This window comes from Juglans regia, chromosome 6, assembly GCF_001411555.2.
Source record: "Juglans regia cultivar Chandler chromosome 6, Walnut 2.0, whole genome shotgun sequence".
Lineage (NCBI taxonomy): Eukaryota > Viridiplantae > Streptophyta > Magnoliopsida > Fagales > Juglandaceae > Juglans > Juglans regia.
In genome coordinates this window covers 29,076,089-29,220,267 of record NC_049906.1, presented here as the reverse complement: position 1 = coordinate 29,220,267, position 144,179 = coordinate 29,076,089, and the positions used below count along the sequence as shown (strand labels likewise).

Below are 144,179 nucleotides of genomic sequence, written 5' to 3'. Positions count from 1 at the left end.
TCTGAAAACACATTTCTGCAGTTTGCATATGAAAATGAAATGTTTTGTTTTTGCATACTAAACTTTCTGAAAATGCTTATGTTTACATACTAGTATATGTTCTCTGCTTACTGAGTTGTTGATAACTCACCCCTTATCTCCACAATACTTTTTAGATGATTTTGGATATTTCCGTTGGGGATCAAGATTTTAAAGCTTTGGGTGAGATGATTTAAGAGTAGTGGATTAAGTATAGAAAGTTCTCGATGAGTATTTGCCTTTTTATTAAGAAATTTTGTTGTATTATGGTGACATGGCATTTTGGAAAATTGGTTATATTGAGGAAATTAGTTTGAATTGAAATTTCTTTATGATATTGGGAATTTGGAATTTATAATTACATTGTTGAAATGTGAGTGTTAGTGACATGAGGTAACTCTCCAACCCTTGCGGGACCGGGGCGTTACACTAATCACTTCAAAAATCCATATTTTAGAAAAATAATATTACAAATAATATAATTCAAAACTTTATCTATTTTCTTTATAAGCTATATAATTTAAAAAAATGATACTAACACAAACTTTAGGTTAATTTAGAACCTATCTAAAGGGACGGTGTTTTTGGAAATACGTATAAGATGCATGGGCTTATTGGGAAAAACTATGAAAACAAAAGGAAAACCGAGTTGTGAAATGCTCCAGACCAAAACAATATGCAACTGAGGATAGAGGTGGGCGGCGGTAAAAGGTGGTCTCGCGGCATCATTGCACTAAGATCAGAGAGAAAGCTATGAGAAAAAGAGGTAACAGAAAGGAGGTCGTGGTGTAAAAGCAACGAGATGGCGTGGTCTCACCTATAGGAAAAGCAATTGGATGATGGGAGGTGGTCGGCATTATCTTCTCCGCAAGTGGAGGCCATATGAATGGCTGCCGTCGTCACTAGGCTTCACCATCGTGGTTGGTGGCACCTAATGGAACCAAGACTAGGGAGCACAAAAGATGCTTTGCTTTGGGGAGTTCAAACAGGGGACAAAGGGGCAAAGTGAGGGTACGGTGATGCAAGGCAGTGCTGTGGAGTTGTTGCCCAGTGGGAATCATGGGGGGGTGGTTTTTTGTGGGTTTGCCTTCGGTTGTTCCCATGGTGGTCCCCGGTGGAAATGAGGCTGTTGGCGTGGAGGAGGATGTCGTGGGCTGATTTCCATTTGAGGACATGGAAGGGCTTGGCCGTGAGGGCTGTTGGGCTAGCCCATCTTGCTGCAGATAGGCACAGCTGGTGGCTTCCAGCGGTGGTCTAGTGAGTTGTTGGGAGGTGGCTGGACTTTAGTGCTTGGTGGTTCATGGCAGTGGCGTTGCCTTATGGTCTGGGACCGTGGGCTTTGGGGGCGAGGGTGAGAAATTGATGTGAGGGAGAGGGAGAGTCTGATGAGAGTGAAATTTCTGAAAGTGATGAAAAAAAGAGATACGGTTGAGAATTGAAGAAAAGGTAGGAGTGAGATTTGGAACAAACAAAAACTGAAAATCAGAGAGGGAGAGAGGAAGAAACTGTCCAAGGAAAAGAAAAAGAAAGGAAAACAAAGGCTTAAAGCCTTGCCTAAAAACGACATAGTAATGCTCCATTGTGAGAACTGGTCTGGGCTTGGGTTTTACAGGGACTCTATTTGAGGGAGGAACCGAAAGTGGAGGAGGCTCGAAGGGTCGTTGTTGCGGGCTAGAACAACCTAGTGGCGGCGGAGGGTAGTGGTGCTTGGTTGCAATGTTGGGTTTCTACTAATGGAAACTGAGTGGCTTTATGTGTGTACAGTGCATCACAGCAAGGGGCTTACTATTGGCTGTTGGTGGTTGTTGGCTCTCCAACACGCAGCCTGTTTTGGACATGGAAGGCGTGGAAATACTACTGAACATGGGTTGGGTTGTGACATCAAAGAGTTATTTCACCGAAAAATCCAAGCGGTGGCAACCCTAGTTTAGATTGAAACTGATTTAAGTAGGGAATGTATAACGTGTATATATATATACACATATAGATCAAGTGATTGAAAGCCCTAGATACAAAAAAAGAGACGTGCATGGTGTGTAGATTGAACTTTGGTTCTCACGGCTTGGTTTTTTGACATACTGGGGTTGGGCTTTTTCAGTGAGTTATAGGCCTCAACCTCTAAAAATAATACAAGTTGTCCCATAAATTTTTCAGTTCAATTCTCACTTGGCCCATTAAAAGATTTTAACCTAATAAAAATTTGATGCCCACTAAAACATAAAACTTTGGCCCCGTAGTCTCTTCCATAAAAACATTTTTCTCATTAGTCTCAAATGGACTTTTCATACGCATAAGCCCAAAAATATTTAAAATAAACACAGACTCGAGCTAGCCTGTGTGTTACACTCATCGAGCTAAAGAGTCAATTATCATAATTATATCACAAATGCCAATTTAAATCCAATATAATTTACAAATATAGCATAAGGTAGTTATAGGAAAAGTAAAATACATGTCAATATTATCATGATAGTTGATGAAATAAAACTACCTAAACCAATACTAGCATGAGCATTGATCTTAACTACATATAATACGCCTTGGTTACCCTAGTAATGTTTTCCCTCCATTCTTGTTGGCTCTTTTTTCAGTAATTCTAATGGCATCTTTTCAAGTACATTAATGTTGAGGGTGCCAGGCAGCTCTTTGCCTTCGCATTGCTTTGTGGATTACATTCTCGGAATTCGAAGTGTCTCATACTTCTTCCTTCAATCATGGGATGTGGGAGATCAACTGTTGCCTTTTCCCTACATAAATATAGTCGGGGTTAGAGTTCCTTTTCCTTTCATAAAACTATAGCTCTCTTGCCATCCCTGTTCTTCCAACTTCTTCCTTTGTTTATTCTCCTATCCTTCCTTTACTACCTTCTACTTCTGTGTCGATGGCTTCTGAGAAATTCACTCAACCCAGGGCTTCCAGTGGGGGTGATACCGATGTTAGGCCATCTTTCGGTGGCAGAAATTGGCATTCCAATGCCTATGTGGTGATGCTGGCTTCACTGGCCCTCACTTACTAGGTGCCAAAATTGGTGTTATTCGAAGTCCCTAGTCCACACAAGGGTGCCATCCATTCTACATGAGTGGCCCTATTTCATTCCATATTTTCGTGTGGCTTAAGGCTGCCTTTCCCTTACATTGCTCGCAACTTGATGGATTGCCTTGGCCTAGCCTCCTCTCAATTGCATCCGAATGCTTGGAGGCTTTTGATTTGTTGTAGCATTATCTGGTGGTGCGCTCTGCTAGAATCAGACCCGGACAACGTCGACTTTACTCACAAGGTGCTACAGTAGAAGGGGAACATATGTGGCTTCAAGGCGATACATGCCCTTGTTAACCTGGATCCGAGGTATCGCAAGGTGAAGGTCTGGTTTATGAAGTTCTTCTTTGTGTCTGGATGTGGGTAGGAGTTCCCAGTGGGTCAGGTGAGTCATTGCGAGTTCCCTATCCAGACAAATTGGGGAAAAGGTTTTGGAAGATAAGGTGGTGCGCTTGACGGCTACCTCTAACGAGGCATGGACACTTTGTCGTGTATGTTAATACTCTTTTTATTTCCCCAAGCAAATGGTTTCTTGTCTTGGACATACACATGCATGTGCCCAACCCAAATGAATATAAAGTCCACTTTAGTCATGTAACCTATTAATAAGTATTAAAGCCCATCATGTAGCACTGCATAAGACTAACAAAAATGCAAGTATGATTCAGGGAAAAGTTGAAAGTATGTATGGTAATGGGGCCCAAGAGGAAAAAGTTCATAAAACATACTCTCCAAGTAAAAAAAGAAAGAAAGTCCTCCCTCACCGCTCGACAACCCATCATTATTATATCACCAACGCCAATTAAAATCCAATATAATTTACAAATATGGCAAAAGGCGGTTATAGGAAAAGCAAAATACATGATAGTTGATGAAATAAAACTACCTAAACCAAGACTAGCATGAGCATTGATCTTAACTACATATAATACGTAAATGGTGAGCGCAGAGCTCGGTGTGATAAGAGGTATACTCGACTGCATAAATGGCGAGCATAGAGCTCGAACATGGCGGGAGATGAACTCAATTGTGTAAATGGCGAGCGCGGAGCTTGACTGTGGCAGGACGTGTACTCGACCGCATAAGATGAACACAAGGGTAGTCGGTCAATCAAGTGACTTGCCTCAAGCGCTTGGGAGGCCGGGGCGGTCCCTGATCTTTCCCGCCCATTAACTTGTTATGAAAATGGGGGTAAGCCGGCAGTCGAAAGACTAGACTTGCCTCTTTGGCATGATGGAGATCAAGTAGTTCATAAGACTAGACTCACATGTTGTTGCCGAAAGGCATATATTCATCAGACGCTTTTGTTTTCAATTTTATTGGCCTATTTTTCGCTTCCAATACTAGCCGCTATTAATGTTTCCTGTTTTCTATTAGTGTTGGAGTTTGTATGTGGTAACCCAAGCAAAGTGGTCAGGGAGCCCCTCATTCCCCTGGATCCACCTTAAATGGTTTCCCGACGGTATCTTGTGAAAGACAGGTATGGAGTTTGGAGGCTCATTCCCGAAAGAGTCTCGCTAACAACGGTTATGGCACGAGTGTGTACACCCAGCATTCGTTGGTCATGACGTTGTCCCATTGTTCTCTTCATCTACCCTTGTAAACTGAGGGAAGGGATGAGGCAAGCCTACGGAGACACAATGTTTGGCTCCCCCTATCTTCTCACTGACCTAGTAGACTGAGGCAAGGGATGAGGCAAGCCCATAGAGACATGCTGCTTGGGTCCCTTAGTATTCTCGCTGACCTCGTAGACTGAGGCAAGGGATGAGGTAAGCTCGTGGAGATAAAGTGCTTGGATCCCATGGTCTTCTCGCTGACCTAATAGACTGAGGCAAGGGATGAGCATGTGAGACCCCAAAAATTAGGGTGTGTTAATTTATTTATTATTATTTTATTATTCTCCTAGGGTCCAATGGGTTATTATGGGTTAGAAGGGCTTGTTTTATTTGTGTAATAATGGACTGTTGGGGCCCAGCCCTTGTGCAAGTGGGAGCCCAGCCCCTCCACCCAAAAACGACGTCGTTTTGGCCTTAAGATAGAAGCTTTGTTTCTTTCCCCCTGGCGCCACACCCTTCTTTCTTTCCTTCATTTTTTTTCTTTTCTTATTCTTCTTCCTTCCTCTCCTGAAAGCCCGGTTTTCATGTATTGGTGATATCATGTGAGTGCATGCGTATCACAACCCCAAGCCGAGATGAGGCATTATCTTGATGGAGCTCCTCTGATCACTCGAAAGCGTAATAAACTAAGTGACGTCCCTTAGGTTGTTGTCGGGCGACAACGGGCTCGAATGAGACGGTAATGCTCTTGTGCTGACTTCATGGCCCCTCAGCTGGTGGGGGCTAGAGGTTGCTTGGTCACGTTACATGCTAGGCGCGGAGTTGGCCAATGCTCATAACAAAGTCACATGCACGGTCATTACCCGTGGTGTGACTAAGAGAGCCAGGTTGTCCACATGGTTCATAGGGGAGATCATGGTGTATACATAATAAATGGTTGTGTTTTGGGCTAAAGAGGGTTTTAGCGTGAGCATGTTGTTTAAATGTTTCATTTTAGGAAAGGGTGGATGAAATGATATTGTGGTATTTGTTTGTATGGTTGTCTTACTTTGTTGGTTGTATAAACCCATGTTTAACACTCTTGGTTGTTGCATGTTGATTACTTGCTGAGATTGCAAAATCTCGCTGTGGTAATCCTACCTACGGTTTCATTTTTTGGGACCGTAGACTTTGATGCAAAGGAAAAGTTAGAGCCAGAGGGACTAGTTCTGCCGGATTGTTGACTTATATTTCCTATTCGTATTTGTTGCGGGACCTGTTACCGCTTTATTTATAGTTTTCAGTCAGATGATAGTATAACCTCTTGGAGGACTTTATTTTGGGTTGTACAATGTTTAAAACTTTCTGATACTTAGCTTTTGACAGCCTTATATTTTCTGCTGCAATATTTATGATGTACATATTTTACATGTTTGCACACACTTGCAGATGGCGATGGGGGTATGATCTATGTGTTCATCATCACGGTATCATGACTTCAACCAAATCACACATGGGGGTTGAGAGCGTCACAAGGAAAGCCCGTGGAGACACAGTTTTGGGCTCCCCTAGTTTTCTCTCCTATCTCATGGACTAAGGCAAGGGAACCCGTGGTATTCTCATCGACCTCGTAGAGTGGGCAAGGGATGAGGCAAGCCCGTGGAGATGCTGTGCTTGGCTCCCCTAGTCTTCTCGCCAACCGTGTAGACTGAGGTAAGGGACGAGGCAAGCTTGTGGAGACACTGTGCTTGGCTCCCCTGGTCTTCTCATCTTTGGAAGTTCAAGAGTCAGTGTAGATAGTTGGGGTGCTTGACCGAGCTACGGAAGCCAAACCAGTTAGTGTAATAGTTTCCAGCCACAAGCGCTTGATTTGCATACCTGGTTATCCCGTATGACCGTACAGAAAGTTTAAGGCGCATTGGTGTTGCCCGCAAGCAGCCATATTTATGCGATGATAGAGATTTGGGGTGCCCGCTTACATGTTAATTCCGAGAAATCAATTATGGTGAAGACAAACTAGGATGTCCAAGCAATGCGCTAGTGGGGCTAGGCGGTCGGTGTTTCACGTTGCAGAAGTCAATTTTGTTAGAAAACTAAAAATCAAATTCACATAAATTTAATAATAGTCAAGCTAGTCAATTTAGCCATTGTGTCCAAAATTTGCTATACTAAAATTGTCTGCTACTTTTCCTTTCTCATTCTTTTTTTTTCTTCTTCCTTTTTTTTTTTTTTTTTAAAATCCCATGGTGAAGGAACTGGTCAAGGAGTTTGTTAGATAGACACATCACCATTGTAGCCACACTCGGATGGCTGAGAACGATCCTCTACAACATCAGTGCTCCGAAGGTCAAGAGGCTGTTAGTCACACGTTTACTTGAATAGCGAGTCAGTGGCTAGGCAGAGGAAGGTTGACCGAGAAGACTGGCTAGGTTGACAAGTCATCACTAGCCAAGGAGAGCTCTAGTTTAGGAGACTGGCTGATGAGTCGGGACCTAGTCGCAGAGTCACATGGCCAAGGGCAAGAAGTCTAGGCGATCGGTTGTATGGTTGTGGTGCAGTGGGCGATGAGTGGCATGGCCATGGTGCAGTGGGCGATGTGTGGTATGATCACGGAGTGTGTTGGCCGATGAATGTAATGGCTGTGGAAAGGCTGGCTGTGGAGTGGCTGGACGTGGAGACTATGGTCGTGGAAGTTATGAGGCAAGGGGAGACCTCAGTCGTGGAGCATGGTCAAGGAGTGGAGCAGACATTAGGGTTAGTCATGGTGGTCGGGGACCACTCCTTAGACGGTAGAGGATGCCAGCAGTCCAAGTTGTGACCACCAACGGGATCAAGAAGCTCACGATAGTATGTCGTGAGCTTGTTCATAGGGTACATGGCCGAAGGCCACTCTTGCCCACCATGCATCATTGCATGCCAGTGGCACTCAGGTCGGGACAGACAATGCTGACGGTCCACATGGTGGCCACCAGTACCTCTGCCTTACAGTGGTGGGACTAGGGCGAGGAGATCTCAGGTAAGGGTAGTCCCACGAACATAGTCCTGCGACGTGGTCCCCGTCGTAGGGGGTGGTCGATGACCACTCAAGGGACTTCAGATGTCACAGCTCGTGGCATGCTCCCATGAGTTTGGCATGTGCCTTGTAGTGTGGCTGTAGGCCAACCTCAACCTATCAGGGTGGTCAGCGACCACTTGTGCTCCGACAGAGCACGCTAGCGAGCCAAGGAGTGGCCACCGGTGTCCTTCTCGCACCGTTGCTAGTGGGTGAAGAGGGCCCATGATGCACGGTAACATGCACCCCTGCCGTGCATGGCATTGTTCATGCCATGCACGATATGTGCAACCCGTGCACAGTGCATTTGTGTGTACAATGCACTTGTTTGTTCCGACGTGTATTCTCAATGTACTACATCCTTGCTCCCATACTCCCCGTTTTTGCAAGTACCCTTAAAGGGTACTGAGCAATTGCAATTCAAACGATGAGTAACTTGGGGTTCCCACCTAGGCGAGAAAAGATTTGCTCACCCAATTTTTGCTACAGTGCTGCCAATAAAAATAAAATTCGAAAGATTGAGAATACTTATATGGGAGACTTTCATGTACCCCTTCGAAAATTATTTAGCGCGCTAGAAATTCATCCTTCTTCCACTTCTGATGTAAAAAATAAATTGATACCACATACGGTACCAACGGTTAATGCAAAAAATCGCACAACAATCTAGAAGTGGAGAAAGAGTCATTCCTAACCCGCCATGACGATTTGGGCCTCGATAGATGTTGTCAAGCGCCCTCAACATGGTCCGGTGTGACTGTGAGTATGCCTATAGTAGTGAATGAAAAATAAATACTGAGAATGTAAAAGTGAAATGAACACACAAATTTTCATGATTCGGCATATTGCCTATGCCCACGGGGGTTTTTTTGGGAGGGAAGAGTCCACTATAATATGCTTATTTAAAGTCTCTCATACTCTCTGTACAATGGAGATTAGAGTTTTATTTTTCTGGTAGAAATCACGTCTCTGGAGCTCCACTCCTAAGGTGAAGAAGCTGAAGAAGAAGTCAGGGTAAAAGAAGTCCCTCTGACATCTTCTGGCCGTATCCTTTTATATGCACCATCTTTTTGCATGCCCCTAGGGAGTGGTGAGGGATTTGCTGCATTCCCTTGCATGTCTGACATATTCCTTTCATTTCCGTGTCCACCTTCCCTTCCTCCTAACACCTTTTCTTTTTCCTTGTCCCCCCTACTTGTCTCTTTAAATTCTTTTTGCATTATCCAATATTTTAGCGCCTAATAATTTTCTAAAATTTATTCATGCTTTTCTAAATGTAAAACTTATGCAGAGGGTGATGGATCTAAAATATATGCTAGTTAGTTGCATTGCTTTTCATGATCCAGTCAGTGAGGACATTGTCGATACCAGCAAATTCTTTTGCTTAAAAATGTATGTCTCATATCATGCTTGCGAAGTTTTTGTGCCCTTCGAAATGCACTTGAGGGACTATTTGCACTTTGCTTTTCTGCAAATGGAAGTAGGCATGTCATGCCATGTAGTGCTAAAATCTTGATTGTGCTACAACCAAATGAATACTCAAACCATAATTCATCTAAAATCTGAAAGTACTCTATGGTATTCTTTTCTATTCTACTTGATGTTATCAATTCTGCAACAATTTTAGCAAGCCATTATGGGAGGTTATAGCACATATGGTGTCCAATGTATGTTGTATTTATTTTTATAAACAATGGACTAGGATTAACATTTAATCATTGAGTACATAATGGGATGGGCCATTTGAATAGGCACATATGGAGGCTCCTACTCTCACCCTACTTTAAAATAGAACTAGCCCATTGAGTTCTATTTAGGGTTTTTTTGCTCTTCCTCTTCTCTCTCTTAGGGCAAGAACCAAAAATAAAAAAAGAGGGGTAGAGAGTTGTGCTCTCTACAACTGGAAAAATTTCCTCTTTTGCAGGAACCCTAAAGCTCTATGAAAAATCCATCACAAGTTGTTGGAGGTATGAACTCTCAATTTTATTGAACACGTGCTTTGATTTATGTGAAGAAATTATCACATCTTGTAAAACTAACAGTTGGTATCGGTTCCTATTTTTCCTAGTTGTGTTTGTTTACTTTTCATTGTTGTGACTTGCTAGCTCTTCTGTGCGTGGGGTTGTTTTTTGATAACTTGATTTTCAGTGATTTAACTCTAGCTCTTGATTTTCAGTGACTGGCTACAAATTTGGCAAACTCGTATAACAAAGCAACTAGGTGGAGTAAATTTTTTTTTTCTTGTCTCTGGAGCTTTATCACTTGTTCCATGCATTTATACGATATTGAAAATTTGGTGGGGTTGCTAGCTCTTGAAGTTTTTTCTTTTTCATTTTGTACAAGGTTCCTTTTTTTCTAAATACTAAAGATTTATTCAGATGCCATAAAAAAATGAAGGAGGATAATAGTACTAGTTGTTCATGTGCTATTTTATATATACATATATATATATATATATATATTATGGCAATAAAGAATCTTGTACGAAGATACTTTTGATGTTTTTTGTCTTTTTTGTTGTAATATCGATGGTTTGGAGTGGGTATATACTCACCTCTCGTGGGACTAGTCATGATAAATTATTAGAGCTACTATATTGATCATGCTTTCGCTTAATAACATTATAATAAGATTCATAAGGATTGTGAATTTTTGCCTGTCGGCAAACCATTATTTGGTAGGATGCTTGGGACAATAAAGATAATAGTTGAGTGCTTAGCATTTGGTGGCATAGTCCTATCCTCTCGATAGTGGATCATTTTAAGTCCTTGTATTTAATTATTTTGTTTTATCATGCGTAAGAGACTTCTATGTATCTTGGGCTTTAGCATAGTGTGTAAGAGTCTATTTTGAATAAGACTCTAGCATGGATATAAGATTGTCTAATGGAGACATTTATGGGTGCATGTTTCTTCCTCAACATGCATAATAAATTTTTTTATATTCTCCTCAACTAATGGCAATGTGGCTTTGTCTCTCTCTTTGTCTGCTATCAAGAGTGTAATGGGAACTAATTATAAGGATTGGTATGAGTCTCTCACTATTAATTTGGCTATCATGAGTTTGGATTTGGCTTTAAGGGTCGATGCACTTGTTGAACCCACTAATGAAAGTTATATGGCTGAAAAGACTCGTTATGAGCAGTGGGTGCATTCTAATAGGACCTGTCTCATGATTATGAAGTATACTATTGACAAGTCTATTAGATAGAGCATAGCTAATACAGATAGTGCTAAAGAATATCTTGATGCCTTTGGAACAAAATTTACTAAATTTGATAAGGCGGAAAAGGGAACTCTGATGAAACTTCTTACTACCGCAACCTATGATGGGGTTAGTGGAGTTCGAGAGCACATCATGAAGCTTGCTCATTTCTTTAACAAACTCAAAAGAATGAAAGTTGAGTTAGCAGGTAGCTTTCTTGTATAGTAAGTGCTTGAATTTTTGCCACCTAAATTTGATGCACTCAAGACCACTTATAATGCTCAGAAAGACGAATGTAGCTTAAGTGAAATGACTGCTATTGTAACTCAAGAAGAGGAGATGATGAAAAAGGCCAAGTCTCATGTTGCTTTCATGGTAACTATTGATGAAAAGAAGAATAAGTTCTTCAAGGGTAATAGTAACAACTCCTGTAAGATGAAGAAATCTGGGAGGTCTCCTCAGCAAGCTAGTGTAAGTGTTCCAAATGAGGGAAGCTACAACTTCTGTCATTTGTATAGGCACAAGAGGGTTGATTGTAGGAGATTTAAGGCTTGGTTAGACAAGAAAGGAATTAGGGAACCGTAGAAGTTCATTTGATACAGAGTTGGTAGTAAATATGGGCAATGGTGTGAAGGTTAAATTTGAACATATTGGTGTTGTCAGATTTATTCTGGCTTCAAGCGTGTTTTGAACTTGTTTGATACTGCTTTTATACCCTCCATCAGAAGAAATCTTATCTTTGTTTCTATTTGGACAAATGTGGTTATGTTTTTCATTTTGGAAATGGAAAGGCTACAATCTTTTATGACTTTGTTGTGATTGATACTGCTACTTTATATGATGGTTTGTATAAAATTGACTTGCTTCCTGCTTAGATCCTACTTCTTCTAGTGTCTCTGTTGTGAATGTTGTAGTTGGTTTTAAATGTACTATATCCAATTAAAACTCTTTCATGTTGTGGCGCAAAAGGATGGGTCATATTTCTAGAGAAAGAATGGAGAGGTTGATTAAAGATGACATTCTAGTTGACTTGAATTTTTCTGATTTTAAAACTTGTGTTGCTTGTATCAAAGGGAAGCTTCCAGCAAAATTAGAAAGCAAAAGATTAGTAGAAGTCTGAACATTCTAGATTTAATCCATACTAATATTTGTGATCCCATTTCACCTGCCGCTTTGAGAAATTATAGAAACTTCATTACCTTTATTAATGATTATTCTTGCTATAGTTGTATTGAGCTCATTCAAGAAAAATTAGATTCATTGGAAGCTTTTAGGGTTCTTAAGGCTACTGTGGAACTCCAGAAAAATAAGAAAATCAAAGTGGTAAGATCAGATAGAGGAGGTGAATTTTATGGGAGATATGATGAAATTGGAAGAAATTCTTGACCTTATGCTAGATTTCTTGAGACATGTGGTATCGAGGCTCAATACACAATGCTTGGAACTCTTGAACAAAATGGTATTGCAGAAAGAAGAAATCGTACTCTTATGGATATGTTGTAGTGTATGCTTAATCATTCCACTTTGCCTGAATTTTTGTGAGGTGAGGTTTCGAAAACCGCTGCATATATTTTGAATCAAGTACCAAGTAAGTCAGTTCCTAAAACTTCATATAAGTTATGGTCAGGTAAGGGGCCTAGTTTGCATCATTTTCGTGTTTGGGGCTGTAAAGCGGAATTAAAGCCTTATAATCCTCAGTTGAAGAAACTTGATCCTAAGACAATTACTGGTTATTTTGTTGGCTACTGTGTAGGGTCAAGAGGCTCTATATTCTATTACCCTTCTAATGTAACTAAAGTTATTGAATCTGATCGAGTCATTTTCTTTGAGGATATTAGTGACTGTGGGAGTTTCGCGCCATGTAAAGTTGTATTTAGGGAGGAGCGTGTTGTTATACCTGTTCAGGTTACTCCTCCATCAGTGGTTGCACTACCATTAACAGAGGGAACCAACACTGTTGTCCAAGACCCTGCTGTCGACGCTATAGTTGATGTTGATGGGGGAACTGATGATATTGTTATGAGGAGATCACAAAGAATTCATAAACCAGCAATTTCAAATGATTATATTGTCTATTGTAAGAGTATGAGTTTAATACTAGTATGTCTCTTGATCCAGCTTCTTTTAAGGAGGCCATTGATAGTCCTCAATCTTCATGTTGGATGGATGCTATGCATGGTGAGATGACATCGATGTGTCATAACGGAGTGTGGGACTTAGTTGAACTACCATGTGGCTATAGGCCAATTGGTTGCAAATGGGTTTTAGAACCAAGTACAATTTTGAAGGCCAAGTAGAAAGGTATAAAGCTAGGCTTGTTGCTAAGGGTTTTAACCAAAGACAATGCATTGATTATAAGGACACTTTCTCGCCTATTTTTACCAAGGATTCTTTTCAAATTATGGACTCATTTTGATATCAAGCTGCATCAAATGCATGTCAAGAAAGCTTTCCTTAAAGGACATCTATTTAAAGATGTGTACATGATGCAACCAGATGGTTTCCAAGTGGAAGGAAAGGAACACTTGGTGTGTAAACTTAACAAGTTCATTTATGGGCTTAAGCAGCCGTCGAGACAATGATACCTAAATTTTGATGAGATTGTTACCTCTTCCGATTTCAAGGAGAATCTTGTTGATCATGCATATATTTGAGAGTCAGTGGGAGTATGTTTTATCTTTTTTGTTCTTTTTGTTGATGATATATTATTCGCCGCAAATGACGTTGAGCTTATATTTGAGACAAAACGCATGTTGTTATCTCATTTTAATATGAAAGATCTTGGTAAGGCCTCTTATGTTTTGGGAAACCAGATTTTTCGTGAGAGAACTAGAGGCGTTCTTGGATTGTCTCGGAAAACCTACATCGATCTAGTTTTAAATAGGTTTAATATGCATTCTTATTCTCCTGAGAAAGCACCTATTGTAAAAGAAGATAAATTTTCCAAGTCTCAATGCCCTAAGAATGCTAGTGAGAGGACCCAAATGCAAACGGTTCCCTATTCGTTGGTTGTGGGTAGTTTGATGTATGCTCAAGTATGTACACGACCTGATATTACTTGTGTTGTTGGTGTACTTGGGAGCTACTTGAGTGATCTTGGTTTGGTTCACTGGAAAGCTACAAAGAAATTACTTAGGTATTTTCAAGGCACTAAAGATCTAGTACTTACATATCAGTGATCTGACATTCTTGATGTAGTTGGATATTCTGATGCCCATTTTGCGGGTTGTTCAGATGACAAGAGATCCACTTCTGGTTATGTTTTAATGATAGCAAGAGGAGCTGTTTGTTGGAAAAGTGTCAAATAGACACTTACAACTTTATTTACAATGGAGGCAGAGTATGTAGCTTTTTATGAGGCTACATGTCAGGCTGTATGGTTGTGGAACTTTATCTTGGGGCTAGGTGTTGTGAACACCATTTCGAGGCCTCTGAAGATATTTTGTAACAATTCCGCAGTAGTTGCTTTCTCTCGAAACACTAGGAGCTCTTCTCGCTCTAAGTATATTAATATTAAGTATTTGTTTGTTAGAGAGAAAATAGCCGAGTCTTATATTTGTATTGAGCATATTTTCACAGAAGCATGTGACTCATTTGGAATTGTTAAAATCTTCTATTGTATTTAGTTAGTGGAAATTCTGTGATCTTTGACTGTTTGACTATATATGCTCATATTATGTTCTAAATGTAGCAATGTCAATGAATGCCTGAGTCATGCGCATTTTGGATAGTGCGTACTTTATGTATTTAGACATATTGACTAGTCTTGAGCCTGGGTCACGTGCATTGTAACGCCCCAAACTCGGGTGGCTTGGAGAATTACTACCTGTCACTCATAAACATGTCTCCCAACACATCCAAAGAATAATCTCCAAAGACTTCATAAGTGAAATCAATCTCATATCTCCTAAAGAATCTCATTACAAACTCCACACAATCTTTAATGCAATAATAATAAATCAAAGGGTCCACAATCTCCCGGTAATAGTAACATACCAAACTGATAAAACCATAGGTCCTACTAAACCCAAAAAAATATAATTAAAACTCAAAGACATTGGGTGAGTTTGGTTATCAAACTCATCTCAACTCATCATTACAACTTTTTCAAATTCCAATACAAAATATAATAAACAATTCAACTTTTTCAAATCCTAAAATAATAACATTATTAAAAAATAATATTTTAACAATATTTTATCATCTCAACTCAACTCAACTCAATTCACTTTAACATCCAAACACAACCTAAAACTAAGAACATTAGAAGTCCTTTTTCTAACCACATCTCCTCAGCTTAAACACATTCACCAATCTAATCTAGGTCCTCATTTGGACTCTCCACATCATCTGAAAAATGTTATCATGATAGGGGGTGAGTTATCAACAACTCAATAAGCAGAAATCATAGGCTAGCGTGCAAACATGAGCATTTACAAAGAATAGCATGCAGAACAAAAATATTTTCCAGAGTTATCATGCAGAACATAACATATTTTCAAGAGTAACAGAGCAATGGTTTTAAGACAAGTAAAAACTCATAGTGCTTTGGCATAACATAAACTGAGTATCATCATCAAATCAAAACAGAGCATCAAATAGAGCAGAGACCATGTTTCACCCCCGTGGTAGGGTTGTGCTAACCCCGGTGGCCAAACCAGGCAGAGATAGAAGTGAAATCTTTCATTTATTCTTCTCGGAGCCCCGAGTGTGCACACATGAAAGACCACAATAAAACCACTTTGTTTCCAAAGTGGGTACACTCAGAGACAGAGAAGTTGGTATCAACCCAAACAGAGCAGAGCATAACGGAGTAGAGCAGAGCAAAGCAGAGACAAAGTCAGATACGAAAACCAGTACACCATGCCAAAGGTTTTCAGATGTTATATCAAAATAATACAGAGTACCAAAACAGAATCAGACAGTTTACACACACTGAACACAAAAGCCAGAACATCTTTCTAAATAAATGCATAACTTTTCATATTTTCAATATCGCTTTTTTTTCAGATTTCAGAAACCACATGACAGAATTTTAGCTCATGTCTACACAATGCATGTCAGAACATATTTTTCTCTTTTTCATACAGATTTCATGAGTATGCAAATAAACGACCAAGGTTGGTTTTGTTTTTCCCAAGTTCTCATTTCACCACAAAAATATGCAAAGTTTTCAGAAAAATCAACCTCAGTCTCAATAATTTGTGTGAGGCCTAGTACAGGAACCCTACTTACCTGACTCCTGCAGCGTATTATCTATGACTTGAATACGGTCTCTATCCGTCTCGTCACCTATTCATAAAAATAATATAAACTAAATATTAAAGTCCAACAACACAAAATTGGTCTTAAACAACTTAAGACCCAAATTCCTAGACCATAATTCAGCAAGTTTAATCCAACTCAAACAATCAATTAACAATCTGGGCAGCTCACACTTTGACCCAAAAATATTCTATACCAATCTCGGTATTGTCCAATACAAACATCAAAACCAATGTCAACTCCAACCATCACTAACTCACACATTGCCCACTTCTTCCTGTTCATAACTCCAATACAGAAAAACACATATCTCAATACTTCTAGATATTAAACGGCCTCAACAAACCCTTCTAAACATTTCCAAAACACCAAACCAATACTCTAAAAATTTATAAAATACACAACGGAGTGAAAAACCTACGATGAAGGCTCAAAGTTTGCTTGAAACCGAGTAGAACTTTGAACTCACAGTACTACGACAAACACAAGGTATGCCAAAACACATAACAAAATAAAAATTAGAAACTGTGTGTGTCGTGCGCAAGAGACCAAGAATGGAAATAGCTTACCCGAAGACTCACCACGCATAACACCCAGACTCACAAAACGCAACTCAAACCTCACGGCCAAAACAGAAACTGTAGAAAATGAGGATAAATCAAACCAAATACTAAGAAGCAGAATCTGCACAGTTACAGTAGAAGAAACCGAAACCTAAAGGGATGAGAAAGAAACCCTTACCAGTCGAAAATGGAGGGATGAGAGGTACTGCTCGTTGACTTGCAGAGGAAGAACCGAAATGTAAAAAATGGAGAGAAACAGAGATGCAGCAGACGGCAACTCATTGGAATAAGATGCAGCGCAAGAGAGAAACCGAAACAATGAGGAAGTCTAGGGCATGGGATTCGGAATTTTAAAATAACACCAACAACTGGAAATAAAGATGAAACCGAAAAGAAAAGAGAGAGACGTGTGAGAGAGAGGTGCGGGAGTGGAAGAACCGAAAATGGAAACTGACTGTGCAAGAAGAAAGGGAGGAAGAAACAGAAAACAGAGGAGAAACACTTACCTCCCAAAACGGCGCCGTGCGGAAATTCTTAAAGATAACAAAATGGCTGGGCCATTTCATGCATGGGTCCGGGCTTCATTTTTCTATGCTTCTCCTTGGACTTTGTTCTTTATATAAATCCTTAATTTGGTCGAAGAAAAGGCTATAAAGAATGTCTAGGCTTTCTTCTTGTTGTGACAAATCAAACAGGAACCAATTAATCCATGGCTCCTCGTGATCTCCTCTTCAACTTGTTTCTCATTGGTATTTTCTATGTTAATCATGCATGCAACTAGATAGATCGTGACTGTCTCATGTCCTTTCCCTTCGATACATCATTTCCAAGTTTAAATTGGTCTTCCTATAATGCTCCGTTTCCTGAGGTCCGGAGAGTTAACTCTTAATACCTAAAATCAACTTAAATAACACAACTATAAAATCCAGAAAATCCCATAAAATATTAATCCATTTAATCAATTTAAATATCTAAGTTCCTCCATAGAGATAATAAAGAAAATCTAAATAACATAAATTAAAAAACTCTCTAAAACTTGAAATTATCATTAACTCATCAAATCAAAATACCTGAAAAATCAAATCAGTTTACTACTACGACTCTCAAATAAGCACTTGTACCCTCAGGCACTTATTCTACTTCGATCATCACACCTTGCTAAAACTTCCTACTCTTGTTCTTCAGCTGAACCATCAAAATTATCTAAAAAATATATGGAGATAAGGGGTGAGTTATCAACAACTCAGTAAGCAGAGAACATATACCAGTGTGTAAACATGAGCATTTGCATATATCAGAATGCAGAACAAAATATTTTCATTTTCTGAGTGCGGAAGCAAAACATGTTGTCAAAATATCAGAGTGAAGATTTAGAAATAATTTCATTCAAAAATATCCTTTGGCATAGCATAAATGATCATCATTATCATCAAAACATCATATCAGAATAGAAGCCATGTATAACCCCCGTGGTGGGGTTGTGCAATATGCGGATAACCAAGTAGAACATAAATCACTTTGTCACCAAGGTGTGCACTCAAAACAGAGACCACAACTATAGCTCGTGACAGGGCCGTATCCACTACTATAACCCGTGGTTGGGCCGTATCCACTATTATTAGCCGTGGTTGGGCCATATCCACTATTATAACCAATGACAGGGCCGTAACTAAACAGAGCGGAAATAAAATCAAATTCAGAATCAAAGAGTCATGCCAAAGGTTTTCAAAAATCACATCTTATCCAAACAGAGTACAGAACAAAATCATATCATCTTCGCAATCAAAGCAGATCCAAAGCATATTTACATAATTATGTACAAATTTTCATATTCGCTCTCTTTCCAAAGTTAAAAAATAGAATGTCAAAAATAAGCTCATGTCTACACCAGTCATGATGAAACATAATTTCTTTTTAAACAGAATCTCATGAATAATGCAAAACAAATAACCGAGGTAGTTCAAATTTCTTTTCATAACCAAATATGTATATTTTTCAAAAATTCAACCTCAGCTCATTTTATTTTAATGCAAAGTCTAGTATAGAAACCCCGCTTACCTAGATTTCTTAGCTTTTTCGGAAGTTTCCTAAAAAATATCAAACAATAATTAATCGCCACCTGTAACATAATAACGTAATTTTTATAAATTTTCAATCGAATACATATTTCAATATTTAAGCCTAAGATGCTAAAATGACCTATTTTATTATTCCTCAAAACCTAAAATTCTCATAATTTCCAAAATACCCTCATTTTCCCAAAACCACCAATATCCACTTAATTGAATTTGTACCGACTAAGAATTTAATTGAGAAAGTATTAAAATAAATATAAAACTCAATAAAAATTAATATTCAAAATATCTAAAATACCAGCAACATTTTATAAATAAAAAGAATACATTGGTTACTAAAATTTCCATAAAATAAGTCATGAAAAACTCCTCTCTAAAAAAATAGGTTTACTTCCTTTAATTAACAATATTATTAAAATACAAATATAATATTTATTGAAACTTAAAGCAAAACTCATTTAAACATAAACCCCAAAAAAGACTTCTCACCTGAAAACATTAGGTTAAACCTTCCATATATATATATATTAGGTTAAAATTAGTCAGTACCCAACCTAGGTTAAAACTTTCCATATATAATATATATATAAAGTACGTATATATAACTTATAAGCGTAAACCATACAAATAAACACACAGGATTAACACATGCGGCAGGAGGAAGTTACCCAAGGGAAACCGAGGCACTCGTTGAGGGGTGAGGCACGACGGGGCTGGCTGGAGGGACTGTGGTGGCACAGCTGAGGAGCAGGAGTGTGGCAGAGATGCCGTCAAGTTAGGTTGAGCACAAGAGAAAGAAAGAGAGAGAGCAACCGAGAGGGAGTGAGAGAGTGCTGAGAGAGAATGAGAGAGTGATAAGCAAAAGAGAAAGTGATGGGGGAGCGGAGAGAGAGTGATCATGGCATGAGAAAGAAGATAATACCAAGAAGAAGAGAGGGTTGTACGGTGGAGACGCGTGGTGGCTCCGGACAAGAATAAAACTCAGCTGTTGATGCTCTGTTTTCGGGAGCTAAAACAGAGTATGCCATGTGTTCCTCCTTCAATGGCTGGCGACGGTGGTTGGCTATTCGTGGTGGTGAGGATGGCTAAAGGGTGGTGCGTTGTTGCACAGAGGGGTTGCTGTCTGTGAGTTCGTGTGGCAGAGCAGCGGCGTCATGGAGAATCAACCTGTGTTGCGCTACGGGCTTGGCCAGTGATTGGGTGCACTGCTGCGCTGAGGGGAAGGTCTCACAGTGAGGAAAATAAGTGGCTATGGTGAGGCTTTGGGTACTGGGTGATGGTCGTTTACGATGGAAGTGGATTGTGCTATGGAGAAGCTGTGGTTGCTGTTTGCATGGGGAGGAGTTGCTAGCGGCGGCAGCAAACGTAACCAAGGTGTTCTCTACGCATGGCTATTGCGTACATATAAATATGATGTGAAAACCCTAGAGATCAACCAAAAAAGACGGGGTGCATGAGAGATGTGCATGCGGAAACTGAGTCGTGCGTGTGTATGCATGTTGTGGACAAGAGGAAGACCTAGGGAAAAAAATAGACGGAAAGAATAAAATGTGCGGAAGTTAACGTGTGAAAAAAAAAATAGATTAAAATAAAATAGAATAAACTAAAACAAAACAAATAAATAAAAAGAAAAAATTGAGTTTGATTGGGTCTGGGTGTTACACTTCCCTTGATTAATGCTGTTATTGGGAAGGTATTTCTTGTGATCATTCAACTCGAGTCACCCATATTTGGTTACCTTTTAAAGGTCTCAGAGGGAGACTGTCTCCCCTTCTTGGAAACCTCACACGTCTCTCTCATTTCAACTTCTCTCACAATTCATTTTCATTCCCCTCCCAACTGGAATCTTTTCATCCTTAAATTAACTTGAGGTCCTTGATTTGAGCTACAACCATCTAAATGGAGATATGTCACTCCTGTTTGCATTGAATGGTTCATCAAATGGGTTCCCTACCTCGATTCATATACTTGACCTTTCTAGTAATGACTTCAACAAGCTTGGAATTTGACCACGCTCAATATCAGGCACAATAGTTTCACAGGTCCTATTCCTTCCTCTCTTTGCATCAACTCCCCCTTTGTCCGACTCCTTGATTTTTCTTCCAATAATCATAGTGGAGAAATTCCCAAGGGATGATCTGACAAATCTTCTCTCAGGATTTTTCTGCCTAGAGGTTTTTCGAGCAAGTTTTAACTTTCTCTCAAGATTTCTTCCAGAAGATCTCTACACTAGTGCATCAGAATTAGAAGAAATATCCCTAACTTCTAATAACATTTCAGGATCGGCCATCATCAATAATATTGTGAACCTTACCAAACTCACCAACCTTGAGTTATATGACAATGAATTGAGTGGAAAGCTGCCAATGGATATGGGAAAGCTCTCCAAATTGAAGCATCTACTCTATACAAACTTCTTAATGTGTGATTTGCCTCCATCTTTAATGAATTGCACAGATCTTGTGACCTTGAATTTAAACCACAATTTCTTTGGAGGAGATATCTCCACCCTAAAGTTTTCTACTCTTCATCAACTTACTATACTCGACCTTTGGAAAAATGAGTTTACTAGTACTAATTTGCCAGTGAGCCTTTTTCATGCAAGTTCCTAAGAGCAATCTGACTTGCTAGTAACAAAGTTGAAGTACAAATTTGAACAAAGATTGTTCAATTGAAGTTCTTAGTTTTCCTTTCACCTGTTACAACACGCTAACCAACATCACAGGAACAATCAAGATTCAGGCACATTGCAAGAATCTCAATATACTCCTCCTTAACCAAAATTTTCTGCATGAGGCCATTCCAACAGATGACAACATAGTTGGTTTTGATGGATTCAAAAATCATGAATATTTGGGTCTTACTCATTGTAAGTTGACTGGTCAAATACCCACATGGCTATCTAAGCTTAAGAACTTACAAGTCTTGGGTCTAAGCTTCAATCGTATCACAAGCTCAATTCCTGGTTGGTTGTCGACTCATCCGAGGCTCTTTCGTTTAAACTTATATGACAATCTAATTTCAAGTGAATTCCCAAAAGAAATTTGTGCATTGCCAATGTTGAGTGGCAGACCAGGCTCCCATAGACAATAGTTCTTTGATTTTATCCATTGTTACCACAGTGAATGGTACCTTTCTTGAGTTTAGTTCCCTTTCCAACTTGGGACTGTCGATATCTGTTGCAAACAAGTCTTAGTGGCAACATTCCCATTGAGATCGGTCGTTTAAAGCAGCTTCATGAATTGAATTTTAGCCATAACAACCTCACAGGCAACATTCCAGACCAAATATCGGAGCTTACAAACTTAGAAAGATTCGATCTAGATATTTAGAAACCAATTGCTTGGCAAAATACAAATATTGCTAGCAAGGTTGCATTTCTTGCATCAGTTTACTGTTGCAAACAATAATCTCCATGGAGCTATACCTTTAGGCACTCAACTCGATCCAGAGCTTTGACACCACTGCATATGAAGGCAATCCTCAACTTTGTGCCGGCACCCCTCTTCCCCATGAGGGTGCCTCTATTATTAGTAACAAAAACGACATTCATAAGGACAAAGATGGACTTGGAGTTCGATGGCTTCATATTAGGACAGTACTTGGCTTCATTACAGGATTTTTGGGAGTATTTATACCTTTATTTTTTAGTAGTAATAGGAGAGTTGCATAGTTTATATTCCAAACAACGTGAAATATAGGCTCAATGTGACATTAGCAAATTGTTTGTTTGGGTTTAGCACATCTGTTTAGCTATAAAAGATGAGCTTTACTGCTCATCATTCCAACACACCACACATCACACTTATTTTTATTTATTCTTTTTATACTAATTGAGTTTTTCTATTCATTATCCATACACCACGTATTTGATAAGAGAAAAAAAATAAAATTAAAAAATTATGTATGGTTTGTGGTATGGAGATGATGAGCAGATCAATTTTTCATAAAAGATATAAAATTGGCTGAAAAGAATTGATTGATGGCGGAAATTAGCTTGATGAGCATCCATCTTTCTTTATCAAACACATATCCATCATGTTGTTCAAAACCAATAAAAACAAAAGATGACATATGATTAGTGCTTTGTCCATTTTTTTTGCATTTGCAATCAACTGTAGTGTTCATATTCTAATCCACTGCACTTAACTCCATAAAAAAGTGACTTTATCTAGAGCTTTTTAAAGATAGAAATGACTGATTTAGATGCCATGGTTTTGGTTTAGCTAGTGAGAGTTGCAAACAATCCCATGTTTTTCTTATTAAAAAAAAAGGGTTTAAGCATTGGATTCCCAAAATGTGGATAGTGTCCTTCACCTCATACCAGTAACTTTTCAAGATCCATCATTAACAAAATATGAGGAATTTTCTAGTCAAAATAAAGTCTTCATGTACATGTCCGTCATAACCTTTATATTATAATTCTATACCATTCTATTTGTTTCAGTATAAATAACTATATAAAATACAAAATAAACATTAGATATTTAGGATATCAACATACAATCATTTTTTAATTGGTGGGTGCATGGTGGCTATTTTAGTGGCCAGATTTCTTTTAGGCGTGCAATTCTTGTATGTTACCCTATTATTATACGTGTTTTTTCTTCTTTTTTTTTTTTTTGATAAAAACACAACCTCATTGGAGATTAAGATTACAGACAATCATCAAGCCAAATAGCTTGAGAAGGGAAATCTGGAATACAATCCCACCACATTTCTATATTATTAACCTTCCATGCATAATGAGCAAGTTGGTGTGCTACCCCTATTCCCTTCCCTTTTAACATGATTGAAAAGACAAGAACTAAAGTAGCTCTTAAGCTGCTGAACTTCTTTAAACAGCCCACCAAGAGCCGAATCATCCATATCATTTTGCTACAAAGATCTAACTAGTAGTAATTAGTCACTTTCCACCAAAAGGTTTGATATGCCCATTGTTGAGCATAGTTGTAGGCCCCAGAACACAACTTGCAATTCAGTGGCTTATGGATTCTCCACTTTAGGTTCAACTTTGCTTGCAACCATAACCACCTTGCCTGTATGATCTCGAAGAATAACTTCCACCCTTGCCTGTTGGAGATCAGCAAACATGGCTCCATCTGTGCTCAGTTTAAGCACATCTTCTAGGGGTGGAGACCAGCAAAGGAGGTGTTGAACTTGATCATTAGTTTTAAGCCTTATCTCTTTGTAGCTATCCATTAGGCCCATCGCATTATTGGCCACCAGTTTAGGACTTAACTTAGTCTTGGTGAACTCCCATTTATTTCCCCCTATGCCAGAACCCCATGCCAAACAAAACAATAACTCCAAACTGTCCAAATGCTTTGCCTCAACAATTTGTGTGGCCAAGTCTAAAACTATAGATCCATCACCAGCCCTCACAAACGGAAGAAGTTTTTTCCATAATCCTTGAACCTAGCAGTAGTTAAATACTGCATGAAAAAGATCTTCTATTGGGTGTTGACAGAAACTACACAATGCTTCCACCATCACCTGTTTTTTGAGTAAGTTATCCTTTGTTGGTAATCTGTCATTAATTTACATGCACGCCAAGTAAACACCTTTATTTTATTTGGGACTTTCATCTTCCATAAAGCCCTCCACACCCTCTGTTGGTTCATCATTGAAGAAGACTTAGCTTGGTTGTGCCTGGCTTGAAAACAAATAAATTTGTAATAACGTTTCACTGAAAAAAACCCATTTCTCTCATGACTCCATATCCTTTTATCTGCTATATCCCTTGGAAAAATCATTACCTTCATTATGTCAATTACTATTCTCAGATTAAACACAGTATGAAGTTTATGCATATTCCATTCCCTTGTTTCTTCTTCAATAATGGAAGCCACTAAGTCCTCCCTGTTTTGTTCTTTTATACCACTCCCCTGAGCCAAAGATTTATGTCCTGGTATCCACTGATCAATCCACAAAAGTGTAGACTTCCCATCCCCAATCCTCCATCTACATCCTTCTTTCAACCATTTCTTTGCTTCCCATATGCCCTTCCAGGTGTAAGAAGGACAGTATCCCAAACTTGCTTCCAAAATATTCAACTTACAGAAATATCTAGCCTTGAGTAATTTTTGTATAACTAAATTGTCATTTTGTAATAATCTCTAGCCTTGCTTTGCAAGAAGAGCAAGGTTGAATTTTCTAAAGTCCTTGAACCCCAGTACCTCTTTTGATTTCCCCTCACACATATTCTTCCAACTAACCTAATGAATCCTTCTTTCCTCATTTTTTTGCCCCCACCAAAACTTAGACATCAAGCCCTCCAACTTTGAACATAAACTAGCAGGCAACAAAAAACAACTCATGGAGTAAGATGGGATTGCTAATGCAACTGTTTTCAATAACACCTCCGTACCACCTTGGGATAATAATTTTTCCTTCCATCCTTGGAGTTTTTGCCAAACCCTTTGTTTAATGGACTAAAAGGCCCTCGACTTTGATCTACCAACAATTGGTGGCAAGCCTAGATACTTCTCATTAGGCCTGCAACCCAATCCACCAAAGCTAGTTTTGGGGCCGACCCGACCCGCAAATATTTAGAATAGACGCTAAACCAATCCAACCAGCATGTTGCGGGTCAGGTCAAAAAATAAGAACCTACATTTCACCTCTTTCCTTTTTCCCTTCTTCCTTTTCTAACCACCGACACCCTACCACCACTAACTTGTTTGTGATGAAGTGAAGAAAAAGCCAGACCAACAATATCTACAGCATCAAAAAACGTTGGTCAATGATGAAGCCAAGAAGAAACAAAATTTGTAGCATAAAAAATCGTTTGTCAATGATGAATCGAAGAAGCTAGAGCGAAAAATATCTTCAGCATCAAGAAATGCCGGTGGACAGAGTGGGGGATGGGAATCCTGAGTGGATGACTGCAAGCAGAATCTTTTTTTGAAGTTCGATCTTCGCTGTGAAGTTATCATTCTGGGAAAGAAAACCATTGACGAAGTGCAGGTTCTGATATTCAAGGACTTGATTGACAATGAGCTCAACGGAACTGTGAGATTTATGAGATATCAAGTTAGAACGCGTGACAGTAAGCCTAATGGTGTGCTGAAATTTTCTTGCAAGGTGAAGAACTGCAAAACGAAATAGAAGAGGGTCGAAACTAAAAGCCCAAAAGTGGACTCCTCATTTGGAATCCATTTCTTGGATGAGAAAAAAGTTCATATCCAACCCTGGAATTCAAAAATCAGCTGTCCCGGGATGTATGCTATCCTTCACTGGATGATGTTCGCTTTGCTTCGCCTAGAATGACCATCCCTTCTCCCAAGAATCTGCATTGCGAGACTTGAAGAACCTCATCACTAAAGAAACTGGGGCCTACGCGTTGGTTAATCAAGTAAATCACCATCTGACCATCCCTTCACCATTGTTTACATACGCCATGTTCTGTTGATGACGATGATGAGCCAAGCAAATCACCATCTGAGAGAGAGAGAGAGGGAGAGAGAGAGAGAGACTAGGGTTTTTTTATAAAGAAAGGGGGTTAGTTATTATCAGGGGATTGGATGCGGGTTATGGTTTTGCCCGCTAAACAGCCCATCCAACCCACATCTAGTTTTAACCTGACTTTAGTCTGGTGGGCAAGGTCGGTTCTTGCGGATGGATTGGCCCAAGGGTCTTTTATGCACAACCCTAGTTCTCATATTACTAGATTTCACAATTACCCCATAGTAACCTGATCTTTGCTCTTACCTCCCTGTCCACATTGCCATTAAAAACAATAGAAGTTTTTTCCTTATTAATCTTCTGGCCAGAAACACTTTCATAATAATCCAAAACAGCTTGTACTCTCCTAGTTTTTTCCACCTCTACTTTGCAAAAAATAACACTATCATTTGCAAAAAGCAAGTGATTAATGATAGGCACTTGTCAAACGACCAAGGGCCCTCTCTTATCACTTTTTCCTTGTCTCAAATACCATCAAACTCGACCATGGTCAGTGATGAGATCATTAAACCTTTACCCATGCACTGGTTGCCACACCCTCCTTATTGTCCCTTAAAAGCTTCGCAATTGTAGTGTTTGTCTGTCAATAGAGTTACTATCAAACCCTTTCCTCCACATAGAGTAATGTCCTCCAAGCGTCCATCTTCCACAACCACTTTCGTCTCCTCTTGCTCAGTCAACGATAGGCAGTTATACAACTCATTCAAGTTTTCTTCCATTCCACCTTCTACCTCTCAAGATAGCAGAGAAAGGAAAAAACCTACAAGTGAAAACACCCCTACTCAGCCTTTCCACTGGAGAGAAAAAATAGCCACCCCATTTACTGGTTATGGACAATGAGACATCATATTATACAACTCAGCCTTTCCACTGGAGAGAAAAAATAGCCACCCCATTTACTAGTTATGGACAATGAGACATCATATTATACATGTTTAAATGTATACTTCTTCTATATATATGACTCCCAACTAGTTACATTTAGTACCCACCCAACTATGATCCCTGGATTAATTGTGGGCAATTGATCCATTATATATGTTCATGCATACAAATATATATATGCTCATCGTTATTCTAGTTTTTAAGTGATGATCATTAGCTAGCCACAATCATTTAGAAGCAAAATTACCTTTTAACATGGAAGATATATGAATGTCAGTACTCACTCTTAGGGCAATTATAATCAATCAAATATTACCCTTGGTAAAAAAAAAAACATTCACGGCCAATTCCCAATGCTGATATAATCATCATTTGTTAGGCAAACAAGAAAAACTAAATAAAAGTAACTATGCATATGAGTGTGTGTAGAATTGATCCATACTCTTGCACATTATATCCAAGCATCGCCTGAGCCATGAGTCGAGTGCATGTCGAGCGAACTTTTTGTCTGAGCTACCACAAGAGCACCATGTCAAGCGAGTGTCAAGCAAACTCGATGTATAAACTTCAGCTCTAGCATCATATCGAGTGAGTGTTGAGCAAATGTTCTATAGGAATGCCATGTCAAGTAGGTGTCGAGTGAACTCTCTGTATGATCTTCACTTGAACAACGGACCAAGCTCAGACTGAGCGAGCATTCTGTATTAGCGTTGCTCGAGCACCATGTTGAGTGAGTGCCAAGCAAACTCTATGTACGAGCTTCGCTCAAGCAATAGATCAAGTGCAGGTCAAGCGAACTTTCTGCATGGAGCTTAGCTCAATCCATGTTGAATTGATTTCAATCCCTTGTCATTTTATCAGTTTTCTTCAGCCATTTAACAATGAACAAGTTACAACACAATTTAACACAGGTTGTCACATGAATATGCCAACACATTCATTTTACATTAACACCATGACTTCTAGCGACTGTCATGCTTAATTAGCTTGTTTACAGGAATTTGGAGAAGTGTATGCATGGTTCTTTGATTCTGAACCATAACTAATTGGATTCATTTTTCCATGCTTCCTCCATGGACTTTGTTCATTCTTTATAAAAGTCCTTAATTTGGTTGAAGAAAAGGCTATTAATTAAGAACTGGGCTTTTTTCTCGTTGTGACAAATCAAACAGGAACAATTAATTCACGGCTGCTCGTGATCTCCTCTTCAACTTGTTTCGCATATGCTATGTTAATCGTGCATGCAACCAGATAGACCGTGCACGGCTGTCTCTTGTCCTAACCCTTCGATACATCATCTCCATCTTTAAATTGATCTTCCTTTGATTGTTGTCATTGGGAAGGTATTTTTTGTGATCATTTAGCTCAATACAACCATATTTGGTTACCTTTTAAAGGTCTGAGAGGGAGTCTGTCTCCCCTTCTTGGAAACCTCACACATCTCTCTCATTTCAACCCCTCTCACTATTCATTTTCAGGTCCCCTCACAACTAGAATCTTTTCATCCTTAAATCAACTTGAGTTCCTTGATTTGAGCTAACCTTTTAGGCACGAAGGGCATTATGAGGATGTATTTCATCAGCCAGGCACCCGTATATTGATTTGTTAAAAACAACTCCTTCCTCTATCGTGCCTATTTGTATTGCTATAATCATGCTTGCCAATATGCACTTGACTAAACAGGATATATGGCCTAGCAGGACGACTTTGAAGACAGCAAAGTGTGAAGAAAGCTTCCAGGAGTTGAAACAGAGATTAGTGACAGCTCCGGTGTTAACTGTCCCCACAGCTCAAGGTGGATTTGTAGTTTATAACAATGCATCAAGGCTTGGATTGGGGTGCGTTCTGATGCAACAGGGGAAGGTTATAGCATACGCCTCACCGAACTGAAGGCATACGAGCAGAATTATCCCACTCATGATTTGGAACTTACGGCAGTCATTTTTGTACTTAAGATTTGGAGACACTATCTATATGGGGAAGAGTGCGAGATTTATACAGATCATAAGAGTTTGAAATATTTCTTCACCCAAAAAGGAATTAAATATGAGGTAGAGGAGATGGCTTGAGTTGATCAAGGATTATGACTGCACCATCAATTATCACCCAAGCAAAGCTAATGTTGTAGCCGACGCCTTAAGTAGGAAGCCTATGGGACCAGCAGTTGCAGCCCTTACCACTCAACATAGGTTGTTAGTGGACCTAGAAAGAGCGGGTATTGAGGTTATCACTATCGATACAAGTACTTTCTTGGTTAGTTTGATAGTTCAACTTACCTCGATCGTAAGTTAAAAGCTGATAGTAAGTTAAAAGCTAACTTATCACTCATACACATTAAACTGATAGTAAGTTAAAAGCTAACTTACCTCGATCGTCGCGTTCTACTAGAATAAAGTGCGAAACACGAGGAACTGTAAAAGGTTATTCTAAAAGTTAGAAATTAATTACTAACAATTAGAAATGTGAAAAGAGACAACTTAGAGAAAAATTATCATTTTACCCTCTACATGTGGGCAAATAACCATTTTACCCCCTAACTTAAGGATTTGATATCCTAATTCCAAAAAAATTACCAAAATTTACATTCCTCATGTAAATTTTGTCCCAAACTCAAATCTCAATTCAGAAAAATTTAAAACCAATCACAACTATGAAAAACTCACTATGGCCGAAACCTACATAGGCCATTTGTCTTATTTTGGTTGCAATTCTTTCAAGTTCCAAAACTCATGAATAAACCAAAATCTTGTAACAAAGATCTTCCTATCCTAAGTTTAAAAACACCCTTAAAACTATCCATTAAGAAAAAGCTAATTATCAATACCAAACTTTTTGTAAAAAGACCCAAACTTTTTAACAAAAAGTAAACCTTAAATCACAAGTTTTGACCTTAAAAAAAAACATCTCCAAGAATTCCAAAAAATCAAATCTTACTTCTAACATATTCATAACATCATCCTAAGATCAAACATGCTTTAAATCTCTTACAGAACACAATGTAATCTGGTTCTACACAAGGACAGCAACCACAGTATGGCTGAGATATATTGCAACACTCAAAGACATGCATAAAGTTGACAAAGTATGTTGCAGTACAAGAGGTAGCAGCAACAACAAAGTGACTGCACGTAAAGGTGAACCATAGCTGAGGAAATACAGAGTTGCAATCAGAAAAGCATGAGGAACACAATGCATAAAGCTGCATCTACCATACTGTCCATAGAAAGTTCTGAATTGATGTTGTGTATATAATCAAAGTTACTTTTCAGTATTTTCTTTTTACTTTTCTGCTTTCCTTTGTAATGTATATATATGTGACTCACGTGTAACCAAAACTCAATCAATGAGAATCAGTTTCTTCTTAACTCAGTTGCTTCTCATCTTTCCTTTCTGTTTTTAACAATTTCTAACATGGTATCAGAGAAGGAATAATTTCCTGCAACACCTTCTCGTTTTCTTTTTTTTAATCATCTTTCATTGAACCTATGGCCTCCTCATCTTCCTCTTCTTCTTCTCCAACAGAAGATCCAAATAGCCCATTTTTCTTGCATCACAGTGACAATGCAAACACTGTCATTGTTTCACCACCTTTGACTGGCCCCAACTACATTTCTTGGAGCAGATCCTTTCTTCTTTCCATTTCAATCAAGAATAAGTCAGGATTCTTGGATGGCACCATTCCCACTCCTGACCTTGCAGATCCTTCTTATGTTTCTTGGTTACGATGCAACAACATTCTGCTTGCTTGGATTTTAAATTCAGTTTCCAAGGACATAGCCTCTAATGTGTTCTTCATGACTTCAGCTAAACAGATATGGGATAAACTCAAGGAGCGCTTTGCACAGCCTGATGAACCTAGGATCTATCACCTTCAACACAAACTCAGTGGTATAGTTCAAGGGCATCTTTCTGTAAGTGACTACTTCACCCAACTTAATGCCATTTGGGAAGAACTGCATAGCTATAGACCACTTCCTTGTTGCTCTTGTGGTTTATGTACTTGTGATGCTTTAAGAAATGTTGGTGAAGTTCAACAGAGGGACTATGTTTTCAAATTTTTAATGGGTTTAAATGATAGCTATGATGCTGTTAGAGGACAAATTATCTTGTTAAGCCCCTTGCCTTCTCTAGATAAGACATTTTCACTTATTTTACAAGAAGAGAGGCAAAGGCAAGCGAGAAACATAGCTATTCCTACCACAGAACCATCTGCCTTGCTTGTTTATCAGAATTTCTCAAAGAAAAAGGAGAAAACAGACTTGGTTTGTGAACATTGTGGGAAGATGGGACACACAAAGGAAAAATGCTACAGACTAATAGGGTTCCCACCCACTTTCAAATTCACCAAATCCAAGTTTGGAAATGTTTTTGGAAAACCTGCTGCTCACTCTGCAAACCAGGTTGCTCTTGATGGTTCCATTATGGATCAAGCTGTTGTTGCAAGCCATACATCTCCTGCACCAAGTACCTCTCAGTTAAAACTCTCTCAAGCACAAGCACAACACCTCGTGGCTCTTGTCAATGCCCAATTCCCTCAGTTGACCTTAGAACACAATAAACCTCTCCTGCCACCACCTGTGCATTCCTCATCAATTATTTCAGAACCTGCCTCTTCGACAACATCTCACTCCAATATGGCAGGTAATCATCATTGTTCTTCCAGTTCTACTATCTCTCATAACCCTTCTCTTTTCAATGTCACAAGTCATGATAAATTCACTATTCTTCCACAAGATCAGCATGATGCATTTCATTACACACCATGGATCATGGACACAGGAGCCACTGATCATATTGTGTGCTCCACCTCATTTTTTACTAATTCTTCCTGCTGCATTCAAGCTTTTGTACAACTCCCAAATGGTACAAAAGCTCAAGTCACACACATAGGCACTGTTAAACTCTCAGATTCTCTTCTTCTCACTGATGTCCTATGTGTTCCCTCATTTGCTTTCAACCTCATCTCAGTCAGTAAACTTACTCAAAGGCCAGACACTTGTCTGTTTTTCTTAAACAATCTTTGTTTCATTCAGGTCCTCTCTTCATGGATGACGATTGGACTTGCTAAAGTCCATGCTGGTCTCTATTACCTATTGTCTTCATCACCAGACAGCACCAATATTCCACCTTCAAGCCCATCTACTCTAGCTCAAGCCAACCAAGCTGCTGTACATCAAGATTTTGACTTATGGCACTGCAGATTAGGACATTTATCCTCTCAAAGAATGAACTCAATTCATTCTAATGTACCTAATGTAAAGTCCAAAGAAAAATCTCATTGTACAGTTTGTCATTTGGCTAAACAGAAACAACTTTCATTCCCTTCAAGTGTTTCAAGCAGTTCATTTCCTTTTGATTTAATCCATTGTGATATATGGGGCCCCTACTCCCATGCTTCTCTTCAAGGATTTCATTATTTTTTAACAATTGTGGATGATTATTCTAGAGTTACTTGGGTTTTCCTAATGAGACTAAAATCAGACACAAGATCTCTCATGCAGTCTTTCTTCCATCTCATACAAACCCAATTCAACAAAAACATTAAGCAAATCAGAACTGACAATGGACTTGAATTTGCTATGACTGATTTTTACAAAAAGTATGGCATCATTCATCAAACATCATGTGTATATACTCCTCAACAAAATGGTGTTGTTGAGAGAAAACACCAACATCTCTTGAATGTTGCCCGAGCTCTTCTCTTTCAAGCATCATTGCCAATCCAATTTTGGGGAGATGCTATCTTAACAGCAGCCTACATCATTAACAGAATCCCCACACCTCTCCTCTCCAACAAATCTCCATATGAGATGCTTTTCTCATCACCACCTTCATATTCTCACCTTAGGGTCTTTGGCTGTCTCTCTTATGCTAGCACTCCCAAACAAAACAGAACCAAATTTGAACATAGAGCTAAACCTTGCATTTTCTTAGGATACCCTGCTAATGTCAAAGGTTATAAGCTATATGACATTGAATCTCACTCTACCTTTATCTCTCGAAATGTTTTTTTTTATGAATCCACTTTCCCTTTCAAATCTGGTTCTTTTTCAAATAATGACTTGTCTTCTTTCCCCAATAATCTTGTCCTTCCTCCTGCTCCACCAGATGACATCTTCTCATTTCCCCAAACCTCTCAAACTCTCACTCAATCCCACCATGATGAAGAACCTTCTTCATCAGAACTTTCTGCACCAGCTAGTGAAGACCCTTCTTCACCAGCTGACACCTCCACTCTTCCCTCTCCTACTGCTCCCACACTCCCTGCACCTGCCTCCTCACCTCATCCTGACCCTCTCCCTCTTCGAAGGTCCACCAGAAATAGGAATCAACCTGCTTATCTTCATCAATATCATTGCCAACTTGCAGCATCTCAACCCTTCCTTTCTTCCTCCACAAATCATCCCCTTCATGATTACATAACTTACAAAAATCTCTCTCCCTCTCATCAGTCATTTTCTGTTTCCCTTTCATTACTCCATGAACCTCAATCCTATAATGAAGCTGTCAGGTTTAAGCATTGGCAAGATGCCATGAAGGCTGAACTTCATGCTCTCGAAGAAAACCACACATGGACTGTCACCACCTTACCTCCCAACAAAACTGCAATTGGTTGTAGATATGTTTATAAGACCAAGCTGAAATCAGATGGCTCTCTTGAAAGGCACAAAGCCAGACTTGTGGCCAAAGGTTACACCCAAAAAGAAGGATTTGACTTCCAAGAGACCTTCAGTCCAGTTGCCAAGCTCACCACAGTTCGAGTTTTCCTTGCCATAGCAGCCATTAAAAACTGGTCCCTCACTCAAATGGATGTTCACAATGCCTTTCTTCATGGAGACCTCAATGAAGACATCTATATGCAATTACCTCCAGGCTATCACATCAAGAGTGAGCAGATTGAGGGGGAGAACTTGGTATGCAAACTAAATAAGTCCCTCTATGGACTTAAACAAGCATCTAGGCAATGGTTCTCAAAGTTTTCAAATTCACTCACTGCCATTGGATTTCACCAATCAAAATCTGACTATTCTTTGTTCACTAAGGTCAGTCCCAATGGATTTATAGCTCTCTTAGTCTATGTGGATGACATCATAGTTGGAAGTGACTCTCAAAGAGAAATTGATTCTCTCAAATCTTACCTTCACAGCAAGTTCAAAATTAAGGACCTTGGACCCCTCAAGTATTTCCTAGGATTGGAAGTTGCTAGATCCTCACTTGGAATTAACCTTTGTCAAAGGAAGTACACCCTCGAGATATTAGAAGATTCAGGTCTACTTGGCACAAAGGCAGTTTCTACACCTATTGAACTGAACCATAAATTGAGTCACACCACAGAGGAAATCTTCCAAGATCCCACAGCTTATAGAAGACTCATTGGAAGGTTAATTTACTTAACCATCACTAGACCCGACATAACCTATGCTGTAAGTGTTCTAAGCCAGTTCATGGACAGACCCTCACAATCTCATATGCACTCAGCCTATAGGATTCTCAAGTACCTTAAGGGATCCATAGGTCAAGGCATTTTCTTGTCATCAAGATCAGCTTTACATCTAAGGGCCTATAGTGACTCAGATTGGGCTGCCTGTCCCGAGACAAGAAGATCTGTCACAGGGTTCTGCATATTCATTGGGGATTCACTAATAAGCTGGAAATCTAAGAAGCAAGCAACAGTTTCTAGATCTTCAGCTGAGGCAGAATATAGGGCACTAGCATCTACAAGTTGTGAGATCATATGGCTTCTCGGTTTGCTAAAGGAATTTAATGTTGACCATGCACAATCTGCTTCCCTCTTATGTGATAACCAAGCAGTCATCCACATTACAAAAAATCCAATTTTTCATGAAAGGACCAAGCATATAGAACTAGATTGCCATTTTGTTAGAGAAAAGGTCTTGGCTGGAATTATCACACCTATTCATGTATCTTCAAAATTTCAGTTGGCAGATATTTTCACTAAGGCCTTACCAACTTCTACATTTCAGTTCCTACTATCCAAGATGGGAATTATTAACATCTATGCCCATCTTGAGGGGGAGTCTTACAGAACACAATGTAATCTGGTTCTACACAAGGACAGCAACCACAGTATGGCTGAGATATATTGCAACACTCAAAGACATGCATAAAGTTGACAAAGTATGTTGCAGTACAAGAGGTAGCAGCAACAACAAAGTGACTGCACGTAAAGGTGAACCATAGCTGAGGAAATACAGAGTTACAATCAGAAAAGCATTAGGAACACAATGCATAAAGCTGCATCTACCATACTGTCCATAGAAAGTTCTGAATTGATGTTGTGTATATAATCAAAGTTACTTTTCAGTATTTTCTTTTTACTTTTCTGCTTTCCTTTGTAATGTATATATATGTGACTCACGTGTAACCAAAACTCAATCAATGAGAATCAGTTTCTTCTTAACTCAGTTGCTTCTCATCTTTCCTTTCTATTTTTAACAGTTTCTAACAAAATCATCAAACAAAACTCACCAAAAATCACAAAACAACACTTGGAGTTTTTGGTTTTAAACTTAGTCCAAAACAGAAAACTACTTTTCCCAACTAACTATGATCAATCTCTTGATCCATGGCTTAAAGACATGTGATCTTCAAACTAACACATCACATGGTTTAAAAATGTGTCCTAAAGAAGATCCAACCATCAAACTTAAAATCACAAGGCTAAAAGTTAATGAAACATGGATCTAACTCAAAAACATCAAAGTTTGGGCCTAACAGAAATCCTCTTGCATAGAAAATCATATCTTTAAAAATAATACTAGATATCTTCGAAATAACATCCTAAAATGTATATAAGAGGCTTAGGATCATCATATAAAAATATCAAAGCCTTTGGAATAAGATTAAACCACGAAATATTCAAACTTTCACAAAACAGAAACTGTTTTTCCACTTCCAGTTTTCAAGTTTCTAACTCTAAGAAAATCTATCATCAAAAGCTTTATTCATGCAACAAAACCTCAATGAACATTCATAAACACATGTTAACAACACTCCATAAAATTTTCGGACCAAGATAAGTCCATTAGCTTGGTCAAAACTTCCAAAACATAACATACTCTCCAGTTTCACGCCCAGAATGACCTTTCCATGGTTAAAAATACTTTTGACCGACCAAATGAGAATGGAATGAGACTAATAATATATCCATGGAAATTAGACTCAAAGACGAACAACTTATGTGAAGGAATAATCGTGTGAAAATACTTAAAAATGGTCGTAAATGGCCACGCAAAAAAGTCCCAGAAATCTGCCCGAGAGAGCTCTTTTGGGTTTCTCTCTAAGAACGGGAGAAAGAAGTGATAAAATGGAGAGAAGTATGTCTTGCACGACTTTAGACTTCTGGAGGGAGAAGTTATGGGCTTGAATGACCCTTGATTGGAGGTGGATATGTGACATAAAGTGGAGAATAGAGAGGGGCAGAGACTGCTTGCAGCAGCTGTGAAAGATGGAGGTTGATGGAGTGGATTTCTCCTTCACATCAAGGCACTATTGGGTGCAGCCAATGGCAGTGGATGGTCTGCCATGTGGGGGAGGAAACTTCTCCAAGAAGCTTTGCCAAGGTGGCCAATTTCGTGGGCCTTGGTGGGCCCCACCAAGTGGGCTTCAATTTGGGGTTTAAAGGGGGTTTGGTTAGGGTTTGAGATGCAATCAAGCCCAAAATCAATTTTTCTTGGCCCAATCAAATTCCCAAGGTTTAAAAGGTTGAATAATGATATCATAACAAGGATTTGATTAATTAATAGCATGTGGAAGTGATTTAATCAAGTGATTAAACACAATGCTAGAAATCGGATTAAAAAGGGTTTGGAGGCCAACTTTAGGGTTTGGGAAAACCATTTAGGGTTTTGGTTTCAACCAAGCTTTTGGGGTTTCAATTGGATTCCAATCATTTAGGGTTTTGCTAGGGTTGAAACCCTCTTTGGTCTGGCACAATTTGGTTGAACAGATGAAACACAACTTTGCTTAGGTGGCATGATCTCACACCTTGATTCCTTCACAAATCTATCTAATGGTTCTTCTTTGTGTCAAGTGTCTAATACCATTCACTAAGTGTGGCTAAAATCTTGCCAAGTGTCCAAATAAAACTTCTCTAACCTAATTTGGACATTCCACACTGTGATTTTGAAAACACTGCAATGGGTGCGCTTATCGAGGTTACTATTCACTCCAAAAAAATACATAATAAACTTAGTACTAAAAATTCTAAATATTCATATTAACTTATAGTGAAAATCGTTTAACGAAATTCAACCCCGAAGTGCCCCTAAAAATAATTTCACAATTTTCAACAGACGTTTCGTCCGGAATTATGAAAATAAGTTATTGCGCCATAAAATCCTAAATAATCCTCTGAGTCTAATGGCGTAGACCATAACGCATTCTGACACTTCTAACTACCTCAAATAATTAAACTCATATTACTAGCACCATAGTGAGTGATAATACTGACTATGTTGACAAACTAAAACCTATGCGATTGGTCGATTCGTAAAAACTTATGGGGTTTTCACGAGATTCCTAAAGTCAATAGAAATTCCACCAATGAATTTCTAGCGGGCTGTTACATTGAAGCTTTTTATTTGTAAAGGGATATTGTTGGGCTAGGTATATTTCTAAAGTTTCTTGTGAATATGTTATATTTTTTGTGAATTGATTGTGAATATGTTGTATTTTGTGAATATGTTCAAAATTTAATAAGTATATGTTGTGATTTTTTGAATATATTGTGAATATATTGGTAATTTATTGTGAATATGTTGTGAATTTAAAAAAAGATATAGTGACTATGTTGTGATTAAACATAATAGTGGAGTGATTTGTGCATATATTGTGAATAAAAAAAATATTATTATTTATGATAATATTGTGATTTGGGAATATATTGCGAATGAAAAAAACATTATGAAAATATGGTGAACATATTATGATTTGTGCATACATTGTGAATATATTATAAATATATTGTGATTATTGTGAATATATTGTGATTTTGTGTCCATATGTTGTGATTTGTGAATTAAAAAATATTTTGTGTGATTTGTGATAATATTGTGATTTGGGCATATATTGTGAATAAAAAAATATTTTCTAATTTTTTATTATATTGTGATTTGTGATTATTGTGAATATAGGAGATAGAATTAGAAGATAGAAAATATAAAAAGAAGTAAAGAATGCATAATTAACTAATAAATAAAAAATTAATAAGATATTAAGCAATATAAGTATATATTGATTAATATATACTAAACAATTTAAAAGAACAATTAATATATATTAATCTATATAAGTATATACTAAACAATTTAAAAAAAAGTAATTAAACTCTATTAAAAACTTGTGATTTGTAAAATATAATATGTTTAAAACAAATTAGTTATTTATAACATATATTAGGTTTGAAACAAATAGCTAATTAATAAGATATTATACAATACAAAAATGTAATTGATAATAGAAATAAAGCAATATAAAAGAAATATATAATTAATTAATATTATAAGATGATGTTAAACAAATATTATATATTAATAAGATGCTAGATTATACTCTATAACTAATGAACTAAGTAATTCATAACATACTTAATAAATAAAACAAATAAGAACAAAGCATACTAAGAATAATATTTATCAAATAAGAAAAAAACATACTAAGTAATTCATAACTAATGACTACAAATAACTAATAAATAAATAAAAACTTTAACTTTAATTTAATTTATACTAATATAATTAATTTCTAAGTAATTCAAACAACATTCTCCACATACATTACTTAGACCAAAGCCTCCCAACTATGGACATAGCTTGTGTAGTATATATAAATATGTTATTTGTTAGATTTTGTGTGACATTACATGAATAATCTTAGACCCACTTGGGAATTAGTGTACACTCGGGAGTTCACTAATTCTTGAATTGTCCAGTGTGGATAGCTTGAGATTATATTATCTATATTGCACGTTTTCGTTACTCCTACCTTACACGTCTAGTATGAAATTTTGGTGTCTTCCTCATTTGTTCTTTTGGTATAGTGTTCGCAAGATGGCAATCCCTCTCTGTGAACATGTATACTACTTGGAGAACTACGAGGAGATGCTGCCGAAATTTCTACTGACGTGGAAAGTAGAAGAGTAATGGAATTTGAGCAATATGAATGATATCATCTCGAATGGTATAGAACCAACTACCTTTATCTAAAGAGCAATGAGAATTGGAGCATGTGATACATGTGAGATTAGTTTGCATTATACTATTCGATAGTTTTTTTAGAAATGGATAAAAATTGGATGTCTTGGCGATAGACTTGGAAAAGACTATGTATCGTATGCACGTGGAGTTTGAACCTTTATTGATTTTGCTCAAGCCTCTGCCGATAGCCGTGGTTACATTAAGTATCCATGTCAATGGTACAAAAATCTGTGCGCTATAAGATTGAATAAAGTAGAAATTCATATATTTGCAAATGATATGGATTTGGAGTATACCCGATAGGTATTGCTTGGTGAGCCATATGAACAATCAACCAAGGTTTTGTTCAGTCATGGTATTGATATGCGGCACATAAATGAAGATACTGAGCGGGATGACCTTAATGAATGGGATGAGATAGAGGAGATGTTGGGTGACATTAAAGCTGTGATGCTTATGGATGAAATAGATGAGGACACCTCAAGTGGCCGAGGGACTAAATCGGAGAATTTTTCTACAATGGGGGAAGATGCAAAGCGTGAGATTTATCCTGGATGTACAAAACATAGCGAAATGTCGTTTATTGTGCAGCTGATTCACATTAGGTCGTTGTGTGGGATGTTAACAAAAGCAATTAACATGGTGTTGGACTAATTTAATGAGGTGCTTCCTTAAGGTTCTGTATTGGTGAAAGATTTTTATGAAGCGAAATAGTTGAGAAAGGGGTTAGGGTTTGAGTACAAGTCCATATATGCATGCAAGAATAATTGTGTTTTGCTTTAGGAGGAGAATGAGAAAAAACGGGTTTGTCCCATATGTGGAGAGTCGAGGTAGAAGGGTAAGAAAAATATTCCAGCATTATTTCTCACTGAAACCTAGATTGCAAAGGCTATATATGTGTAAGAAAACAACTCAAGATATGTAACGAGGAGAAAAGAGTTAAGGATGGCAAATATATGAGGCTAGGGCTGTAATCGAGTCGAGCCGAGCCAGTTTTTGGCTTGCCAAGCTCGGCTCTACTCAAAATACTCGAGCTCGAGATTTTTTTTTATTCTTTGTTCGAGCTCGACTCAATAAGCTAAACACTTAACTCGAGCTCGAACTCGAGCTCGTCCCACAAACGAGTTCAAGTCAAGCTGAGCTCGAGCTCGAGCTCGAATTGTAGATTTTTTTATTTTTTGAATAAGATTTAATAATTAATAAATAAAAAAAATAAAAACATCTAATATTGAATTTATACAACTAACAAGTAGAACCTCTATTGAATTATAAAATTTATAAATAATTAATATCTAACTAGTTGATATTTATCCAAAATAACAATATATTATATACCTACATATATTATTAATATATACACTTAATATGATAGCATATATCTATTTCATATATGGTTCTCACATATTAGTATATTAAATTATTAAATTTTATCGACTAATTATTAAACAAATTATAAAATATACTTATAAAGTATATTCACTATATAGACATAAGTAATTAGATTACATATTATATATTTAATTATAAAAGTGTTATGCTTATATTATTAGTTACTACATATATATATATGTGTATATATACATAGGTGTATGTATATATTTATCAATATATGATTGGGTTTTAATCGAGTCGAGCTAACGAGTCGATTCGAGCATGAACGAGCGAGCCTTAACGAGCCTTAGCCGAGTCGAGTCGAGTTTTGTTGGGTATGTGTCATTTACAATTCGAGCGGATATCTGCTTTCACGAACGAGTTTTTTTTTTCACTAATCGAGTTCTATTCGAGTTTAACCGAGCGAGTACCGAGCGGGCTATCGAACAGACTGGTTCATTTACAGCCCTATATGAGGCACCCAGCTGACTCACTTGCGTGGCAATCTTTTGATGACTAACAAAGGATGGATTCTATCTCTTTGGCAATATGAGTACAAGTTATAGCACCTAGTCTATAGTGTTGATTCTGTATAATCTTTCAGCATGGAGGTGCATGAAGGCACTAAACTTTTTGTTAACTTTACTTATCCCTGGCCCAAGATCACCCGGGAATGATATTGACGTATTCATATAGCCTTTAATTGAAAACTTGAAAGATCTATGAGGAATAGGAGTCAGAACTTTTGATGCATACACGTTGACATCTTTTCAGATGCATGTTGCAGTAATATGGATGATAAATGATTTTCCAACATATGGAAATATTTCCGGTTGGAGTATTAAAGAAAAGTTAGCGTGTCCCATGTATAATAAAGGAACTACAAATAAGTGGCTAAAATATTCGCAGAAGATATGTTTCATGGGCCATCAACGGTATCTGCCAGCAAATCATGCATGGCGAAGGGAAGACACTAAATTTAATGGGAGAGTGGAGGACAAAACTGCACCGAAAGAGTTGTCTGGAGACGAGATAGTGGAACAGTTACTGGAAGTTAGAGCAAACAATTTTGGCAAAGGTTGGCGAAAGAATAAGAGAAAACGAGGTGCAACAGAATTGAATTGGACAAAGTGTAGTATTTTTTTTTTACTTGCCGTATTGGTCATCCTGCGTATAGCAACATAGTTTGAATGTAATGCACATAGAAAAAAATATTTGTGATAATATTTTGGGGACATTGATGAGCATTAACAAAAAGACGAATGACACGATTAAGATGAGGAAAGATATTGAGAGAATGAGAATTAAACTAATCTGCATTTGCGGGTGGAAAGCAACAAGGTGGTTATGCCGCATGCATGTTTTACGATGACATGGGATGAGAGGATGGATTTTTCCCAAATGGTTGCAAGGTGTGAAGTTGTGAGATGGTTATGCCTCCATCTCCATAGATGCATGAGTCCTGATGATTGAAAAATAAGTGTATTGAAAAATCATGATTTTCACGTATTTTTGCAGAAATTGTTACCGGTGGGAATTTGTGGGAAGTCGACTTCTAATGTACGTGTCACCATAACCAAACTTTGTATGTTTTTCAAGGATTTGTGCTCTCAAGTAGTAAATTGAGATATGTTACGGAAGATGGAAAATGACATTACTACTATACTATGTAAATTCGAGCAGATCTTTCCACCGTCATTTTTTAATGTAATAACCCATTTAGCAATACATTTAACTCTAAAGGTACTGTTAGGTAGCCCGAAGCAATTACGTTACATGTATCTAGTTGAAATATATTTGGGTAGATTGAAACACACTGTTGGGAATAAAGCTCAAGCTGAGGGTTCAATAGTAGAGGCATATATACACAATAAATGGTTGACATTTCACTTTCTATATCTTTGTAGTGTTGAGACACAATTTAATCATGAAGAGCAGAATGCTAATCTTGCTGTTCTTTCCCTCGTGAGCTATCAGTATTTTTCCAGAATGTATAACCAGTGGGTGCACAAACAAGATATGACTTAATTGGTGGACAGTGAAGAAAAGCTCAGTGGTACGTGTTGAATAATTGTCGAGAGATTGATGACTATCTCAGGTATGTCGCTGCATAGTAAGAATAATTTTAATTAAAAAAAATTACTATAACGAATGTGTTCAAATATTCTATTATTTTGTACTTCTATACAGTGAGCACATGGACAAACTTAGGACAGAATGTGTAAAGAATATAGAGGCGAGACATGAAGAAGAATTTCTCGAATGGTTTGAACAACGCGTATGCATTTAAATGTCCCATCATGCAAAATATTTTTGAACCATTTTAATTCTTGGTAACTTTTAATAATTTTGTTACTATTTCAATTGTTAGATTTTGGAACAACGTGCTTATTACCCCTCATCAGTTTCTTCTGAATTGCATGTATTCGCCCATGGTTCCTCACACAGAGCACTTCGATACACTACATGCATGGTTCAAAGTTATAGATTCCACACTATGGACTATGTATGTAATCGAAAGATACAAAAATGTGGTGTGTTGGTCGAGGGAAGTCATAGAACAGATGATATTGACTACTATGGTGTCATACGTGACATTGTCGGATTAAAATACCTGGGTGGGAATGTGACATATGTTTTAAATGTGATTGGTGAGATCAAGGTGGTGGTCAGGTTTCTGTACATAGGGATAATCACTTTACGAGTGTCAATACTACATGTGAATGATACGAAGATGATCCATTCTCATTGTCTTGTCAAGCTACCCAAGTCTATTACTTGATTGATCCAATGAAGATATTGGCGAGTCATTCAGGAATGGTAGCGGATCACAATCATAATGGAGATGAAGATGAGACTCTAATTATAGAGACCTATATGAAGATGGAGAGGGCATTAATTTATTTGTTGACCTCAATGCACTTGAACTAATCCCCTTATGTAGAGATGACGTCCCATCCGTACATCTCGAACCATCCATATTAAATGATCATTCAGTTGAAGTAACTGAGGAAGAAGAAGAAGAGTCTGAAGAGGAAGTTAATGAAGAAGACGAAGAAGAAGATAATGATGACGAAAATGTTATTGAAGTCGATTTTGAAACAAGCATGGAAAATAATTTTGGAGATGAAAAATAAAAGTATTAAATATTTTATTTACATAGGTGACAGTACAATACATATTTTTATAAATTATTCTATTCTAATTTTTTAAAAATATTAATCATTTTTAATGATGCCACCAAAACGACAATGAATAAATGTGCCTCCTTCCCCAAGTTTCAAACCCACTCACGACTCCCTAAAACTAAGGACTTTGCTCCTGAACAAGTTGATACATAGGAGACAGACAACCAATCAACACCTACCAGTCAATAAATTTTGTTAATAATTAATTTTATTTCAAAACTTTGGAGACTTTATTTAATAATTTTAAAAATATTAGCTAATGATGTGTCACGTCACAAACATGGCTTAACTCATGGCCTTGCTCTGTAAAAAAAATAGAAAGCACAGACAAATCAAGGTCAACATTCCTGATAACTTCACTTGGGGAGTGGATGATAGTGCAACATCACTTTCCTCTTTTGTTGGCACACTAGTCTGAGCTTATGTCCCATTTTATGTTCGATCATGAAGAGATGTTCTGAATAAGGTTAAGGATCACATTCAAAGTCGTGAACTGGTGAGTTAATATACAATAATAAATTTTTTTAGAGATGTTTTAATTTCATATTTTTGAAATAATTCCCTTCTTAGGATGAATTTGACTTCAATTTTGGCCATAGCGAGGATGTGCAAACTGTGAATGAGTTGATGGCTACATTATTTCAGCATCACAAGGGACGATGTCATGACCACTTCAAGAAATTCGAGACGTTGGAAGAGGCTACTCAGTCTCCTTTTCAGAAAATGAAGTTAGATAATTGGAGGAAGTGTTGTGATCTTTTCGCAAGTCCAAATTATTAAGTATTTTAGATTTATCCCCTTTAACTTATATACTAATATATTAGTTCCATATATTATAATTAACATTCTTAATTAATCTCGTAGCACTTAAGTATTATCAATGTACAGAATAGAATGGTTTTGACAATCCACTATCGTGCCGATTCAAGGTCATTCCAATGTCTTGCCGATAAAATGATAATCAATAACTTATTAAAATTCACTCATTTTTATCATATTATTTTATTTAAGTACTAATATTATTTTTTAAAATTATTAATGTGGCTTTGTTAGAAACATGATGATACTGAAGCTTCACCCTCATTCATGTCTATGCTGCTACTCACACTGATGAGCATAGTGAGTGGATTGATTCCGTCCCTAAAAATAATTATGCAAGTGAGGTTATTTTTTGTGAATAAATTATGCAACATGTGAATACATAATTGCTTTCATTTTCTCTTGTCACGTACCTTCTCACTTCCAACCACTCGTTCATCGCCACATTGTGCCGTTGTCACCTTGTTGCCTCATGCCGAACCACACCCGCCCAAGCATTCCACCACACTCTCATTGCCAAAAGAATTTCTTTAATTTGGGTAAGAATCTATTGTTAATGCAACCATGAAGCAATCCGATGTCATTTTGGCATCAATACAACCTAGCATGAAGAGTATGTAAGAATTTTAGTTTTATAAGGCCTACACATTTTAATTTTTAATGGATTTATGTTAGCACAAATTAAATCACTTAATTGATGAGTTATAAATAAACATAAATACTTTTAGGATTTTTATGGTGGTCAAGAAATATATTTTAAGTAGTGAGAGCATTGAGACTAGTCTTCACCTACAACATTATTGTGTCTCTAACTATCAAGAAATGCTCAAAGGTAAAGTTAAAATGATTTTCTCTCATGATCATATCAGCTCTACTTCAAATTACCATAAAAGATGTATGATTTCTATTTCATGTTATTTTATTAGATTCAATATTGTGGATCATAAAGTGTCTAATATCCTTTTAGAAATTAAATTTTTATATTAAAATATTCAACATGTAGTATAAAAGCCTTGGTTATAGATAATCTATGTTCTTGATATTAATTTTTTTTACACGTATGGATCGGACTTGCATCGTGAACTTTCTATTGCCAAAAATTGTTAAGTGTCTAATTTGGTTGTATCTATATTCACATGTTAAGTTATGTGAATACTTGTTCAAGAGGGAGTCAATAAGAATATGATTGTTTTTCAGTTTTATCAAATTTGGTTGAGAGAATAGATAGGTGAAAGGTGGTATAAGGAAGTGCGTCGAGGGGTGTTAGTGGGGCCCTGACAAGGTTTTAAAAGTAAGAAAGTATGAAACTTTGATTTTGGTGGAATAAACTTTGATAAGATGATGAGTACAACAGAGAATATTTACAAAGGATATGTGCTACAGTTACAGACTTCATTTTATGGTTATCTAATTATCATTTGTTCCTATATTTTCTGAACTGAGAAGAGTTGGAGCTGATCTTGAGTCTGTTGCTGTGTTGATAAGTCTTGGAGTCGTGGCCACTGTTTGAGTCTAAGTAGGATCATTAACATGCCCCTTCAAGCTAATGGGAGGTGCAACAACCATGAGTTTGTCTCTTAGAATTGGAAACCTCCTAGTAGTAAGGCCCTTGGTGAAAATATCAGCACACTGATCATTAGTGGAAATGCAATTAATTACAAGATCCTTGTCAAGACCTTCTCCCTAATGAATTTATAATCAACTCCAATATGTTTAGTCCTTGCATGGAAAATTGGATTAGAAGCTAATGCAATAGCACCCAAATTGTCGCACCATAGGTGAGGAGTAGCAGTTAAGTTGATCTGTAACTCCTTTAATAACATCCTTAAAAATATAATCCAGTTGTTGCAATATCCTTAGCGATATTCTGTTTCTATGCTTGACCTAGACACCACAGGTTGTTTCTTAGCTAGCCAAGAAATCAAATTTTGACCAAGGAAAACATTGTAGCCACTGGTAGATCTGCGATCAATTGGATCTCCTGCCCAATCTGAATCACAAAAGGCTTCTAAATGAAGTGGCCTCGGTATAAGGTAGAGTCCAAAGTCTGTTGTACCCTTCAAGTATCTCAATACACGTTTGACTGTAGTGAAATGTGCAGTGGTAAGACACTGCAAAAATTGACATAGTTGATTGACAAAGTAAGATATATCAGGTTTTGTCAATGTATAAAATTGGAAAGCCCCAACTATATGTCTAAATTGTGTTGGATCAGGTAGTGGATCCCCGTCAAATTTGGTGAGTTTCTTACCTGATGTATAGCGCGCAGCATAAGGTTTAGCCCCCACCATATTTACTATATCTAGCAAATCTACCATGTATTTGGCTTGATTGAGATGACTCCCCTTGTCATCTCGATGAACATGGATGCCAAGAATGTATGACAAGTCACCAAGATCTTTCATTTTGAACTCAGTTTGTAGGCTTCCCATTAAGTCAGTAATCCTTGTTATATGAGTTCTCGTGACGATAATATCATCCACATAAATTAGAATGAAGATATGAACAAGGTTAAGAAGGGATTGAGTTAACCTATGGAACCAAGCACGAGGAGCTTATTTAAGCCCATGGAGAGCCTTGGTGAGTTTACACACATGATTAGGCAGCTTTTTGTCAATGATCCCAGTAGGTTGCTCCATAAATACTTCTTCATTTAGGTATCCATGCAAGAAAGTATTGGATACATCAAGTTGCTTAATTGGCCAACCATTGGTGGCAGCAAGGGATAATAAAAGTCGAATTGTAGAAGGCTTAATGACAGAGCTAAAGCTGCCCGTGTAGTCAATTCCATCTCGTTACTCAAACCCTTTGGCTACTAATCTAGCCTTACACCTTTCAATGGTGCCATCAGGCTTTTGCTTCAGTTTAAATATCCATTTCTTTCTTATAACATTTCTATCTTGTGGTCGTGAATAGAGGGACCAAGTTCCATTTTCCTGCAAGGCCTAGAACTCACTTTCCATAGCAACAAACCATTTAGGATCTGGCACAGAATGGGCAAAGGTGTGAGGTTCACAAGGTAATTTGGCAACCAACATTGCTTTTAGGGGTGGGCAAAATTTCTAGGATTCTGACTCTAGTTGAATTCTGACAAGGTTTCAACTCCGACGAAGTCGAAGTTTGCAAAATTTGGAGTCGGAGATGGAGTAACTCCTACTCCACTAGTTGAAGTTTGGAGTCAGAGTTAGAGTCCATGAAAAACACACACATAATCAAAACGACGTCGTTCCACTTCAAGAGAAACGACGTCGTTTTGCTCAAGCAGGGGAGGTTTTTGGTCAAGTAACTAAATGACTGAAGTGGAAATATGTTGTTCCATGAAGAAGTCGGTCCAAAATGTAGGACCCCCTTCTTCCAACCTCACTTTCGCACAACAATCCCTACTCTCCCTTTGTCTTCACACTGCTTCACCTAAGGCCACCGCGAGCCATCTTTCGGAGTTCAACACAAATTGTAAGAATGATTTGTTGTTCATCCTCAAATTGTAAGAATGTGTAATGTGATTGTGAAACGGGGGTCAAGGATCGAACAATCATCCTCCTTCCTTTGTGAAATGTGTATGATTTGTTATTCATTTTAATTATTTATTGTTTGAAACCGATGATTTTTTCTAGGCTGTTAAATTTAAAAATTTAGGGATTTAGGTTTTGAAAAAATCGGGTGTTTTTGTTCTAGGTGACGTTCGCTCGAGTTTCGCTTAAGTAAATGTCACACGGATTGTTCGCTCGAGCCTTCGCTCGAGTGTGGCTCAAGCGACATCACACAGATTATTCGATCAAGCATTCACTCTAGTGTAGCTCAAGTGAACATCACACAGGTTATTAACTCGAGCCTTCCCTTAAGTGTGGATCGAGTGAACATCAAACAAATTGTTTGCTTGAGTGCACGTTCATTTTTTGCTTTTTATTTATTTTTAAAATCACAAACACGACTAGACACATATGTTTTTCCTTTTCAATGTATTTTCAATTTATAGATAATTTTCAGAATATGTTAAATGAAAGTTGTTTGTTAATTGTTTTAAATTATTTGCCCAAATTATGGATCCTACACCATTTCGTCGCAATTCTCCACAATAGGATAACGCATAGCCATTGGCATCACCGACAAGTACTTCGGGTGGTAGACCCCAAACTAGAGCAGCTACCTCTTGTGCAAGTAGTCGAGTCCTAATAGATCTTGAAGACGTTGATATGCTTAATGAGGAGAAGGAGTTGATGAATGTTGAGGTCAATCCACCAGCACGACCTAGTAAAAAAACACCAAACTTTCCAGTGATCGTGAGAACCCACAAGCTCGATGCCACTACTGTGGGCAACTACGTGATTGTCATTCGAAGAAGTAAGGCACATCAATATTAATAACACATCTTATGGCCTACCAGCAATATAAGATACACAAAGGGTTGATAGCGACTAATCAAATGAATCTGAGTTATGAGACTTCTACGGCCACTGATAGTACACAGATTAAGAAGCTATCTGTCCCCCAATACAGTGAGAATATGTTGAGGGATGTTATTGTGATGAGGACATCTCCTATTAATGTTTTAGTTATTTTATTAATGTTTTGTCTATTTTATTTAGGGTTTGTATTGCCCTACTATTTACAGACATTTTCTATTTTTGTTATTTTATTAATGTGTTAGTTATTTCATTTAGTGTTTGTATTGCCCTACTACTTAAAGACATTTTAAGGAATTTTGGAGGTAGTTGATTTTGAATACAAAGCTGATGCGCTAGCCGCCCCTTCTAGTCCCGCTTGCTTTCTTCTTCTCCCTCCCTCCTCTTCTCGTTCATTTCTCTTATCTGTTTCTTATTATTCTGTTCTACTTCTTGTCTCACTTCTATCCTACATCATATTGGTATCAGAGCCGGTTCTATTGTTTTCTCAAACAATAGATTAATCCCAAACCCGTCCATCTGAGTTCCGATCGACCCAAATCTGTTCTATTGTTTTCTCGTTTACAGTAGGACTAAGGAACAACATCTAGATCATCTCACACAGGTTTGTTCCACTCTTCGTGAAATAAATCTGTATGCTAATGTGAAGAAATGCTCTTTCTTCACCGATCGGGTTGTCTTCCTAGGATTCATTGTGTCTTCTACTGGAGTATCTGCTAACCCCACAAAGATTCAAGCCATTGTTGGTTGGCCTGAGCCCAAGACTATACATGATGTCAGGAGTTTTCATGGTCTGGCTACATTTTATCGTCGTTTTATTAAGGGGTTTAGCACAATCATGGTTCCTATCACGGAGTGCATGAAGAGGGGAGAATTTCAGTGGACATCGGAAGCGGCTAAGGCTTTTAAGTTAGTCAAGAAGCGAATGACGGAAGCTCCTGTCATGCGACTTCCTGATTTCTCCAAAGTTTTTGAGGTCGAGTGTGATGCTTCAGGGGTAGGAATAGGTGGAGTTCTTAGCCAGGAACACCACCCTGTTGCTTATTTCAGTGAGAAGTTAAATGATGCCAAACAACGGTACTCTACCTATGATAAGGAACTGTACGCGGTTGTGCAAGCTTTGCGCTATTGGCGCCATTATTTGCTACCTCAGGAGTTTGTTCTTTATTCAGATCATGAGGCCCTCCACTACCACAATTCCCAAAAAAGATTGAATTCTGGGCATGGCCGTTGGGTTGAGTATTTGCAAGCTTATTCTTTTGCTTTAAAGCATAGGAAGGGCGTTGAGAACCAAGCAGCTGATGCCTTGAGCCGCCGTATCTCCCTTTTGTCTATCATGAATGTCAAGGTCATAGGTTTTGAAAGACTTAAGAAAGAGTATGAGTCTTGTCTTGATTTTAGGGATACTTTTTTCGCTTTGCAAAGCGGGCAATCGGATACCACTGATGGTTTCCATTTGGAGGATGGTTATCTTTTTAAAACCAATAAGTTGTGTATTCCTCGGACTTCAGTTAGAGACTTTATAGTTTGGGAAGTTCATGCCGGAGGCTTGGCTGGACATTTTGGGCGTGATAAGACCATAGAAGAGATTGAACGTCAATTCTATTGGCCTAGCTTGAAGAGAGATGTGGCTAAGATAGTTAGCACCTGTAACACTTGTCAATTAACCAAACAAAAGCGAAAAAATACTGGTCTCTACACACCCCTTCCTGTCCCTAGTTGTCCTTGGCAAGACGTTAGTATGGATTTTGTGTTGAGACTTCCACGCACTCTGAAGAAGTATGATTCTATTTTTGTTGTAGTGGACCGTTTCTCGAAAATGGCTCACTTTATCCCTTGTAGCAAAACTTCAGATGCGTCTAAGGTCGCTAGGTTGTACTTTAACAAGATTGTCAAGTTGTATGGTCTTCCTAAAACCATTATTTCAGATAGGGATGTTCATTTCACAAGTCATTTTTGGAGAACCCTATGGCATATGGTTGGCACTAAATTGAAATTCTCCACTGCTTACCACCCCCAGACAGATGGTCAAACTGAAGTTGTTAACCGCAGTCTTGGCAACTTATTAAGATGTCTGGTTCAGGAGAATCTTAGGAATTGGGATTTGATCCTCCCTACAGCTCAGATTGCATATAACAGTTCGGTGAATCGGTCTATAGGTATGAGTCCCTTTGAAGTTGTTCATGGCTACAAACCTAGGAAGCCTTTAGACCTTATTCCCATGTCTCCTCATGCTCATGTATCTGTGTCAGCTGAGGCTTTTGTTCAACATCTTCATGACTTGCATATTGAGATCAATAAACAACTTGAGGCCAGTAATGCATCATATAAACTGCAAGCTGATTTGCATAAACGACATGTTGAATTTAAAGTTGGGGATTATGTTATGATTCGAATTAGACCGGAACGGCGTCCACCTGGATCCGCTTCCAAATTGCAAGCACGTAGTGCTGGTCCTTTTAAAATTTTAAAGCGTGTTGGTCCAAATGCATATATTATTGATCTTCCATCACATTTTGGTTACCACCCTACTTTCAATGTTGAGGACTTAGTTGCTTATAAAGGCCATTTCAATCCCTCCAATGATCCTTTTCTGCCTCCATCTGTGAACCTTGATCCTGAACCTTTTGTAACTCCTAATCCACTACTATCCATCACAGCACACAAAGATAAAATTGATACTATTCTAGATGAACAGATTGTGTTGACCAATGATGGAGAGGTTCAGCGTTTCCTTGTTCGTTGGGTCGATCGACCAGATTCTGACTGTACATGGATTCCCAGAGAGACACTACAGCAGCTTGATCCAGATTTATTGGAGCTTTATCGGAGCCAGCAGGATCTTCCTTTGCCTGGGTCACCAGCCACCTGTTCTAGAGAAGTGGGTAGGGACACCAGATTCAGACCTCCACGCACACGTGTTTATGGCCGTCGGAAGAAGCGTGCTCAACCACTTAGCTTATGGTTGGGTGATTGATTGCAGCCTTAGTGTGACTCATCAACTCGACAGAGTCAAGCTTTTTCCACCCCGGGAGAGTTGATGAGGACATCTCCTATTAATGTTTTAGTTATTTTATTAATGTTTTGTCTATTTTATTTAGGGTTTGTATTGCCCTACTATTTATAGACATTTTCTATTTTTGTTATTTTATTAATGTGTTAGTTATTTCATTTAGGGTTTGTATTGCCCTACTACTTAAAGACATTTTAAGGAATTTTGGAGGTAGTTGATTTTGAATACAAAGTTGATGCGCTAGCCGCCCCTTCTAGTCCCGCTTGCTTTCTTCTTCTCCCTCCCTCCTCTTCTCGTTCATTTCTCTTCTCTGTTTCTTATTATTCTGTTCTACTTCTTGTCTCACTTCTATCCTACATCATATTGTGGAGATGATCACCACTGATTAGATGAATTTTACCACGGTTGACAAAGTAGGCTTCCACAAATTTATGCACACTTTAGATTCACAATTTTCCATACCTTTACGGCATACCATGATTCGCGATTGTTTAAAGAGGCATACCAAGGAGAAGGCACTGATGAAGAAAATGTTTATCGCCATTGGCCAAAGAGTGTCATTTAAGACTCATTCATGGACCTCTATACAGAATATGGGCTATATGTGTATCATGGCCCACTTTATTAATAATGAGTGGACGTTGCAGAAGCGGATTATCTACTTCGAAGAAATTGTTGACCGCAAGGGTTCATCTATTGGTAATGAGATGGATGACTGTATAAAGGATTGAGGGATCATAAAAGTGATTTGTATCATGGTTGACAATACCAATGTAAATAACATTGCCATTGATTGGTTCAAGCGGAATACGATGGTAAATGAGGATACCATTCGTGAGAACCAGTTTATACATGTTCAATATTGTGCTCATATCATCAACCTCATAGTTTCAGAGGGTTCAATGAGATTCATGATTCTATTATTAAAGTCTGAAACCTTGTGAGATATGTGAGGACTTCCCCCTAATGGCTCTACTGGTATAAGGCAATAGCCAAACAACTTGAGATCCCATCTTCCAATATGTTGCAACTAGACGTTTCAACTCGATGGAACTCTACATACATGATGTTAGATGTAGTGCAGAAGTACCAATTAGCGTTCGAGCGAATGAAGGTCAAGGATGTGGGTATGAGGCATGTTTTGCTGGAGTCAGTTGGGGAGAGAAGGGGTTTCAGTGCACCGGACACAGTTGATTGGGCCAATGTCAAGTATTTTGTTCAATTTTTAAAAGTTATTTTATAATATAACTATGCGGATATCTGGGATAAAATATCCTATTACGAACATGTACTTCAAGGAGCTCTAGAGGCTTTATGACTACTTGTAACAGAGTTGTGCTAACAGTGTGAGTTTATTGAATGCAATGGCTATGAGGATAAAATAATAATACAATAAATATTGGGGGATGTGGAGAAGAGAAATAGATTATTATTTGTAGTTGCAATCATTGATCCTCGATATAAATTGGCGATTGTAGAAAATTCAGAGCAGAAGTCGGAGTCGGAGTCGGAGCAGCTTTTGACCTCCGACCTTAGTTAGAGTCAGAGGTCAGAGGTGGGCATTCTGACTCCATCGAAGTCAGAGCCCACCCCTAACTACTTTCAATAGATGCTTAGTGGATTTCACAGAGAGATAAAGGTGGTAGTTTGGGAATTCTTTTTGTTTAAGATTTCCTGTCATGGATCGAGTTATGATATGGGGTGAATTTGTTGCTGGTTGTGTAAGTATTTGAACAAGAGAGGTTTCAAAAGCTAGTTGAGATGTTTCAACAGCTGGTTGAGATGGTTCAACAAAGTGAAGGAAGTGATTTTTTGTCTGCTGAGTTGGAGAGGCAGGTGCTAATGGTTCAGTATCCAATGCAAAGGTTGAGATACTCTGTAGATTCGATTGTGCAGGTTCTATGGATGTAAGGGAGTTAGGTGGAGTTTGTATGATTTGTTCATGAGCTAATGGTGTTGACAGAGAGGCACTGAGATGGTTAGAGGTAGTATTTATTGAATAAAAATGAGAAGGTAAAAGAACAGTACCTCTTTGGGAAGATGCTTCTCGAGTAGAAGCAGTAGATGTAAGTTGATCTTGTGCTGAGAACCTTAACTCATCAAACACCACATGCCTTGAAACATACACTCTATGTGAGATTGAATCAAGACATTTGTAACCTTTTTTTATTTGAACAGTAACCTAGAAAGACACATTGTTTGCTTCAAAACTCTAGTCTGTGCTTGTTATTTGGTCTTAGTAATGGGTAGCAGGCACAACCGAAGACCTTGAGGGTGGTGTAGTCTGCTTCTTGATGAAATAGCTTAGTGAAGGGTGATGCAAACTTAAATATGGTTGTTGGCAGTCTATTTATCAAATAGACAACAGTGTGAAAAGCTTCAACCCAATAGGTCATAAGGAGATGAGATTGCACCAAAAGACTAAGTCCAATCTCAATAACATTTCTATGTTTTCTTACAACTATTCCATTATGTTGGGATATATATGAGCAGGTTAATCTAAGGAAAATTCCACAATCAACAAGATACTTGGTGAATTGAGTTGATGTATACTCTCATCCACCATCTGTTTGGAGTTGTTTAATTTTTGTTGATAAGAGATTTTCAATCACACATTTAAATTTGACAAATGTCTCAAACACCTCGGATTTGTGTTTTAATGGGAATAACCAAGAGCAACGAGAGTAGTCATCAATAAAGAGTAAATAAAACTTGTAAGCATTTATTGGCAAAATAGGTAATGTTAATACATCACAATGAAAAGGCTGTAAAGGACATGATGAGACTAGAGTTGCAATGTCCGTCCTTGTGGTGGGACCTTTAATAAAATGATTTTAGAAAAGACGATTTAAAACTTTTTTTTTTTACTTCCATACCCAGGGTGCAAGACTCTATGTTATAAACTAAATGTGCTTTGAGAATAAAAGAGGTTTGAAACAAAAAACATTAATCTTACAATAAAACAAAAGGCCTTTCATGCAATTAAAACTCTCATGCCTAGACTTCCATGCTCTTCCCCATGGGTCGTGTCCATCCTGACACGTACTACTAATTCAGTCCCTGTTGGGAGAGGGGCATACATAAAAACTAAAATGAGTCAATGACTCGTAAGTATTGCTTTATACAGTTAAAATATAATGACATAGATTTTCATTCATGCATTTATCATACCATACGTACTATACGTACATGCATGCGTACGTTCGTTTGAAAATATCATTGGATGGGATTTTTCTTTAAAAAGGGGATTTCTTTTCGTAAAACGTTTCTTCCATCAGTGCCTTCATTTCTTAAAGAATACGATGTATTCATACATTTATACATTCTTTCTCATCACTTTCATTAGTCGGTACACATTGTTACACCCCGTGTGTTGGGGTTAGCGGAAATTCTTTGGACCTTGACTCTGCCCATGGCCACGGGCTGGGAATCCATTTCATGGGGGGTAGCAGTGGATGCACTACCAGTACTACTTACCCGGTATTGCAATATGTCCATTCATTGGTGCCATTTCCATTCATTCATGTGGTCGTTATGTATTTTCATACATTAAACGTTCAGTCCTTTCTTTCAGTTCAGTCATTTCTTTTAGTTCATTTCAGCTCTATCTTTCATTTAACAGTTGTTTCATGGAAAAACGTCGTTTAAAAGCATGGGCCTAAACATCATCTTTCATGGCATCCATAAAACATCAGTTCATGGCATCCATAAAAGCATCAGTTTGTAGAGACCTATTAAAACAACATGCTTTCTTCGCATCATTTAAAGCATTAGTTAAGGCATCAGGCACAAGCCTCAACATTTATTTTCATGGAAAATGCATACAATAGATATAGCGTATAGTCATCCATTCGCATGCATACAATTAATACTTTTGGGTGCATAAAAAGGGGCTGCCAAGGAGGGGCCTTTACATACTTATACCTTTGAACACTTAACATGCTTTTGCAAAAACATCATTTTGTAAGGCATCGTAAAGGAAAAGCATTTCGATTTCATTTTCTTGTATTTAGAAAACTCTATAAGAGTATGAACGCAATATTTACTTGGACTCCATACTACTTTCATATCATGCAGCCCATGCATGTGCCTGTCAGATGGCAACCTACATGCATACACATAACCTTGACATCACTCTCTATCTAATACATAAGCAACTTAAACTAGAAATAGAGTTACACTCCAATTGGAACACTCTCCTTCTATCTTGTACTCTTACGTGCCCTTTACTATGCTAAAACCTTCGGGATCTACTTACGGTCACTACATCCTCCAAACTCAAGGTCTTGCCTCGAGTGCTCATCCACTAAAGTGAACCCATAATTCACCTTAGGATTAAGACACTAATCCCTTCGTCTTACTCTTCCTGTTGATCACATTCTGATGCATGACTCCGACCTACGAAATCACGCATCCTAATCCTAGACAATACACCCGTCACTGCCTCCATGCACCTTAGTTTACACTAAATCCTCATTCTCATCCATACACGCCACATGGCTCTAAGCCGACTCCGAGGCTTAAGCATCATGTAACCATGCTTAGGACAGATTATCCATTACATATGGTGAATCCATCCGGCACATGTGTCTCACTAGATTACACATGTACCTTACCCCTTCATCACCTAAGACCAACATATAACACATTGATCACCTGCTCATAGGGACAAGCACCATACTCTAATACCAACCTTCTCTTAACCCGACTATCATGACTCTTCATGTTACCCTTCCCTATTGACAGTTCATTCCAACACTTAACACAACAAGACTCCATTCACAACTACGTATTACATCATGTCATATAGCTCGAGACTACTCCCAAGCTATACAGTGATCGTGACCGTGTCACGTCACTTGACATTCTGCTACGCCATCTCCATGCCAACTCTTAACTCATCGTGAGTACAGTCCCTCGCGTACTCCTGCCAATCCTGACATCTCGTCACGTTTCTTCCACGTCATTCCCACACTAACTCCTCACCCATCACAAGCATGACTGCCAGTAACCATGTCACTTTGTGACATTCTCCAGTCATGCTTTTGTTGAGCACTCTTACACTTGTTCTGCCACTTCACACATACTTCCAGCCTTAAGTCAATCACGGTGACACTTGTCACCTCAAACTACAGGCCACATCACAGTTACTTTGGGATACTATTCCACAGTTTTTGACACTACTCACCACACTCTACGCCCATCAGCCATACAACCATCCTTATATTTGCGACACGCCACACGATGTGTCGCTGCACCTCATGGAGTACACTCCACATGTACTCCATTCACACACGCTATGCTACATCACCACTACGGCATACCCGTTATATGGTGCATCACTCCATCACATAGAGTACACTCCGCGTGTACTCCCTTCATACATGCTATGCCAGATAAAGTACACCCCGCGTGTACTCTTCCCATTCTACATTACGCTAGGAGGGTATATTTTACATATACTTTCCTTATCCCACACTACGCCACGAGAGTACACACTCTCTTCCCAATCCACATGACGCCATGCCACCATTACAGCACATATTCCACAACCACACTACACAGCACAGTCCACAACAGTTCACAGCACACTTCCCAACTACTCCCAACACTTCACTACACAGCACACTTCCCAACTACGCCCAACACTTCACTACACAGCACATCACAATACAGCGAACTCCACAATACTAACAGAATAGTCCACAGCCTAAAACTAACAAATAACATAACTAACAAGGGATAAAGGATTATACCATCGACAGGGTTGACCCGTGTGTTGTTTGCTGACTGTCACGGTTGATGACGTCGGAAGAGTCGTACGTGGCGGCTAAACCTCGTACAATGGCTATCCACCATGTATGGTGGTTGTCCACCACATAAAGTGGTGGTTTGGGCTTAGGGTTAGGATAGGAAAGGTCAAGGGTGACTAAGGGTGGTCTCATGGTGGCCTCGTGGTGGCGGTGAGGGCCGAAACACAGCGGAGCTGTGGGTTTCCAAGGGAACCTATGTGCTTAAGGCATTGAAAATGGAGATGGGCTTGGCTGGTTTGTGGCTGGCCATGGGGAGCTCAGGAGGTTGCTGGTGGAGCTACAATAACGAGATGGAGGCAGGATAGTGGCCTACGGCGGTGGATAGAAGCCAATGGGTGGAGGGAGAGTCTGTGAGAGTGTGAGAGAGATGGGGCATGTGTGAAGGATAGATCAGGGCTATAAGTGGTTGGGGTAGGCTGATGGTGGCCAAAGGAAGCTCATGTGGTGGTGCGGCGGCCTGGGTAGCCGCGCACAGCGGCGCAAGGGTGATAAACCCATACTTGTGAGGGAGAGTGCCTGTGCGTGTGAGGGAGGCTATGGGCCTCAGGTCAAGGGAAGGAGGAAGGGGAAGGGAAGGGGGAGCTCGTGGTGGTGTTCGGTGGCCACGTATGGCAGTGGAAAGGGCTGCGCACGGTGAAACCATGCGTGAGAGGCTGCGTGTTGGGGTGGGGGAGAATGGCTGCGAGGTGGGAGCTGGGTTTGCCGATGGGAGCTCGCTGATGGTGGTGGCGGTGAGGCCAGGTGGCGCACGGCGATGCCGAGCGGACTGTGGAAGAATCGGGTGAGAGGGGGGAGACTTACGACGCAAGTTGGGGAAGAGGGAGAGAGAGAGAGAGAGAGAGAGAGGAGCAAAAAGTGAGGGAGAAAGAGAGAGGGTCTGGGGTTTTAATCCTAATCCCTTTATCTTGGGATCTTCAAAACAATCCAACAGTGGAGGATTAAAACACTGATTTGAAAATGCGTAAACATTAACTTAATTAAAAGCACTGAGAGGAATTAAGGTTGAATATTATTTAAACTAAACTTTAGTTTATAAAATAATATTCCTTCATCATTAATAAAATGATGAACTCTTATTTAATATCTTTAAAAGAATAAACCATTTAATTAATTAAAGCTTTCAACATAATTTAAATCTCATAATATTTTAAATAACTGAAATCATTTTAATAATAATATTAAAATGATTTCTGACAATTATAATATCTTGAAGCTCTTTAAGAATATTATAATTGTCTTATTTAAAATCAATCTTAGTTCAGTAACACTAAAAATACCTCATATAAATATTTTCAGTGCATTTAAAATATTGGGCGTACTTTAAAAATCACATAGTATCTTTGAAAATACGCCATCGGGGTTTGACACGCATAACAAGGCTCACAGTCACTAGAGAGAAGGGGCAGACTATTGCATAATTTCCGTCCTCGAAATTTGCTTACGTCAAAAAGAATGAGCTTACATAAAAAGGAATGAGCAGGGTGTTACACGAGTAGACTCGATAAAAGGGATTTCTTTGCTTTTTGCAATTTGACATAAATTACACAAAAACTTATTTAGAGTTAAGCCAGGACATGGGCAACTGTTTGGTCTTAACAAGGTGTTGCAAGACTTGAGAGTTTGGATGCCCCAATTTGTTATGCCAAACTGCTATAGAAGTTCTTATTCCCAACAATGTCATATGTGCTTTGGTTTTATTTTGGGCTAGAGGGTTCAGTTGCATAGGATACAAACCATCTCTATTGGCCCCTGCAGGAGGATCTTCACAGTGAGGTTGTCCTTCACAAAAAAATGAGTGTCGATTAGTTTAAAATAACAATTATTATCCCAATAGAAGTTATTGATAGAGAGGAGGTTAACTGAGGTCTCAAGACAATGTAATATATCTTTAAGATGGCAAAAGAAATTTTTAGAATGAAAGGTAGAAGAACCCGTGTGAGCAATGTTGAGTCCACTACCATTGCCTATTGCAACTGTGTCATTTCCTTGGTACGGTTGTTACAAGGTCAGCTTATTCAAGTCTACAGCAATATGGTTGTTAGCTCCAATATCCACAAGCCATTCTTCATTGTCTTCATGCATATAATTTTATTGGACAGCCATAGCAACAAGTTCACTTGGTGGATGATGACCTTGGAATGCATAGTCCATGCGTTGGAAGCAATCAAGGGCCTGATGATTGTTTCTACCACATATTTGACAAGGGATATGATTAGTGATTGTAGTATTTCGTCCAGTATTCTGCTTACCTTGGGCTGCAGAATGATAATTCTTCTTTGAGTTTGAGCCTTTGGTTGCAAGGGAATACTTGTGCTGGTTGTGCTGTGAGGTGCTTCAATACTTCTGCTTATTTGTTGGCTTCAATGAGTAGAGTGCAAATGAGCCACCTTTATATGAGTTGTTTTGATTATCTAGCACCTATTCAAAGCTTAACAATTCCAACTGAAATTTCTCCAAGGTCATGGAAACCTTGTAGCAAAGGAAAATGAGGTCACAAAGGTATTTTATTGAGAGCTGAGGCCTTCTACAATGTAGGAGATCAAGTCTACATCTTTTACTGGCTTGCCAATTATAGCCAGCTAATTAGCAAAGGACTTTGCTGCACGAACAAACTTGGCACAAGTTTTGTTCCCTTGGTGTAGATTTTGCAATTGTCGACGCAAATAATTGATGCAAGATCAACGTGGAGAGGCATATCGATTTGCCAATGCAAACCACACTTGTCGTGAGCTATTTAGCCCATAAATAGTAGAGACTACTTTCTCAGATAGTGTGGAAATAAGTCAACTCAAAATATACTGATCCTTCTTTTCCCAAATGGTGAAAGCAAGATTGAGAGTTGGTGGGATTTGGTCATATGTCAGGCACAGATTGATATGTAGGTGGGCATGGCTCCAAGCCATCAATGATGCCCAACAGGCCATTGGATCGCATGATGGGTAGAAACTAACATACCCACATCATTTAGTTTGTATCATCCAGCTTGATAGGTGTAGGATATATAATGCTAGGAAGAGAAAGGCTAGCGGAAGAGATTAGTGATAGGTTGCTGGAGGATGCCGTGAATAGAAAACGGTGTGAACTTGGTGCCTTTGGTACCAAGTAAGAAAGTATGAAACTTTGATTTTGGGGGAATAATGTTCCTCTATTTGCATTCATTAGAATATAAAGATTATACATGAAAGGATGATGAGTACAACAAAGAATATTGACAAAGGATATGTGCTACGGTTATAGACTTCATTCTATAGTTATCTAATTATCTTTTGTTCCTATATTTTCCAAACTGAAAAATGTTGGAGTTGATCTTGAGTTTGTTGTTATGTTGATAAGTCATGGAGTCATGGCAACTATTTGAATCTAAGTAGGATCCTTAAAAGTAAAAGCCCAGAACAGTGACACGATGGTTCTATTTATTCAAAAAAAGAAGGGGCCGACGAAATGGAAGGATGCCTGAAATCACACCACCAATGCCTCACCGTTGGGATGGGTTGATCTGTTGCAAAGAGCGGAGGTAGCAAAGGGCTGGAAGCCTAGTCACGGCAGCCAAAAATTATTAAAAGAAAAAAGGTGGACATCGGTAGCGAGAGGAGGTCGGGGATACCGTATGAGCATCCCCTCGCCTGTGATGACCACCACTACACCGAAACAGGGGTTGGAAAATCAGAGACGATGATTTGAATGGGTGAGATGAGGACAGAGTAGGGTCATGGGTCACAAATTGGTAGGGATTCATAAACCGTTGAAGTTGGAGCTAATTGTTGGGCTGCATGTTTGGGCTTGGCAATTTTTTGATCCATCTCGTAGGCCAGCCTATCTAAGGATTGAATAATATAACAATGGGCTATAGTGTTTGGTTTAGGTCGATAATGTAGTAACAACAAAAATAGAGTTTGTTATGCAGGCTAGCATAGTGGCCCATAAGCTTGGCCAAGTCCTGAACCTTAAAGAGAGACAGAGAGACAGAGAGAGAGAGTTTGTTACACAGGCTAGCACAGTAGGCCCAAAAGTCTAGCCCGACCCAAGAACTAGTAACAAAAAAACAAAAAGGATGCTATGTTGGCCAATTAGCCCGTGATCCAACCTGCACTTACCCAGGCCGCACACCAGGTTGACCGACCAGATCTAGTTCTCACCCAAATATGACCATATTATTTTAATATTATTTTAAAAAAAAAATCTCTTTCGAAGCATGCCCTTTATTGTTTAATAAATGTCCGAAGTATGTAGAATTGATTTATGGCTATTAGGTATAAAACTCTTAATTATTATTTCTTAAGAATTTCAATGTATGGTAGGCCATATAAATATATGAATTACTTGGACTTGAATTATGCCTATTAGCTATAAACTTCTTAATTATTGTTTCTTATAACTTTTATTGTTTCGTAGGCCAGATAAATGTATAAATTATTTGGATTTGAATTATGACTATAAGTTATAAAATTCTTAATTATTGTTTTATATGAATTTTATTGTATGGTAGGCCTTATATATAATTGTTAGTTTTAAATGAAGTGAATAATTTGTACCAAAATCATGGAAGTGGTTGGTTACCTAAAGGTACAAAACCTTACTTCATTTGGGATTACAAATAATTAACTCTATAATATCTTGGATAATAATGAATGAGTTATTCTATTCTCAAACTAATATGTAGAGCACACTATCTACATCACATAAATGTGACATTTAGTTAGTAAGATTCAAATTTTAAAATTTATCTTCCAAATCAAATTATGTCATATAAACAATGTGTGGTATAGAGGTCTTAAAATAGTAGTACTCATAATGAAAAACGATTTGTACAAAAATTATAGAAGATGTCGTTTGACCAAAGGTAAAACCTTACTTGTTTTTTGGATAATTTGACCCATGATATAATTAGTGATGTGGAGAGAAAAATTTGATCGTATGTCAGGGTTCACTCCCAAATGAGGGATTTTGATGACACTACCAGTTTATCCACTAAAGTTAATGTTGGAGGGAACAATTTGCATGTCAGAATTTACTTCTAAAAGAGAATTTCGGTGATACAGTTAGTTCATCGGTAGAATTTAAGTGGAGAGAACAATTTATACATTAGAGCTTACTACCAAATGAGAATTCAGGTGACACAGATAGTTCATCCACATAATTTAAAGCTGAAGGGAACATTTTGTGTGTTGGGTTCACTCCCAAAGAAACATGAAAATCATGGAACTAGATCAAAGTAGTGAATGACATAAAAAGTATTATGAGTCAGGCTATAACTCTGACCTAATCTCTTAATTTCTTGAAAATGTGCAGTAAAACACTTAAAAACAATGGTGTATATCTTAGATCGTGTTCCTAGTAAGGTACTCTCAAGGACTGATTTTGAGTTGTGGGCTAATAGGATATCCGATAAACATATACATATATAAATAGTCAAGCTAAATTAAGACTTTACAATCCAATTGAAAGGAAGTTGGATTCTATAATAGTTAATGGGTCAATTATTAATTACTCAGGAAGATCCAAATGATATAGGTTGTATTGTTTTAATCATAGTCTGATTATAGAGGAAATTAAAATATCAAGTTCCTTAAGCTTGGCAAAATCAATGGGAGCATATAAACTAGAGATGTGATTGTCAAGAAAGTACATTCTTGTATCTTCAAAAGGGCTTATAGTTTATTTTACTGATCAATTCAATCATAATACTAACTAACAAGCAAATGACCATTCATCTTATAAAGAGAGACACCATTGAAGAATTGGTCATGGAGACATCAGAACAAGTAATCTCATGCACTCTTCTTGATTAGCTATTTGGTTAGACTATAATGTGGTGTATTTCCAAATTAGAAATTTGAGATTAAAACAAATAAAGATCCACTTATGTTTTCACAATTTATAGTAGGGATGAACATAAATCGATTGAACTAACGGTCACCAATTGGAACTGATAGCTAGATTTCAGTAGCGGCTAAAACCGATGGAGAACTAGTCAGCTGGCAATACAAATGTTAGAAACTAACGTCGGTCAGTTCAATTCCGAGTTATCCGATCGATATAAAATATATATTCTTATTTTATTCTTATATAAAACAACGTCATTTAACTTAATTGAGTCAAACAATGTCATTTTGGGTTAAGGCTGAAGAGCCCCCCCTTCACAGTGCGAGCCCTCCTCCATTTCTCCTGCGCTGTTTCAACTCTCTCTCTTGGACTCTCTCATTTCTCTCTCATATGTCTCTCCGTTCTCCCTCTGGCTAGTGGGAAGTGGCGACTATTCGACTGTCTCTCTTGCATCTTACTCTCATCTATTGGTTCTCCTCTCTCTCGCATCTCTCTCTTATCTCTCGGTTCTGAGGTTCTCCCTCTCTCTTGTGTCTCTCTCCCATCTCTCGATTCTCCCTCTTTCTCAAATTTTTGGCCCTGTCATTCCCCCAATGTCATCACTCTCTCCCTCTGATTGAAAAAGTGCCCAAAAGGCCCAAAGTCTCATGCTCTCAACATAATTTTAAATTTTAATTTTTCTAGGTCCCAATTTGATTATGAAGTTTAGTAATATGAATGTACAGTATATTTGACATTGTGCTCATATATGTTGCTTTCATATTTTTTTTTTCCGGTACTGTTTGGTTTTTCTAATGATTTTCCCTGGGTTTGGGGCTAAGGAAAGTAGAAGATTTTGTTTAAGGGGTTCTAAAGGGAAAATTAATTGGAAACTGATGAACTGGTCGAAACTACGCCAACCCGTTTTCTCCCACTTAGTCGATCGGTTCAATTGGTTTTGATACAAACAAAAAAACTGGTCAATTCGATTTAAGGCCAAAACTGAACCGACCATTTCGATTTTTAGTCCTAAATTATAGAAAAAAAGAACTATTAGGATTGTCTCAGTAAAGTTGCATAGAGAGTTTTTGAGAGATTTTCCACGAATAATTGTTGATTAATTGATATCTTCAAAACAAAATGTGACATGCTTAGTATTTTACAGTGTCCTAAAATTGATTAGATTGTTAAAAAAGTTTTGTATATATTGGTTACAAGGAATTTAATGGCTACACAAACTAGTATAAAGCCAAACAACAATTTTATAGTTGGCATTCTTGGTTGTTGTCAAAATAATTCAAGAATATTTGACCCAAAATTTGTATAAAGAATGTCGTACTATGAGAAATTAAAGATTATATTGTTGCCTTTAAAAGAATTAATACTCTTAAAGTAACTGAATATCCAGACTCTCTTTTTTGTGTGATTGCTCTAATAATAGAAAATACATTTATGGTTATATATTTTACTATCCAGTAGAGCTATTTTTTGGAAAAGTATGAAGCATATCTCTTAATACTTCATGTGCAATAAAGACTTAATTGTGGCATGCTTTAAGGCCACGATGTAGGATATATTATTGAGAAAATTTATTTTAGGACTTGGAATTGTCGACTTTATAGCCTAAGAAAGTATCACAACAATTCCTCGAATTGTTTTTCTGCAATATAATACGTATTTAACGAAATTTTAAATGCCTTATGCGTATATCCATGATATGAACATATTAACGAGATCATCGATATATTGAGTATTTTCTCATTGGACTTTGAGAGATATCTATTATGGTTGTTTATGTTGTCTTATCTTTCCATTTTATATGTACATTGAATGTTGTGGATGAATTATGATAGTATATGTTTGAAATATATATGAATTGAAACAGGCATTAAAGTATTAGCCTTAATTGTCTCTGTTAAAAATCATGTTCAATTAAGTTACAATTGTTATTGTAAAGGCATGTTACAATTAAGTGTTTCCATGAAGGAAGCATGTTTAATTAAGTTACAAGTGTCGTAGTAAGTGTCTCTGTTACAATCATATTTTATGAAAGCATGCATGTCATAAAAGTATGATGTTCTAATGATGATGATGTTAAGATGTTACTCTGTTTTTGTAAAGGAACTTGGATGAGAGAAAAATACATTTTTGTAATACAATTTCATATCATTCACGTATACATGTCATGTTTATTGTTAACCATGCTTTTATAAACTATTAGTATGTTATTAGTTTAACTTATCGTGATTTGTAAAAATCTCATCATAGTAGTCACAACTACCACTCTCACAAGGAATGGTAGAAGTTGTAACAGATTAGCATAAAGAGGAACAAGCCTGCTTAGGCGAGGTTGATTGATGATGAGCTTGACTTGAATGAAAGGATGGAGTTATTAATACCATTTCTAGCTATAGTTTTGTTGTTGATGTCAGAGTTGCAAAGCACTACTTGAATACTAAGTCTATATCATGGAAACAAAGTAAAGTTGTTAAAGTTTGTATTAAAGAGGTATGCTACTCCAAGACAATATGTTTTGTTTTTTTGTTTGTATGTATATATATATACATATTCTACTTACTAGTTTTCCGTACAATCTACTATGTGATTATGATTATGAGTAAATATTTAGGGTTTTAGTTTATTTTGGTATAAATTATAAATTGAACAAGTTTTCCCGTTGCAATTATTGTATATTGCTATAAGCATGCTAGGTGCATTGCATATTAACTGTCATATATGAAAGTATGTAGCTTTGTATTGTATGTCCTAACACTTTAGTCTTCGTTAAATCCAAACGAGGGTTGGGGGCATCACAAATATTTAAAAAATAATAATTTTTTTTAATAAAACAATGTTGTTTTGTCTTTGGTTATGTTTTAAACTAAACTCCCCCGCCCCAAGTGCCGCACTTATTTCCTCTTTGTCTTATCATCAATCTCTCGTCGTTGGTGCTCAGTCTCTCAAACTCTCTCCCTCTCGTCGTTGCCCCCAGCCCCAAGTCTCTCTCTCTCTCTCTCTCGTCGTAACCACACGCTGAACAGTGGGAGGTGGGTGGATGGCACGGGGTGCTAATCTACCTCCCAGCATATGGACGGGGGCACCCGCCAATAGGGGGTTGGGCCAATGCTCGAGACTAGGGGTTGCCTGCCTGGAAGGTACAGGTAGCACCCGTAACAGTGATCAAGTGGTTGCAAATTAGGAGAGGGAGAAAGTAAGGAGAGAAAGAGGGAGAGAGCGTAGATTATGTGTCCAAGAGAGAATGGAGAAATATAAAGGGAAGATCGTGTGTGACACGTTTTTCTCTTAATATAGTCGAATGATAATGTGTCACTTTCTTGTTGTGGGTGTAAAAGTCTGGTTATTACCAGCTCTGGAAAGTGGGCAGATTCTATAGAAAATCAAGGTCTCATTCTCTTGGTCTTGTTACCAGGTTGTTTATTCCTTTAATCATGGTTGAGTAACCCATTGTGGGCAAACCGCAATTAAATATGAAGGGGATAAAATGTCTCAAGCCCAGACAATTAGGCCCAACCCATGAAAGAGTCCCCACTATAAGACAAAAGAATGAGAGAGGAAGGGGAGACAAGGGGACAAGAGAAGAGAAGGTGTCAAGAGAGAAGTAAGGAAGAGATGAAAATAAAAAAAAGTGGAAAGAAAAGAGGATGTTAGACACACAAAGAAAAAAGTGGTCGTTCCTCACCATTACCGAGAGGCACGCCACTCCCAAGAGAGGAATAAAAAAAGAGATCAGACCGAACGAGATGGGGATTTTCGAGTTCAACTTTTTCTTTAGCTTCTTCAACCTCAGGAAGAGAGCTCCAATTATAGTTTATGAACCTCAAGAAGAGAGCTCAGAGCCGACAAAAAAGTTATGTTGATAATCGTCGCCGCCAGTTAGACTTTGAGGTTGGAAATAAAGTATTTTTGGGAATAGCACCAATGAAAGAAGTTATGAGATTTGGAAAGAAGGGCAATTTGAGCCCTGGATATATCGGGCCCTTTGAGATTCTTGATCGGATTGGACTATTGGCATATAGAGTAGCACTTCCACCGGCACTCGCTGGGGTGCATAATGTATTCATGTTTCCATGTTGAGGAAGTACATACCCAACCCCACCCACATTATTAACTATGAGCCACTTCAAATTCAAGGAGATATGACTTATGAAGAAGAACTAGTACAAATTTTAGAAAAGAAATAGCAGGTGTTACGAACTCGAACTATCCCTTTGGTTAAGTGGTTGTGGAATAATCACGCTACTAATGAAGCTTCTTGGAAATTGGAAGAAGAGATGTGAGATAAGCACCCATGACTATTCGATGAGAGTTTTGATAACTTGTAGCAAATTTCAAGGACGGAATTTTTATAAGGGGAGAATGTAAGGCCCATAACCCAAGCCCAATTCCATGAAAGCTAGCCTTTGAATTTTTTCGAAACAGTGCCGTTTTGGTGAGTTTTCTCCTTCCTCTCAATTTTCTTTTCCCACGTAATCTGCTCCTTGCTTTCAGTTATCCCCCAATATTTTTCCCCATCCCCAATACATACTCCAACTCCCCTACCAGTTATCTCCATGCGGTTATTTCCCTCACCCTCAAATTCTCAAAACAAACTAACCCTCACTCCCTTGCTCTCCTTACAATTTTCTGTCCATAGAGGTTGTTGCTGAAAGTGTGTGGGTTGTGGATTTTGGGTGATTGCCGAGACTCATAACGGTAAGATCCATTCTCTGCAACTAACACAACTAACAACTGAATCTTTTATTAAAAGCAAAATAGGAAAAACGACATCGTTCAACTCGTCTGCAGCACACCGTATCAATAAATTTCCAGTTCTTCATACTCGCCATGACATGCACCGTTTCATTAAAGGAGCAAAACGACTTGTTTGGAAACGACCATTAGTTCAGTTACCCACGACTCTTCCTCCCTCTGCTATCTGCTACACACTTCCCTCCATAGCCTTCAACCAGAACCACTTTACACGGACATCGAGTTGTTCATCTCCTCCACCACCGTCAGCTAGCAAACTCTCATTCAAAGTGGATTGTATTTGAGTGCTTTCATCATAGATCCCATTCTCCCCAGAGATATGCTCCACTACCGCACCACCCGCCACGACACCGCCACCAACCAGGTAAGGAACTCTCCTTCCATCTCTCACGCATGATTCTCATTTCATAGAGTCATATATTGTAACACCCCGTATTTTAGTGTATTTTTACTGAAGGAATTATTTTTATGGATTCAAAATTTATTCTCTTGTTTTATAATTATTAAATTTTATTTGGGTTATTTTTATGATTTTTAATTTTGTGAAAATTAATTTTTATGTGCTTTCTTAATATTTATTTATTGTTGTACATTTAAATTACTTTTCATATTCAATTAATTACTGCGGGATTTAATTATTTCAATTTGACTTTACCATTACGTTTAAATTATTTTATTTAACTTGTGGTTTTGAAATCGTTTCCATTGGATAATTTTTGTGACCTAAGTTGTGAGGATTGGACCTCATTTCTTTTCCCCCTATTTTTCTTTTCCTCCTTTTCTTTTCTTTCTCTTCCTCCTTATTTCTCCTTCTCCCGCACACGAAGCCCAGCCCCCTCCCTCTCTCTTCCGTCCGTTCCTTCTTCACCACCCAGCGTCGCTGTGTGTCGGCGGTGGTCGACACCGCCCGGTCCCCCAGCCTCCCCAGCTGCCGACGAACATTTCCCTCCAATCTCAGCCTCCCTCCCGCCGCCGTTAACCACCAGTAGCCCTTCAAAGCCGCGGCGTCACTTTCGCTCCAGCGCCGCCGTCGCACCACCATTGGCCACCATCTTCACACCACTTCATCCTCGACCTCTTGGCAACCCATTGGATCCAACCCCACCTCCGATCTGTCACCGGTGAAGCTCCACCATCCACATTTCCGATTTGGGTATTTTGGTCTTCTACTGCCCATTGCGCCGCCACCCACGGCCAACCTTCACCACCACTAGCTTCACCGACCTCCCTAGGCCCTACCCTACCATTTTTTGTCTTCATTTGTCTTCGTTGAAAAGTGGGTATCTGTGATCCACGGCCACAGTGTATTTTACACTGTCCTGCAGCTGTTTTTCCACCTCTTGCAGTTTCGTGATCCTCCGAAAATTTATATTTAGCACTGTAAGTGTTTTCCAAAGAATTCTTGTGAATTTAATGTATTTTTGCACTAACACATTTCACTGTATTTGAACTGTTGATTGGTTTTGCCGGACTGAGTCCGAGGAGTACGGGGGTTGGATGGATTGGTGATTAAAGTTGTTTGGTTGGATTTGTTTGGGTTGGTTATTGATGGTTGTGGATTAGAGTTGGTACATGTACATTTCATGATATCATGCATGATCATGTTTGTAAAGGAAAACTGGGTTTTCGTGTATTGCATTCATGTTCCTGTGTTTATGAAAACTGGGTTTTCATATGAGAATGGAATTTGGGTGCGTGCGTATCACGACCCCAAGCCGAGATGGGGCATTATCTCGGTGGAGCTCCTCTGGTTACTCGGGAGCAGAATATACTAAGTAACGTCCCTTGGATTGTCGATGGGTGACAATGGGATCGGACGAGAGATTCGTGCCGACTCCATGGTCCTTCTGCTGGCGGGGACTAGAGGATGTCTGGCCATGTACGCGCTGGGCGCGGAACTGGGCATCGCTCGTTGCGTAGTGGTAGGCCATGGTGCATAGGGTAATAACGGATAAATTGGCTATTTTCGGAAAAAATAGTGTGAGTTTGATTTTGTGTAAATCATTTTCTGGGAAAATGTTTTACGGATTATTTTTGGGCCAAATGGGATTTTGGCGTGTGTTGAAAAATTATCATTTTCGGGGAAAATGATGTTTTGAGGAAAATGCATATTTCATCATATGCATGCATGTTGGTTGCATTAAATGCATTTTATTCCTGAAAATTATTTTGGGTTATACTTACTTGCGGTACCATTCTGTGGTAACGCAGATTTTGATGCAGATGAGGAGGAGGAGGGCGAGCCTGAGGAGACGGCTCCGCTCGAGGAGTGATCTGGGATCACTGGCTTAGTTATCTTATTTTGCTTATTTGTATTTTGGGACATGTGTTAAACTTTATTTTGGATGATTGTATAACTTTGTAAACCCTTTTACTGATGTTTACTTGTATTTAAATTCTGGTACTTAGTTGACTAATCCGCTGCGTTGTTATTGTACACTGTTGTATGTACACACACTTGGCACTTTCGTTGGGATGTGTGACCGTGTTGTCATCATCTCGGCGTCTCGATTCCCGTATTTTCCTTACATGGGGGTCGGGGGCGCCACATATATAGAAGATGAAACCCATGGTTTGGTTCTGTTTTGGTAGGCCTTTTTGCTCTAATATAGCAATAAAAATGTGACTTTACGTATGCCTTTCTATTTTGGGTTTGTTCTTATATACTTTTGTGAAAAAATGTGACTTTGCTAGTGAATGTTGATAAAAATGCGATACTTACTTCCTTGATATTGATAAAAATGTTGGTTCCATTTTGGTAGGCCTTTCTGCTCTAATATAGCAATAATAATGTGACTTTGCTTATATGCCATTCTGTTTTGGGTTTGTGCTTATATGCTTTTGTGAAAAAATGTCACTTTGCTTGTGAATGCTGATAAAAATGCGATACTTCCTTCCTTGATGTTGATAAAAATGTTGGTTATGTTTTAGTAGGCCATATAGTTGATAAAAATGTTACTTTGATTGGTAGGGAAAGTGAAATTCATCCTTAGTCTTGAAAATGCGTTACTTACTTCCTTGGTGATGATATCAATGTTGTCTAGCTGAGTCTTAATTTTGTTTTGATTTATTAGAAAGGCTTGGATCGGCTTTTGTACCCCATTGATTGTTTTTTTTTTTTCCTGAGAACTGAAACTCTGCCTATATAAATACTAAATTTTCATGTGAGGTACTTTCTTTTACTTTTACTAATTTTGTAGAACATGCTTTATGATTTTATATGAACATGCTTTTCATAGAGGCATGCATCTAGGCAGGACCATTTCTTGTTATAAGTAGTGTTTGGAAAACCATGAAATTAAGATGTCAATATATTGATTCCTAGAAAACTACTTGCAGGTGTGAATACTATGTCAATTATTCTTCCCATCTCTCTATTTGTTTCTCTAACACCGTGTACATGCAGCATTATTAAAGGGTGGGACACTTGGTGATAAGCAGTGGCACTTATTGATATGCAGAGATGAGAACATGTGCTTCACACGTGAGCAATCTTTGGCCTTCTGACTCTTGTGTTTCCAACCGTTGGATCAAAGACACATGCTGCCATCTCTTTAGTACATATATATATATATATGCCTCTTAGCCATTTTAGGGTTACGGGATTTACTTTGAGCAATTGTATTCTGCCGTTTCAAGCGAGACAGAGAGAGAGCTTTGTACATATGTGAGATAAGCTAGGGTTTTACTGAGGGAAGAAAGAAAGCTGTATTAAGGCTTGTATTTTGGCTCAGTATTAGCTTGATTTGTGTATATACATTGGCTTGTGAAGATTGCACAATAAAGAATAATCTCTGAGGCTGTTCCTGCCGTGGATGTAGGCCATTAGGGCCGAACCACGTAATCTCTGTTTGTATTTCTTATTCTTTATCTTTTTCTTATTTCTTGTTATTTTACTTGTTCTTGTTGTTATTCTTGATGTTTTTAATCTCCGATTCTTGAGATTTCTTGACTGGGCTTGTTTCGTTGTTACTGAGTACCTTTAAGTATAAAGGAACTCTGCTTGTGTTTATCACAGCAGGTGGATTGATGATCGCATTTGCTTTATGCTCGTAGTTTGTAATGGGGAGGATATTGGTATTGGCTTAATGAGATTGGCAACTATATATGGTCGAGAATTGATAATTTGTGTACACTGCTGTATTTTGACACCAGCAGGCATTTGTGGATTTATGCCCCCAGCATTCCAAATTAAAAACAATTTTGCTATGATTGGGACTGCATGACTCCCGCTCCTTATCCATTTTACTTGAAGAAAATAAAATCTAATTATTCAGGGATTTATCTTCTAATGTTTGGGCATGTAGGCCATTTGGCACCTACTGATACTCCTTTCACCTCAAACTCTTTTTGTTTATGCTTTTGGCATCCGTTTTCTCGAAATAAATCAGATTGATTTTTAGATCACAAGTACTATGTGAAATCTTCAATTTTTTCCTCTCTCTATCCCTATCCCGTAGGTATAGAAGAAAGAATCGGGAAGAAAATATCAGCAACAATTGGTTTTATTACGGGACATGCAGCTCATGATGTTCATATCAATCTATTATGCGCCTCTAAGTTCTTATGTGCTTGAAATGTGAAGTCAGATTCTGATTTGGGATTTTCAATCCACTTGAAGTCCTGTTATGGGAAGTTCCATAACATGAAATGTTACCAATACAAAACAGGAACACCCAACTGGTTCTTGTTGCATTCTTTCATGCATGACAATTTGATAGTAAATGTTGCATTTAACTATATTGGCATCAAAGAACCATGCAGATCATATTTTCAAAACCACTTCAAGGCTTCTTACCTCATAAAGTAATAAGAGTTTTGATCTAGAATCTCATCGTTTGCACTCAGTTCTCTAAAATGGTTAGCAACCCAAAAATATCATTGAGAATTCATATGTAATTTATATGGCTCACTGTGCCCAAAATATTATAGGAAAGTACCCCATTATAAGACACCTCCATTCTCCACAAACACTTCTAAGACACGTTCATTCTACACAAAAAACACATGGAACTTTCAGCAAACTTCATGGGACTTCTAAGGCACTTCCATTCTATGCAAACACTTTTGAGGCATGTCCATTTATCTACATGATCTGGACCGGAGGATTGAACCCCAAAGCAGTTGCAGGTGGTCCATCGGACAAGATTAACCCACATAAGTTGGACAGGTATCGGACCTACTTAAGGAAAACCTAAAGCTGCTGCTAGAAAGATGGAGGTAACCTCACCCATATTGGACGAAATCATGTACCTGAATTATCATAGAATACACATTTCCATGTCTTGGTACAAAGAGTCTAAACTAAAGAGGCATAATAGTTACTCAAATTGCTGAAAGGAGATATGCAAGTTTAACGTGTTAAATTCAACCGAGTGCATTTCAAAAAACTACACCTGATCTTGGCTGTGCAGAAGTTAGATTTATTTTTCCTTCATGTTTAAGCATTAGATATAATAAGGCAACTATGGATTCTGCTACTGATATGCCGAGACCTCCTGCACCAGACCAGCTCCTATAATTGCTGCCTTCATATCTCTCTATTAATACTTTCCTTTTATGTATCAAGCTCCAGCTGTATAGTCAACCATTGTAATTCTATATATACATGAATACAATTACACCACTTGAGAGAGAGAGATTACAACATTTACATCTCTGTAATTATTTCTTTATGGTATCACAGAGCCAAAAGACAAACTTCTAAGAGAATCCTGCTCCCACGATCAGTCACTCACCCGACACCCTCATCTTTTTTTTTTCTTTGCTGCCTTCCCCTACAATGTCTTTTTCTGCCCCACTTAACCTACAAAACCTTGTCACCATCAAACTCACTAAGGATAATTTCCTCCTATGGCGTGCACAAATTCTGCCATATCTCAGAGGGCAACAATTGATCGGCTATGTTGATGGAACAATCCCATGTCCTCCACCAACAATCCAGATTACTTCCAAAGAGGATGACATAATCAAAACCAGTCCCAATCCAGAATTTTCTCAATGGTACAACCAGGATCAGGTAATCCTTGGCGCCCTCATGTCTTCTCTTTCGGAATCAATTATCACCCACATGGTGGGCCTTGAAACATCCAAGGATGTTTGGTGTGCTCTTGAACGCATGTTTTCCAACCATGCACGAGCACGGGTGGTAGGCATACGCCTTGAATTATCCACTCTCAAGAAGGGCAACATGTCCATGTCCGATTACTACCAGCGTATTAAGACCTCTGCTGATACATTAGCAGCAGTAGGTGAACCACTTCGTGATTCTGAATTTCTCACATATATTCTTGCTGGTCTTGACTCATCCTATAACTCCATTGTCATGTCTATTTCTACTAGAGTTGATCAGTTTTCTCTTGAAGATGCATATGCTCATCTGTTAAGCTTTGAACTCAGACTTGAGCAGCAAAATTCTGCTCTTGATATAGCCATTGGGTCAGCCAATGTAGCCACACGAAATGATCATTCACGTGGCAATGGTGGAAGAACTCCTCAACGATCCTTCCAAAATAGTCGAGGCAGGAACTACCGTGGCAGAGGTCGCGGGTCACAAGGAAATTTTTCTGGAGGCGGATCACGTCTTATTTGTCAACTTTGTGGGAAAAATGGCCATAATGCAGTGCAGTGTTATCATCGACTTGACTTATCCTATCAGGGTACCTAGCCACCTATGCAAGCTTTTGTGGCTCATTCACAAACATCAAATGACCCTAACTGGTACACTGACACCGGCGCTACACATCACCTAACCAATGATTTTCAAAATTTAAATCTTGGTGCTGAACCATTCCACGGCACTGATACTATCCAAGTTGGGGATGGCGCAGGTTTGCCTATTAATCACATTGGTTCCTCTCAACTTTCTTTTGACAACTCTACTTTTAAGTTGAAGTCCATTTTGCATGTGCCTCACATTAAAAAGAATCTTGTGTCTGTGAGTCAGTTTACGGCAGATAACAATGTTTTTATTGAATTTCATGCTGGGTATTTTTCTGTGAAGGACGAATGCACCAAGAAGCTCCTGTTCCGCGGAAAAACTGAGGGTGGTCTCTATCCTTTCTCTCCACTTCGTCCACCACAAGCTTACTCTTGTCAGCGTGTTCCGTTGGAGGTGTGGCATTCTCGTCTTGGCCATGCTTCCTTCAAAACTATCAAGCATCTCACATCCAAGGCGTCTCTTCCAGTTTCATCAAATAAAGTTCCCGGAGTTTGCAACTCTTGCCAACAGGGCAAGAGTCATCGTCTTCCTTTTTTGCATTCTAGTCATGTGTCAAATGGTCCATTAGATTTGATTTTTTCTGATGTATGGGGCCCCTCTTCTGTAATGTCTAAAAGTGGCAATAAATACTACGTTTCATTTGTTGATCACTTCAGCAAATATACGTGGATTTTTCCAATTCCTACAAAATCATCCGTTTTTCCTGTTTTTATCTCTTTCCAAAAACACATTGAACGTTTCTTGAACCGCAAAATTAAATGTGTTCAAACGGATTGGGGAGGAGAATTTCGCACACTCCACACCTTCTTTAGCCAACACGGCATCACCCATCGGATTTCTTGCCCTCATACTTCCCAACAAAATGGGACAGTTGAACGCAAACACCGACATATAGTTGAGAGTGGTCTTTCCCTCTTGTCTCATTCTTCCGTTCCCACCTTATATTGGGATGATGCTTTCTTCATGGCCACTTTTATTCTTAATCGGGTTCCCACATCACCATTACATAAAATGTCCCCTTTTGAAAAATTGTTCAACAAAAGACCTGACTACTCTATCCTACGTGTGTTCGGCTGTGCATGTTGGCCATATCTCCGCCCATACAACCACCACAAAATTGATTTCCGCTCTAAACAATGTGTTTTTCTGGGTGTTAGTAAAAATCACAGTGGTTACCAGTGTTTGGACAGGTCTACGGGCAAAATCTATATCTCACGCCATATGGTCTTTGACGAGCATCATTTTCCTTTCGCAAGTGGTCAACCTCAACACTGTCTCCCTCCTATACGGGTCTCTTCATTACCTTCCATATCTCCTCAGTTCTTACCTACTTTAGTCTCCACGAGTCCAGTGTCTTCCAGACCGTGTGTCACTCCTCTTCAAGAAAATTCCTACATCCCAGTATCGGCATCTCCTCCCATTAATTCCGCACCCTTGTCTCACGCCTCATCTACTCCTACCAATTCGGCTTTACCTGATTCTAGTCCCTCCGTAGATCCTGTCAATAATTCTTCCCATATATTCCTACCATTGTCACCTGCTAATTTTGACAACTCTGTTTCCTCTGATCATGCCGAGACCTCTGTTTCCTCTCCTTCCGCCATTCCATCCGTTGTTCACGCTGAAAATACACTGTCTCCCAGTTCTTTGTCTGATCACCCTCCCCCAGCAGGTGCTCCTCTCACACGCATTCATCCTATGCGTACACGCAGTCAGAACAATATTGTCAAACAGAAAAAAAATTTTGATGAATCCCCTGCACCACAGACCTTTCTGGCCAACGTGAGTCCCGTTCCTGATGATCCAGGAAGTTATTCACGTGCCGTCACTTATGAACCCTGGAGAGCTGCCATGGATGCTGAATACTCGGCACTTATAAAAAATGATACATGGCATCTTGTTCCTTATCAAGAGGGTATGAATTTAGTCGGCAACAAGTGGGTCTATTGTGTTAAACGAGATTCCAGTGGCAAGCCCATTCGTCACAAGGCACGGCTTGTAGCTAAGGGCTACCATCAACAACCGGGGATCGATTATGCAGATACCTTCAGTCCGGTGATTAAGCCGACCACCATTCGGTTGGTTCTTACATTTGCTATCTCTCACCAATGGCCCATCCACCAGATTGATATATCAAATGCTTTCCTCCATGGCTTCTTGAATGAGATAGTTTTTATGACACAGCCGACTGGATATGTGAATAAACAATTCCCTCATCATGTTTGTCATCTCAAAAAGGCGCTGTATGGTCTAAAACAAGCACCCCGGGCATGGTATGCCCGCTTGAGTTCCAAGTTGCTTGATTATGGGTTTCTCAATTCCAAATCCGATACTTCCCTTTTTATTTTTAATTCTCGTGGTGTACGCCTTTTTGTTCTTGTGTATGTGGATGACATACTTATCACAGGGTCCTCTCAAGCTGCTGTTACTTCTCTGATTAACTTTCTCAATGTTGAGTTTGCTGTCAAGGATCTCGGCCCCCTCCATTTCTTCCTTGGTATTGAAGCTGTTACTACACCTGATGGGCTCTTGCTGAGCCAAAAACGGTATGTTACTGATTTATTATCTCGGACCAACATGTTGCATGCGAAGGCCATTCCATCTCCTATGTCAACCAGCTCCCAACTCTCTTTATTTGATGGTGCAAATTTTTCTGATCCTAGTCTCTATAGGAGTGTTGTTGGAGCTCTCCAATACCTCTCCCTTACCCGTCCCGACATAGCATTCTCTGTCAACAAGGTGTGCCAATTCATGCACAAACCCACAGATAAACATTGGTCTGCTGTAAAACGCATCTTGCGTTATCTTCGGGAGACTACCGACTTTGGCTTATTGCTGCGCCCCAGTCCCTCATTTCAACTCTCGGTTTTCTCTGATGCCGATTGGGCCGGGAGCCCCGATGACAGAAAATCCACCGGGGGTTACTGTGTCTTCCTTGGTCAGTCCTTGATTTCCTAGAGTTCGAAGAAACAACCTACCGTGGCCAGGTCGAGTACGGAGTCTGAGTATAAGGCACTTGCGAATGCTACATCAGAATTACTATGGATTAAGTCTTTATTACATGAGTTGGGAATATCTTCTACTAAGTGCCCACGGCTTTGGTGTGATAATCTTGGGGCAACATTTTTATCGGCTAATCCAGTTCTCCATGCACGTACCAAGCATGTTGAGATCGATTATCACTTTGTCCGTGAACAAGTTCAGAAACGGGCTCTCGACGTTCAGTTCCTACCCAGTGAGTCACAAATTGCAGATGCACTCACGAAAGCTTTGCCCACTGCACGTTTTCAAGCCCTTCGTACCAAGTTGTGCGTCCAGCCCCTCCCGCTCAACTTGAGGGGGGATAATAAGGCAACTGTGGATTCTGCTACTGATATGCCGAGACCTCCTGCACCAGACCAGCTCCTATAATTGCTGCCTTCATATCTCTCTATTAATACTTTCCTTTTATGTATCAAGCTCCAGCTGTATAGTCAACCATTGTAATTCTATATATACATGAATACAATTACACCACTTGAGAGAGAGAGATTACAACATTTACATCTCTGTAATTATTTCTTTAAACAGCTTGAGTTGCATGAAGTTCTGATAAATGGACTAGCAAATATCAAGCATATATTCCAGCTCTACAATGAGGGAAGAATTATAATAATTATTTTTTTTTTTTACAAAAACCTTTTGCAGCATCGTGATGATAAAATCAACAAATTTGCGGTATTGTAGCATACACTCAAGTTTTTTTTTTCACATCAAATTTGTGGTATTGTAGCATACACTCAAATTTGATGTATTCCTATCCTAGCTCGCTTCAAAAGTTTTTCAAGTTGATGAATAGGATAATTTTTTTTTTCATATCAAATTATTTTTATTAGAGTAATGCTAGATACAATTTTAAAATTTGCAAGTTTCGTACACTTTTATTGAAAATAAATAGGGTCCATCATTAAAAAAAGATTTTTTCATGTGGATTCCAAGTTTATCCACTTTTTCAAAGGGAATACGCGGGACTAGTATACTCTAAGACTAGCGGTGAGCATCGACTTAGTGAGAGCTGGATTCTCCTAAATCCGACTCCAAATCCAATTTTGTTGGAGTTCAAATCCGAACTCCAACTCCAACTTGTCAGAGAGGAGTTGGATTTGGACTTTTTTTGTGCTTTCTTTAACTTCTTATTTAGCCCATTTTTAAAAGAGTTTTTTGTGGACTTTAAAATTTTAATTTTTTCAAAAATTAAAATCTAAATCATTCACTGATTATTTACTTCTATACTAATATGTAACTTATTTTTATAATAGACTTAGACTATAGTATCTAATTACATGTTATCCTACTATAGTATTATATATTATTTCTAATGTCTAATTACATGATATTATACTATAGTATTATATGTTATTAACTTACTATATTAGACTTATTTATATACTTTATATACTAATGTCTATGTGACGCCCCGGTCCTGTATGGGTTAGAGAGTTACTACTTGTTACTCAAAATCATGTCTCAATCATATAGTCATAGACTCCAAAGTTTTTAATGACATATACAACTCGTTGTTTCCAATCAACTACTCCAACATGAATAATCTAAAACACCACAAAATTTCAAAATAAACCTCAACCTTCCAAAATACTCAATCGACAAAGTAAAACAGAACTATTGAATAAAATACTCAAATAAGCAAAGTACCCTCTTTGTACTTATTCTACTATGCTCACGTAGCATTATACATGATTTCTAATCTTGATCTCCGGCTGTACCATCAAAATTATCTGAAAAAAATTATGGAAATAGGAGTGAGTTATCAACAATTCAGTAAGCAAAGAATATATACTAGTATGAAAACATGAGCCTTTTTAGAAAGTTTGATATGCTGAAACAAAACATTCATTTTCATACGCAAATCTCAGAAACGTGTCATCAGAAAATCAGAGCGACTTGTCAATCTTTTCATACTCAAAAACCAATTGTTCATATTCAAAGATCCTTTTGATATTCAAACACCATTTTCATATTCAAAAACCATTTTTATAATAAAAAAACGCTTTGTTCATATTCAAAAACATTTTGGCATAACATAACTGAACATCTTCATCTTATCATATCGTATCGTATTATATCATATCATATCAGCATATCATATCATATACATGTTTAACCCATGTGGCAGAGTTGTGATATCCCCAATGACTAAACCAGGCAGTATCATATTGTAAAACTTTCCTTTTTTCAATATCGGAACTCCAAGTGTACACACAGGAAAAAACACATAAGAGACCAATTTGTCTCCAAAGTGGTGCACTCATATCATATCATATCATATTGATACCAACCATATCACGTGAACCAGTATTATCATATAATAATCATATCCAAATTCAGAATCAAAATAGATAAGTATGTCAAAAGTTTTTCATATCTATATCATATCAAATCACGTGCTAAATATATTCATATAATTTCCATTTGATCAGAAACAGATCTAAATCATTTTCATATCATATGTACAAAAATTTATAGATATCATATTCGCTCTTTTGCACATTTCAAAAACATGTCAAATATTGCTCATGACTATACTATTCGTGTCAAAAGCATTTCTTTTCTCTTTCATACATATCTCATAAGTGGATGCAAAACATATACTGAGGTTATTTTTCACATTTTCTTTTTAAAACAATATGCACATTTTTACAAACCAACCTCAGTTCATTTCTTTTTATACAAATCTAGTATAGGAATCCAGCTTATTTGGACTTTTTAGTTTTTCTGAATCTTTCCACAATCGTGTCGAATGAATGTCAATTGTCACATATACGAAATACTAAACTTCTAAAATGACTGCTAAAACTCTCCATCTATTTAAATTCATACTACGAAAATAGTTTTGATAATTATCTAGTTATCAGAAATCTAATAAATATTATTATCATTAAAAATAATCTTAATTTATCATAATATAATTTTATCAAATATGGCAAAACAACTTAGATTCATTTCAAAAATTAACTTAATCATAATTAAAAATCATATCTCTATAAACTATTATTAAAACGATAATTTAATACTGCCAACATATAATGTAGTTGGAAATTCATAAATTCCTTACACAATAATAATTCATAAAATATTCTTAATTATATCTAAGTTAAAACCATCAAGGACTAGTATCATATAATCGGCTTAGTTTTTTTTTAAAAATGATTAAATACTACTAATTTACAACTTAATAATATACTTATGTCAAATTCAAATAACGTAACAAGTAGAAAACTTATTTAATAAAATTAAAAATATTTTTATTTATCATTGAAAGTAATATAATTATACTTAAAACAATTTCTTCAATATGCTTTTCAAATACTATACGGCAAGGGATTACAATAAACATAATATAATTTAAATCCTCATTTATTTTCTTTATACGATCTTATATTAAAACACGGCCTTCACAAAATAATATATAGAAAAGGACCCAGAATAGAACCTGCCTAATAACAGGGATATTTTAGGGAAATATTATAAAATGCATGGGCAGATTTATGGGATTAAAACATAACACTACCGTGCGATGGAACCAAGCTCACCATGAGGGAAACTCGTGACAACGGATCGAAGCGGCACTGGGTGGATGTCGACAGCGGCGCAGCTAGGTGTGGTAGCAGGGCACTAAGAGAGGTAGAAAGTGACTAAGAGAGGAGAGAAAAGAGAGAGAGGTTACCGAGAGAGAGGGAGGTTACCAAGAGCGAACTTCACGGTTTCAGTCGCTTGAGGCACTGGGCTAAACTTCGACCCTTGCAGGCTTTCTTCATGGTGGCTCTAAGGTGGAGCCATGGTGGTTTGCCATGATGGGCATGGTGGCTTGAGTGGATAAACAGTCCTGGCACTGCGCTGGTTTTTGGTGCATGAAACACGACCTTTTTGGTTTAGAAACACAGTGGGTGGTGCAAGTTCGTGGGGTGGTTTTTCGTGGGTTTGCCGTCGGTTGTTCCCATAGTAGTTCCCAATGGAAAAGAGGTTGTTGGCGTGGAGGAGTTGTGATAGTGGGGTGGCTCTCGGTTTGGTTGCTGGACTTGGAAAAGCAAGCAACACTGTGAGCTTCATGTGGGCCTAGTAAGAAGGGGCTTGCGGTTTGGTAAAACGGAGACTCGGAGTTGTTGGTGTGTTGGTGTGAGGAGTACAACGGCCAGGAGTTGGCTTTGGTGGGGATGGCAACAACGTGGGGCTATATCACGGTGGCATCTCGATGCATTCGGTGGCTAGCACCATACTTGGCATGATGCGGTGGGGTGTGGGATGTCGTGTGGGTGCTGGTCGTTACGATGGCTTGGACAATGTTTCTACGATGGTTTGCTTGAACGTGGAAGGCTTGGTGGTGGAGATCATTGTGCGACAACTATGCTAGCCTTCAGCACATGAAAGGGAGAGAGATAAAAGGATGGGATGAGAGAGAGCAGTTGTCGAGAGAAATTAGGATGTGGGTAATGGGGAAGGAAAACTATCGAGGAAACCATTTGGGTGGGGAGAGAAGAGAGGTGGAAAAATTAAATAATAAAAATAATAATGAAGAAGATAAAATAATAGTAATAATAATAAATAAAATAAGAGTGCATACACTACTCATAAATGAAGCTATTTTCCTTAGTAGCATAGCTTCTCTATGGGCCTGGGCTAAGATTGGGCCTGGGTGTTACAGTCTTAACTTATTTCTATACTAGACTTATACTATTATGTTTAATTATTTATAGATAAAAAAATTATAGTGTCTAATAACATGTTATTATACTATAGTATTATATGTTATTATATTATACTAGTGTCTAATTTATTTATAACTTATTTTTACACTAGACTTATTTTAATACTAGTGTCTAACTTATTTATATACTTGATTATGTATGGTGGTAATATTATGATGTTTATGGAGGTAATAAAATATCTCAAGCCCAAAGTGGCTTTCAAAGCCCAGCTCAAGGTTGGGAATCTCATCAGGAGGGAAGTGAGAGAGGAGGAAATGATGGAACAAAAGGCTGAGGAAGGATAATATGTCAGGACGAAAAAGATGAAATGTGACATAAAGGAAGAATGGACAGAGGATAATGGGGGAAGGACCAGACTACTTCAGGGGGACTTCTAGACTGAGCCTGAGATTTCTTCTTCAGCTTCTTCAACCTCGCGATGAGAGCTCCAGAGAGAAGATTTCTACCAGAAATAAATCTTTGATTTCCACTGTACAACGAGGATGAGAGACTATAAAATAATCATATTATAGTGGATTTCTCTCCCCCCAAACGACCCGTAGACGTAAGCATTATGCCAAATCACGTAAATCTATGTGTTTTCATCTCTTTTATTTTTCTTACATTTATTTCCTACACACTGCCATGAATATACATAGGGACGCCATACAGTTGCACCATCAAGGACCGAAAACTCCCAGTGGGCCAAAAATGATTATTTCTACCCTTACGGCCTATTGTGCAATTTTTGGTATTAACACTTGGCACTATCTATGGGATTCAACTAATTTTCTACACTAGAAGTGGAAGAAAGATGATTTCCTAGCTTGCAAAATCATCTCATACTCAGCAAATAAATTTTCTCCATATAACTAGCATCGGCCTTTCGACTTTTATTTTTTTGAGCAACCGATGTGTAAGGTTGGGAACCCGAACTCCTCATCCACTTAAGCTGCAAGTGCTTAGTGCACTATGCAAAAAGAGAGCAAGAACATGGGCGAGTACTGGGCACCTGCACACAGATGCCAAGTCCCTGACACTGTGAACTATGCACAGTACACATGCGCATGCACATACGAGCAATTGCTTATTGTCCATGCACTTTCCAGTTGTGCATGGCATGCAAAGTGCCATGCATAGTATGGGTACAAGCTACAGCTCAATGGGAGGCTCACGAAATCCTATGCGAGCCCGGTGAACTTGTCAGCAGTCATAATGTGGGGCGTCGGAGGTTTCTGTCTTCGATCACCTGGCCCTTGCTGCCGGGGGCCGAACATGGCACTCCTAACATGTGCATGTTGTCTTGCACCTGAGAGGCTCACAACAGCCCACCGTGAGCCCGCTAAATCTACTGACGACCACCACGTGGACCACCGTCAGTTTACGTCACCTCCTAAGTGGCCCCTGTCCACAGTGGCCATGCACACATTAGCCAGCGGGTGCACGTCCCTGTGCACCCGAGATACATCTTGCCCACTATCTGTGTGCAAAACGGAAGGAGCAGCTGGCCACCACGAGGGCTGTCGACACTTTCTATTATGGTCGTGGTGGTCCTCGGCAACTAAGGCTATGCATGTTGCCCCTTGCACCAGAGGGGAGCCCCTCTCTTCTAGTGGCCACTGTGGTCTGGATGGCAACTCCAACCTCCAACAGGACCGCTAGCGATCTCTGTCACTTGCGGAGTGCTCCACAACTCAGCCAACTCCTCGGCCATGAAGACAGGCATCCATTATGCCTTGCATGAGCATCTCGGCCACACGCATGCTACACATGGCCAACCCATCTCGACCACTTGCTGCCTAGTCATGCCTTCCCCGGCCACAAGCCTTTCGGCCATAAGTTGCCCGACCGTATACATCTCGACCACAAGTTGCCCAGCTATACACATGATCTTGAACAACAACTACACGACCATATACATCTCGGACAGTAACTGCACGGATAGAAACACCTCGAATAGAAACTGCTTCGACACACAGCTCCTCAGCCACTGTTAGGCAACTCAAAGCCCCTCAGCCACAAGGAAAGGCCTAACCCAGCGCAGGCTGCCACCATGGCATGTTGCATGTGCCCTGCAACGTGCTTCACCGACCCCTTGCTGGGCACACACGCGGGCAACCACCTTGCCATGTACACAGGTAGGCAAGAACGAGCTCGACCACCCCCTCTAACAAATGGTCAGCCATGCCTGTTCAAACGTTGCCCCCTCTAATAGATTGTCAGACATGCATGTTCAAACGTTGCTCGGCCATGCATGGTCACTCGGCCATGAAAGGTCATACGTTGTATGTCCCATGCAACAGTCAACCCACGTGGTCAAAGCTGCACATTATACGTTGATCAAGCTATTTGATGTTCTGAGAGAGAGAGAGAGAGAGAGAAGGAAACAACAACCTGTAGTAGGTAATTTTAGTCATGCAATGACTGGCTACAATGGCTGAATCACCCTGGTTTGTCTCTCTTAAAATTTATGTGCATTTCATTTTTACTAATATCATTGATTCCTGTGGAACAAAAATTTGACTACACAGCTCCACTCGGGGACTGCTTGGACATCTCAATATGTCTTAATCGGGATAAATTTCTTGTTATTAACATGCACGTGAGCATCCTAAATCTTTAACATTTCCGAAGCATGGTTGCCCGCGGGTTTTGCCGACGCACCTCACGTCTTCACCATGCTCTAGCAAGACTATTCAGGTATCTCACACTTGTGATTAAGGATTATCTATGCTACCTAGTTTACCTTTGTAGCACGGTTAATCATCTCGTCCATTACTGTTCAATTGAGTGTCAACAAGCGGATCTAGCCTTTTGACTGTCTGACCACCCTCACAGCGAAGCGCAAGTCCAATCTTTTGAATGCCTAACTACTTTACCTTCTCGTTGAGTGTCAATAGGCAAGTCCAGCATTTCCACAGCCCGACCTCCCTCATGGCGAAGTGCGAGTTTAGTTTTTCGGCTGCCCAACTACTTCACCTTCTCATTGAGTGTCAACAGGCGGATCCAGCCTTTCGGTTGTTCTACCTCCCTCACCGCAAAGTGTGGGTCTAATCTTTTGGCTGCTCGACTACTTTATCTTCCCGTTGAGAGTCAACAAGCGGGTCCAGTCTTTCGACTGCCCGACCTCCCTTACGGTGAAGTGTAAGTCCAGTCTTTCGGTTACCCGACTACTTTACATTCCCGTTGAGTGTTAACAGGTGGGTCCAGCCTTTTGACTACTAGACCTCCCTCCTGGTGAAGCACGAGTCTAATCTTTTGACTGCCAAAGTACTTTACCTTCCCGTTGAGTGTCAACAGACGAGTCCAACCTTTCGACTGCCCGACCTCCCTCATGGCGAAGCACGAGTCCAATCTTTCGATTCTCGACTACTTTACATTTCCTCTGAGAGTCAATAGGTAGGTACAGCCTTTCGATTGCCCAACCTCCCTCACGACGAAAGCGCGGGTCCAGTCTTTCAGTTGCCCGACTACTTTATCTTCTCGTTGAGAGTCAATAGGTGATTCTAGTCTTTCGGCTACTCGACCTTACTCCCAACACGACATCTCCTCCAACAAACGTCGAGTATTTACACTCCTGCCATAATTGACGTCAATGAGTTACCTTCGAGAACAAGCCTCTGAGCTCCACAATCGCCTCACGTGAGTTACCTTTAGGAACAAGTTGACGGGCTCAGCAGCTGCCTAAGGTGGACCCAGGGTGTCAACGAGCTCCTTGACCACGGCAGGTTTGGGGCATGGGATGAGACAAAAAGTTCTCATCTAATCTCATTTTATCTCATCTTATCTTATTCCCAAACATAATTTAAATACAAAATTTTCAAACTAGTCCTTACAATTTTTTTTAAAAAATTTTAAATAAAAAATAATTCAAACTTTTTCAAATAGCAAACAAAATTAATATTATAAAACTATATTCTCATAATATTTTTTATTTAATTTTTTATCTCTCATTTCTCAAAACCTAAAAAAAAAATATCTCACTACTATTCACAAACTATGTTATTACTATTTATAAAATTTTCATCTCATCTCACTCTCCAAACGAGTCCTAGCGAGTTGCTACAAACATAGTCTAACTATCAACGAACATCAACAACAAAATGGAAAAATCAACAACGACTTACATCTAAAGGAAAAAAAATCCACTAATGCTATCGAAAACAAAAGAGTCAAAGGATAAATACTCTTTGCTAACCACAAAAGTTTATACAAACAAACTCAAAGCCAATTCATACCTTGCTGAGAGTCAACAAGCGGTTCCAGTCTTTTGACTGCTCGACCTCATGGTGAAGCGCAGGTCAAGTCTTTCTACTACCCGACTACTTTACCTTCCTGTTAAGAGTAAACAGTTGGGTCCAATCTTTTGATTGCCAGACCTCCCTCACGGTGAAGCGTGGGTCCAGTCTTTCGACTGCCCGACTACTTTACCTTCCTGTTGAGAGTCAACAGGTGGGTCCAGGTGCTCGACTGCCCGAACTCTCTCATGGCGAAGCACTGGTCCAGTCTTTCAGCTGTCCGACTACTTTACCTTTCTGCTGAGTGTCAATAGGTAGGTCTAGCCTCTCGACTGTCCAACCTCCTTTACGGCGAAGCGTGGGTCCAGTCTTTCGGTTGCTAGTTTACCATCCCGCTGAGTGTCAACAAGCATCATTTGCTTTCAAGACTAAAATTTAAAATTTCGAAAATTTTTCATCTCATCATTATAATTTTTTTAAATTTCTATATAAAATAAAATAAATAATTTAATTTTTTAAGATTAAAAATAAAAATTATATTAAAAAATATATTTTAATAATATTTTATTTAATTTTTATTTCATCTCATTTCATTTTATCTCATTTCATAGACGAGACGAGATGAAATAGCCTAATCTTTTGGAGATGGGGTGAAGGGAAAGAATAGAGCGAGGAATTTCAGTTCAGCCCACTTTATTTTCTTCCTCAGGAAGTTGAGCCAGATTTCCACTGAAATTTGGAAACTTCCACGACCATTTTCCTCCGAATCCCCACAACACCCAAAATAAAATTGAAAATGCAATTGACTTCCAACCAAATCTCAGACCAATTCATCAATGTCGGTTTGACATGAATCCGGATCTCAGCCATCTTGCATTTACGAATAAGCTTTACTAATATAACAACAATGGCTCGGATCTTCGAGCACTTTGTGGTTTGTGGGATTGGTCCGGAGATTCGAACCCTTGACGGGGACAAGGGCTTTCATGGAACCGGCGTCACGTACCTGCCTTCTCTGCTCGACCAATACCCTCCACCCAACCACTCCCTCTATCCTCCTCCGCCGCCTCAGCTCCCCACCGTAAGTACCACGACCGAAAGCAACAATAACACTAGCAGAATGCATTTTCACTCATTCTGAAGTTACTTTTGATTTTTTAGTTAATTTATATGACAAGTGCTCTATTCCGGTGCTTGATCGTTCTAGACGAATTGTTTTTTTTTTTCTTTTTTGTGGAATTTTGAGAGTGATGTTGGGGGGGGGTTGCTATTGCAGTGTGTTCTACCGGCTGGGGTCGAGTTTTATTCATCTGGTTTTGATGCTAATGATGCTTTAACTTCTCCGAGGAGCTACCCGATTGTTTTAACCGGTACGCCTAAAATGAGCACAAGTCTTATTCATTTATTTATGCATTGAACTTGTGGATTTTTTTGTTATGTTTTATTTTCCAGGTCCCAAATAATATATACTTGGCATGCATTTTCGTTTACGTGATGTTATTGGACTAGTAAAACCTCAGATGCATGTTAAGGTAGCTAAGAAACTGGAACAATGTGATCCTATCACAATACATGATTTTCTACGAACCTTAGGCGGGAAAGTTTTGTTCTAATTCCTTTGAAAAAAGTCGGCCACTTCAGGAAAAGCTACTCTTTTTCCTGATACATGTTTTTTCAAAGATCTTGCATGAGACTTGTATGTAGTATTACTCTTATTTATTTGTGTTGATCTCTATGGTTTTTTTTTTTCTAACTGAAATTGTGCAGTTTGTTTACCTTGACATCTGCAGTTGCCCACTGCCCTGTCAATGTGCATGTGATACCCCATATCATAATAGGTAGTTGGTGTATGGGATCTTACATTGCTTAGGAAGTAGAAGTTCTTGCTCTTTATAATATTCTAATAGGATTTGAATTGTATCATTGACTAGTCCTTTTAGTATATAAGTCATGTGGTTTGAGCTTTCCATTGGGACATTACAAATAGTATTAGAGTCTATTCCAACCAGAAATGTGGGACTTGAGCCGTGCCGCCTACGATGATGGGCCCAATGAGGATGTTGAGAATTTAAGAAAAAAAGATTGTGATACCCCATTTGATAAGAGGATAGGGTAGGTGGTGTATGAGATTCCACATTGTTTAGGAAGAAGTTCTTGTTCTTTTAGGGCAGGTTTGGAGGGTCAGATGAGAATTTTGTATTTTGTTTTGAAGTTTAAAATATTATGTTTTAATATTATTATTATTTTGAGATTTGAAAAAAGTGTATTGGGATTTGAAAAAGTTGAATTATTTATTATATTTTGTATGGAGATTTGAAAAAGGTGTAATGATGATATGAGATGAGAATTTTATGTTTTGTTTTAGTTACCAAACCTGCCCTTAATGTTTCAATGAGACTTCAATTGTATTATTGACTAGTGCTTTTGGAATATAAGTTATGTGGTTTGGGCTTTCCATTAGGGCGTTACAAATAGTATCAGAGTCTATCCTAACCAGAAATGTGGGACTTGAGCCGTGCCACCTATGACGGATGGGCCCGACAAAGACGTCGAAAATGTAAGGAGGGGAGATTGTGATACCTCATATGATAAGAGGATAATGTAGGTGATGCATGAGATACCATATTGCTTGGGAAGGAGTTCTTGCTCTTTATAATGTTCTAATGAGGTTCCAATTATATTATTGACTAGTCATTTTGGAGTATAGGCCATGTGGTATGGGCTTAATATTTAGGCGTTACTGGGCATGTGCAACTCCATTGCTCTTTTGGGTAGGCATTTTTGGCCTAGTCCTCATGGTGTATGGGGGTGTATGAACCCAATAAGTTCCTAATTGCCCCCTTTTTGTTATTTCTTTGAGATTCTCATGCATAAAACTTTTTGTTCTGGCCAGTTCTCAGCCTATGCAGGCCTGTGCAAATGAAATTGCTGTTTTGAGTGGATTTCTTGGCATATATGTCCCATCAACTCTCAAAGGGACTTGCTTTTGTCCATAGTCTACTCTCACCTGTAGTGCACTTCCATTGCTAAAGTTCCTCAATTCCCTGTCTTCCTTTGCCGTCCATTTGCACTCTGCACATGATACATATTATTCAAAGTCAGAATGGCTCAATCCTGAGCTTCTTTTGACCTATCTATCCTTGAATCTAGGCCCAAAGGGGTCATGGCCTTCCACAACAATGAGTGCAAATTTGTTCTTTTTCCTGAAATCAGTTCTGCCATTGAATTTAAAGTGCATTTTGTTTTTCAACTCTCTTTGATCTTTTTCTTGATGCCTGTGAGTGCAGTTTAACCTTCTTGAACTTATTTTCCTTTCAGCTATAACTCATATACTGCTCCAGCAATTCTAGCTGCTGGAGCCCACTAGTAGATATCAGGCTCCAGCTCTACTCTTCATAATTGTGCAACAGGTTATGCTTGAATTTTTTTTGAAGTGTAACCTTATCTCTGGGAACTCAATTTTCCCTGCACCACTACTTGACCAGCAGGCATTGGTGTTATTCTCCTGCTTATTCCTTGGTTGGTCTTGCCATTGAACTTTATAAACTATGTGGGATGCCATAATTGCATCTTACACTGGGAACTTTGAAAGGTATAGACAATCTCACCAAATTATCTTTACAAAAGGAGGAGAGCTTTGCCATTGAACTTTACGAGGACCATTCTATGTGGGACGCATTGCATATTATTCTGGGAACTTTGAAAGGAATTGACATTTCTCACCTATCTATCTTTCCAAAGGGAGGGAACTCCTTCCATTACTTTGCAAAGGGAGGAGAGCTTCTTCTATCACCTAATGTTCTTTTAGGTAGAATATTAAATTTTCTTGTGAAAGTGGTTTGATATATTCTGATTTGTGTACCGTACTTGTATCCTAATTCTAAGCATATTTTCAAGCTGGGAGCATGAAATGCTCAGATGTTGATTTTAAAAGCTGAAACTTTTATGCCTTTTAAGGAAGGGAAGAAGCAACTACACTCTAGCACTAGTATCATTTAGTTTAACTTTTTCAATTATTAGTCAATTCTTAGAGTTTCCTTTGTCATGGTTCTTTATAACCTGCTATTGTTTTCTTTGAATTCTTTTTGCACGATCCGATATTTTAATGTCTGATAATTTCTAAAAGCTATACTTGCTTTGTCTAAATGTAAAACTTGTGCAGAGGGTGATGGATCAAAAATATATGTTAGTTGCATTGCTTTTCGGGATCCAGTCAGTGAGGATATTGCTGAAGCTTACCGTATACCGGCAAATTCTTTTGCTGAAAAATGTATATGTCTCATTTCACGCTTGCCAAGTTTTCATGCCCTTCGAAGTGCACTTGAGGAACTATTTGCACTTTGCTTTTCCGCAAATGGAAGTAGGTATGTGCCATTTAGTGCTAGATTGTGTTGCAGCCAGAATTTAAGTGGGACCTGAATTTTCTATCTACAATCCATCGAAAATATGAAAGTCTATAGTATTCTTTTTTATTATATTTGATATTATCAGTTCTGCAACAATTTCAGCAAGCCATTATGGGATGTTATAGCACATATGGTGTCCAATGTACCTTTGCCTACACCTGGAAGGGATCGAGTTTTATTTGCTATAGATAATTGCCTGCTTTCTGTGGAGGCTCCACCCAAGGATGGTCTCCCACATGCTGATGTATGACACTCAAGTTCCCTTTGTCTTTTCAGTTGTGCGTGGCTTCCCTTTGCCAACTGTTATTCAGTGGTTGTTGAAGAATAACCTTATCATTTATTAACCCATTCTCTATTTCATGAATGCAGATATCATTTCAACCACTTGTACAGTGCTTGGATGTTGACAACTTAATTGAACTTTTTACTGCTGTGTTGCTTGAAAGGAGGATTTTGCTTCGATCAAACAAGTAATCCTACTACTTAAGACATGATATTGTTTCCTTTTTGATAAGCAATGTAATTTTATTACAAGCACAAGGATGCACAATCCAAATACATGTGGTGTATACAATAGGAAACACCAAACTACAGGAATAAGAAAAAAACGCAATTCCATGAGAGGGACAAATGATTGAGGGTTGAGATATTGTCTTGGAATGGGCCCTTGAATTCAGTGCTTTGCTTATATCTCTCCCAGTGCTGCTCTCTTGGACAAAACTTCTCTGGCCCAACTTCATGCTAATTTCCGTTGACTTCCTTTTACTTTCAGCCCAAGACACATTTGTTGTGGGTAGCTCACGGGCTGCTTAGGCACCCCAAGGTTGGGGGAGGGAACCTAAGCCTATAGGGTGCAGCTTAAAAAATGAGCTCCCGAGTACAGTCACTCATACCGACCCTAGTCTAAAACCTTAGTCCACTCTTTCAACGCACTGATCCACGTTAATGTTTAAAAAGAGCAACATGTCCCTTAATCTGCTAACATTCGTAAGTGTACACTCATGATACCTTGGAGGTCGGTCCTGCGCTTTTGCCTGCATGTCAGTGCAATGCGCATGTCCAAAATGAATTTCAGCCTTTTCTAGACCGCTCTCAATTATTCTACAATTGGCTGGTTTGTCAGGCCTGCTAATGGTAACACCTCCACCTTCTGCTAAGCCCTTTCTCACTGAAAGCAGTGCCTTTGGATACGTCTTATGCTGTTAACAATGGTTTATTTCTCAACACGAGGAGGGATCTCCACCATAGTTTTAAGTTCCATTCCGTTCCGGCCATTCTGGCTGGAATTTTCCTTTCCGGTGTTGTAGTATTTGGTACACTATACCTTCTCGTTCCGTTTTGCTCCAAATTAAGGCCCGTTCCGGTCCATTTCGGCCAGTCCGGTCAAAATTCAGCCGAAATACCATATTCCAGGCCCTATTCCGTTTTGGATTTTTTTTAAATTTTTTTGTGCTTGGATGACATTTTTGTAAATTTTAAATCCAAATGGTATTTAATTAGTTCTAGAATATAAAATGTATTTATATAATTTTAATTTTTTGAAACTTTAAATATGTCCCTTCATTCACTCTTTTTTTTTTAAATATCATTAGTTTTAATAATTTCTCTATTATTTTATTTTAGTTTTCTTTGTTTTTGTGTCTCAACTCAAGTTTGTGATTTTTTTAACATATATTCATTTTATATCATTTTATGAATCTTCAATTCTTCCATATATATACACATATACATGATACACACTTACATATATATATGTATTTATTCTATTAGTTGTTAGTTTATATATACACTTAAATTTTTCTATTTAATATATAATTAATCCCGAAATGATACACCGGAATGCACTGGTACCGAAATATTTTGTTCCAGTACTTAAACCGGAATGATCAAGGAACGGATTTTAAAACATTGATCTCCACTTACAAGAACCCTGGCTCCATTGTTGAACCTTGACCTCTTCCGTCTAGCGTAATGATGAAGCCTCTTTAATCCCCATCACCACATTCCACAATGACTAAAAACCCCTGCCATGGCTATTGAAGCATCATTTCTCAATGTAACTGTGTTTCCCAGTCTGGAAGTTTTCATGAATTCTTTTAACCCTTCGCTTGAAACGTAGCATACACCACCTTTGACAACCACTTGAGAATCCCAAGGCCTTTTCTGATTATAATTCTTTACAAAAAAAAAAGGATGCCATCATCATCACCTTTTGAATCATAATTGTGGATATTTTTGGTCTGTTGTATAACATTTTGCATATGGCTCGACCGATTCTAATATCTCTAGATTGTGATCATCCTAGATATGCAGGTCCAACGCATAAGTTATCCTCTGTTCTGTATTTTTCAGGTATTCGCTTTTAACTCTTGTATCGGAGGCCATATGCCATTTAATTTATCCATTTCGGTGGCAGGTAAGGTTTGATATTTGAGGTCCACTGCTCTTTTGATGGACTAGAAAACAATGTTTCCCTCGCATATGTGTTGTCGGTTTCTATCCTGCCGGCATTTTGTGTTATATGTTATATTGTGGTGGGAAATGATAGTTAACATATTATTCATTTGATAGTAGATTATCAAATACTATAGTGATGCCTTTTGTGATTATAGTTAGTTATTCTCATCTAATCTTGGTATGTTTGTTGTGCTGAAGCACGTCTACATTCCACTACTATTTTTCAGTGGAGTAGATTACATTGATGCTCCTACACCATATATGATGGGTCTCCATTCAGGTGTTGATACATCTGCTCTCACAATGGATGGCGTAAGTCTTTTTATACAAAACTCATGGTTTAATTTACTTTTTTGTCCTCTTCGTATTAGTTACACTGTCCATTTTCTCAATACTTTCATAAAAAAATTGTCTGGTTTTTATCTCGTCTTTCATGTTTTAGGATCCTCCACCTATTTCAATACACGTGTATTGTGTTTGTCTCTATTTTTGTTCCTTTTTGGGTCCACTTATAGTTTGGTCCTGCATGCTAGGAAACGGTGTTAGTCGCATAGTGTGTTGTTACTGTACCCCTTACATCCCTTTTTGTTGGTCCATATAGGGGTTCAAAGTTTTCTAATAGTGACAATTTACCAAAACTAAGTTTCGTTTGGATGTTGAGATGAGATAATAAATCTATGAATAGTAGTGAAATGGTTTGAGTTAAGATATTTTATTGGGTTTTGGGGAAGGAGAGAGAAAAAGTTGAATAGAAATATTATAAAGTTAATATTGTTAAAATATCATTTTTTAATATTATTTTTGTTTTGAGATTTGAAAAAGTTGAATTGTTTTTTGTATTTTGTTTGAAAGTTTGGAAAAGTTGTAATAATTAGGTAATAAATAAAGTTTTTGAGGGCTTTTTGGGTCATTAGGGGCTTTCTAATATGGACAATGTGTTTTCTTGTATACATTCAGTGTATTTGGTTACTCTTATTGATATATATAATATTTTTATTTATAAAAAAATAAAGCTTTTGATAAGTAAAAATTTATTAATGTCAATAGGCGTAGCCAAGTACACTGGATGTATACAAGAGAAAACATCTCGTTGGGAGGCAAAAGAAAAAAAAAGGATAAACACATCTAGGAAAATGAACCTAACAAAGCCCAAACTCAAGCCCAAAGACGTGCTTGCCCCAAACCACCACCAGTGCACCAAGCCTACCCCACCAAACCAGATTTTGCCCTCAAGCCTATCCCACCACCAATTCCGTAACACACTCCTCAATACTTGTAAACTCCAAATGAGCATACAAAAAATATACAACTGGTTTTGTCTTCCCTCTGGTCCTCCCTCGACTTGAACTACCTCCCTTATTGTCATAGTTGATTGCCCAAGTAAGATGCTTTAACTCTCTGCTCTTCTTAGATCTTGACTTTGCACCAAGTACATGACCTGCCTCAATTGCAGTGAGTAGTGTTGTGCATTGGTCCTCGAATCCATTGCAGGTAATCCCCACACACTGTTGTATCTCATTTACCTTGTCCAAGACCCAATCCAACGATGAATCAGCTATATTGTTAATCGGTGGGAGAGATATCAGGGGGACAACATCTTCTGTAGTCTTCGCTCCAAACTGTGGACCAAGCCCTAAAAACCCCCCTTCGCAAGGCACCAATGACAGCCCCATCCCTTCCTCCACACCAGTTCCTAAAACTCGCATCTCCTTCACAGTGCTATTGATGCTGTCACCACCTTGGCCAAAGTTATGTATCTACCCACAAGATTCCTGAAGAGGTACACCGGTTACCTCCGGCATGGGTGGTGGAACCTCCCTCAAAACTCCCCCAAAACTCAGCAATACCACAGATTCTGTCGCAGGTGTCATCGATTCGACGAAAAGAGCATTGACTACGCAACTCAGTGGCAATTTCCAAGTCACTGTTACGTATCAAAAAAAAAAAAATTCCAAGTCACCGTTGGTGAGGGGCAGTCCGTTTCAGTCGTCTTCACGCCAATACCTGATTTACTCTTCGAATCTAGATCATGACCTGCTTCTCCTTGACCCTCCACACTAGCCTAGGTCTAGATATTGAAACTAGGCCAAACCCTACTTTCTTTTTTCCTTTATCTAATTTTTTAGCATTCAGCCCATCACTTAACACGCCAAGCTCACCCTTATTGGGCCTTACAGCAGCACCATTACCACCTCTTAGCTCACCTAGCCCCTCAATTTTTGCTGATAGCATAGAAACCTCTGCCTTCAACTCAGCAAGCTGGTGTTGCATCTCTTTTAATGTACAGTACATACCGTTGGGAAGACCCAAACCATCCAAGTCGGACCCCTTCTGACTTGGAATATTTCCATGTACAATCTGTAGAGGTTGCAGACCCCTTTCACAGCTTCCCTTCTTGCCCCTATTAGCAAACTGATTCACCGAAGCAGGACCCATATTCAGAGCTTCTGCATATGATTGCCTCACCACTGTGGTTGCACTCGGGTCTTTTTGTTTCAGGCCCTTCTTGTTGTTCTCATGACTTGTAATGATTAGATAATGATCAAATGAAAAAGTTGAAAATTTGAAAATTTGAAATTAAAAAATATTTGTGTTTGAATGGTGTTTGGATGTTGAGATGAGATGAAATGGTTTGTGAAACCAAACCAGGCCTAAAAGTTCATTTTAATTTTGAGTTTTAGAACATGGCATCTATTTTGTTAAATAAAAAAGTGGGAGGCATGACTAATATTGCAAGACTGAGGCTGAACATCATTGGCTTACTTCCTATTGCTTAAGCTTTTGTAACTGCTGGTTTCTAGCACTGACTAGAATGGTTTTCCTGATTATTAGTGCATAGTGCAACATTAATAGACAACATAAAATGTTGGTTGGTGCATATAATGTTGTTGCTTCTCTACTTTGAAAAGAGACATCATCAATCTTTGAGGTTATTTATTACATTCCTATGTTGTTGTTGTTTTTCTTCTTCTTCTTTTTATTTTTTTTTATTTTTAAAATTTTAAAATGCTTTTATTTTTGTTATATTGGTGATGAAATATCATAGCACGTGTAAAATACATGCTTATATTTCCAATTTACCATCTTGAATTTAACTCATTTGAATTGGTTATATTTTCCCCATTTATAGGTAGTTGTGGTAGACCTGGAGTATAATCGTATCACCACATCAGAAGAGATTCCCACTATTCCAGAGCCAGAATTAAGCTCTTTGCGTGATGAGATCACAAAGTTGTTGTGCCCCAATGTTGTGGGGATAGATCAGATGAAGGGTGGCCCTTATAATACTTCTGAGCAATTATCTATACGTGGCAACAAACCTTGGGGAGAGGACCATGACCTTCAACTTAGGTGATGCTTTGATGCCACATGTTTATGATGTACTCTTGACTTCCTAGAGCCAATCGTTTCAGTTTTACTTCATGTAAACTAATATACTGTTTTTGGACCTTTGGTGATACTTTTGCATTCATATTGTTGCAAATTTATGAAATGTTTTATGCTTTTATCATAGAAGGAGGAGCTCTCTGCAATAAGAAAACAGTTCTTCTCTTTGATAAATGGGTTATTTTCTTTGTAGTAGTGGTTCAGAGTTTTTCATGCCTTTTATTCAGCAGATAAAAGTGCAATTTATAACAATCACCTCAGTAATTTACTTGAATCCTGTTTCTGTTCTATGCCTGCTCTAAATCTTAGCTTGATGGTTTATTCTTAAAGCCTGACTGAACGAGCTGTTTAGGAGAATGCGAAGTTTTTGCTCATATGCACGTATATTGTATAAGGTTAAACCATATGACTTGTATGAATGAAGATGCCTTGACATGTGAATGCAAGTTGTTTTATCATGTAAAGAACCGTATGTTTGATCAAATCCAACATAAAAATTCTGGTTTTACATTCCATGAATGTTCACCTGCAGGTTAATATTCCTAAAGTTCTTCGCTTCACTTCTAAGTGGCTACCGCAATTTCATTGTATGAAACCCTTATCTTGTATTTTGCAATGGATTTATTTTTTAAACTTGCATTCATTCATTTTTTTTTTTTCCCTGTTTGCTAAAATCTTCTTTGTCAGGAAAACACAGCAAATCATGTCTTCAACACTCAAGCATTTCTAAAGAAGCGCTCTCGGTCAACCAACCAACCGCCTGAACCTATGGTGATGTGATGCAATTCCACTCATCTTTTGCCATTTTTGTATATTATGGATGATTTTAAGAAATACTACTACCACTACTACAGCAGCTGTCTGCTGCTGCTGTTGCTACTACTGTTGTTGTTGTTGTTGTTGTCATTGTCGTCACCACCATCATTTCTTTAGAGTTTATGTATTATGAGTGGAACACTCTTTTTAATTCATCTTGTTTACATGAATAAAGTACCTATCTTCCTTCAAATGTATCCATTGAAAATTTAGTGTACTTGAACTGTAATTGTCTTTGTTTTTTCAGATAACACAATTTCTAGACTCTCATGGTTTCTTGGATTATCTGGAGAGAGGTTTGGGTTCTGGTGAAAATCAAAATAATCTCCTTGACAAGTTACAAGATGCAATTGGAAGGGGTCAAAATCCTATTTCTATACTTCCTTCATCTTTGGTAGAGCCTGAGATTATAACAATATCTGATCCTGATGTGGGACTATCAGGTATATTTGTTGTCCCCTTTTTATTTAGATTACCAATTGTATGAATGAATCATTTTATAAAGAGACAAGGGTATTTCCAATTTGGAGATGGTAATATTCATTTTCCAATTTTCTTTTTGGCTCTTCAGGATCAGGTGCCAAATATACTTATGACCGGTTTCCTTCAAATTTTAGAACAGAAGAGCAAGAAGAGAAGAGGAGACAGATTCTTGCAGCAGCAAGTGGAGCTTTTGAATACTCTGGAAAGCATATTCCAAGGTTTGTATTTGTAAAGGACAAGCTTAAAATGTTCTAGCTGTTTGATGTCATGTCTCTTAGTTCTCTTAGTTCTACCCTTAATTTGTCTTGATCTTCATCAGTTCTCCTTCCATGCTGGCGGTTAAGGATTCAAAAGCAGAAAGTCTCAGTCCAATGGAGAGGGCTGTAAGTTCTTTACACCATCCCCGGGATGCCCTAATTAGTTTTACGGTTGAACTTAACAAAGTTTCTGAACTGAATCCACTATTTCATTTGTATTTTACAGGCTGAAAGGGAGCGCATGGTTTTGGACATAAAAGTTAAGCTGCAGGTGAAACCTTTTTCATTTTATTTATTTTCCTTGCTTTTGTATTGGACTTTTTCCATCAATGAATTGCCTGCAACAAGTTAATTTCATGTTCGAATAGTTATTTAAATTTATTTTGTATATTGGTTGATAAACATGCAGCAGTTATTGGTTCATGTTTGGTATTTCATGTATTTTGAATCACATCGGGTCATATGCTTTTAATATCTAACTTATCGGATTTGTCATCTGCATTTCTTCTTCTTCTTCTTGAGGTGAATAGAATGGTAGAATCACACCTCATGTAATTTTTGAAGAAGTGCATATTACTGTGGGTGGGCGATTCTTGTTGTGATGGGATTTCTCTTACAGCATTTTTGCCAATTTTGCTTGTTCTTTTCATGCTAATGGTTTAAACCTGCTCAGCACTTGTTAAGTCATCTAGTTTAATTGGCTGTGAAACTTTTCTTGTTCTCTTCTATCTTCTATTTTCTGCATATGACTTCAATCCATTTCCCCTCGAGTTCCCTTTAACATTCTTCCTTACCATGGGTGATCCCTTCTGGTGATCTACACTGGAATCATCTATTAGTGGATTATATTTATTTGAATTAATTCCTGTGTTATCTATGTATTTCGGGTATAGATATATTTGTACAGCTGTATAGGATTTATATGATTTGTAAGTTGAATATTTAGATTAAGTAGATAAGTATGGGAAATATATCTTATCCAAGATTTGAATCCCTATAGGATAGGAAGTCAGATTTCGAATGGCTGATTTGGTGTAATCTATTTTTGACTACTTAATGAATGAGAAGGAATAGGAGGAGGTATTCAGTCAAAGAAAGAAATTTGTTATCGTCATCCCATTAGCTTTTCTTGGGTCTGTTATAGTTCTAACTAAAGATGGGCTACTTAAAACACTTATTAATAGAAACTAAGGTTTTCATATTATCATTAGAGGGGGGAAATTTCTTCCGTATTACTGAAAGAGGCAAGAAGGTTACGAAGGAGATCGTTTTCAGCCTTTCTAGCGCTCGTTGGCTAGCAAACACGGTGGAAGAATGCTACCTTTCAGAGGGAAGAAAGGATTTCTTCAAGACTTTTCGGGTTGGGTCTTTGACAATGGTTGCTCACCGGTATTCTAATGCCTTTGGATGCTACTTGGAAGTTACTGAATTTGGTGGTAATGGGCATCGAGGCCTGCTTGTGTTCCCGGCAAGGATGGAAGGATAGAGGTGGAAAAATTTGTCCATGGAGATGAAGCATGTTGTATCTTTCCTCTCCAAGGTTCTAATGGTGGTTCAGGGTGGTGGGAAGGGTAAAGAGATGGGTGGGCAAGCTAGGACATACGCCGAGGCTAGTGGTGGTGGTAGAGTAGGAAGTAGGGTGGTGGTACGGGACAGATTTTGGCTTCACAAAATGGAGAAAAGGACAAAAAGAAATGGTTATCAGGGGAGTGTCCTTTGGCAGGGAGGTTGGTCGAAACTCTGTACTTGATATAGTTGGAGGTGGTATGTCTAATGCCTGTGCATGGGAAAGTGAGGGGCAAAAGGTACTCTTTGGGATGAAGGAGGAGATGGTTGGCGTGAAGGAGGAGCTCTGTTGTTGGAAGAAGGTTGTCGAAGCACTTATAGGTAATGTGGACTGGGATTTAATTCCTAGGCTGGGCTTGGGCTTGGGCCTAGGCCATTCTGGGTCTGGGTCAAAGCTAAAATCAAGGTTGGATAAAGGTAAAGCTAAGATGGGCATAGGCTTGGGATGGACATGCCAAGCCCAACCCAAAATGAGCTGGCATCTCAAAAGGATTGGGCCTTCCTTTGAGAAGGGCTCCACATCCTCAACTGGGCCCATTGAGCTGCCGGCCCAACAATGGCAACAACCTAACGATAGCCTGCGAAGGACTCTCCCGTTGCCAGCAATGGTCCATCAACAGCGGCAACAACCCAACATCGATGGCTCATTGTTGGCAACTTCAGGGGCTATCTCAGGTAACCTTTGCACTGGAAATCTTGCGCCGGGAGTGAGCTTGCGACTTGAGGAGGCTACGCATCTGGATCGTGTCATCGGGAGGGCAATGTCCAATTGAGAGGCATAGAAGGGTGTGACGGACCTTTTTGGGTTGCCTCCCGCCATCACGGCTGTGAAAGCGACTTTATCGGCATCGGCGAATGTTGAGTTACCGCAAGATCTTGTAGAGGAGAGAATGGGTGAGTTGTTGGGAGGGTTGGAACATTGTGAGAAGCCATAGAACATGCGGGCGGCAACCTCTGGGCCGACAGAACTTTCCTCAGCTGCCCATAAACCGTTAAAGGTGTCGAAATCCTCTTTAGTTGCCAAAAAATCCCTATCTGTTGACCCTGACAATGCGGGAAGCCTGGGTAATTCAAGGGGAAGTTGCAATGGAAGGGGCTCTTGTAGTATGTGAGTCTAGAAGTGGAGTGGAGATGATGGTTGAAAGGGGGGAGGACGCAGTGAGGGGCAGATGCTCTGTTGAGGGGGCAAAACCTACTCCATTGAACTTGTTTCATCCGAGGGTGTTAGATTGGGTAATTCAAAAAGTCATGGAGATCAAACATTGTGTTGGGATTACATGCGAGGGTTTTGAAGATGAATTTTTGGCATTACTCATAGCTATTGAAGTTGGACATGCACAAGCCAAAACTGATCCCTCACTTATTTTGACAAAAAAAGAGAAAGAGCACTCAAGAGGCTTACATGGGCAATGAATGATGAGGGAGGGGAGTAGAAATCTAGCCAGGGGCATCTTAAGGGAAGGACAACGATGGTTCCAATATGAAGCCAAAAATTATATCATGGAACGTAAGGGGGCTGAACGAGCAGGCCAAACGGCTCCAAGTCAGGAACTTACTTCGACAATGGCAAGGTGATATTATTTGCTTACAGGAGACCAAGTTAGAATTAATTACAAGGCAAATAGTTCGAAGTTTGTGGAGAGGGCATCATGTTGGGTGGTCGTCTCTACCCTCTAAAGGAGCATTGGATGGTGTTCTTATCATGTTCGACAAAAGGGAGGTGGAAAGATTAGAGGAATGTGTGGGTGATTTCACTATGGCTTGCTCCTTTGTAAATATAGAAGATGGGTTCTGATGAGCATTTGCAGGAGTCTACGACACTAATATTGACGCGGAAGAAGATCAATGTGGGAAGAATTGGCGGACTTCTTAGTTGGTGGGAGTTACCAAGTTGTATAGGGGGTGATTTCAATGTATCTCGTTTTCTGAGTGAAAGGTCAGGTACATCCCACTTCACACTCACTATGAGGGAATTTCCTGACTTCATTTCAGAACAAGCGCTTATGGATATCCACTAACGGGAGGTACATATACTTGGTCTAACATTCGAGAACTCCCATCTTGGTCGAAAATTGATAGATTTTGCTAACTCCAGAATGGGAGTTACATTTTCCTGATGTAACTCAAAGACGACTACCTAGAGTGTGCTCTGATCATCTCCCTATCCTCTTGGATTGTGGAGGCATCCAAGGAGGCAGAAGGTATTTTAAATTCGAAAATATGTCTTAAATCTGACGGTTTTGTAGACAGGGTTAGGCAATGGTGGTCCTCTTATGAGTTCCAAGGCTCTCCAAGTTTCATATTGGCAAGAAAGTTAAAAGCGTTGAAACACGATTTGAAGCTATGGAATGAACAAGTGTTTGGCAATGTGCTACTATAGTGACACTCCCTTCTGGAGGAGTTACAGGGTTTGGAGGGTGAGGAGGAGGCAAGAACTCTCACTAAATCCAAAAAACTCGCAAGAGTCAGGTAGTCATAGATCTTGAACGAGTTTTATTGACGGAAGAGATCTCTTGGAGACAGAAATCAAGGGCATTATGGCTGAAAGAGGGAGACAAGTGCACGAAGTTCTTTCACAGGGTGGCTAATTCGCATCGGAGGAACAACGCTATAGATATATTGATGGTTAACGGAGTAGTTTCTTCGGATCAATCAGGTATCAAGGACCACATTGTACAATATTACGAACATCTCCTAGCCGAACAACAACCATGCAGACCGACAGTAGATGGGTGGACTTTCTCAGCACTAGATCAACAGTGTGTAGGGTGGCTTGAGAGGCCCTTTGAAGAAGAAGAAGTATGCAGAGTCGTTCGAGGCATGGCTAGTGATAAGGCCCCAACCCTGATGGTTTTATCATGGGTTTTTTTCCAAACCTGTTGGGAAGTGATCAAGCGTGACCTTATGCGGGTATTTCAAGAGTTCCATAATTATGCTAGTTTTGAAAAAAGTCTCAATGCCACATTTCTAGCACTCATCCCAAAAAAGGTGGAGTCAATGGATGTTCGAGACTATTGTCTCATTAGCCTTGTAATTGGGGTCTACAAGATTCTTTCTAATGTGCTAGCGAACTATTTGAGTACGGTGATGGAGAAGTTAATCTCGAAGCCACAAAACGCATTTGTCAAAGGCAAACAAATTCTAGATTCAGTTCTAATTGCAAATGAAGTGCTGGACAGACGAGTCAAATCTCATGAACCTGGATTAATTTACAAACTAGATATGGAAAAAGCCTATGATCATGTTAATTGGAAATTCTTGCTTTATTTACTTGCAAGATGTGGTTTTGGAGAGAAATGGCTGAAATGGGTATAGTTTTACATATCAACAGTCTGCTTTTCTATCTTGGTGAATGGTTCATCGGTGGGTTTCTTTGACTCCTCTTGTGGTTTGAGACAAAGAGATCTGCTCTCTCTCTTACTCTTCCTATTCTTCATGGAAGCTCTCAGTAAGATGATTGTAGGCCTTGTGGACGGTGGTTTTCTCTTTTGTTTCACAGTGGGGAATGGTAATTATGACTCTTTTAATATTTCTCACTTGTTTGCTGATGACACTCTCATATTCTGTGGAGCAAACCTCGGGCATATCCAATCTTTGAGGGCTCTACTTCTTTGTTTTGAAACTGTTTCTGGTTTGAAAGTTAATCTCTCAAAGTCTGAATTGGTACCCGTGGGGAATGTTCCCGAAGCGGCAACTCTAGCTTCTCTCTTGAGATGTAAGGTATCTTCTCTACCTCTTCAGTATCTTGGCTTACCCTTGGGTGTTTCCTTCAAATCAAAGTAGATTTGGAATGTTGTGATTGAAAAGGTGGAGCACAGGTTGGCTTTGTGAAAGAGGTTGTATTTATCAAAAGGTGGTAGGCTCAGGTTGATTAAAAGTACTCTCTCTAACCTCCCCACCTATTTTTTGTCTCTGTTCTTGCTCCCAGCAAAGATTGCCAACCGTATTGAGAAGTTACAACGTGATTTCTTGTCGAGTGGTTTGGGGGACGAGTTCAAGTTCCATCTGGTCAATTGGTCCATGGTGTGCACTCCATTTTTTGGGGGTGGATTGGGGATTTGTAACTTGATGAAATTCAACCTAGCGCTATTGGGTAAATGGTTGTGGCGGTACCAACAAGAAAGGGGTGCCCTGTGGAAGTTTGTCATAGTTGCGCAGGTTGGGAAAGCATGGGATGGTTGGTGCTCGAATGAGGTACGTGGCTCATATGGGGTGAGTTTGTGGAACATTAGGACGGGTTGGGAGACCTTCTAGAGACATACACGTTGTTTTTTTTTATAAGTAAACATGATATTAAAAAAAAATATATGTGTATGTCTCTAGAAGGTCTCCCTACCCATATTTGAGCTAGCACGAGTAAATGATGTAGTGATAGCAGATCTTTTGGCTTTTTGTAGTGGCTCTCCTCAATGGAATGTGGACTTCACTAGGGTAACCCAAGACTAGGAGTTTGAGGTTATCACAAACTTCTGTGCGGCACTATGTTCCGTACGTATGACCGAGGGTACTATGGACAGGATGTTTTAGAGCCCTTCCAAGAAAGGTGAATTCACGGTTAGATCATTTCACAAAGTTTTATCGAGCCCAGGCATGCCCAAATTCCCATGGAAGAGCATCTGGCTGACAATAGCTCATTCTTTTTTTGTTTGGACAACAACATTGGGCAAAATTCTCACCACAAATAACCAAATGAGACGTCAGTTAATGGTGTTGGACTGGTGTTGCATGTGTAAGAAAGATAGTGAATCAGTTGACCATCTGTTTCTACATTGCGAGGTGGCCAGGACCATGTGGGCTGATGTTTTTTTATAGGACTTGGATTATCATGGGTCATGCCTCGTAGATTGGTGGATTTTCTAGCATGCTAGAGAGGCCTCCGAGGAAATTCACAAGTTGCAGCAATCTGGAAAATGGTCCCCATATGTATGTGTTGGTGTATTTGGTGGGAGCGAAATGATAGATTCAAAAACCATAAGAGAACAATGAAGGAGCTGAAAGTTTTTTTCTTTAAAACATTGTTTTCTTGGGTGGGGGCCATTGTTTGTAATGGACTAAATGTCCATGACTTTCTACTTTCAGTTTTAAACTCTAGTTAGGTACTTCTCATGTATGCTCCCTGTGTACTTGGGCTTTGCCTATTATTATGAATAAATTTTCTTGATTACTGATAAAAAATATATATATATCTAACTTATCTGGTTACCCAGTTTCTGAATTTGACATTTTTTATAGGTAAAATTAAAATTTTATTAATGTAAAGAAGACGTAGCCCAAGTACACAGGATCTATACATATAAAACACCTAATAACAAGTAGGTACTCGATGGATACAAGTAAATTGTGAATAAGTTTCTGAATTTGGCATTTAAGGTTTGAACTGTTTATATGTGGGGTTTTTAGGTTACTGTTCTCTCTTCTAATCACATTGCTTGGTCTTATTTTTATTTTTTGATAAGTCACATTGCTTGGTCTTATTACTGTACATGAGATATTATATTTAAACTGTTGATTACATGTATAATAAATACATACAATTTTATGAGTTTTTTGAATCTTTATGCGTGGGCATAAAATTGTCGGCACCTCAACAGCTCGATCTTGGATTTGATAGAAACGTATTCTTTGATGATGGAAAATAAATGGGTCCAAGTATTTTTTTTTTTCAGTCTTTCGGAAGGGTTCCCAAAAACTGCTGAAAATACTTATGGCTATGATTGGTTGTCGCTGACCTTGACCCTTGTTGGCTGGATGGGTAATTGGTAAGAAGTGCTGAATCTTGTGTATAGAGTTTAACAGCTGATATGGAGGAAATGTGGGGTTGACTCTCAACCAACTTATAATGGATAAGTTGTGAGGTACATAGGAGATTAACCTCTTGTGATACCATCGAGTTGATCTTAAGCAGGTGTGTGCTTTATGGGCTTGTGTGTGTAATCTAATTGAAACCAATTGTGGATGAGTATAACAAAAAATTTACTAATCACAATGCCAATGCTTGTAGAATTTAAGAGAAATGCTTGGTGGTTCCTTCTTAGTTAAGTTGAGAAAATGTAGTTTGGTTGATTTTGATGCTGTTCTGATTTTGAAACTGTTATAGTAGCCTTGTTGTCAATCTCCTTTGAACTTCTATTTCAAGTATTGTGGTTTTGTTCTTAAATAGGGATTGTGGCTGCGTCTTCTGAAATTGGGGGCAACTGATGATCCCCTTTCATCTTTTGAATATGGCACAATTCTGGGTATGCTCCATTTGAGTTGAAGATTTTCATTAACATTTTAGATGAACTCTTTACAACTGTCACTCACTAATTCAAAACCTTCTCTAATGGTTAAAAAGCTCCCACAACAATAAGTATTTTTTGGCCTTTTGCAGCTCTGATTGAATCTGATGCAGAGGGAATTGGTGGTAGTGGGTTTGTTGAATGTATAAGTGAGCATATACACTCAGTATGTAGCTCTAGCAGACTTTTATGCTTATTATTATTGTTTTTTATTTCTGTACGTTTCCTGCTTCTATTTTGTGGCATTAAGCTGATTTTGCACTGGATTTATGCTCTCAGGGGTGGCACTGTCAACTGACTCAGGAACAGTTTATTGCAGTGAAAGAATTAGTATGTATATTCTAAGTCAAAGTTTCCTAAAAATTGATTTGAGTATTGTAGTAAACATAATTGTTAAATTTGTTTTAATTTAGAAAGCTCCTGTTGCATTGGTTTTACTGCATGATTTTTAGTGGTTTCATCATTTAATTTTTTCCATTAGTTTTATGACATATTTATTCTTAGTTATCAATATGTCGATGTTTCAGAATAAATAAAATTGCCTTTTTTTAAAGTTAATTTGTTTGAATAAATTCATTTAAAGTAATTTGCTCTTTCTATATAAATTATGGCTTACAAAAAGAAATTAATTTCCAGAAGCTGACCAAAGATGCGTTTGCATTGCTTTGATCTTTGGCATGTTTTTCTTTTCTTCTAGACCTCTAGTTGCTTTAGTGCACTTTATATGGAATTTGTATATTTGCAATTGCAATTACTCTCTCTCTAAATACAATTGACTTGTTTATTCAGCTCAAAACGGCAATCAATCGCGCAACATCTCGGAATGATTTAATTACAATTAGAGATGCGCTTGAAGTCTCTGCTGAAATGCATAAGAAAGATGCTAATAATGTTTCAGACCACATCCAACGCCATCTTATATCTCTCTCAATCTGGGAGGAGTTGCGGTATGTGTTGCAGATCATAATTTTACAAGATTTTTATATCATATTTCACCTCCTTTCCACAAGTAGGAGTTACGGCATGTGCAATTGATTTCTCTAAATAATTACATTTTACCCTTTACTTTATTTTCAATATTACATCTGGAAATGGGTGTGAAAATAGCTTCATTTGTTATTAGATGCTTTCTGCTCTTATTTAAACATCATGGTCACTCTTAGTTGTGGTAACTCAGATGTACATGCTCAGGAGCTTTTGTTAAATGAACTGAACACATTATTCTGTGCTTTGTAGGATTATGAGTCAAATTTCGTAGTCTTGTTTTATCTGTATTTTAGAAGCAGGAAAATAATAATCATAACTGAATGAAAACAAAAACTGCAGTGTCATGTATCCAATTAAAAAGAAAAAAATCATAGTGCATGATAGTACCTCAAAATTTGAACCTTTAGACATTATGAGTGGGAAGTGCATGATAGTACCTCAAAATTATATGGGCTGGGCCCGATGATTCATTTTTTAAATTCTGAAAATCAAAGTGAGATATTTGGGAGGTTCTGGACACCAGAAAGACAATTGATGCAAAGCAATAAAGAAAGTTCGATGGTGAAAGCCTGAATGCCATATATAAAAAATAAACAAGATATATGTGATTTGTTTTAAGTTGGTGATTGTATCTTGTTGCTGATGAAGCATTTTTGTCATGTTAGTGTCATTATCTTAACTGCTTTTTACTATTGATAAATCTTAAATATGTTAAACAGAAACGATTTAGTATGCTTTAGCTATAGTCCTTTTCTTTGAATCCATTTGCTTTTTGTCCTTTTCGTCCTTTGTAAGGGGTTAAGATTGTGCTTTGCAAATAACTATAAGAAATTCTAGCAGATACAATCCCCAGTTAAGGATTTGTCCTGTGTTTGATTACATGATGGTGGAATTCTTTGTTTTTATTTAAGTAGCTCGCTGTCTTCTTCTAACTGTTCATTCTTTTTTAGTTGTTGATACTCTGAGTATTAAGGCCATGTTTGGTTTGCTTGATTTTGAGAAACATTTACAGTAGATTTGAGAAATATTTAAGATCATTGTTTATTGGGTTTTGTGAAAGGAGAGAAATTTGAATAATTTTTTTACAAATATGTTTTGTATTGCCATTTGTGAAAGTGGATGGCAGAGTTGAAAAGTTGTTTGAATACAATTTTTTAAGAGTAGTTTTTGTTTTGATTTTTATGTTTGGGTAATGATTGGATGAGAAGTTGAAAAGTTGGAATGTTGCATTTTTTTTATTTTAGATTTAAAGATGTTTGGTTTGATTTGGAAAAATCTGTCTGAAAAATTTTGAGAAATTTTGAAAAACTAGAGAAACCACAAATGACCTAAATTTCTGTCAGATTTCAGACTATTTCACTCTCAGATATTCTTAGACTATTTCACTACTATTCACTGACCATTTCACTACTCTTCACAAACTACTTCACTATTATTCACAGATATTCTGAGATGTTCTTAGTATACCTTAATTAGATTCCATATAGTCAGGTATTAGGAAAGGCTGTGGGGGCAATGTATTGTTTATAGAAGTACTCTTGTTTACTTCTTCCTCAATTGGGCTGTTAAACTTGTCTAGGAAAACAAGAGAGTGTTCAGTTCTGTTTGCCACCCAATATTTATTCCTCTAATTTGCAAGATTTGGGATTCTTTTATCGTTAGGATTCTTCATTGTTCTAAAAAAAGTTGAATCAGTTTCACTCGCATAAAATGGATGTTATTTTCTTTAAGTCTAATGAGTTGTGAAATAATTTAGATTTGGAATTTTCACACATTATTTATGATCTTCACAGATTCTGGGAAGGATACTTCGACTATCTAATGGAGCGCTCTTCAAGCAAGTGAGACTTTTGTCATTTTTTTGTTTTGGTTTTCTATTGTTTTATTGTTTTTACAATTAGGTATACTCTTCTGAAGTTGTCTTAGTCTCTTTCTTTATTTGGGGTATACATTTTATTAAAAATATATTTCTTTTGCAATTGTTTGCATCAGTGCACAATTATGCCATGCATCTGTTTCCTAGCTGCACATCCAATTGAACCCACATTTGGGCGGGGTTTCATTAAATAGAAGCAAGTAAATATGACTCAACTAAATGTTATCAGCTGTAGTTGCTGGAGGTTTTTCTCTGGCTTTTTAGTGGAAGCAGGTAAATTTGGTTTGCTTAACTTTATTGAGTGGGTAGGTGAAGAGTTCAAATTTTACCTAGTAAATTAGCATAATTTACCTAGTAAACAAGAGGTTAAAATTTATTTTTAGAGGCGGTTTGGGAGTTCGAAACTTGCTTTTGTTCAGCATGCCCTTCTTGGGAAATGGTTCTGATGGTACTAAAATGAAAGGAAGACCTTGTGGAAAGCCGTGGTGGATTCTAACTTTGGCCATACTTGGGGAATGTGGTGCTCTAATGAGGTACATGAGCGATATGGGGTGAGGTTATTGAAGAATATTAGGTAGGTGTCTACTCTAAGACTACTCGTCATGATGTAGGATAGAAATGAGAATAGAAATAGAAGTTGAATCATAGCAAATAGAGAAGAAAGAACCAGAAGGAGAAGAGAAGAAGAACCAGAAAGAGAAGAGAAGAAGCCGAAAGCAATAGAAATGGAGATTGGAAGGAGGCGGCTGCGCAAGCACACAATTCTTAATTCTTCAACAACTACCCTTCAGTATTTCATTACAAGTATTTAAATAGGAAAATAACAAAACCCAAGTAAACCTTAAAAAGGTTATGGGCTAAAGCCCAAGCTCAAGCCCATTAAAATAAAGAAAACATAAGTAAAATAACCAAAATAACAGTAATAAAAAGATGTCCTCATCACTTGGGCTCATGTTTTTCAATAAATTCTTCGACTTCTTGTCAAAAAAGAAATAATAACTCAATATTTTTGTTATTTTATTTTATTTCAGTTCGGTAAATTACGCATCTCTGGTCACTGCACAGCTGATTGCGGTGGCATCACACATGGTATGTGTGGTCTTTTTTTATTTACATATTTTTTCCATTTGACCACTTTTCCCTTCCCTGACCACATTTTAAGTTACACATTTTTTCATTCTTTTGAGCTCGATTCTGTTTTATTTCTTCATGAAGGTTGGGTTGGGACTTCCTGATAATGATGCGTGGTATATGCTTGAAACAATAGCAGATAAAAACAGTGTTGGATACAAGCAGTTTGTAAGTGAACTTTCTCTTTTCCCCTTTTGGACTGCTTGATTATTTTCAGCTTTTACGTTTCTGATTCATGGTGGCGTATTGATCCCCTTTTTCCTCAGCTTATCTATATATGTGATGAGGTATTTCGTGGTTACTAGATATTGTTATTATAATGACACAAGGAAAACCCAACCATATTCGAACTTATAATCCAAAGGAACTTATAAGGTTATTATTTAAGTTCCTTAAAATCATTATAAAACCCATTTTCATCTAGTAAGGAACGTGTAGGTAACCGCAAGATTTAAAGCTTGAAAGCTTTAATGTGCAGGGAAATTGAAAGCTTTAAAAAAAGATTTAAAGTTTTGGAACGTGCAGTCTTTTGGAGATATAAGCAACCGCAAGAAGTCACTATTGGAGGAGCTTCATGAGGTAGAGAAGGCACAGGAGGGAAGGGCCCTCTCTTTAGAGGAACTTGGTTGGAGGACAGAACTAGTTTCAGAATTAGAGAGGGCTACCCTATCAGAGGAGATCTCTTGGCGGCAAAAATCTCGAGCCTTGTGGTTGAAAGAAGGTGAGCGTAGCACGAAGTTTTTTCATAGTGGAAAATTCCCATATGCTAACTAATGCCATTGAGGTGATGAATATTGACGGATTTGTTTGCACGGAGGTCCCTGTGATCCAAGAACATGTTGGTTATTTTGACCAGTTGCTTATCGAGCCAGTGGGGTGGAGGCCGAAGATTGATGGGCTAGCATTTGAGCCTATTGAGCAGCAAAATGTCACTTGGTTGGAGAGGCCGTTTGAGGAGGCTGAGGTTCATGAATTGGTGAGAAAGATTGTCAAAGAAAAAGCACCGGGCTAGATGGATTTTCAATTGGTTTTTTCCAATCTTGCTGGGAAGTGGTGAAGGAGGATTTAATAAAGCTATCTCATGAATTTTTTTAGGATGGGAAATTTGAGAAAAGTCTCAACATCACTTTTATTGCACTTATTCCCAAGAAGGCTAGGGCATCGAAGGTTAAGGATTATCGGTCCATTAGCCTTATGAATGGATTGTATAAGATCATTTCCAAGGTGCTTGCAAATCATCTGGGATGAATTTTGGGGCGGATCATTAGAAAATCCCAAAATGCATTTGTTAGGGGAAGACAAATTTTGGACTCAGTAATCATTGCCAATGAATGCCTAGATAGTAGGCTAAAATGGGGCAATTTGGGTCTCTTGATTAGGTGGTGCATATCAATGGCTTAGTTCTCAATTTTGGTGAATGACAGCCCAGTTGGTTTTTTTAACAACTCCTGAGGTCTACGACATTGTCCCCACTCCTCTTTGTCATATTCATGGAGGCATGTAGTGTAATGATTTCAACGATGGTTAACAGTGGGTTCTTGGCTGGTTTTTCGATTGGTGACATATATCAGGTACTCTTCACATTTCTCATTTGTTGCTAGCAGACGACACCCTAATTTTTTGTGAGGCAAATCTAAACCAGATTCAGGCACGAAGGGCACTTTTACTTTGCTTTAAGGTTGTGTCCGGGTTGAAAGTGAATTTATCCAAGCCGGAGTTGGTTCTAGTTGGTAACGTTCGTAACATCCAGTTGTTGGCTAACACTCTTGGTTGTAAGGTTTCCTCTCTCCCTATGAATTATCTGGGCCTTCCTTTGAGATGCAGTAATGGAAAGGATTGAACGAAGATTAGCAAATTGGAAGAAATTGTATTTGTCGAAAGGTGGTAGGATTACTCTAATCAAAAACACTTTCCAATCTACCTACTTATTTCTTAATTCTCGTTTTCCAATTCCAGCGAGTGTGGTGGCACGTATTGAGAAATTGCATCGTGATTTCCTTTAGGGTGGACTTGGGGATGAATTTAAATTTCATTTGATCAAGTGAGACAAGATATGCTCCACAATCTCTTCCGGTGGCTTGGGAATTAGAAATCTGAGGTTGTTCAACCAGGCTTTACTTGGGAAATGGTTCTAGTGTTACAATACAGAACACGAAACTTTATGGAAATTGGTGATTGATTATAAATCTGGAGGTTTGTTGTTTGGGGGAGAATGGTGCATGGGGTTTATGGTGTGGGAGTATGGAAGTGCATCAGACAAGGGTGGGGAGTGTTTGCTCCTCATACCAAAATTGTGATGGGAGATGGTTCAAGTACTAAAGTCTGGCACGACATATGGTGTGGCAATAGCGCTCTCAATGACTCATTCCCTATAGTGTGCATACTTGCACGTGAGAAGGAAGCTTTAGTGGTAGACCTCATGGAGATGGATGGTGATTTATTCCAGTAGAATGTGAGCTTCACTAGGGTGGCTCAAGATTGGGAAGTCAGTAATTTTGTAGATTTCTTCCGGCTCTTATCCTCCATGTGACTGAGCATCCAAGGAGCTGATACTTTTTGGTAGATACCTGCCAGAAAAGGTATATTTTTAGTTCGTTCTTTATGTAAGGCCCTCACACAACTGCAGAATAATCACTTTCCATGGAGAAGAATTTGGAGAAATAAGGCCCCTCCTAGGGCGGCATTTTTTGCATGAGGGAAAGATTCTGACAATGGATAATTTATGAAAACACGGGGTGATAGTGGTGGAATGGTGTTGTATGTGTAAACAAAGTGGTAAGACTGTGGATCATCTTCTACTACATTGCAAGGTTGCTAGAGTGTTATGGGTCAACGTATTCTGACGAGTAGAGTTGGCCTAGGTTATGCCTGCAACATTGGTCGAACTTCTGGCATGTTGGTCGAACTTGGGTGGTATTCCACAAATCTTAATTGTGTGAAAGATGATTCCTATCTGTATTCTTTGGTGCATTTGGCAGGAGCAAAATGACCGGACGTTCGAAGATATGGAGTGTTCATTGGAGGAGATTAGATCGCTTTTTGTTAGAACTTTGTTTTCTTGGGCCAAAGCTGTAGATTTCAATGGCCTTAATTTTCATGACTTTCTTATTTTTATTTTTTCTTCCTAAATAGGTGTTATCTCTTGTATACCCCCTAGGTACTTGGGCTATGCCTATTCATATTAATATATTATAATCGTTTACTTATAAAAAATAAAAATAAAAAATCTAGTAAGGAACCAATATGAAACTTGGCACTGAATATATCTTCTTCATACTCAATTCTTCTTTGTCATAGATTACCCACCAATAATACCATGTGTGCAACTTAGTGTGGCGTTACAATCTCCCCCACTCCAATTTTAACATCCTGGTCAAGGCCCACATTGCTTGACTGCCCAACTCCACATGCTATTATTAGATTGTCTCTTGTATTGACCCAAGGGAAGTCCAAGCCATACTCGGACTTAGACTAGTCTAGATTACATTTGGAGCCCCTCGACATCGTTATAACACCCTGTTCCACCTAGTAAGAAACTAATGAGGTAGGGACGAATCTCGAGGGGCCTGGCCCCCCAAAGATTCTGAAAAATTTCAGTGAAACAAAAGAAAAAAAAGGAAAAAGAAAGAGTAAGGCATCGTTTGTTTTCATTGATGAGATAAGTTGAGATTAAAGTTAAAAAGTTGAATAAAATATTATTAGAGTATATTTTTTAATATTATTTTTGTTTTGGGATTTGAAAAAGTTAGAATTGTTTATTTTATTTTGTGTGAGAATTTTGGAAAGTTGTAATGATAAGATGAGAGATTTTCAAAGTTTTCAAAGTTTTGAGTTTTAGTCTTGAAAGCAAACCAGGCCTAGTTTTGGGTTTTAATTGCCGGAATTATTCTTCTCATAAGCAGTTAATGTGAAGCCACACATCTCTTTAGGAGAAGCATAATCTGCTTCAATTGTCCTTGGATGAGCTGAAATGATTCATCTTCAACACTCTTTTTCCTTGGATTCACTCATTGATTGCAATGGGGCTAGTTTTCACAATTTTCTTGTATCCATTTCTAGTTCATAGATGATGCTAGGTGTAATCCATGCACCCTTCCCGTGTACTTGGGCTAGGGCTATGCCTCTTTACAATCAATAGAACTTTCTTCTTACTTATAAAAAAAAGAAAAAGAAAAAAAGAGAGTTTGTAAGACTTGTTTCTTTTCAATAGAAATAGTAAAAAATGATTCACTCTTTTAATCTATTATAAAAGGGATAGGGGATCTTTATGGTAAATGGAACTGTTACTTTTTTCCAATTCCAAGTATGTTATCTTACCTACAAATCATGTACATGTCCAGTGATTCATGTAAACTTAAAATTTTTATTTTGTTTATTCCGATATGCAATTGGCTACATTAGTTTTGCATGTCATGTTGTGAATTGTTCATGAGTAACTTTCTACACTTTATTTTGAAATTTTTTTTATAAGTAAAAAAATGTTCTAAAAAAAAACTTTTTTTAGATTCTACAATATGAGTGCATAAAAAAATTTAAACTATATACATGGTTAAGACAAAGCTTCAAAATAAAATAAACTGTGCGAGCCTTTTAAATTATAAAAATTGTTAAGACAAGCTTCGAAGTAAAACGGAATATGACTTTCCTACAGATTATTTGGTAGTCTACATTAAGAAGGAAATTGCAGGAAGCTTTAATACGAATGTAATAAATGATTACTTTTATTTGTTGAAGAGCGTCATTTTTGTTAGGAACGATAAGTGAAAAACTAAAGCAAAAAGGGTGGAATCGATTACACACAACACAAGGTTTTATGTCGTTCGGCAACGTGCCTATGTCCATGCAGCTACAAAGGATTTTACCTAGATGAAAATCATAGATACAGTGCGTGGCAATATGGCGACCGTACATGGTATAATACAATATATGGTAGGGATGGCAAATTGTGTTAATGGGTCATGTTCATATCGTGTCAAGTAGTGTATATTATACAATATGAATCAACCCGAACACGACCCATTAAACTTAACAGGTCAAATTTGTAAACCCTAACACGATCCATTAAAATAACGGGTTGACACGACACAACCCGTTTTGACCCGTTATGAATTAATTAAAAATATATTGACACGAAACGACCTGTTTCAAACCGTTTATGTAAATGAGTTGAATTTACCCAAATAATCTATTTGACCTAATTAACATAATTTCACATAAAATTTAAAATCACAATATCTTCCAAAAATATAAAACTAACTACGTAAGTCTAAAATTACAATCCAAATAATAAAAACACCAAAATTACAATCCATAAGAAGTGTGGGAGGCGGTCGTGACTCATGAGAACTGACTCCAACTGAGAACTAAGAGAGAGAGAGAGAGAGAGTTACGAAATACAAAATAGGATTAAAGTATTTTTGTTTTTAGGTTAAGAATGATATAATTGTAATTTTGAGTAAAAAATTTAATGGGTCTAAATGAGTCACTAACGGGTTAAGCGGGTTGACCCGTTAGTGATCCATTAACATCAAACTCAAACTCGCTAATTTCGTGTCGTGTTCGTGTTGGGTTAACGGGTCGTATCACATATTTCCACCCTTAATATATAGTAAACCCTAATTAGCGGATCACTTTGGCTTGGATAAGCCCAAACCTCATTGAAAATTCACCAAAAATTGCAATTCATCCTTGTCGAGTCGGATCATCAAACTGGGCCGTACATAAACAGAACGAGGCTCCACACAAAGAAGCCCAACAATTCTCCCACTTGGAGATCGCTACATTCACAAGTATCAACCACCTGCCTCCAAAACTAAAATCTCCATTCCTGCAGCTCATAGTTCATGTCCTCAGGCTAGAAGACTAAAGTACAATTTGGATAGTGAGATGAGATAAGATAGTTTTAGATGAAAATTGAAAGTTGAATAAAATATTGTTAGAATATTATTTTTTAATATTATTATTATTTTGGGATTTGAAAAAGCTGAAATTGTTTATTATATTTTGTATGGGAATTTGGGAAAGTTATAATAATGAGATGAAACACTTTCACCATCCAAACGGAGCCTTTTGAATTTGCACACAACTTCAATTTCTCAAGTGTAACATCTTTAGTCAACACAATTGCAGGGTTCTTACTTTCACAAATCTTATCAAGTATCAACTGGTCCATCAAGAAGAGATAGAATAAAATGATATCTAATCTGAAGATGCTTGGTCTTGAAATGAAATGCTAGGTTCCTGGCAAGGAATATGGCACTCTGACTGTCACTATAGAGAGCACCCGTCTCATTCTTCTTACCCATCTCCTCCAAGAAACTTTGTAATCAAATCATAATTTGAGGCTTCAGATACAGCAACATACTAGGCTTCTGTGGTAGATAGAGAAGTAGTCTTTTGCAGTTTGAACACCAAGACACAGCAGTACCACCCAAAGTCTATACAAAACTTGTAGTACTCTTCTGGTTGTCAGTATCACCAGCTAAATCAACATCAACATAATCCTGCAGTTTTAGACCAGTCGTAGTAAAGCAAAGACACATATCTGAAGAACCCCTCAAGTACCTCAAAATTCACTTTACTGCCTCCAAGTGCTGCTTCCTGGATTGCCCATGTATCTATTCACAACTACCATTGCATGGGCAATGTCTGGTCTCCTACAAACCATAGCATACATCTAAGAGCTAATAGCTGAGGCATAGGGTACCTTACTCATAATCATGCTCCTCTTCAGTCTTCGGTGACTGATCCTTACTCTCAATATGTCCATTCTCTTGGACATTACGCCATCTAAAACTCATTCGGATGCATTTTCATTCAAAATTTTGTAATATCGACCTCAATGCCATAATCTCGTTTGAATTTGTAATTCCTTTGAGTTTAATGGAGAAAAGAAACTTCTTCGCTCGATCCCCCCTTCTTTCATTGCTTGATGTATTATACTTTTAGCAATGATGCCCATCGTCACACCCCTTAGATTTGTAGCACTTAGACACTGATGGAATTGTTTCTACTTGTCTAAGTCATCCATTATAGCATGTCAAATATTACGCTTGAGGACTACCCTTTTAATGTCTAGCACATGGCAACCGTGAGGAGCCATTGAAACCTAAGTTTCAATACCAAATCTTAGGATGATCAAGAAAGAGACATTAGACAATACTTGGAAAAAGTAGCTCATTTGTCTATGAAAATCTACGAAAGAGATACACAGTGAGATAAATTGTTTCACCACCTTATGAAAATTCACCCGAAATGATAGAGAGCTAACCATGAAAATAATTATCCTTTTCTTAACAAGCCATGGCTCAACTTATTGAGATTTTATATGCTTGGTGACTACACTGATATATTCATAGAGAAACCCTAATGTTCAAAATTCAGAAAGAAAAATAAAAAGTTTAACCAATAAATTTCTTAAAGTGCTGGGCATTTGAAGCAGTGTTCTGATGAGGCTTCAAAGTGAGGCCATTGACATCTGTTTCGTTTTGAAGCCCATCCAAACAGTGGTCTTCTAGAGAGGTGCTCTGATGCGTGTTTGGATTGGATTCCAACTGGGTACTCGCCAGTTCTTTTTCCAAGTAATAGAGACATTCACGGAAGGCATGCAACTTCGGCTAAATGGTCTTGGACATTCTACTGTCCTTTGGCTGTCAATCCATTGTTTGATGATGCTTCCCTTTGTTGAAATTCGATTTATTGCCTGTCTTAATGATTATTGTTCATCAGCTCTTGGGTTTGATAGTCAACAAAGAAAATTGATATGGATTTAGGTTAATTCTGCTCATGCCTTTTTGACTCATTGGATGTTTTCTGTCAAGCTACTAGGTTAATGTTTTTTGGCCACTTTTTTCTTGTTCAATTTTTGTTATGATTTTTTTGCCATTCCATTTGATTCGATTTTCTTTTTATAATTTCCCTTGTTGAAACCATACTTTCCCTCTTTGTCACAGATTAAACTTAGAGGATTCCTGTCACATACCCAGCAACTACGTATCGCATACTGGGGAATCACTTCTACAAAATTCCAATCCATGTCGTCTCTAGGATTACCATCCCCACGTTCAAAAGAGGAAACAGATGAGAATCAACCACCTGCAGAGGCTTCTGGTGTTGGAAGGAGCTGGGTTCAGAGCATGTTCAGCAGAGACACAGCATCCAGAACAAACTCTTTTAGTCGCGTTCGTAGATGGGCTTCTGATGCTGGCAATGCGGGTACTCTTTTGTCATCGTTGCATGCATGCATCATTAGTTTTTCTGTTAAGGTAATCTTACTACAACCACATGGTTTATTGTCTTCCAATCTTAGACACAAATGAGAATGGGACTCCTCGCAAACAAGATCTATTGGCTGGAGGGCATAAGAAAATTCAAACCAATGTTCGTATACTTAGGGGTCATAGTGGTGCTGTTACTGCTCTACATTGCGTGTCAAGAAGAGAGGTGTGGGATCTGGTGGGTGACCGTGAAGATGCAGGCTTCTTTATCAGTGGAAGTACAGACTGCTCTGTAAGTTTGAATTTTTGGCTTTTATCTTCTAACTTGCTTGAGAGGCTTTTTATAAAATGTCATGCAGGTCTTAAAGATGTTATGGGTACTCATTTTCTACAATCATGCAGGTTAAGATCTGGGATCCTAGTCTTCGCGGTTCTGAACTTCGGGCAACTTTGAAAGGACATACAAGGTTTTCTTTCCCCCCTTTGATTGAAGCCAATCTTTCCTACTCCCCTTGCCTCCCTATTGCTGTTTGACTCACCATGGATTAACTCTTCTTTTTTGGCTCATTTGTAGAACCGTCCGTGCAATAAGTTCAGATCGAGGTAAGGTGGTATCAGGATCTGATGACCTGTCTGTTTTAGTATGGGACAAACAAACAACTCAGCTTTTGGAAGAGCTAAAAGGCCACGATGGACAGGTTTTGTGTACTCAATGCATCTTTCTTTGATTGCAAAAAAATAAAAATAAAAAATAAAGGAGTATGGAATAAAAAGGGTGTATGCATAAAGCATGTGTGGAAGAGCGGCCAATGCATTAACATTAGGTTCAATGAGATTTTAAAACCAAAGAATTGGTAAAAAAAGGTCTCATGCCATGCCCCCCCAACAAAAAAATGAAATAATCCTCTTAGCTCTCAAAAGCTAATAGAAAATGCATGTATTTTGGTTTTTGCTAAAACAAAAGGTTTAGTCCCAAGTCCAAAATTTTGATTTTTTTGTGAAACCTTAAAGTTTAATGTAATACTCCAGATTAAGTATGAGGAGTAGTGAATGAGATCTCACATTGTTTGATATAAAGAAGTTCTTGACTTTATAAGCATTCCAATCGAAGCCAATTGTTAAAAAAAAAATAAAAAATAAAACCCTATAGAGAGAGAAAACTTGCCGCCAGCCTTCACCCACCCTAGACCGGTGAGTGACACCTCACCACAGGCACAGACAAGGCCGACAGGCCCCGATGACTTCGCTAAGGGTCGTCCGGCATAGGTCCTAGCTCCGGCGTCCTAGATTTTCGGAAGATTCTCTCTGTCTTTCTCAGAGGTGACATTGACCATCGAAGCTGTGCCTCCGCCACCGCCATAGACAAGACCGACAAGCTCCAACGACTCCTTTGAGGGCCCTCCAATGTCGGTCCCCTTCCGATGACCGGGATTTTTATTTTTACTTTCATCGGCGCAGACCTGGTGTTTCTGATCTGCTTTTTATTTTCGTATAATCCTTGAGATGACAAAGTGAGATTATCTTGGGAGATGATCTTGTGACTTGGGATCAGAAGATGACGATGCACGACGTGGATTTATCTCAGATGGAAGGTGAGAGGTGGTTGAAGGCGGGATAAAAACTTTCGTTTTTATGAAAAAGGGAGGAAATAGCTTTCGCATCTTTGAACATAGTAAAATGATGGCTAAGTTCATGTTTTTAGGTGGGACGGTAACTTCATGGGTGGCTAAGGGGATAGAGGATTGTTTAGAACTCAACTGTCATGAAGGATTCTTCAGGGAGCTAAGGATGGGAAATGGAGATCTCATCATTCAACGTCATATTAATGCAAGGGGCAACTTTTAGCAACTCTCATAATTCTGGAATGGAAGGAGGAAAAGATTTCTGCAGTCCATTAGAAGCGTTACTGGGTCCAAAGCCGCTATTTTGAAGCATGCAAACAGAGGGGAGTTTGTTGATGGAAAGACAATGGGAAGGCCTTCCTCGGTCAAATGTGCTTCGTACGCTTCGGTGTTGAGATCACTAGTGGGTAGTCCAGCTGAGAATAGCTCCGCGGCGGAAGGAAAGGGTAAGACACTTTAAGGAGACAAAGGCTATCAGGTGAAATTGGGAGAAGTGGAGGGGTCTTGTGGGCTGTCAAAGCTCAATTGATGGGAGTTATGGAGTATGCATGTGATCTCATGATTAAAGTGGATAAGGGGCTAGACCTAGTTGTGAGTTTGGGTGGTAGGTCAAAAACGGACAAAGGGAGGCGGGGGGAGATCCTACGGGTTTGAAGGCCTCAAGTGCGCTGGCAAAGAGCGTTTCGATGCTGTCACAGATAGGGTCGTTGGATGCCCACATCTCTGTTCACACCGGTGTCACTCAGGACATCGGTAGCTTGTCGTTTGACTGCCTTCAATCACCAGTTGCTAATGAGGTTGGTACTTTTTCCAAGGTTTACTTTCAGTTGAAGATGGGGGTCCTTTCAAGGTCTTGAGTACTTTGGAAGAAATTGACGAGCCTCTTTTAGAAGATGAAAGAGAAGAGCTTGGGGCTGGATGGGTGTAAAAATATTTTCCCACCGGCCAATAACAAACAGACACATAAGCAATCTATTTATCACTGAAATGCACCTGCATGTATGAGAAAAGATGCCCATAGCACAATCCGACGTTCTCTCTCTCTCTCTCTCCCATCTTCACTCTCCCTCCTTGGTAGGACTCTCCATACTTGCACATGCTCCCTATAGTTCACCCAGTCCAGCACTAGCATTTGGTACCGAATCTCCGCCACCACTGGCCCCACAACTAAACGTTTGAGCTCCGGTGAACCCGCTGTCGACTTTATCTCCCCCGGTGCCCTCTCCAGCAAATCTCTCTCCAAACTCCTTCCCGACTCCAAAATCATAGGCTCCGACGCAAAAGCCTCCAATTGCTGACAATATCAATCTGGAAAAGAGATCTGGCAACGGAAAAGAAGAAAAGAGCTCGTCTAACAAGATGAGCAGGGGCAAGAAAGCGAGGATCATGGTGGCAGTAATAGTGGCGGCAGGGCTAGTAGTATTGGCCGGGTTTTTGTACAAGAAGCGCCGGGACAACATTCGGAGAGGTCAATATGGGTATGTAGTGAGAAGAGAGATACTTTGAAAAGGCACCGTGGGGTTCAACTTCCTATCAACCAATACTAAATTTCATGAGCAGAGAGAGGTTTCTGGATTTTATTTATATAATTTACTAATATAGGTTTATTGAATACTGTTGGGTACATTATTTTTGTTTTGATTTTTTGGTTTGGGGTTTTCTTTTTTTTGGGCTTCCGTCGGCCATGGAGGAGTGCAGATGGGAGGGAGAGAAAAGAGAGGGTTGGGAGGGAAAGGGAGAGTGAAGATGGGAGGGAGAGGGAGAGAGCGTCGGATTATGCTATGGGCGTTTTTCTCATACATGCGGATGCATTTTAGTGATAAATAGATTGCCTACGTGTCTGTTTGTTATTGGCCGGTAGGAAAATGTTTTTCACACCCATACAACCCCAAGCTTTCCTCAAGATGAAAATGGGGTAATAGAAGGTAGTGTTTCCCCTACCTATTCTATGCTTCCTAAGGGAGCAGTAGGGTTTGACAAAGTGGCACAGAAAGGATCGTCAGGGGGTGGAGCGCATACAAGCAATATCCTCGTCAATGGAGGGGAGGAAGCTTTAATGGTGACAGCAACAATGGACAGCAACCAGATAGTTGTTGAGGAGGTTTGGGATTTGATTGCAGGATATGGCAGGGAGGAAATTATGGGTTTGTTGTTGGTGGTGCCTTGTGAGGAGGAATGTCTAGGGTCGGGAGTGCAGTTGGGTACTGTGTCTGGGGATAATGTTGTTCCCTTGGTTTCTCTCCCTCTAAACAATATAGTGGGTTCACCATCGGATTGGTTTCTACATAAGGTTAACAAGATTCAGCATATCGTGGGGCTCACACATGGAGGATGTGAAGACCAATTTAAAGCACTACTCATTGCGATTAAGGCGAGCCACTCACTTGAAACCAAATCAAGTTTTAAGAAAAGCATGAAGTTAAAGCGTATTTCTTGGGCAATCAACTACGACGCTAAGGGTGGTAGCTCAAGTCGAGGGAAGACTAAAGGGAGGGCATCATGAAGACGTTCTTGTAGAGGAAGTTTCGGGTGGAGTATTAGTCTTACGGGAAACAAGGGGTTGGGGTTAGGGTGGTGTGCTTTATTCCAATTCGGGCTTAATGTATTTTGAGTAGTTTTTCATGGGCTTTTTGGGTCATTAGGAGCTTTCTAGTATGGGCTAGATGATTTCTTGTATACGTCCAGTGTACTTGGTTACTTCTATTGATATATATATAATATTTTTATTTATAAAAAAAAAAATAGTCATTTTGGAGTATAGGCCTAAGTATGACTTGTACTTTCTTTGGATCAATATATTTAGTCCGTGATCTTTCACTACCATAATTGGTATGCACTATATATCCTTAAGCTGATGAACATGACAATAATATATATTTTTTTTAATTAGGTTTATAAAATCATTTTTGTATGACTACATATAGCAAAATATATTTATTCAAGAAATAAAAAATAGTTATTTATTATATAATATTGGTTCACTCCCTCCCCCACAAAGATCAATTTCAAGCTCCACCTTTAAGTAGTGGGTTAGTAGGAGGTGGATTGTAACAGTCCAAGTGGCCTTTGGCAGGGGCTAGCTTGCGAGACTGCTGCATTGGATCAGTAGGAACCGAGTTTATTTTAGTTAGTGGCATGGGCTTAGGCCCAAGTAGATTAATGATGTAATGGACCTTTTAATTTTCTTATTATGTTTATTGGGCTTTGCCTATTTCTATTAATACAGTACCTTTGATTACCTATCAAAAAAAAATTCTTATTATGCTTAAGTTAGTTGTTCAAGCCATGTCCAACGAGGCCCAATAGATGGGAGGCCTTCCATTAGGGAATTCCTACATATAGATGTGGGGAGCGTCATGTTTGTTTTTTGTCTAGAAACTAATAGAATTCTTATTTTTCTAGTTTATTCTTCTTCTTACTCTCTCTTATTCTGGAGGTTCTCACCCTCGAAGTGAGATTGTTCATTCAACCCTTAGGGGTGTGTTGCATGGATTATATATATAGGCTTGGAGCTAGCGCCCATCTTCAACCCTATATATTGTACCAATTTCTATTTTTTTACCTCAGTTAATTTAGGCACTCTTTGAAAATGACAACGCCATAAATAATTGCAGCTTCTAAGAAAAATTCCTGGAATTTATTTTTTGCCTCTTTTTCCTTCCAAGTAATGAAGACATTATGGAGAGGAGTGAAGCATATGCAGTTGATGATTGCAATTGAATTAATCTAGTTTTTTGTCCTTGTAGGTTAGTTGTGTGCGCATGTTGTCAGGCGAGCGTGTCCTCACTGCTGCCCATGACGGTACTGTGAAGATGTGGGATGTTAGAACTGATACATGTGTGGCAACAGTAGGCCGTTGTTCAAGTGCAGTTCTATGCATGGAGTATGATGACTCAACAGGAATCTTGGCTGCGGCTGGCAGAGATGCGTATGTATATTGAAAGTAACAATTATGCTTGATACTCCAGATGATCAAGTTTTGCATGTAAATATCTGTCTGTATATCTATGAACGTGAATACTTGCATTACAGGGTTGCAAATATCTGGGACATCCGTGCAGGTAGGCAGATGCACAAGCTGTTAGGGCACAGCAAATGGATTAGGTGAGATGAAAGATCATATAATATACATTTTCTTGCTTCTATAGTTTGTTAGGGATAGTAAAGATGCTTTGACTGTAAAATATGCAGGTCAATAAGAATGGTTGGCGATACCTTAATTACTGGTAGTGATGATTGGACAGCACGAGCGTGGTCTGTTTCACGGGGAACGTGTGAAGCTGTTCTAGCATGCCATGCTGGTCCAATATTATGTGTTGAGTATTCCCCATTGGACAGAGGAATAATAACAGGTTGAACCTTATCACCCATTCTGTTTCTTGTGTTCTTTCCATTTGCTTTTCTGTCATGCCATGCTGGTCCAATATTTATTAAAAAAATGATGTCCTTTTCAGGTTCAACTGATGGGCTGCTGCGGTTTTGGGAGAATGAGGAGGGTAAGAGCATTAATGATCTCTTGACTACTGAGGTTTTTTCTTTCCATTCCTTTGAGGCGCGGCTATGGCTATAATTCAGCCTAGTCAAGCCAAGTATTGAAGGTTCAAACTATTCGGTTAATTTAATTTTTTATTCAAACACAAGCTAAGCATGACTTTATCATCGAGCTACATTTATGTTCTTAATTGGTTCTTTTTTGTCAAATGAGATGAAGCTTTTTCATGAGCTGCTCAAAAAATTTTATTTTTTGAAATGAAATACGTTTCATTACTGAAATCTTACATAAAGTCAATTTAATCATTTAGCCTAGCTTAAACTATATACATGAGCTTTTAAAAAATAAATAGGGAAGTCTTGTATTTTTAATCAACTATAAATAACTTTTTACTAAAAAAGATGGGTTATTTATATACATGAACTCTTAAAAATTAAATCGGAAAATCTTAATCAAATATAAATGACTTTTTACTAAAGAAAGATAGGTTATTTATATACTATCTTATGAATTGTGCAAATATCGAGAAACCAATTTTGTGCTTATAATAATATATTTATATAGTTCATATATAGATACATACATATCTATGTCAAGAATTATATTCACATGGATTTAAACATCTATTGTGTTAAGAATTTGATCCACTCTTATCTTCTAAAATACTTGCAATGCTCCCATTCTGAAGTTAAAGTCTCTGAGGACCATGAGCTGACGATAGAAGATTTTGAAATGCTCTTTTTCAATACCTATTACTTTGGGCAGCTTCTATATATTTTAGTAGGCTGAGTTTCATGTCAGGTGTTCCTCTTGTATACCAACTATGTGATTGGGGCGTGCCTTTTATCATTTTTAATAAAATTTTCTTTACTCATGAGAAAGTTAAAAGTAATATAATGCAAAAAATGTGAAGTTATACGAGCTTCCCTGATTTGAGCGTAGATTGAGAAATGAGCCTAAATTTTGGTTCAACCTTGGAAGTGAACCAAACTCAAGCAGAGGTTGAGCTATTTCTGAACAGCTCAGTTTGTTTACAATCCTAGGTGTGGCTGCCATTTTTTTATCTAATATGATTGAGCCCATTGTATCAAAGCAGCTACACAAAGATTTCCATATTGTTTTTGTTTAGAAGTAAAAATTTATTAATATCAATTGGCATAGCCAAGTACACTGGATGCATACAAGAGAAAACACCTAGCTATGATTCATGAAGGAGAAATAGATACAAAGAAATCATGAACATTAATCCCATTAAAGTCTAAGGAGTGATATGGATTCAGAGATGAGTTAAGATGGTTTGTGAATAGTAGAATAAAAATTGAATTGTTTATTATATTTTATGTGGAAATTTGGAAAAGTTGTTTTGGGATTTGAAAAAGTTGAATTGTTTATTATATTTTGTGTGGAAATTTGAAAAAGTTGTAATGATGAGATGAGTTGAGGTGAGTTTTAAATTCAAACGAAGCCTAAAGCTATTGTTTAGGAAAAAAAAAATGTGTTGAAAAAGAAGTTTTGATCATTTTTTTCCCTCTAGATGCACTACAAAAGGCAAATTGGAATCATCTTCCATGTTGCTGGGATTCACAGGATACCATGAAGATTCTCCAGCTGGCAAGAAGATCAGCCACCCTCCCAGGCATAATCCTTGCTAACACAACTCTGCCAAGAATGTCATTCAGCCCTAGAAACCTTTCAATGAAGCAGCAAGTGGTCCACAGTTTCACTTTCACCACTCTTCCTACATGTACAGCACTAGTTGATCACAGTAGTTTGGCGTAGGCTATCCATGGTCAGGATCTTCCCTAGTGCTGCTGTCCATACAAAGAAAGCTGCCTTACTTCCAAATGTTCCTCCAAGGGAAATGGTTACTCTCATGATTAGTGTTGACCTTTTAGAATGAACGGATAGAGAAATTCCCTTCTTAGAAAGACTCCATGACATCTTATCTGCTTCTTGAATCCTTGTTCCTGTACAGTACAATAAACTGAAGAATTCTGTGAGCATCCCAACTTCCCAATCATGTGCCGCTCTAAGGAATTGAATATTCCATTAATAGAACCACCAAAAATCTCCACACCAACTATCGTTCCAAAAATTGATCATAGAACCATCCCCCACCACAAACCTAATGTGTTGAGAAAATACCCCCCCTAGCCCCTTCTGGTGTGCCCGCGGCGGAATCTATCACCACCTTCCATAGCCATTTCATAAGGAGAGCCCAGTTGAACACCTCTAAGTTTTGGATCCCCATCCCGCCACATGAGGACAGGTGCATACCTTATCCCAATTGACAAGCTAAAATTTAAATTCTTCAGTCCACTCTAAAGGAAGCACATTGGAGCTTCTCTATGCGATTTCCACACCGGCCGATATAGGGAACAATGAGAGCAAATACTTAGGCAAGCTTGGGTGTACTCTTGATTAATGTGATCCGACCACCTTTCAATAAGTACAACCTCTTCCGACTTGCCAACCTGCACTCACTCTTCTGAATCACTTCATTCCATATGGACCTAGCCTTGAAGGAAGCTCCTAATGGGAGGGAGGCCAAGCTACTTCATGGGCAAAGAAGATATCTTACAACTCAAAGATCTAGCCAAGCTCCTTAAATTTTTAGCATTCCCCACTGGACTGGGACCACTTGGGACTTAGAAAGGTTCACCTTTAAGCCTAACACAGCCTGAAAGCAAAGAAGTGCCCTTGATGAATGATTTCAATCCACATCTTTATTCTAAGTATCGTCTGCAAACTATAAATGAGAGATGTTAAGAAAACCTCAGTTATGATTCCCACTGAGAAACCCTTCACAATTCCATATAGTTGGACATGTTTGCACCTCTGTTATCATTTGCATCCTCTTGTTATGTAGGTTTCATGATATATTCCGATATGTTAGGACTGTAGAGTCCCATGTTTTAGAAGAGAGTATTTGCACTTTTTTTTATAGCCATCACGAATTCACTGCTGTGAGAAATATGAAATCGTGGTTAAGTTATTGTAGGTTAAATAATACTGAGTTTCTTACTAACCGCCCGCTGATGGCACAATACTTGTTATACTGGGCTCAATTTTTTTTGCTGCTTTCTCTAGCTCGTAGACTATAATTAGGTGTTTCTCTCTTGTATACTACCTGTACTTGGGCTATGCCTAATTATGAGGATCCATAAATTTTCTTATCAAAAAACAAATTATGGAGGTTTTCATCAGTGAGATTACATTAAATCTTTGGATCCAATAATCCAGAATTATGTTTGCCTGGAATTATATTTGCGCTTATGCACAGATGTGGATTGTGGACTACTGGATTGGAAACTTTTCAATATGAAGATAAATGCCACAATATATGTAACAACCCAAGGGAAAGCCATAGCCACATTTGGGCCCATATCAAAAGGACTGGTTAATGTTACAATTGGAGTCTTTTGGAATTCATTATAAAGAGCAAGAACTTCTTCCCAAGCAATATGAGATCCCATTCACCACCTTCTATTATAGGTGGCTCCGCTCAAGTGCTACATTTCTGGTTGGATCTGGCTCTAATACCATTTTTAATGACCTAACAGAAAGCAGAAGCTACATCAAGACCCATACTCCATGAGAACTAGTCAATGTTAGAATTGGTGTCCCTTGGAATCCATTATGAAGGGCAAGAAATTATCCATCCTAAGCAATGTCTATCCCATTGACCACTTTCCTATACTCAATCCGGGATATTACAACTTATGCATTTGTTTATTTAACATAATAAAAGAGAAGGAGGTGGGCGGAGGATGATTTGTGTCGTGGGAGATGTGTTCTTGAGCATCTATGCTTCATATTTTGAAGAAGATGCGAATCTGTTCAAAAAGAAATCTGTGGGGTGTGTGAGCTTGATGTACTTTCTCGGCCCACTTTCTATCATTTTAACCTTTTAGGAGGGTCTATTTCCTAAAAGACCATTGCATCCTGGACATGCAAGGGCTGGATTAGGTTCGTTGTTATGTTATTAGGCTAGAGATTTTTCGTGAGCTTGATATATTTATCAGCCATCTTTCTAGCATCTTTCTAGGGAAAACGGGAAATGGTTATTGTTTGTGGAGAGAAAAAGAGAGAGTAATATGCTAGGCTGTTGAGAAAGTTAGTGTCAGCAGCTTTGCAGGTTGCTTTCTTTTAGAATTGAACTTGTACGGTAAATTAAATGATTGCAGAATTAGTTGCTGGTGTTTGAAGACATGACCGTTTTCTTCTTCATTATATTAAGAAGTTTAACCAGGCATCAGGCATTATTAACATTAATTGTGCACTGCATGCAGGTGGTATAAGGTGCATGAAGAATGTTACCATACATACTGCTGCTATATTATCCATCAGCGCTGGGGAACACTGGTTAGGTATTGGAGCAGCTGATAATTCTCTGTCTCTCTTTAATCGGCCCCAAGAGAGACTTGGTGGCATCTCTAGCACAACTTCAAAAACAGCAGGCTGGCAACTCTACCGTACTCCACCAAGGACAGTTGCCATGGTATGTGTTGTCCGTCTTTCCTTCTCCTTGTCTATTTCCTACTTGATCCTTCACTCAGGGTGGAGCAACAGCAAAGTTCCACTATAGGTTTCAACATTTCCATAGTATCTCAAGCAGAAAAATATTTATATAGCTATAGTATATGAAATAGAGAGATCTAGAACTGTCAAAAGTTTGTTCTTTCTTTTGGAACTCTTAAGAGCTAGAAAACTTTTTTTTTTCAATTTTAAGATTTCCGTAGTATCTCAAGCAGAAAAATATTTTAATTAGCTAGTATATGAAATAGAGATAATTCATCTACTTCAACCCAATTTTTAAAGAGAATATATTATATGTTTCATTTTAATTCCTCTTATGATACATGATACTGTGTGCATATTAAGCATATTCAAAATTTGGCCCTGCCCCTACCTTTATTGTGCTCTTGAAACAGTAATGCAATAACGTCTCCAATCCTTCATGTATAGTATCAATCTCTTGACTCGATGTTTCTGTCAGACACTTTTCTTGTTCATACTTGGATCATCCTTGTAAATTCGAACTTTCCTTTTACCTTGTAAATTCGAAAAACTCATTAAACCTAGGCGCACGGTTATCTCAGGAAGTTCATTACTTCTGGTATTTTTAGTCAAATTACAAATGCTGATTTTTTTATGATTCTTATTATTGAATGTACCGTAATAGTTAAATTATCAGACTAAAAAGATTGGAAAGCTGCTTGGCTATCTTTTACAAATCTTAAAGAAATACATTAAATGTCGCAAGTCGAAAGGTTACAATGCATGATACTGGATATCTGAATTTATGCTTACTTGACTTTGGCCCTATTCTGTGGTATACAGGTACGGTGTGTGGCTTCCGACCTTGAGAGGAAAAGGATATGCAGTGGTGGTCGAAATGGACTTCTTAGGCTGTGGGAAGCCACCATCAACATTTAAATGTTTGTTGTATTTTATTCCTGTTGTGTAGTTGTCGAAAGGATCACGAGGGAAATGGTTGTGATGGCTTTTCTTTGTATTTCTTTCAATTTGTTTATGTAATTTGTAAGTCTGGCGAAATCCTAATCTTGCCTCTGGGCTGCTTTAGCGTTATTGTTTGCATTGTTTGGTTCATTCATTTATACAAGTGCCTGTAATTCAATATATAGGAAGTTTTGTGTCAATGTTTGCCTCGAGTGTTTTATGATGGGAAGAGGATTGCTATGCAGATGATTGTATTGTAATGTGCAGATGAATTATTCTGAAGTGATGAATGTATGTGCTCTGAATTCATTAATTTTCTAGAAATATTTTTCATTAAAATTTTCCTTAAAATAGATTGCCTCGTGATTTGTATATGTTATTGCCGCAATTCAGAACTTCTCAGGAATTTGGGAATTTAGGACTGCAATTCCTTGTGCAAAAAAATTTGGGACTGCAATTTAAAAAGAATAATGTTAGTATATCCTTTCATTTTGTCTCCTCATTTTGACTGCTCAGGTATTTAATTTTTTTTACCAACTGATTAAGGAATTGACTATATTAATGTATTGGTATTTTTTTTATTTTTAAAAAATGTTTAAAAAAAAGTACAATTTGTACAAGGGGCATGCCAAGTGGACAAACTGAGGGATAGTAGCACTACCCATTTATAAAAGAGTAAAGTTACTCTCACCGTGCTGGGACCTCCCGTTACATTTTTTTTTATTGATTAAGTGTTTTTTAATAATGTTGTGATTTTTTTATTTCTTAAAAAAATACAACAATTACACTGACGATAGATCTTAGTGAGAGTTGGGAGCGGTGGCTAGAGCCACCCTTTGTAAAAGGAAAAATATTTGCATCAGTCCCACACCAGCACACACTCAACCTATTGAGTGTAAAAGAAAAAAAAAAAAAGTGATGTGAAGTGTGTGCTGGTGTGGGGCTGATGCATAGCATTTCCAGTATACCTTACCAAATGCCAAAAGATCAATGCAGTGATAAATACTAATCTGTAATTGAAAAAAATGTATCCCAAAAAATTTCCTGGGGGAAGAATAAAGGTTTTAGTTTCCATAGTTTCTAGATGAGTTCAGTAGCCTTGATGGTATATAAAATTTTTCCACAAAGGTTGGCTGCGTTGGAAGCATGTTTGTTAAGAAACAAACTTGAATGGTGAGGGATCTTAGCCAGTAATCTTTTCCCATCAAGGATGTTAGGAATTTAAAAATGGCCACGAAGAGAAAAAGAAAAAAAATAAAAATCAGGTTCTCAGCAAGTAATATTTGCAATACAACTTCCTCCTGAATAAAGTGATTGGTAATCCAATGGCTACATGTGTTGTATTAATACTCTTGCCATTTCCAAGATCTAAATTTTAGATCTGATCACCTTATCTCGCTATCACCGATACGTGGATTCCACATGCAATCACATGCGGGCACGAAGAAACTCAGCCAGCGGCAATCCAGGCCAATCGATACCAGTTATCCTACTATGTTTCCACTTTTCCTAACCAAATATCATAACAAATTATAGTGCACCACCAAAATCCACTGCCTCCAGTGGTGGCAACACAGTTTGTACAGCTGTTCAAATTATAAAAAAACTGTCATTTAAGATAGCGCCTTCTTTGCAGGAAATGGGTGGGGATCAAGTCTAGTCCCAAAACTCAATCTATTTTTTATTTTTGTACTGACTTTGTTGTAATTGGATGTTTGTTGGGAAACCCCTCTCCCTTCTCATGTATCTGATTTCCTTATGTTAATGAAATATTTGTTTGACTAGGAAAAATAAAAAGAGAATGATCCATCAATCCAATAGTCCTGCGTGGCAATAAAATCATTTTCTCTATGGGTGCAAATACACACCCACACACACACACACACACACACACACACATATATATATATATATAATATAGTGGTATAGGAGTTGATCTCTACTTTCCACATACATCCTCTTTTGGTTCATCCTTTTCAGCCCTCGAATAATAAAATGTCTTCCAACTCATCAAACCCTCAAGCTACTCGACAACCGGTAGTACTACTGGCCGGAAAATGTTCCACTGATCTTTGTGATTGCTTTGACGATCCCTCCAATTCATGTGAAGCCTTTTGCGAGCTCTAGCACTCAATTCTTTTCTTTTGATCTATTTACTTAGAAAAAAATTATGATATTTTTTGGAGTACTTCTACTATGTAACACAACTGATAAAATAGGAAAATAAATAGCAGAATAAAATGAGAATGATAATGCTTTCTTCGAGGGAAAGCGTCTTCAGAAGTTAGAGAAGGGAAAATAGGGTTTTTTTTATTAACATTCATATTGATTCGAAAAGGTTCTAGGGACACGATGAAAATGACTCTACTATTGGGCCATACAATGGCTTTAGACGTACAGACTCAACATAAGTAAAAGACTCAGGGCCTACAGCCCATCTTACACAGAACCAAGGAATAACTAAATAAAAGAAAAGATCCAACACTTAATTAAGTAACTAAGACCCACAATGGCAAGCCCACTGGCCCATGAATCCAATGCCATGTACTTCCATCATAAATCACTTAGACTTTGGACTTCACTTCGACTTCCCCTTCGGTCAGACAGTTCTCCTTCACGTGTACTAGGGCTTGACTGCCACCCATCTCTTCCTTGTTTCCCACCGTCCCACCTCCTCCTCCTCCTCCATCTCAGCAGGTGTTCGTTACATATCCTCCCTGTTCAAGATACCTTGCTCGCAAGGTGGGGGGATATACTTCATCACCCCACACTGAACTGTTGTTCCTTCCATTAAGATCAGAATATTTTTTCACTCTATCTTGCAAACTCTATAAGTTGTGTTTGAGGAGTCTTGAGATTTGGTCCTGAGTCCTTAAGGTGGTGTCCACTGCTTTACCACGTGTTGTCCCTGACACATAATCCAGTAGCCTAGGTGGTGGTTGGCCATAGAGGGCTTCATAGGGGTCATCCGCGTAGATGAATGCTGAGTGGAGTTGTACCACCACTCAGCTAAGGGTATCCACCTAGCCCAATCTTTAGGTTTACACCTGAGGTAGTTCTCGACCGTCTTGTTCACTGCTTCCAATTGCCCATCTCTTTGAGGGTGGTCAATGTACTTAGAGAGAGTTGAACCCCCAGCAAGGAAAAAATATCTTGCCAGAACTAGCTAGTAAACGTGCTGTCATGGTCAGAGATAATGGACTGTGGCAGCCCGTACAATTTGAAGATGTGTTTAAAAAACAGATCAACAATATCCCTAGTTGTATAAGGATGTTTGATAGGGATAAAGTGGTTGTATTTGGTCAGCTTGTCGACCACCCCCACTAAACGTTAAACCCTTGGGAATTAGGTAGCACTTATATAAAATCCATGGTGATGTGGGTCCGTGGTTGCGTTGGCACAAGAATTGGCTGAAGTAGCCCACTTGGTAGGGTGTTGTTAACCTTAACTCGTTGGCACAAGTCACGATTCCGGATAAAAACCTTAACATCCATCTTAAGACCTTCCCAATAGAAATCCATTCGCATTTGATGGATGGTCTTATCATACACCGAATGACCACCCCAAGGACTACTGTGCAACAGCTTAGTCTTGAACTCCTCGTGCTTGGGAACATACAATCTGCCCTTATACAGTAGGAGACTTTTACTTATGGTATAATTAGGGCCTAGCTTGCCTTCGGAAAATAGCTTAATAAGGTTTTGTACATGTGCATCATTTTCACAAGCAGCCTTCAAATCTCCCGTCCACTGCACATTAGGGAATGAAATCAGCATTAATTCCGCCTTTTCATCCATATCCTTCATTGATAGGGCATCAGCAACCCTATTCTCCATCCCTTTTTTGTACTCCACCACAAAGTCATACCCTAGCAGTTTAGTAATCCAATGTTGTTACATCGGAATACCCACCTTTTGGTCCAAAAGGTGCATGAGACTCTGTTGGTTAGTACGCACCACAAAGGTCTACTCTAGTAGGTAATACCGCCACTTAAGAATAGAAGAAACCAAGGAAAATAGTTCATTCTCGTAGGTAGACACCATGAGAGCTCTCCCCTTTAAGGCTTAGCTAAAAAAGGCTAAGGGTTTGCCTTCCTGCATTAAAACTGCGCCAATGGCTTTGTCCGAGGCATCACACTCGATAGTTAATGGTTTTGTGAAGTCCGAGAGAGCTAAAACAGGGGCTGGGTGACAGCCTCTTTTAGCTTATGAAAAGCCATCCTATTAGCCCTAAGAAACCCCTTAGGCCCTTGAGGGAGTTAGGTAAGGGCCAACTTTCATGGCTTGTAGCTTATCAGGATCTGCCCGCACCTCATTCGCCAATATGAGATAGCCCAAATAGGCTACTTGTAGCCAAAGTGACACTTTGACGCTTCGTACAATTTGTGTTGTCGTAGTAGATCAAGGGTAATTTGGAGGTATTGCACATGTTCCTCCACTGTTTTGTTATACACAAGAATATCATAAAAAAAAAAGTACAAGTATGAATTTTTTCAAATAGAGTCTAACTACCTAGTTCATGAGGCTTTTGAAGGTGGATGGTGCGTTAATTAGCCCAAAAGGCAAAACTAAGAATTCGTAGTGGCCTTCATGCATCCTAAATGCTGTCTTGAAAAAATCCTCTGGTTTGCATGAATTTGGTGGTAACCTGACCTCAAATCCAGTTTTGAAAAAATTATAGCCCCATGCAATTCATCCATAAGCTATTCCACCACTAGAGTAGGGTATTTATCCTTGATGGTAACACTATTGAGGCCCGTTAATCGACACATAACCTCCACATACCATTGGCCTTACGGACTATTAGGACCGGGGATGAATATGGACTTTGACTAGGTTGTATAACCCCAGTAAATAAGAGTTCCTGCACTATTTTTTCAATCTCTTTCTTTTGGTAATAGGGATATCGATACGGCCTTATGGAGATGGGTTTAGTTTCTGGTAGTAAGTTTATGGCATGGTTGTGGGCTCGGGATGGGGGCAACCCCTTGGGTTCTGAAAATACATCTAAACTGCCTAACAATGGTTGCATTGCTACTGGAATCTCTTCTAGAGGTGCCAAGTTTGATGCCTTCACCCCTTCCTTCACTTGTAAAATTACACCCTTTTTTTCTAGCCCATCAAGCCTTTTCAGAGTCCCTTTCTCTATCATTTTAGTCTCTACCAGCACCTAAATGGACACTTCCTTTCCTTGGTATTGAAATTGCATTAATAGCTTTTCAAAATTCCATAAAATTGGCTCCAAGTCTCTTAGCCAATTAATTCCCAAGACCATGTCACAACCTGTTAAAACCAATACATGGACATCCACTGTGAAATCAGTTCCCTAAATTAATACCTTGACACCATTACATTTTCCATCACTAGGAAGCAATTCCACATTGGTAGCCCTCACCTTCACTCTCTCATTGAAGTCAAGAGGAAACTTTTTTTTTTCTTTTTTTTTTATATAATTGTTGGATCCAAAAAACTGTGAGTAGACCCTGTATCCACCAAGATAGTGATCCATTAACTGCCAATTTTTCCTTTTACTCTCATAGTTCTTGGGTTGTGAGACCTGGTCAGTGCATGGAGGGAAATTTCAGGGCTGCTCTGGTTTGTAGTCAATTCGAGGGTTAGGCTTCGTTTGGATGCACAACTCAGTCCAGTTCACTTCATTTTTAGACCGAGTTGAACATCCAAACGCAGGTTTCATCTCTTCTGAACACAATTTAAATATGAAATTAGTAGTTAGGCCCCATAGCTTTTCAAATTTCTGCCATTGACTGGACCCCACTTGACATATATGTGTGTGAGGCAGTATTTTATGTTCCCTCCATCTGAAATTTTTGTCCTTTCCCATTTTCCAACAAAAAATCCTCTCATTTCCTATCGACATTTTCGTTTTTTGGAGCCAAGAAAAATTCGATCATTAGCAAGTGCAGTCTGTTTTTCTTTTTTGCTTTCATTTCTTTTATTTTGCTTACAGGTTTGGCGCCAGTAAGTGGAGACAAAGTTGTCATATGAACAGTAATAATTAATGGTGGGACCCAATAATTTTAAAATTTCTCATAAATACATTTAAACTCATCTTAACATCCAAACACACTTAAACTCATCTTAAGTGGGTCCCACAAAACTCACTCAACCATCTCAACTTACTACTATTCATAAAGAACTCAGATCAACTTAACTCAATTCAACATCCAAACACAACCTTAATATTTCCTCCACCTGGTCACACGGCTCATCATGACACAGCACAACCAACTCACCTTCCAACAACACATCCTCCAACGAGTACAACTTAGGTTTTTGGCACTTGTGCCTTGGGTTCCATTTTGCATCACAATAATAACAAAGTCCCTTATCTCTCTTCTATTTCATTTGCTATTGGTTAATTTTTTGCATGGGTAGGGATGGCTTGGAAAATACTTTGTTGGTATATGGTGGGATTTTGTGATGGAAAAATGATGGCTGGTTGGGACTTTTAAGGATACCTGGGTCTGGGGAGTAGTTAAGGACAATTTTTGGGTTCTTTTGGTAAGGTTAACAATCTCTTCTTGGATCTTGGATCTTGGCTAGGCTATAAGATGAGGTTAGATTTTGGGGGTTGAACATACAGACCGGCAAACAGATATCGTCTCTAAGGCCACTAAGGAAACATCTAAGTTTATACGTATCCAACAACATCTTCAATCGGTTAGACAGTGTCTCAAATCTAGCCTTATACTCTTCCACCATTCCGCCTTGCCTTAGTTTAGTGAGTGCCTTCATGGGGTCATCATAGGCAGTTGGACCGAATCTCACTAAAAGGGCTTTAATGAATGAGTTATAATCAATAAGTTTTCTGGATTCCTCTAAATCTTGGAACCATGCAAGGGCTTTACCCTCCATGTGAAAGGATGCAAGTCTCAAACGATGGTGGGACAATGTATTGTGAAATGTAAGAAACTGATGTACTTTATAAATCCAACATGCAGGATCTTCACCATGGAACACATGGAAGTCGAGCTTGATGGTGTGAGTCTGAATCTCTCCCAGTTGTTGTTGTGGACCATGTTCCTCTCGGTTCTAGACGTCTGATGAAGATTCTCCATTGCTATTTCACCTCTGCATTTCAATTGTCAAGACTGTGAGCTGCTGCACAATGGCATCTAGCTGCCTCTTTATGGCTGTTACTTCTATTTCTAGCACCTCATTTGATTTCTTCACAACATTCAGTCCATCTTGTAGTTGGTTCAATTGATATAGAGAATCAATATCTCTGATACCACTTGTAACATAACTGATAAAATAGGGAAAGAAATAGCATAATAAAATGAGAATGATAATGCTATCTTCAAGGGAAAGCGCCTCCAGAAGTTAGAGAAGGGAAAATAGAGTTTTTTTTATATTAACATTCAGATTGATTCGAAAAGGTTGTAGGGACATAATGAAGAAGGAATCTACTACTGGGCCATACAATGGCCTTAGACGTACAAACTCAACATAAGTAAAAGACTAAGGGCCTACGACCCATTTTACACAGAACCATGGAACAACAAATAAAAGACAAGACCCAACACTTAATTAAGTCGCTAAGACCCACGATGGCAAGTCCTTTGGCCCATGAGGTTAGAGACGGAATGTGTAAATTAGAAGCAATCTTTAATTAGATTTTCTTTGTGGGAATTTTTCCATCAAAACTGCAACCAAATAAGTAAATGCATGTTGCTTGTTTTTGAAGGGCTCAACAAAAAAATCAGTCTTATAACAAAAAAAAAAAAAACATTATGACAAGTTTTGCTCTTGTGGTGTTTAACCAAAACAAGTCTATGAAGAAATCTTCTTAGGCACATTCTTAATTGTGCTCATCATTTTTCCAGCTCCCACTACAAAAGATCATAAATAAACCATTTTTCTTGCTTTCGTCATTTTACAAAAAAATAACTGCGAACTAAAATATCAACCATTTTATGGGAGTTCTGTGAGATGTTGTTGCAGGTGGATATATGAAATCAAATGTTCACTTTTCCTAAAATTCAACTTACAGACCATGGGTTTCAATGGGGCACAAGATAGGGGACACCCATGGCAAAAGAAAGGCTTCAACAATGAAGTCTTTGGAATCATAATTTTGTGGAAGAGTTGCTTGCTATGCAATTCATTAATCCTTGGGCAATCACAATTGAAATAATGTGCAATGGTCATCTATTATTATAGAGCACGCATGGATAATTCCCAAACATTCTGAAAATATAAATTCCCAAACTAATCGAACTCGAAATTGAAATAATGTGCAATACCTGGTAGGAGCGTGTTTTAGGACCCGTGGTGGTGGAGTTATAGAGGGTCCGCCATCTATTGCTATATTTGGGGATGGCGGTGCGAGACTTGCAGCGCTTCATTGGGGTGCCTTCCGTTGGGTTGGGGACTACGACTTTATAGACAATTTTGCAGGGCAATGAGACTGCTGAGCTCAAAACACGAGATTGCCACTCCACTATTTCAAACCACGCGAACCTAGTTGTGTATGCAAAGGTCACTTCTCTTTGTCTGAAGGTTGCACAACACAGGCTATGCTTTAGGCCCAGAGATTCGGCTGGGTAAAGGTCAAGATTACATTGGCAATGCACAAGTTAGGGCCAGAGATTCACAGGGCAATGTGCAGGATGATTTGAGGTTGGAAAGGTTTCAAACACAATGCCTTCAAGGGAACAGGAACGCAAACAACGTCAATACAAGGGGCATAGATGCGATTCATTCAGCTTTCAGATGAGCATATTCCAGCAGTTAGGGCATGGAGGAATTTTCGGTTTGGGGGTTTGGGGCGAAACAAAATCCATGAAACTATGATGGATGGCATCTTCAAAGAAGTTGAGATGGACGAAGATCGAAGAGATAAAATGGTCTATACATGAAGGGAATGAGAGCTTCATGGCCAGACGGAGGAGGGTGCTTGAAAGAGGGAAGACCAAAAGTAATGGCTGAAGGAAAGTACGATCAAAGTAGGGACAACATACACTGTTTAGTCTGTGAATAGTCATGTCGGTGAACAATGTATTAAACTTTTGAGACACATATATCTCGGTTGGGTTATTGCTTGAATGGTCATTTGGATATTTGATCCCATCTCATGGATAAGAGTGTTAGCATTAGCTTCCTCAAAATCGTTTTTAAAATTTGATGAAAAATATATATTTTTTATAACTTCAAAATCTTTCTAACTATAATTTTATATTAAATTAATCAAAATAATAATATAATATTATTTTTTTAATAATAAAATTTTTATTTTTTTTATATTTTACAATTACACTAACTATATATTAATTAATAATAATATTTCTTACTTCACATATTTCAAAATTGAACACAAAAATGAAAGTGAAAATGCATTCGAAGGAAATGAAAATCGTGGGAAATGAAAACTGAAAAGCAAAGTAATTGAAATAATTTTTACAATAAAATATTTCTTTTGAAGATGAACAGTACATCTTTAAATTTAAAGATATCCTTAAAATTATTATACCTCATAGTTCAAATTTTTACTTTTTAAAAAAGCCAATATAAGTCATTTTATCTACATTTCTTCAAATTTCATGTATGGTCGGAGGCCCCTAACAAGTCCTTAGAGTTTCATGATCATTTTCATTCATGCTTTTAAAAGGAGAACTGTTACAACTATAAAAAAATTTAATAAAAATAAATTTATAAATTAATATAATTTTATATAATATATTAAATTTACTTTAAAATAAAAATAATTTTAACCACGTTAAAATATATCAATTTATAAATTTATTTTTATAAAATATACTAAAGCATTTTTCTCGTGAAAAAGGTAATAAAACTTTGGGGAGTCATCTGTAATTGATCTAAGAGTAAAGCCGATCACCTAAAAAATAAAATAAAATAAAAATTAACACTTAAAAGAGAGTTCTCGCTGGATCAATCCATAATACGAAGAAGAAAGAGGCAATCTCAATCTGTCTTACGCTCTCGCTCTCTCTTCAGCCTCAGCAATTGGGAACCAAATACCAGTTGTTGCAGAGATCGACCGCCATATTAGAACCCTTGCGTTTCTTCGGCGATCCGGATCAGTGACTGATGGAGGCCCCTCAAGGTGGTGGATCCGAGAGGGAGAAATCGAATTCGTCCTCTTCTCCTACCTCAGTCGTCTCCAATTTCTGGAAAGGTATCCAAAATTCCAAATTCTTTCTTCCCGCATTGCCTGCTAGTTTTTAACTCTCGCGCCCTCTAATCTCACTATCCTGCATTTTCAGTTACATATCCTAAATCCTTTTTTCTCCCAGTATTGATTTCTGCATGCTTCATTTTTCAATTCAGGCTGCTTTTTTTTTTATTGCATGATTTTACTTGTAAAATGTTTACATTCTCAAGGCAATATTAGTTATACAACTTGTACAAAGATGTATTGTCTTTGATATTCGTATTTATCAGCAAGTTCTTCTATGCCTTAGTCTTTTTTCTTTATTTTTTTGGCTTCGTCTTTGAAGTTTGGAATGGTCACTTATCAACAAAAAATTTTGGAATAGTCCATTGGCTGAATGTATTTTTGTTACAACTAATATAAAATAAACAACTCACTGGTCAACGAGGAGCTTGATAATTTGCTATTTGGATAATTTTTATGGATTTCTTAACTAGAAGTTTGATAATTGACTTATCAAAAAAAGAAGTTCTGCATTTTTAAAAAAATAAAATAAAATTATGACATAAAAAAGTATGGTAGAGCATGTACGGAGAGAAAACCATGTAACATAGAATAATCCATCTCTAAGCGAAATGCAAAATCCATTTCCGTGGAAGAGCATTTGGAAGATAAAGGCCCCCTTAAACGCATCATTTTTTATTTTTTTGTATGGACAGCTTCTTTGGGGAAGATTCTCACAGTTGACAACCTAAGGAAACGCCGTATCATAGTATTGGGTTGGTGTTGCATGTGTAAAAAGAGCGAAGAATCTGTCAATCACCTACTAATGCATTGTGAAATTGCCACGACTTTGTGGAATGACTTTTTTACTAGGGTGGGTGTAGCTTGGGTGATGCCAAGAAGGGTGATTGACCTCTTAGCTTCATGGAGAGGTCTTCAAGGCACTTCTCAAATTGCTGCAATTTGGAAGATGTGTCCGATATGTCCATGGTGGTGTCTTTGGAGGGAGAGGAACGAGTGAAACTTCGAAGATCATTGGATGAACTTAGAACTTTCTTTTTTAACAACTTGTTCCACTAGTCGATTGTAATTGATTTTAATGGCATGACCATTGAATTTATTGAATCACTAGAACATCACTCATAGGCGTTGCTCTTGTATATGACCCCGTGTACTTGGGCTTTGCCTATTCTTATGATCAATAAAATTTTATTTACCGATCAAAAAATAAAATAAGAACAGAACTATAAATCTGAATCAAGGTCCTCTATAGTCATATGGTATTCTATCATACTGAAGCTATTAAATTCCAATAATTGCATTCAAATTAACTGATTAAGATTCTATCATCTCGGCATTTATCACTTCAAAATTTTTTATAAGTAAATACTAGGTTAATTAAGTACATATGATGCATATTCAGATCGTAAGTACTAGTTTAGTAAAGTAGTGAACTTATTCGACATGATGGGATACCTCAAGAAATTCTAAAGGGTCCCAATCCATATGAATGAATATGGTGTTTTTGGTTCATGATCCAAGGTCAAAGTTTGTAAGCATCATAATGAGTTGCAGCAACTGTTTAAATCTATAAATAAGATACTGGCCTAAACCATTAAATATCATGAAAGTGGTGGGGTTGAATAAGGTATTGATGGACTTGCACAATGTCTCAAAAGTTATTAATCTTTGTTGTATTATTGGCAATTTTTGCCTGCATGTTGGCTCTTTTGAAAAATTTAATTCCCTGGGTTTCTATATTTGTTAAAATTGCATTGGCTACTTACAAGTTGAAACTGGACTGTGATTCTAGGGAAACTTGAAATTGACTAATCTTTTTTGGGTTAATTTGTAAATGCAGCTAGTCCTTTCTGTGGGTCATCACATACCCTGTTTCATACTTCCTTTTGTACTGGATGCCCATAGTTACTCTGCTTTTCCCATTCTTTTTTGTCTCCTGATTTTATGTCTGATGTAAAGCTCCATTGTTGCATATTGCATCTATCAGAATATTTTTCTTGTGCAGCATCAAAGAATAGGTCTTGTGTTGTTAGAATGTTTCACAATTTTCTGTTTTTATTGTATACAGATTTTGATTTAGAAAAGGAAAAAGGTGTGCTGGATGAACAAGGGCTTAGGATAGCCGAAAATCAGGAGAACAGCCAGAAAAACAGACGGAAGCTTGCAGAAAGCACTAGAGGTATTAAAGGGAAAATTTGGAGAGGTCTTGAAGGGATCTATCTTTTCTGTTATCGTTCTACTTCACCCACTGCTCTCTGTCCTGAATTTTTTTTTTCCTTAAACTTTAAACTGCCGTGCATATAGATTTCAAGAAAGCCTCATCAGAGGAAAAGTTAAGCTTGTTCAACTCTTTACTTAAGGGATACCAAGAAGAAGTTGACAATCTTACCAAGAGAGCGAAGTTTGGAGAAAATGCTTTTCTTAACATCTATCAAAAACTTTATGAGGCTCCAGATCCTTATCCAGCTCTTGCTTCAATTGCTGTAAGTGCTAGCATGTTTCTTTTTTGTGTTGCACTAGAGCCAGTTTAAATGAATTTTTTCTATAGGTACGTTTATATAATTAGCTCGCACTTAAACTTGTTCTTTTGAAAATCTTCATCAAATCATATAAATATCTTCATGATGTGTTATACCTCGGATTGAGTGTAGGAAGGTGATGAATGAGATCCCATGGTGCTTGGGAAGGAGAATTTTTTCCCCTTTATAATAATTTCAAGGAGCTTTAATTGTAACATTAGCTAGTCCTTCTGGAGTATAAGCTTAGATGTGGCTTGGGCTTTCCCTGAGTTGTTACATGTTAAGAGATCAAATATGCGTGCATGAGATGCACATTAGTGTCTTCTATCTAAGCCTGTCAATATGTTAATCACTTGAATGAGGCAACATCAGTGATATAATAACCACAAACTTCATATCATCTTTGCATCCTTGGTAAGCTAAAGGGGTTTTGTGTTAGTACTTTAAATATTTTTAGGCAAATGATATTCCCACGAGGAATATCACCGACAAAAGCCACCGATTAGCTTTTTTTTATTTTTTACTTGATGGTTAAGGAAGTGTTTTTTAATGAGTTTGTGATTTTTTTTTTAAATGTTCAAGGGGTTTAAAAAAATGTTTGAAAAAAAAAAATTGGCCGTTCAGTGGGAAATGTCGGTGGGTGTAGCAGCACCCATATTTTTAAGATCCTTGAGTATGTGCTAGCTCTTTATCCATACATTTCAATGTTGTAGTTGAAATTAAATATAATTGTATACCCTAAGAATTGGATCAAGTGGTAAAGATTTTGGTCTTGGGGTATGCTCCCCTAAGTCTAAGATTCAAACCATTGGGTGTAAACAATTTCTAGAGGCCACCTCCCATCAGTGAAAAGCCGATGATATACTT

The 144,179-nt window shown here is 38.3% G+C and overlaps 2 protein-coding genes and 1 non-coding gene across 5 annotated transcripts in view; all 3 read left to right on the top strand.

The window, feature by feature from the left end:
* The first annotated feature begins 74,754 nt into the window (after window positions 1–74,754).
* LOC118348849 lies at window positions 74,755–74,892 on the top strand. The gene has a single exon (XR_004801856.1). It is a non-coding gene; the product is annotated as a small nucleolar RNA Z247 (small nucleolar RNA).
* Window positions 74,893–87,855: 12,963 nt separating this feature from the next.
* On the top strand, window positions 87,856–130,925 carry LOC108997149 (DENN domain and WD repeat-containing protein SCD1-like). 2 transcript variants are annotated; one of them, XM_035691018.1, is made up of 31 exons: window positions 87,856–88,279; window positions 88,475–88,568; window positions 91,361–91,562; window positions 91,707–91,848; window positions 91,974–92,074; window positions 93,957–94,020; window positions 94,260–94,373; window positions 97,192–97,412; window positions 97,981–98,035; window positions 98,136–98,219; window positions 98,512–98,707; window positions 98,836–98,965; window positions 99,067–99,130; window positions 99,231–99,275; window positions 106,731–106,806; window positions 106,941–107,014; window positions 107,128–107,178; window positions 107,638–107,795; window positions 109,629–109,676; window positions 110,743–110,800; window positions 110,927–111,010; window positions 118,795–119,056; window positions 119,151–119,350; window positions 119,461–119,525; window positions 119,633–119,756; window positions 124,427–124,608; window positions 124,713–124,784; window positions 124,872–125,032; window positions 125,135–125,176; window positions 129,465–129,673; window positions 130,516–130,925. In XM_035691018.1, the coding sequence occupies exons 1-31, from the start codon at window positions 88,106–88,108 to the stop codon at window positions 130,609–130,611; spliced, it is 3,648 nt and encodes a 1,215-aa protein (XP_035546911.1). In that variant the 5' UTR covers window positions 87,856–88,105; the 3' UTR covers window positions 130,612–130,925. The 2 variants fall into 2 exon arrangements, with proteins under 2 accessions (XP_035546911.1, XP_018828852.1); XM_018973307.2 differs by lacking the exons at window positions 124,872–125,032; window positions 125,135–125,176; window positions 129,465–129,673; window positions 130,516–130,925 and having other exon boundaries at window positions 124,427–124,623; window positions 124,713–124,790.
* Window positions 130,926–140,535: 9,610 nt separating this feature from the next.
* The window catches only part of LOC109010742 (protein CASP), a 12,791-nt gene continuing 9,147 nt past the window's right edge, over window positions 140,536–144,179 (top strand). The window contains exons 1-3 of one of the 2 annotated variants that reach the window (XM_035691120.1): window positions 140,536–140,793; window positions 142,862–142,972; window positions 143,098–143,276. In XM_035691120.1, the coding sequence (XP_035547013.1) occupies window positions 140,706–140,793; window positions 142,862–142,972; window positions 143,098–143,276 (378 nt within the window). In that variant the 5' untranslated portion in view covers window positions 140,536–140,705. The remainder of the gene's footprint in view (window positions 140,794–142,861; window positions 142,973–143,097; window positions 143,277–144,179) is intronic. The other variant, XM_035691119.1, reaches the window with a different exon arrangement.

What these genes read in the sequence shown, in the direction of transcription:
- LOC108997149 (XM_035691018.1), top strand. Translation starts at nt 88,106, where the DNA reads ATGGCTCGGATCTTCGAGCACTTTGTGGTTTGTGGGATTGGTCCGGAG. An exon ending in ACATAAAAGTTAAGCTGCAG is followed by an intron (nt 99,276 to 106,730) that starts GTGAAACCTTTT and finishes GTTCTTAAATAG; the next exon opens with GGATTGTGGCTGCGTCTTCT. An exon ending in GCTGCGGCTGGCAGAGATGC is followed by an intron (nt 124,609 to 124,712) that starts GTATGTATATTG and finishes CTTGCATTACAG; the next exon opens with GGTTGCAAATATCTGGGACA.